The sequence below is a fragment of the Protopterus annectens genome, chromosome 3.part1, assembly GCF_019279795.1.
Source record: "Protopterus annectens isolate FY-2018-M chromosome 3.part1, PAN1.0, whole genome shotgun sequence".
Classification (NCBI taxonomy): domain Eukaryota; kingdom Metazoa; phylum Chordata; order Ceratodontiformes; family Protopteridae; genus Protopterus; species Protopterus annectens.
This window is the reverse complement of record NC_056732.1, coordinates 746,609,618-746,753,796: the sequence shown is the minus strand read 5'-3', so window position 1 is coordinate 746,753,796 and position 144,179 is coordinate 746,609,618.

Here is a 144,179-nt window from a genome sequence, read left to right as displayed (position 1 = left end):
TGACCTTGCAAAGGCTTTTGACACAATACCCCACTCGGGTATTGTAGAAGGACCTACCAACCTAAATGTAAACCCATATGTCACAACATGGGTTGCAAACTGGCTTAAGGACAGGACCCACAGGGTTAGAGTTGCTGGCACTATGTCAGACTCCAAGCTGGTCACAAGTGGTGTCCCACAGGGCTCAGTCCTTGGCCTCCTATTGTTCGTCATCTACTTCTCAGAGGTACAGGCCAACATGGGAGGACTTTGGCTGACAAGGTTTGCAGATGACTGCAAACTGGGCGCCATAGTGGACAGTGCATCAGACACGGATATCCTTCAGAAGGGACTCATGGACACTGATAGCTGGTGCCAGAGCCATGGCCTGACATTAAATGCCAAAACATGTATAGTCATACCCTGCAGGAAAAGCAAGGTAACCCCAAGCTACCATTTAGGTGGCAATCCTGTAAGCACAGAGGAGGTTATCATGGACCTGGGGACCCAGGTTGACAGTGGCCTTTCTCCTGACACTCACGTTGCTAACGTGGCTAGAAAGACCTTCTACATTGCCCACCTGATCAGGAAGGGATTCACATCCAGATCTAGTGGGGTCATTGTTCCCCTGTACTCTTCACTTATCAGACCAATGATCGAGTACAATGCCCCATTCTGGATGTATCTCACCTGACATCTGCAGTAATCAGAGAGACCCCAAAAGTCCCCCACCAAAAGGATAAAGGGTCTCCAACATCTGTCATATGCTGCCAGATTGAAGACACTCCAGAGGTGACGTGCCTGACATGCAAGGCCATGTCCAACCAGGAAGTAATGGACATGCTCCACCTCAAAATCGCCAAATCCACCAGAACCACTAGGGCAAGTGACTTAAACCTTAGCAGGGATATAAGTAGGACATATTGGAGGGATAGATTTATCACTTAGAGACTCCCTATGCTGTGGAATACAATCCTGGTCCATGTGAGGCAGAGCACCTCACTAGCTCTGTTCAAGGGGAATCTTTACCTGTGGATGGGAGATCATAGGTTTACCCCGGGGACCGTCTCTGTGCCACTGCTGGACAGAGGCACGACAAACTAATGGGCACAGTATTGTTTCCATATAAGGGGTGGCATACACCATAAAACTCTGGGCTGGGCTTATACCTGCCTTAGGGCAGATAGCCTAGTATAAACCTATGAACCTATCTGACCATGTTGCATTATGTTCGGATATAAACTACTTACAGCAGCCTCATCCAACATCAGTAGTGTATTCCACAACATAGGTGCACATTGGCAAACACTACCGATGTGCCCTAGGCCATTTCTAATGCTAGTCTGAGAGTGTGTTTGTCCTTCGACACATTGTAAGTGTAGCTTGCCATGACATATGTCTTGTGTAGTATATTGTGCCTCTGTCTACCTGACATAACATTGATACCCAGGGTAAACCTACCGTCTCCCATCTACTCATTAAGATTCCTGTTGAGGAGAATCAATGAGTGACTCTATGGATAACCTGTACTGGTAGTTTACTCATGCATGGGGGTGGCTTCTGTGTTATGGATAATGCAGTACAGCTTGTCCTATGTATGTCAGTGCTGGGGTTCAGGTCCCTCATGTGCATAGCTCACTGCCATTCAGAATGTACAAGGTGCAGCATGTTCATTGATTCCAGCTTGGACATGGCTTTCTACATCAGGGACAGCTTGCGTCTGGGTGGCCAGCATGGCAGTGTGTGGAGTTGCACTCTGTTTAATCAGGCAACACATTACATGTGTTCAAGCTCTTTGATACTCCTGGTGAGGTACTGTTGTGGACTTTACAGTTGATGGAGGTGTCTGCTGAGGTACACCCCACAGGGGCTGTTGTGGTCATTTGTAATGCTGATGAAGGATAACTGCAGAACCACAATGACCTCCCCTTATCTAGATGTCATAACCTTCATGATTAGGTTGGTATATGGATTGTTTCTGTTAACACTACAGCCACATGTTTGTCCTATGCAGGATATCTATCCCCTTGTGTACCCAGGTCCGTCATTACATGTGATGTATGTAATGGGTTAACACCTATGTGGTAATTGGTGGTCACTTACTGTATATCCACAGAGGTTGACTATACAGTTGTCTCCATTTCACATGCTGACATGGCTATGGCACCGGTTGTCTGTTTCTATGTGGCCCTTTTGTGGGACACTTGTGTCAGCTGGAGTGTCAGATATGTTAGGCGGTTTGTAGTCCTCTGCAAACATGTTCAGGCACAATCCTTACATGTTGGCCTGTACCTATGGGGCATATATACCAGACGGGAAAGGTCCCAGGACCAAGCTTTGTGGGATGCCTGTTATATGTGGTTTGTAGTCTGACATGGCTACAGCATGTCTGGCCATGTCAGTTCTGTCGTTGGTCTGGTTTGCAACCCCTCTAGTAACATTGGGGTGTATATTTAAGCTGGTGAGCATATCTCTATTGAACACATAGGGTATTGTATGGAAGGATTTGCAAGGTCCAGCTACACTGTGTGGGCCACATTGCCCTCATCAGTGACCTCAATCACTGTTTCAACTGAGTCACACATGTTTAGGGGCGGGGTCTGCACTTCATAAACCCACACTGGCTAGGGTCGGGTGTCAATAGATCCCCAATATCGTTATGTCTGCGGTACATGCTGATCCTTACCATAGCTGTGCAGACCAAGCTTCTCAGGAATCTGTGGCGGTTGTTTTTAGTATCCATTCAGGCGACACCTTTCTTGAGAACACCCACTGTTGTTGCACACTGCTCTTTGGGTACATATCCTGTGGTAAGGCTGACATAATGTCAGGGAGGTAGCGATCTGCTGGGAAAGCTATTTGGCATTATGGGGGGGGGTTTGCACTGCACCTGTCAGGATGTATGTTGGCAATACGTGTGTGTGTTTGGTATGTTGTTTGTAATATTTGTGTGATCCAGAGCATATCCAGGAATTCACAACACACTTACTACCATCAGTTGCAGCAGCCTTGGAGTTATCCTTAGTGTTCCCTACAATTTGTATCATCGTACGTTCATGGGTTCATACTAGGCTATCCACCCTTGGGCATTTGTAAGCATAGCCACAGTGCGTGTGGCTTTTGCCACCCCTTGCTATGTGAATGTTATGGCCACTTATGATTTACTTAGCTGTGCCTCTGTCTGGACATGACACAGTAAAGACCCCCAGTGTACATCTACAATTATCCATCCATTTTGCTAACTTCCTGTTGAAGAGTGTCAGTGAGGGGCTCTGCCTAACATGTAGTGGTATTCTGTTCCAGGGTGTGGAGAGACTCAGGGTTAGGTATCTGTCCCTCCAGCACATCCTATTTGATTATGTGTTAAGGTTGACATCTCTGACTCACACAGCTCCGATGGCTTTATGTTTTCTGGGGTGGAGCATGTCCATTACTTCTGTGTTGGACATGGACTTGTACAACAGACATACAATGCATCTGTGTTGGCAGTATGTGACTGCATTCGGCTGTGGTGTCTACAGCCAGGTGGCATATGAGATATGGTTGAGACCCTTTCTGACTCTTGCTGAGGTACCTTTGAGGTCTTTCTAACTGCTGCAGGTGCCAGGTAATGTACATCCCAAATGAGGCATTGTATTACAATATGGTCTAATAGGGGAACAGTATAGGGGCACAATGACCTTTGTTGACGTAGATGTGACTCCTTTCATGATACAGTGTCCAATATAGACAGTCTTCCTAGACAAATAGGCGATGTGGCTGTCACATGACAGGTGACTGTCCACTTGTGTCACTAGGTCCCTGATTACTCCTTCCACACATAATGGTTTACCACCTATGTGGTAATTTGTGTGTACCTTGTTTTGTATTTGGTGGTACATTCATCCTGTCCAATGTCTTCAGGACAGTGGGGTGGGGTTCCTGTGTGTGACAGTGTGGTCTGTAGCATGCTACAGACTGTACAGCAGTCTTGCGTACAGGTAGTTGCACATGGGTGGACTGCAATGACATAGGCATTGTCAGTTAACTGGACGTATGTCTGTCTGTGCTGAATATGGATACTCACCCTCCTTTTATGTTTTGTTACAGGTTTTGTGGCCATAACACATGATATGTGGTATTACCTGGTAGTGCTGATGTGCTGTCACGAGGCTTGCAGCAGGTGTGTATCACTGGACTGACATCAATGTTCTCCATACTGGGGAGGGCCTCAGGAGCATACATATTGAGGTTTACACATCTGGCATTGATCAGCATTACCCTTCTGTTTCTTTCCAGTTTTGTTTTCTATGGTGGTGGGTTGCTCTTTTCGGCCTTGCCTACGGGAGGATCTCTGTAGTTTGCAAAAGCCTTAGGCAATATCCAGACGCTCATGGGTAACAGGTGCAAGTCATCCCTGGGACAGCAGCATGTCTCACTATGGAGTCACCTATTACAACTGTATCAGGCATGTTGTTTCTCCTTCTGTCCTGTGACTGTTTGGCACACCAGCTTTGTGTACTATGTGTTACATGTGCTATGTCTGGAGTTTGTTTTATTGGGTGTCTGCTTTGGAGGCTTGTGTTGGTGTTGTGTGTTTGTAATTAGGGCCTCTGGGAATGTTTTTGTGTTTATGTGTTTGGTTTACAGTCGTTGTAGGTCTATGTGGGACTGAGTTTGTGGTGTATGTGGTTACCTTGTCCTCCTGACTAGTTTTGACAGTACTGATTTGGGGGTGCTCAGGCCCCAGTTTGGCTACCTGGTTGCATCTATCACATACATTTGTAGTTATTGGGGTGAGTTGTTGTTGTGTGTGTACTTGGGACAGGTGTCACATTGCCACTGGATTCACAGATTCTACTTGTTTTGCATGGCCTTAGTGGATTGTATGTGTGGACACATTTTATTGCCATACTAGTGATCACTGATTACTTCACTTTTCATGTTAGATCTATCATGTGGTAGCTTTCTCATTCTCTTCAATGGTTTAGTAATTTATGGTGTCCAGCATGCCAGATGCCTGGGTGTATGGCATTGTGTCTTGTTGTTTGTGATTGCAGACTCCAAGCACTCTTGGCTGTGTTCCTGGTATGCCTGTATAACATGTTCTGCAGTGTGTCCCATATTCTGGACCTGCACAGGGCTTTTCATGGATTCCACATTGGTTTGTAGGGGTGCATGCTATGCTTTATACATGTGTTTCACTGTGGTAGTCTGGCCAAGGACTGGTGTTGTGATGTGTGACTACAGTGTGCTTACTCTATGGTCTGGTCTTACCAGTGAGGGATACACTTCACATCTTGGCATCCAGTACATATATTTCTGATTATCACATCCAGTATGCTTACCCCTCTTGTGGAAGTGTTACATTTTGCATGTCCGTTTTGTTTGATGGATTCTGGGAAATTGTCTATACTTGTGTCAGTGCTAGTATAATACAAAGAGTATAGTGACATACACCTCAAAAGCTGACTTCACACTTCTTTGGACTGAGATGGTATCCGTTAAGCCCACTGGGCCAGTAAAAACCACAACTCCCAATGGTGACTCCTTCACAGACACTTTCTACAGACATCTCTGAGATAGCATGGACCATGCAATCACTAATAGAAACATGACCCTCTCCACCAAGGGAATGTGGCCTGTCTGGTGGACCCCAGCCATAAACAGACTGTATAACAGATGAAGGATACTAATGCAAGACAGAGCTACATCTCCTAAAGGGAAGGTGGCTGTGAGCAGCACTAGTAAAAAGCTACATTCTCTCATAAAGACATCCAAGGTCAACTTTGAGACATAAACACCAGAGACGATAGAGATAACCACACTGCCTTCTTCAGTTATGTCAGACACCTGGGTGGGAACCCTCAGATATGCTCTGAGTTGGTACACAACAACATATATTTCAGTGACCTGACATATATTGGCAACATTCTGGCAGACAGGTTCAGTGCAATTTTCCCCCTCCCTCACCCCCAACAGAAGATAGTTATCACAGATGAATGTAACCTCACTGTCATCTCAGATGTCCATGTGAGAGCCGCACTCAGCAAAGACAAGAACACAGCATCATTGGGACCTGATGGTATCCCCAGTTGCATGCTATGTGAACTCCAGAAGGAGCTAAACCTGTATATACAAATGCTATTTAACCTTAGCCTTGCTACAGGATATGTACCTGAACAATGGCGTACAGCAACAGTGGTCCCACTCTGCAAAGGAGATGCCTCCACAGACCCTGGGGACTACCACCACACAAGCTTAACCAGCCTTGTCTGCAAAGCTATGGAAAGAGTCATTATGGAGCTCTTAAACAGAGACATTGGTGACCTACAGACCCTTGATCCCACCCAGTTCAGCTTTGTACAGGGCAGATCCTGCATTTTGCACATGTTTGACTATTTTGATACTGTCAGTAGGGCCATTGATGAGGGCTATGCGGTCCACACAGCCTACCTGCACTTGGCTAGGGCCTTTGACACAATACCCCACTCAGGCATCATAGACAAGCTCAACAGCTGAAATATCAAATCATATGTCACAGGATAGTTTGGAAAATGGCTAGGAAACAGAACCCATGACGTCGACATTGCAGGTGCCTTGTCAGATTCAAAGCCAGTCACACGTGGTGTCCCGCAAAGATCTGTCCTGGGACCCGTCTTATTTGGCATTTCCTTTTCAGATGTGAAAGCAAACATAGGAGGGTTGTGGCTGACAAAGTTTGCAGATGACTGCAACCTAGGCACCATATGTGAATACATCAGCCAGCACACACATCCTACAGAATGCCATCACAAAGACAGATAGCTGGTGCCAGAATCATGGCCTGAAACTGACTGCAACTGATGTGTGGTCATCCCCTTTGGGAGGAACAAAGTACACACAAATCAATACATAGACAGGAAACCACTGAGCACAGAATACTAATCAGACACCTGCGGACACATTTAGATAGTGACATCTCATTTGACACCCATGTTGCCAAAGTGGTTTGAAAGACTTTCTATCTTGCCCACCTTATCATGAAGGGTTTTCCATCCAGATCACAGGAGGTCATTGTACCACTATACTTCTCCCTTATCAGGCCCATGACTGAATACAAAGCCCCATTTGGTATGTACCTAACCCAGCACTTGCAGCAGCTGGAGAGACCCCAAAAGTACCTTACCAAGGTGATCAGGGGTGTACAACACATGTCATATGCTTCCAGACTAAAGGAAATCCAGCTTTATTCAGTGGCATACCGCATACTTACAGGTGACCTATGCCTGACATACAAGACCATGTCCAATCAGGATGTGGTGGACATGCTCCACTGCAAGCAATCCAAATCCACCAGAACCATGGGAGCTGAAGATTTGAACCTCAGCACATACATGTATAGGACATGCTGGGGGACAGAGTCATAACTCACAGGCATCTCACACTCTAGCAGAGTATCCCAGTTCATGTTAGACAGAGTCCCTCACTGACTGTCTTCAAGAGAAGTCTGGACAACTGGATGTCGGATTGTAGTTTTACCCCAGGGGTCCTCCCTGTGTCACTACTAGACAGAGGCACAGTCAAGGTATTCAATTATGTACGGGGGTCATAATGTGTCACTACTAAGTGAGAGGCACAATATTCGGAATCTATTCTGTACACATATTACAACTATAAGGGGTGGCAATAGCCACATCACTATGGCTAGGCTTATAAATGCACTAGGGCAGATAGCCTAGTAGTAAGCTATGCAACTATGACACTATGGTGTATGTGTAGGTATTGTCAGTCAAGCGATATAATGTGGTTTGGGGGGCTTGATATCTTCCTGTCTTCCAACAGTTTGTTGTCTATTCCTTCTGGCATGTCAAGGGATCAGTTGCTAGTGTCCTCTCCTGCTCAGCTGGTGAACCTCGGAATATTGAGGCAATGTTATAATTGACGAATGTACACAGACAACCCTCTCCTTCTCCCACAAAACACAAATGCATGCAAGAGATGCAACTATATAACCAACCTGGAGGCTGACTCTCTCAACATAGGAATGACAGGGCCAGAGAGGAAGAGAAGGTGACCACACACACACCACAAACCCAGTCTCACATAGCACTATCACATCTTCAAATCATACACATAAACACACAAAGACATACTCGGAGGCTCTGATCACAGATCTACCATACCAGCAAAGGCCACCACAGCAGACACCCAAACAACTGCCTCCACAGGGCACAGCACATGCAACACATAGACCACAGAGTCAGTGTGCCAAACATTCACAGCCCTTAGGGCCAAACACAATGCCAGACACACTCGTCATAGGTGACTCCATAGTCAGACACACTGACGTCCCGCTCACCAGACTGTGTAAGGAGAAGGTCACAGTAAGCTGCCTATCGGGTGCTGGGATCCACCACATAATGCAAGCACTCAGGTCACTCAACTGCAAGTACAAGTATGACTCAGTCATTGTCCATGCTGGTGTGAACGACCTGAGATGTACCTCCCTGGACTACATGAAAAGAGACATAGAGGAGCTCTCTACTTATGTAGCCCAGGCAGGTATGACCCTGACCTTGAGCAGTATCCTACCTTCACCAAGAATGATGCCACAATACAGAGACAAGATGATCAGCTGTAATAGTTGGCTTAATCTATGGTGTCATTCAAAGGGGATCCAATGTCCGTCTGCCTGGGATGACATGCTGGACAAGCCACGCTGATTCGCAGGGGACGGCTTGCACCTGTCTTCCCTGGGATTCTGGAATTTGGCTCAGGCTCTTGCAACCCCCGTTGTGCCTTTTTTAGGCAAGGCTCAGATTCTACACCTACCACCCAAGAACACAAAAAAGGAAGTAAACTAAGGGTGATGCTGCTCAATGCCAGACGTCTCAACCTCAAGATGCACGCACTCAAAGCCCTTCTCAGTATGGGGAACATCGATGTCTGTGCTGTGACTGTAACCTGGTTCAAGGCTCCTGACAGCACCCCAGCAGTATCAGGTGTTACCTCATATCATGCGTTCCGGCCCCAAAATCCGGACGACACCAAGAAAGGAGAGTGGGTGTCCATATTCATCAAGGACACCCTCACCTCAAGGTTGGTGGCAACACACGATGCATCAGAGACCATCCAGGTGCAATTAACCATAGGCAAGACTGCTCGTCAGTTTATAGCAGGTTACAGGCCACCCTCTCAAACCCAGGAACCTCACACAGCTTTCCTGGAAACACTGGAGGGGATAAATGTATCTCCAAACACCATCATACTGGGTGATTTCAACTATCCCAATATAGACTGGGATCACTAATCAAGCCCTAATCAAGCCCCAACACTCTAGGCCAAAGGTTCCTAGAGTTCATAACCTCAAATGCCATGGAACAACTAGTCACCATCCCCACAAGAGGAGACAACATACTAGATCACATCATCACGAACATGGGGTCACAATGTTCAACACCAGAAGTATACCCATCATTGGTGAGATCAAATCATAAACTAATCTCACTGGAAGTCCACATCCCACCCCCACCCTAGATAAAGAACACCACAGTGAAGAACTTCTCAGAAGCCAACTTAACACTTCTAAAGACTGGTGTGGTCTCTTTCAAGGCCCCCAAGCCAGCAGAAACCATTACCCAATCCACTGAATCACTTACAAATGCCTTCTACCAGCACCTCCAGGACTGCATGGTCCAGGCAATCCCACACAAAACAAAGACTCTTTGTACCAAAGGCATGCATGCAGTCTGGTGGACCCCAGCCATAAACATGTTCTACATCAGAAGGAAGGTGCTACTACAAGGTAGAGCAAATTCCGTAGAAGGGAAGACACTCCTGCTCATTATGCGTAAAGAACTGAGATCTCCCATAAAATCATCCAGGGCACATTTTGAGAGAAAACTCACTAAGGACTCAGAAAACAATCATGAGGCCTTTTTTAGCTATGTTGGAAACCTAGGAGGTGACTCCCAGATATGCTCAGGATTAGTTCGTAATGATGTAAAGATCACTGAACCTACAGACATTGGCAACATACTGGCTGACAGGTTCAGTGCATATTTCTCCTCCCCCCTCCCCCCCAAAGGGAGGGATATCTATACCAGGGGATTGTAGCCCCCAAACATCTCAAATGCTCAGGTGAGAACTGCTCTATCCAAGGCATGAAACACAGCATCCATGGGACCAGATGGTGTCCCCGGTTGTGGGCTCCACGAACTCAATGAGGAATTGAACCCGCAGTTAGGGCAGCTGTTTAATCTTGGCCTCACCTCAGGATACGTACCCAAGGAGTGGCGTATGGCAACGGTGGTCCCACTTCACAAAGGTGGTGCCTCCACCGACCCCGGACACTACTGTCCCATCAGCTTGACAAGCCTGGTCTGCAAAGCTATGGAGAGGATCATAATGGAACTCATGAATGAAGACATAGGGGACTTGCAGACTTTGGATCCAACCCAGTTTGGCTTTGTCAAGTGTGACCATGCCTTTTAAACTTGGTTGACTATTTCAGAATGGTCACCAAGGCCATTGATGAGGGCAAAGCTGTCCACACAGCCTACCTTGACCTGGCAAAGGCTTTCGATACAATACCCCACTCGGGTATCATTGACAAACTCACCAGCTTAAATGTAGACCCATACGTCACAAGATGGGTTACAAACTGGTAAGTGACAGCACCCATAGGGTCAAGGTTGATGTCGCCATGTCACACTCAAAGCCTGTCACACGTTGTGTCCCACAGGGCTCAGTCCTGGGCCCACTTTTGTTCGGCATCTACTTTTCAGATGTACAAGCAAACACAGGAGGATTATGGCTGACAAGGTTTGCAGATGACTGCTAACTGGGAACCATAGTTGACAACCCATCTGACACAGACATCCTTCAGACGGGTCTCATAGAAATGGATAACTGGGGCCAGAGCCATGGCCTACAGTTAAACGCTAAACAATGCATAGTCATACCCTTTGGGAAGAACAAGGTTACCCCTAGTTCCCATATAGGTGTTACTCCTCTAAGCACAGGAGAGGCTATCAGGGATCTGGCCACCCAGGTTGACAGTAACCTTTCGTTTGACACTCACGTTGCCAAAGTAGTTAGGAAAACCTTCTACATTGCCCACCTCATCATGCAGGGATTCACATCTAGATCAAGGGAGGTCATTGTTCTCCTGTACTCATCACTCATCAGACCAATGATTGAGTACAATGCCCCATTCGGAATGTTTCTGACCCAACACCTGCAGCAATTGGACAGGCCCCACACATTGCTCACCAGATGGATAAAAGGTCTCAAATGTATGTCTTATGCTGCCTGACTGCAGGAACCCCAGCTCTATTCAGTCGCCTACCATCTGCTCAGAGGTGGCCTGTGCCTGTCATACTAGGCCATGTCCAACCTGGAATTAATGAACATGCTTCACCTCAAAACCTCTAACTCCATCAGATCTACACAGGCAGGAGACTTAAACCTCAACACGGCTATTCATAGGGCGTGCTGGAGGGACAGATTCATCACCGAGAGACTCCCTATGCTGTGGAACATCATCCTGGTACATGTGAGGCTGGGCACCTCGCTGGCTTTGTTCGAGAGAAATCATGACCAATGGATGGGTGATCGCAGGTATACCCCAGGGATAACCTCAGTGTCACTGCTTGACAGAGGCACAGCAACATAATGGGCATATTATCCTTAGAACTGAAGGGGTGGCGGAAGCCACAAAACTCTGGGCAAGGCTTATATATGCCCTAGGGCAGATAGCCTAGTATGACCCTATGCACCTATGAACATAGGCCTGGTGCAGTTCCTGCTATTAGGACAGTGGTCTGCAGCAAGCTATTTAGTAGTAGGCAGTTTTAGCAATTGGTATTTGACCATGGCTAATCCATGTTGCTTCTTGTTGTGGTACCAACATGGGGGTGTGGTTATCCATGACATTTTTTGCTAGTCACCCTTGTTTTGTAGCTTGTTCCATGTTTTTGCACATGTACATCCCTGTATGAGGTGTGACCTGGTAGTGTTAGGGTGCTGGTGTGGGCTTTGTCCCAGTTGTCTATTACAGCACTGATATCTACATCCTCTATACTGTGTGCAGTTACACAGCACACATCTTGCTGTTTATACTTCTGGCATTGGGTAGCATTACATCTAGGTTCCTATCCCTTGTGGTACCTATGAATGTGGGTTTGTGCTTTTGTGGTTTGTGATGGGTGAGGGTGGATGTTAGTCAGGGTCCTCAGGTGTGCATATGGTACATGGTGTTACATTACTTGACACATGGCATTCATGCCTCAGGTGGTGCTGCAGGGCTGCCTCTGTCGGATGAGCATACTACACTCCCTGTACATGTTTGGAAGCAGGTTGTGTCATGTTAGGCATCCCTGTTACTATATGAGTGAGTCAGAGCGGGTATCAGTCCCAGTGTTCCTACTGACCAAGTGTATGTGCTATGTGTTGCCTCTTTGCCAAGGCCAGGGCATACTGGGCACGCCTCCTTCTGCCTACTGGGGCAAGGTCAGGTTGTTCCTCCTCCGAGTCACCCTCTGCCTGTGGTGGCCTTGGCAATGGTGGGGGTATGTTTGGCCCAGCCCTATGCTGGTCCTGCTGCAGCTGTTTCCGCAGGATCATATTATGTAGCATAGCACATATCATGATCATTTGGGTACATGTAGTTGGTGTGTACTGCAAGGCTCCACCAGATGTGTCCAGACACTGGAACCGTGACTTGAGCAGCCCAAACACACGCTCTATGACGTTACGTGTTTGTGCGTGTGCCTCATTATGGCATTCCTGTTCAGGTGTGTGTGCATTTCTGATAGGTGTCATCAGCCACGGCTCAAGTGCGTAACCTGCATCCCCCACTAGGTGTCCGTGTGGGAAGTCCCCACTGGCAAATGATTGGTACAGCTGCATCAGATTCCAGATGTGGGAATCATGGTAGCTCCCAGGGCAGCCAGCACACACATTCATTATTATGCCCTGGGCATCACACACGACCTGGCAGTTGATGGAGGGGAATCCCTTGCGGTTCATGTAGGCTCTACCCTGCTCACCGGCTGGTGCTTTGATGCGTATGTGCGTGCAGTCTATTGCACCCAATACCTCAGGGTATCCCACTATTTGCTGGAAGAGACGCATATTGCTGGCCACAACCTCACGGGCATTGGGGAAATATACATGATCACCGACATGTGCTGACATGGCATCCAGGAACTGGTGCAGTACCCTGGAGGCTGATGCCTGTGATATCCCCATCATATCACCAGCTGGTCTCTGGAAGGTACCTGTTGCTAGTATTCTTAGGCCAACACATACCTTGGTTTCCACTGGGATGGGTTCCCCTCTGTTGGTTCTGTGTGTGAGGCATGGCCTGCACAGCTCAACAATTTGCTGCAGAAGGTCTCTGTCCACTCTGTAGTGCTCTACTATCTCCAGCTCATGTAACCCATGGTAGGTGACCCTGGGCCTGTATACTCTTCTCCTTCTCCTCACTCTGGGTTGTCTGTCAGCATCTGCATTGTCACCACCCTCAGCAATTCGCCTATGCCTGATTATAACAGCTATGGCAGTCCCTAGCATTTCTGCTCTGAGTTCAGCTTTTTTCAGTTTTCAATTCTGATAGCTTACTTTCTTGCAGTATCTCTTGTGAGAAACACCCTGCACTGCTCTTTGCAGTGTTTTAAGTGCTGGGTTGGGCTTCTAGTCTGCCTGTGTAATTGCCTGCTTCCAATTGTTTCCACCAATTAACTCCAGCAGTATCCTCTGGCAGTTTCCGTGTATTTTGGTTGTTTCCTGTTTCCTCTCTGTTTCCTCAGGGGGAGCAATGTGCACACCAGCTTAAGCACGCTCACAGTCACTTAAACACACGCACACATACTTACACGGTGTTACACGCGCGCACATATCCTTACATGGTGTGAACTTGGCTGATTCATGTTAAAACACGCGCACACTGCCTTCCACACGTGCACGCCCACGCAAACCATTGTAAACGGTTTGCAACACGCTCCCACATGTTGAACCTGCCTTACACGCGCACACGTGCACATGCACATATTTCAAGAAAATTTGAGTGTAGGGATAATGTGCACCCTCTATTTCTTGACTTTCCTAGAGTTCTGTTGGGACACACCTCTCTCCCTGATGTCTGTCTGCCATCTGTCACGTTACATTGCCTTCCAATCTGATACATTTATTTCTATCATTCCACCCCGTGATGTCACCTACCTCTTACTCTGTTCCTCCCCCTTCTATAACTCTTACACTACTCAGAAAGTGCTCATTACCTATGTGGCAGTGTGATTCAGTATTGTAACCCTCATTTACATAGGATTGCCTAGTAATGCTTAGTTGCATGTCTTACACGGAGCTTCCCCCCCTTGACAACCACTAAACGGAGGCCATATTGTTTTTGGTCTGCAAGTCCCTCCATTGACATTCCATGTAATACATAAATCCCACAATTGTGGGCTTATAAGCTTCGGTTTTCAGTTTTAGGTAGCGCACCCGTTTATGCTGGTGTGCACTGCAGTTAAACATCATAATCCCACGAAAAAAAAAAGTTGTTTAAAATAATTTTGCAACACTTTTTCATGCCAATGGCCACATATTTGGCCATTGGCATGCTTAATTGCAACATATGCACCCTTTATTTGGAGCTGACATAGCTCCGTTTTCATTTTTGCAGAAATGTACTCAGTTGTCAGCTGAGTACATTTCTGCAGCTAACACATCCGTTACACGGACTGGTTTGGGCTTCTTGGATCGCTCAGATACCTCATTTGCATATCTTTCAGCTGCAAATGAGGTATTGAGCATTTCCACGCCCAGTCCGTGTAAGAGACGTCTCTTACACGGAGATTTGGGCTGTTCCTGAATCGGGAGGCTTACAAGGAGGCTTACACTACTCTTAAACTCCGTGTAAGCCTTCCTGAATCTGGCCCATAATCTATCATTAAAGTCTTCTAAGTACTTTCCATTCTTTTTCATATTTCCTTTGTAATATATTAGTAAGCAGTCGCTAACTACTTTCAAGTTAAGTATTTTGTACAAATTCAGTGATGGTGCATATACCATAGGATTTATTAGACCGTGTCCCCGCGCCTTTAAAGAAACATATAATATACCTCTACTTACTGGACTGAGTCTATATCCCCATATGAATGAGAATAAAATAGTATAAATCTCTTTTTCTTATACCAAAGGTAAACTAAATACTCCTTCTAAATTTGCCATTCTTGTCAATAACAGTTTATTAAACACACTTTTGTTCTTAATGATAACTTCAAATTTTTCAAGAAGTCACATGTCTATTCTATATTTTCTGTTATCTTTTTCACTGGTGTTCCTATATTTCTTCTTTATCAAGACAAATTCCTAAAACATAATAGCCCCTTTTTTCACCATACCCAAAACCCCTGCTCTTTTCTTGATTCAAATATAAACCTATTGCTCATAGACATTCACTTCAGTAAATCAAAGTATTTTCTATTCCTTTCTTATTATTAGTAACAATTATAATATCATCTGCATAAGATAACATAATAGGCAGTCATATACCTTCCTTTGTTATACATCCTATCTATTTTATCTCATGATTTATGAAACTTGATATCACATAGGTTCATAGGTTCATAGGTAGGTACTAGGCGATCTGCCTGAAGGCATTTATAAGCCTAGCCGGAATTGTGTTGGCTTTCACCAACCCCTTATATTAGTTCCCTGTGCCTCTGTCCAGCAGAGGCATTGAAGTGATCCCCGGGGTAAATTTTCTATTTCCCATCCACTCATCAAGGTTTCTCCTGAAGAGTATTAGTGAGGAGCTCTGCCTAATGTATATTGGTATCTTGTTCCAGAGCATGGGAAGTCTCTGGGACAGGAATCTATCCCTCCACCATGTCCTATTTATTGTTGAGGTGAGGTTTAGATCCCTAGAGCATGTGGCTCGAGGGGATATGGTTTACTTTAGGTGGAGCATGTCCATCAATTCTGGGTTGGACATGGCCTAGGATGCCAGGCATAGATCACCTCTGAGTAGGCGATATGCAACTGAGTACAGCTGGAGTTCTTCAGTCGAGCTGCATAGGGCATCTGTTTGAGGCCAATGATCCTCTTGGTGAGGTGCTTCTGTGGTATTTCCAGCATTGCAGGTGTCTTGTAAGGTACATCCCAAATGGGGCATTGTACTCCATGATAGGTCTGATGAGTGATGTGTAGAGGGGCACAATGACCTCTTTTGATCTGGACGCAAACCCTTTTGTGATTAGTGTTGGCCACATAGAAGGATTTTCTAACCACTTTGGCAATGTGATTATCAAAGGACAAATTACTATCTACTTGCGTCCTCAAATCCCTTATTATGTCTTTTGTGTCTTTACCACCTATGTGGTAGTTTGTGGGTACTCCGTTTTTTCTAAAGGGAATGACTATGCACTTTTTGGCATTTAGCTTGATGCCATGGTTTTGACACCAGATATCTGTCTCAATGAGACCCTTTTGGCGGATGTCTGTGTCAGCCAGAGAGTTAATTATAGCCCCTATTTTTCAGTCATCTGTGAACTTGGTCAGCCATAGACCTCCTGTGCTTGCCTGTACCTCTGAGAAGTATATGCCGAACAGGAGGGTTCCTAGGACTGAGCCCTGGGGAACGCCACTTGTAACCAGTTTAGAGTCAGACCTAGCTCCCGCAACTTTTACCATGTGGGTTCTGTCCATGAGCCAGTTGGCAACACATCTCGTGACATAGCGGTTTATGTTCTGGCTGGTGAGCTTGTCTATAATACCAGAATGGGGAATGGTGTCAAAGGCCTTTGTGAAGTCTAGGTAGGCTGTGTGGACCACCTTTCCCTTGTCTATAGCCTTGGTAACTGTCTCAAAGAAGTCCACCAGGTTTAGGAGGCATGATCTGCCCTTAACAAAGTCAAACTGGGTAGGGTCCAGTGTTTGGAGGTTCCCACTGTCTCTTTTAATGAGATCCATGATGATGCGCTCCATAGCCTTGCAGACCAAGCTAGTCAGCCTTATACGGCGATAGTTTCCATTGTCTGTTGTGGCTCCACCTTTGTGGAGCAGAATAAACATTGCTGTGTGCCACTCTATGGACACATAGCCTGTGGAGAGGCTGAGTTTGAACAGTTTGTTTAGGTGAGGGGGTTAGTTCATCTTTGAGCTCATGTAAGACACAGCCTGGGACACCATCCGGTCCCATTGATGCTGTGTTTTTGGCTTTGGAGAGGGCTGTTTTAACCTGAGTGCCTGTGATTTCAGGGGCACTACATTCTTCTAGTATGGTTATGGTCCCCTTTGGGGGTGAGAGGGGGTGAAGTTTGCACTGAACCTGTCTGCCAGGATGTTTGCACTATCAGTTGATTCAGTGTATTTTGTGCCATTCTGCATTAACTCCAAGCAGATCTGAGAATTGCCACTTAGATTCTTGACATAGCTAAAGAATGCCATGTGGTTATCTTTGGAGTCCTTGGCAATTTTTCTTTCGAAGCTAGCCTTGGATGATATTATGAGGGATCATAGTTTCTTGCTGCTACTGATCAGGGATGTCTTACCTTCTTGGGATTTTACTCTTTTCTGTAGTAGTCTCCTCCTTCTATTGTATAGCTTGTTTATGGCAGGGGTCCACCAGACTGGTTTCTTTTTCTTGGAGGAGTGAGTCTTGGTTTTTCCTGGGATAGCATGATCCAAGCATTCTTGTTGGTGCCCGTAGAGTACATTAGTAAAGGATTTTGCAGATTGGGCAGCATTATCCTTTAGCATGGGGGCTTTGAAACTTTCCATGTTGGTCTTAAGTAACATGAAGTTTGTGTTTGGAAAGTTTTTCATGGTGGTTTCTTTGACTGGGGGTGGGTGCAGAATGTGGATATCCAGAGTGATCACTTTATGGTCATATCTAACCAGCGACCTCCGGTGTGGAACACCAGTCTCCCATGTTGGTGATGACCAGGTCCAATATGTTGTCACCTCTGGTGGGGGTGTTGACCAGTTGATCCAGGGCATTTGAGTTTATAAATTCTAGGAAATGTTGAGCAAGGGAGTTAGTACTTGAGTAGTTATCCCAGTTAATGTTTGGGTAATTGAAATCACCTAATACCAGGGTGTTTGATAGGACCTTTATGTTTCCCAGTGTTTCCAGAAATGCAGAATGGGGGTCGTGGGATATGGTGGGTGATCTGTAGCAAGCTACAATTTGAATTGCAGTTTTGCATATTGTTAGTTGCACATGGATGATCTCTGAAGCATCGTGTTGTGCCACTAACCTGGAGGTGTGGGGAAAAAGGTTGAGGATGGATGAATAATCTGTATCATTCAAAACTACTGCCTCTAATTCAGTGTACCATTCCTCCCCCCTGGTTTCCATATAAATGTAAATAGGCTATGACATAGTTCTCTGTACTTGAATCTTTCATTGAACCTTTCATTTAACTCATTTAAGAAGTACATTTTTGACATTTTTCCATATGTCGATACATTTGATAGTCTATTCCATCAGGCCTTGCTGCCAAATCTACATTAACTAATGATAATATGCTATCCAATTCCTCTAAACCTATTTATTTTCCAAATCTCTGTTATCTTGTCTGAAAACTTCTTCACCTTCCCTATTTACTTGTCTGTCATTGTTATATTACTAACATTTTTTTTACATAATCCACTACTATCCCCATAATTTTATCTTACCTATTATGTATTGCATCTTTTACATCTTTCATTTCTCTCATGATGCTTTTACCCTTTTTAACAAGCTTTCTTAAATAAGAGGCAACTTCCTAGAAAATATCTGTGTTTGTACAATAACCACTTAATGTTTTCTTGTTTCAGATGATATAGTTTCTTTTCTTTAACAAAATATTCCCTGTCACCCCTTTCCAGAACTCTGAATGTCTCTTCACTTGTATCCATGTATATTTGTTTCATTTTCCTCCTGTATTTATGTGCAATTCCATATAACACCTTTTATATTTGTTTGTAAAACATTGTGAAAAACTCTGACCAGTCTCTGCAAAAATGCCTCACACCAATACATTCTTCCTAAAATTCGATTACTATAGCCTTCCCCATTTCATCACATTTAATCATTTTTATTCCTTTACCTATCTTTATATTTCTTTCCTTTCCTTTTATCTCTATCCAAATAGTCAAAAGATATGAAAACCTGTTTCTATTAGTTTACTATCAAATGAATGAAAACCAAAAGACTGAATCACAAAAAGACTGAAAATTCAAAATACTGAATACATTTTTAATGCAAGAGGCAAGCCACCTGTCCCCTCATGTGTGGGGCTGCACCCCCACACTCCCTGCTAACTATATATATCAACTCCAAGATTACACAACAGAGGAGAAGGGGAAAATTCCATCATTCAGTATTTTGAATTTTTAGTCTTTTTGGGATTCAGACTTTTAGTTTTCAGTCATTTGATAACAAACCATTTCTATTACTCCTTTTTTGACATTTTCTACAGTCATGTATGCAAAAACATATATTTCTGTTTTATTCTCTCCTCTTTTGTAAGTCCAGCTATTTGTTTTGCAATTATTTAATTTGTAACACCTATCTCTAACTTCTTTCTTACATTGTTGTCTTTCCTCTTTTTCTTTCATAAATCTCAATTAAAATCTCCTACAATTATTATATCCAAATTTCTTGTAATGTAAAGACATACCCATGATAATAAACCAGGCACCAACACGAAAAACTTTACAGAACAGGTTGTAAAAATGCAAAAAACACAAACACCACCAAATAAACCCGACTTGGAGAAATTCAGTTTTAATTGTAGTCACAATCACAGTTTAAATGCTTTCATCAGGATTAAACCACAGACTTCATCAGAAATAAAGTTAAAAAAAATCCATTCATTAAATACAGTTTAAATTCATCATGTGAAAAAATATCCAATCAGTGGAAACAAGTAATTATTTAAATTAGCTTAAGTTAAAAAAGTAACCAAATTATGCTATAATGCTGTTGTATTTGGCTGTGTTTCCATTTTTTGCATTTCTTCAAACTATTCTGTGAAGTTTTTGGTGTTGATTCCTGGTTTATTGTAATGTTCTCTAAAAATTTTTGAAACACATTTATCTTTCCATTGCTGTAATGCATGCATAAACATTAATGATCTGGTATATCTATTATCATAATCCATAATAACTAAGGCGACATGCAAAGTTTTAACTTATATATATATATATATATATATATATATATATATATATATATATAAAATCGTGATTCTCAAACATCTCTCATTTCCAAAATTCCAATCTTATTCCCCCATAATATTTCAGTTTGCAATCTTTCTTCATTAGACAAGATTCTTGCACCATTTTACACTATCACCTCCACTTCAAGACTTTTACATCATTCTGTAGTCCATATCCTGCTAGGTAAAAATGTTTTAACTAATTACATTTATAGGTACTACTCTACAATTATCCTGTTTCTTGTTTGAATTGTCCCTGTAATAAGATCAAGTAATGTTATCTAGCCTTTCTCTTCATATTAATCCTTGTATTTTTTCTCCCTTTTACTCTTTTAACAATTGAATTCTTCTTGTCTTTCAATATATTGTCATGGGCATACTTTTGATTACTTATTTCTGATATCTCCTCTACATCAATTTCCTTATTTGTTTTTTTACTTTTACATTTGTCATCCTTTCAAGCACTGTTCTTATCATGCCCATTTCTGACCATGTCATTCTTTGCTTGGACTATCTCTTCTTGTGTTACTTCTTGTTCATTTTGAATATTAGTAGTTCCCCATCCCTTTCATCATCACAGTTTCCATCCACCTGTGTCCTGTTTTATTACATTTATAAAAGTTCAAGACATATTTTGAATCATGACTAAATTCTCTACAAATATAACATATTCTCTTTATATAATCAGTAATCAGTAATTAAATGATCTGATTTACCACACTACAAACAAGTCTTAGGCTGACCCAAATACTTCACAATACCCTTGTCCCCATCAACATTTATGACACTTGGAACATGTACAATGTCATTGTTGTCCATTTTCAGAATAGCGTTATGATCTCAACCCCCAGTACATAATCCTCTATTGTCACATACTTTTGTAATTTCCATCACATCTTTGCACATTTTGCCAAAAAAAAGTCTGTCTGTTTTTCAACTTTAGTCTTGAATTGAATATGAATTATCTTTTTAGCTTCCCAGTTAAATGCTTTAACAAGATGAGTATTCCATGGATAACAGTCTTTTCTTTTCACGCATTACCCCAAGAATGTTACCATAGCATTTGCATTTTCAAAAAAAAAATGTCAGTAAAGCTTTCTTTATTTATATGAATAAATGTTCTTACATCAGCAGCCTTGTCCCCTAAAGAAGTATAAAGCTTGCCACATACCTCATATCTCTCAAGTCTCTTTTCTTCTGTATTGTAGATTCTTACTGTGCAACTCCTTTTCTTCTTACCTCTGCATTCTGTACTTCCTCTGGATTCTTCTTTTTCTTTCCCTTTACAGTATTAGCATATGTTTTTTTCTCTCTCTTCCCTGTGCTGAATATCTCGTCTTGTATTTTGTCTATCACTTTGAACCAAAACAAGACCTTGCCAGTCTCTGGATAACTCTTAGAGATAAAAGATACTTTAGTAATTCATCCTGCAATCCTACTGATTGGAGGACTGTAATAACACATTCCTCACTATAATTTCCTCGTCAAAGAGATTTCTCTGAAACAACACCTCTGAATCTGTGGAAGGCTTGTCTGCCTTGCTTTCATTAGTTTTCAACTGCTATACTGCCTCCATGCAATTTTCCTTGAGGTAAGACTCAACCATCTTCTCCTGTTCCACAAACACTGTATCCAATTTCTCTTCATTATGGAGAGGCATTGGAAACTCTTCCTGTAAATAACTTTCCATCACTTCACCATCACTAAAGCTCATCATTTCCACCATTACCTTCCCCCTATTTATCTAGGCTGCCACAGCATCTGGAATGGAAGTGGAAGCAGGATGTGCTTAGATTCAGTAGGTTCCCTTCACTTGATGAATCAGTAGAGGTCATCTATTTTATACAAATATATACACTACTTACAAATATACAAAATAAAGTCTGAACATATTTACATAGTTACAACAATAGAAAGTAGAAATACATCTCAACAGAATTCCAAGTTGCATATCTATAAACCCCACTCCTTTTGCCACAGTCATCACTTAGTTTTCCTCAATATATTTGGAATAACCCAATTACCATTAAACATAATTTCCTTCAGTCTTTGTTTCCAAATAACCCAAATAATACAGAACATTTTCTTGTCTAGCTTTTTGACATTTTTTCTATCTAAACACACATAAAATCCATAATAAACCAAAGCCATATTTAATTGTTTATAATCTTCAAATTCATTCAAAATGTTCTTCTTGATTAATATTTCTAATAACTTTTAAACTCTTTTAGAGTTTAGGAAAACATGATCTGTGTTTTTTGTTAAATTGTTTCTAATGTTAAGAAAAAATGTGAGAAAGCATTTACATGAACGCAAAAGAAATTAGAGGTAGACATTAAACAGTATGCAATCAATGAGCCATACCCCATTAAAACAGAGGTTTTAATAAGAGGAATAGAGTGACTTTTGGTGGAAGTACTGGAGCTGAATATTATAATGGTGTAGAAGGGGTAAATTAAGTGACTTCACAGTTTAGTGATGCTGCCAAAACTAATAATTTTCCCCCAAGGAGGTCAAAAAGGTTAGCAAATCACCAGAAAAGGCAATAGGATCTGGGGTGTGGTCCCCAACAAGACTTTTCAAAATATTGGAACTAGTAAATGAAGAACTGGAAGAGATTTAAAAACATGGAAATTATATTATATTTTCTTTTGATGGGTATAATATTTACAATTATACAGATAAACCCATCATGTTAGAACATTTTTTCACTTTTTCAGAAAAGTTTGAAGTTTGTCCATTCCAGACAGTTTAATGGAAATTGAGTCCATAGTAAAAATGAAACTTTTTGCTAGAAAATTAAATCTAACCCTATATTTTGAGGAATCACAAGACAGACATATGCATACTTTTAGAAAAGGTGAAGTAGTTAAGAAAAAAAAACACATTCAATCCACCATTGTATCCTTTACTAAATGTATTTGATAAAGTAATCACTGAAGACATTTATAACTTACATTCTACTAGTAGTAACTCATTTTTTTGTTATTCCAACCTAAATAAAAGTGCAAAACTTGTTCAAATCCCTGAGAAATGATAAGACCCTCCACATAATGAAACCAGATTGGGGGGGGGGTGGAGATATGGTGCTTTTTTGAATTAATGGAATATTCTAACATCATGTTTGGAATGTTATTTGACACTGACTCCTATTCACCTGTATCGAGGAATGAAAACTATATCTTACCAAATAACTGACTCCTATTTAGAAAAATATTTATTAGATCAGAGAATAAATCCTGACTTATATAACACATTTAAAGTGGAAAAACATTTCATTCCAATTATATTCATCATCCCCAGAATCCACAAGAATGTAAACCAGCCTCCATTCTGACCCATAGTGGCTGCCCAGGAGTCACAAAACTTACCCTCTGGCAGTGTGTTTGGCTAGGTTGATACAACCAATATATAAATAAGTTCCACATTTGATTATTGACTCTTGGGATTTTTTTTTTGGGGGGGGTTAAATACTGAATTATGGGATCAAGAACTTATCCTTCTTACAAAAGATGTCATGGACCTATTTACAGCCATCCCTAAGGAACAAGGATTAGAGGCTTTTTATAACAGCATTTTCATTTTCTAGTATACTACATTTTCAAATGACAAGATCAATTTAATTATAGAGTTTATGACTATGGTATTAGAAAATAACTTTATTATTATTTTTTTATGGTGAACTTTCCAAACAGAATAGAGTTGTTGCTATGAGGCCTCTTGTGCCCTAGTCTTTACAAATATTCTTTTACTGGACTGGAAGAACAAATTTGTGTTTAATTCTGAGTTCTTGACTAACACAAGAATATATGTAAGGTATTTTGATGAATGATATATTTGATCTTTGGAGTGGGTCTGATATACAGATACATATGTTTATTGAGTATTTGAACAACACTTCTGACTATCTAAAATTCATTTATAATAATGGGAAGGATGAGATTAACTATGTTGACATTCTCATTTCTCACATTAGATTTAGATTTACATCTAAAGTATGCAGAAAAGCAAGTTTTAGCAACTCATAGCTCAATTTTTCAAGTGACTATCCAACAAGAAAAGTTTGTTGAAAGGACAGTATATACATATAGCGAGGATGAACTCCCACCATGAAGAGTTAGTGGAAGAACTTAATGAGGTGGTTAATATTTTTTAGCCAGAGATTTTAATAGTTCCCTGGTGCAAAGTATCAGATATCATGTAGAAGGTAAATGGGGTGGTAAATACATGCCATTATTGGGAATTAAGTTAGTGGTTACTATTCAAGCCCCACTAGCAAAAAACTATGAAAAATCTTTAGAACTTCAATACAGTTCTTAGCCAGTTGAAATGAAGAACATCATTCAAAAAGCTGGAACATTTTTAAGTCTAGTTCTAATGTGCTGAACCACCTAGGGGAAGACACCATGTTCATTCACAAGACTGGATTCAGCATTAAAACTTTGTTTGAAAGATGGGCAAATAGTCAGGGAATTGAGCTTGAAAAGAAAATCACTGTAAAGTGTGATGCATGCAATCAGTGTTCATTTATTCATGAAGAGAAAAGCTTGGTTTTGGAAAACAGTATTCATTCTAAAGTTTATTTTTGCAAAGGCAACTCTCATTTAAAATAGTGGTGTATCTTGCTAAATTTTCAAGCTGCCCTGCATTTTATCTAGGGAAAACTGAACACAACCTTTATAAAAGAATAGTCGAACACTGTTATGATATTTCAAAGCACAATGAAAATAATGCTTTATTCAAGCATTCAACTATCTATCTTATTCAAAGTTTAAATTTGCAATTTTGAATCAAGTAACCTTAAATGTGAGTGGCAGGGATGTCAAAATAGCATTAGAGAATAAAGACCTTAGGTGGCAACTTAAAATACATACCATGTGTTACCCAGGAATTAATTATTTTGTTTCAATTCAGCCTGTTTTGAAACTGACCACAGTTAAATTATAGTAAAGATTCACCTACATGAAGATTTGATATATTTTTATTTTAATTTTTAAAGTACACTTTTTTATGTTTATATAAGTTTTGTATTGATCTAAGTGTTGGTGGAATTTCAATGCATTTAGTCATTTTATTAAAACTATGTTTTATGTTTTTAAATTCTGCAAATATTCAATTTGTCACACTTAAAATCATACAAATTGGAGTGTGTGGTAGTATGGGATACTCTGATGTAGTCCTATTTGTGTGAGGATGAAAGCACTAAATAAACATCCTTTTTATAATATGTCTTGTCTGGGAAGTTCCTTGGACTCTGGCTCTAGTGTTATTTTACATGAAGGTATGATCCATGGTTTCTAATTTCTTAAAATAATGACATATCCTTTCATTTTTTTTATATGGCATATTTGCCTTCACCAGTAACTTACTAATTTGTAATCTCCACAAGAAATCTTAATATTCCTCATTTTTCATACACCAAAAATGTATTAACTTTATAGCTCTATTTTTTCTGCTGTCAAACTACGCCATGGATTAACATAGTAACATTCTATCATTATGTTTTTATACCGTATTATCCTGTTATTTTCAACTTTATCTATGTTTCATTTCCATATCTCTATTTTTTCTTTATAACTCTTTATTTCTTCATTCCGCCACACTCTTTCTTTTTTATTCCATCTTATTAAATCCCGTTTTCTATTATAAGTTTGCATAAACAATTTTCTTATATAAACATCCTCATATCCATTAAATTATTGTAACACTCTAAACAAATTCAATGATGCACCATAAACTACTGGATTTAATAATCCCAAACCTCTTGCATACTTATCTACATACAATATTCCCCTCTTGATGGGGTTCAGCCTATAACTTCAAATAAATCTAAATTTTTATCTTGGACTGGATTTTGGTCTCTCACCCAAATAAGATTGCATCTACAGGAACTCCCCCCAACAGCATAAACAATCACTTACCTGTCTTCATACTTTGAAAAACCACCACATCACTTAGCAAACACCAATACAAGCTAGAGACCTTTCCCATTTCTGTCCCACCACATTTAACAATGCTCTACAATGTACCAATTGGAATGTATTGAAATTCCTTCCCCTAGATGAGGCTGTTGAATTCTTTAATTCTACATTCCTGAAGGTCTTAAACAACCAAGTACCGCATATTCTAAAGATGGTGAATACTAATCATGCCATCTGGCTCATAAAACCCATTAACCAGCTCATGACCACAAGGGATAAAGCATGGAAACACTGGCAAAAAAGCAAAAATGCCTCCAATCTGTTAAACTATAAACAACTCTGTAATCAATTAAAGCGACTAGTCATAAAAGACAGAAAATATCACTAATTTACCCAACAAAACCACCATAAACAAAACCCTAGAAAGTTCTGGAGTGCCATCAATTCATTACTAAATCTAGGGTCGAATAACAATCCTTGCCCAAACCCTCACAAAACACCCAAATAAATAGCTACACTCTTTGACTGCTATTTTATCAACACTATTGCCAGTCTAACTACCTCCTTTCCTCCCCACGCACCCTTTCAACATACCCCTACTCCCCCTTACACAACTTCTCTCTCTCACCTATCCCTACCAATGCAATAAAAACTTCTTTAAAATCTCAAGCCTTGTACTACCTCCCCAGACAACCTACATCCCAAGTTCCTAGAAATCGCTGCCAGTTCCATAGACTATCCCATCAACATACTTATTAAGATATAGTCTGGAATCCTACATATCTACTATTTGGAAAAAGGCATAAATTCTGCCTCTACATAAAGTTGGCACAAACATGGACATCTCTAACTTCCAACTCACCACTATCCTTTCACCCATCTCTAAGATTCTGGAAAAAATGTATCCACACCCAACTTCTACACTATGTGCTTTACAACATCCTTTCTCCCACTCAGCATTGATTTTGACCAGGTCCTAGCACTACTACAGCTTTCATATCATTTTCTGACACCATTAACCAGGCCCAAGATGATGGAAAAATTGTTTCCTCTATCTTTTTAGAGCTCTTCAAGGACTTTGATACAGTCTCCCATCCTCTCCTTATCTCTAAACTGGCTGGCAGAGACATCTCATCCCCATTCCTAACTGGTTCTCAATCTACCTCACTAACAGGCAACAAGGAATCAAATGGCAAAATTCATTCTCTCCTTTCCTTGACACAAAAATAGGTTTTCCATAAGTATCCATACTAGGACCCTTCTTGTTCAGCATCTTTATCAATAACCTCCACATCTTTCTTACACAAAGTACTGTCATCCAATACGCAGATGATTTTACAATCATCTGTGCTGCCAACTCACAATCTGATCTACTCCAGCTCACACAAGATGCCCTCACTACTACAGAATTATGTTGGTCCAATAACCATCTCTCCCTAAACTCCAATAAAACTAAACTGGTTCTTTTTTGACCCAAAAAATCCACTCCACAAAACAAGAAAAATGTCACCATCCAAACCCAAAATAGCACTATAATTGAAGAATTACCATATGCCAAACTGTTAGGCATCATCATAGATAAAATTTGGTATGTGACCTGCACATTCAAGCCAATATTAAAAAAACACATGAAAAACTGGGCACTCTCTATAGACATAAATACTTCCTCAATCACTCTAAAAACTATCTCTTGCCTCTTCCTTCCTTCTACCATCACTTCTTTACAGTGCACATCTCCTGACCAATGATCAGGCCTCTCTGAAATACAAACTAGCCTCATGCTGCAGCAAAATTGCTAAATTTGAACCAAATGCAAATTATTTTTCTCAACATTGCTCATCACTACACCTACTAAACTTATTGGAACTGCCACATTATCTGACACTCATTCAATTAACCACCACACACATATTTATTTATAAACCATCTAACTGCCACTCCTTGACTTCTCTACTCACACAATATCATCCAAATAGACCTCTCTAATCCAATAACCCACTGCTCCTAAATGTAGCGAAGCCTACCCATACAGCAGGACAAATTCTCTATGCCTTCACTGTAACTAAACTATGGAATACTCACCCACCATCAATAAGGTCTATTAGCAATACCCCTCTCTTTAAGAATTCCCTGAAACAGCATCTTTCCTCACTATGGCAGTGCAACCTCACAAAGACTGTAGTTCCTATCACCTGATTCCCCTTTCTACTCACCTCCTATTGCTCTATATATCCTGATGGGTCTACTGCTTTTTTTGAATACCATGTATTCAAAAAAGAGCAGTAGTAGAGTGCACTTTCACAAACTCAGCTTCAACAAACAGATTCAACCACAGTGGAGGACAGCAGGAAAACATGCTATGTCCTCCACTGTGGTGCAGTAGTTACAGACCTTAGGGTTAGGGCACGGGTCATGGTAAGGGGATAGCTAGTAGAGCTATCCCCTTACCATGACTCATGCCCTAACCCTAAGGTCCGTAACTACTGCACTAAAGTCAGTCTGTCACAAAAATGCCAGAGAAGTGATGCTTTCTAACTATCACCATTTATTGACTTTAAACACAAAAAATAAAACACGTTTTTCGTTCCGCTAAATTGCAAAACTTCTTCAGAAACAACTCTCTACTCACAATGGCGCTTATATTTGTAACTTCTTAGGTATTTCCTACTGAAATGGTGCCAAAAGAAAATCAATTAACAATTTGAATTTACTTAAAGTTATCTTAACCAAAAATATACGATACTCTAAGTTTATTTACACACAAAAAGTTATTCCAAACTTCTCAAGACAGTGAATAAGTTTTAATCAAAATGCAGGCACACAGATTTAATTATAAGAAACATTTATCATTTAAAATTATTTTTAAAAAAATTATTATTAAAATATACGTTATATGTGTGTGTATTCATAAACATTATTTCATAATTTTATTTAATTTTAATTTTAATTTTAATATAAATAGTATCAATTATGAAATTTATGAAGTATGGGTGTGTGTGTATATATATATATATATATATATATATATATATATATATATATATATATATATATATATATATATATATTAATGTTTATGAATTCACTAGTAATTACTCTCTCATCTTGCATAAAATTCACATTTAGCTCTACCTCACCATCTGGATCTAGTGCCTAGTATGTATATGGTATTGTTAAAAGCATTGAACTAGCTTTTCAGTGACTGTTTTTTGTATTGAACTACTGTATGTTTTTCAGAATGTACTGTCTATTATTCCTCAACTGTATGGTGTTTTATTGAATTTGTACAATGCTGCGCATTTGTAATGTATCCTTACAATATATGTAGATGGTTTTCTATTGAACTATTGTATGTTTTCAGAATGTACTGTTTATTAGTTCTCCACTGTATGGTGCTGTACTGAATGTGTACTATGCTTCTCATTTATAATGTATCCTTATAGTATATGTAATTATTTAATGCATATTATACTATATGTACTGTGCAATAATTATTCTATGCTTATAGAGCTTTTCTCCCCAGGTCTCCACTGAAAATGGGCTGACCTTGGCCCAGTAGACTATCCTGGTGAACAAATGCAAATAAATAAATAATAAATAAAATATTAAGTCAATAATCTGTTTTTTTAGGCATCATACACATGCTTGCCATATAATCTATTCTCCCATCCATACTGATTTCATTCAGTGAAATTTTTTATTATATGATAATCTATACTTACTTCATATAATACTCAACTCTCTCAGATTCTGGAAAAATGTTATCTATTGTTTCATAACAACTTCTGTAGATCCAAAAGTAATTCTTAATACCGAAACTCTGCCAATCCCAAATTCATTTTTCTTTACTACAAGTCCAGATCCTTTAATTTTGTTGCTATTTAAACACATTTTTAAACTTTTCAAGCAGCCATTTGTTCTAACAATTATGTTATTATCATTTTACTATTCCTAGTTAATATAATCATATCATCTGTGTACAACATATTAACTGGATATTTAATACCTTCATTTTGTATAAACCTTGCATCCCTCATATATTTGTTTATTCTTGTCATAATACAATTTATAACCATAATAAATAAAACAGTACTCACAGGACATCCTTCTTTCAATCCTCTATTCATAAGATCATAGGATCATAGAAGATTACTAGGCTATTGGCCTGGAGGCCCTTATAAGCCTAGCCAAGGGGTTAACCCATGTTTAGTCAAGTCAGCACCTGATGCTCCTGTCTAGCATGGACATGGGTGGAAACCAAGGGGTTTATTTTCTGTTTTCCGTCCAGTTGTCCAGGTTGTGCTTAAAAAGGTATAACGAGGTACTCTGCTTGACTTGGAGAGGGAGTCTATTCCATAGATGGGGGAGTTTCTGGGACACAAATCTGTCCTGCCAACAAGTCTTGTTGATGTTGCAGACCAGGTTGAGGCCACATGTGTGAGTAACTCGAGTGGAGCTTGACTTGCGGATATGCAGTAGTCCCATGAATGTAGGGCCTGTGAACACCTTGTATCCCATAGAGAGGTCACCTCCGAGGAGTCTGTATGAAACTGAGTAAAGGGATAGGGATTTTAGCCTATCTGTGTATGGTAGATGTCTGAGGCCCTGGATTCTCCTGGTGAGGAACCTATGTGGTATCTCCATGCCAAAAGGGGCAAAGTACTCAATAATGGGCTTTATAAGGGAAGAATACAGAGATGTTATGACTTCCTTGTCCCTGGATGAGATACCCTTACTTATGAGGTGGGCCATGTAGAAGGCTTTTCATACAACAGAAGCAACATGGTGGTCAAAAGTCAGGTTGCTATCAACATGGGTTTCCAAATCCCTCACGACTGATTGCGTGCGTTGGACATTGTTATTAATGAGATAATTTGTGGGGATGTCACTCTCCCCAAAGGGAATGGTGATGCACTTTTTGGTATTCAGCTTAAGGCCATGTTTCTGGAACCAGTCATTTCTCTGAGTGAAACACTCTTGGAAGATGTCCACATCAATAGGGGAATTGATGACAGCACCCAGCTTGTAGTCATCTGCAAACTTAGTCAGCCATAGCCCACTGGTTTTGGCCTGCACTTTAGAAAAGTATATCCCAAATAATAGAGGCCACAAGACTGAACCCAGGGGTATGCCACTTGTTACGGGTCTACTGCTTGAGGTGGCTTCCCTGATTTTGACTAGGTGGGTTCTATCAGTGAGCCAGTTTGCTACCCATCTGGTAACATATGGATTGATGCCTAGTTGAGAGAGTTTATCTATTATTCTCAAGTGGGGAATAATGTCAAAGGCTTTGGTTAGGTCAAGGTAGGTAGAGTGCACTGTCTTCCCTTCATCCATGGCTTTAGTGACCATCTCAAAGAAGCCAACCAAATTTAGCAGTCATGACCTTCTCTTGATAAAGCCAAACTGTGTGACACCATGTGTTTGGAGGTTGCCAATTTCCTTGTTAATGAGGTCCATGGTAATCCATTCCATAGCCTTGCAGATCAGGCTAGTTAGGCTGATGGGTCTATAATTTCCTGGATCGGTGGACACATCACCATTGTGTAAAGGGATGACAGTCACTGTCCTACACTTAGCTGGGATGAAGCTGGTACTCAGGCTTTCACCGAATAGGTGCCTAATTGTGCTGAAAGTTCCTGCCTGAGTTCACGCAGGATGCAGCCTCGTATGTTATCTTGTCTCATTGAGGCAGTATTTTTTGCCTTTGAGAGAGCAGTGATGACCTGTTCCCTAGATATAAGGGGAAGGCTGCAGGTACTGGGGATGTCCTGATTTACTGATGAGGAGGACAGAGGGGTGAAGTTTTTGATGAATCAGTCAGCCAGCAAGTTTGCTATATCTATGACATTTGTATATGTGGTGTCCCTGACAACCAGTTCTGAACAGATCTGGGTACTTCCTTTCAGGTTGTGGAAATATGTGAAGAAGGCCTCATGATTGTCTCTAGTAGACTTGGCCAATTTGGATTCATTATTTATTTCCTCACTCATCTTTATTTCCTCACTTAACCACACATTTACCAGTACTTTAATATTGCTATTCTTATATAATGACTGAATCACTTTCTGTATTTTTCTAGTCAGATTAAAACTTTTCAAAATTTCCCATAACACTTCATAATTTATTGTATCAAAGTCTTATTTATATCTTTTATCAATATCTTCCCTTTATTTCTTTGTCTTATATCACCCATTATTTCACTGGCAATCACTAATATCTCCTGATATTCTATCCCTTTGATTCCCTATACACCATCCTCCAACACCTTCTTTATCTTATTTTCTATTTATATTTGTAAAATCTTCTTAAAACCTTGTAATCTGTGTTATTTAAAACCACTCGTCTCCAATTTATCTCACTGTTTTTTTCCTTTATTTCAACATAAATTTCTTTACACCTTCACATATTTGCATATATAAAATTCCATCTCGTAACCATTCATTCAATACATATATAAATCTTTCTTTTTGACAAAAGTCCATATTCTTATACGTTAAACATGTTATCCTGTTGAGACCACCTGCTGGATCAATATTTACTTTCTTCATTATTAAATCCAATTCTGTCATAGTAATTTGTTTATCTATATCATTATTTATACTTAAATTAAACTTTTTTTTTAATTCCATTCATTATCAGTTTTTAACTTTTGTTTTCTTACTGTCTTCTTACCAAGCTGCATTATATTTATAGTTTCAGAGTTTTTTTTACCACCAATCCTTTTTCATCTTTCAGTTCCCTAATTATACCACTATCTTCCTTAACCTTTATACCCAAATAATGTGAAACTTCTTCTTTTTATACCTTGAACAAAATACCTTTGTTTATACAATAATACTTTTATTTTTGTTTATTTTTATATATTTCTGTTTCTTTTATATAATAATAATTTTATTGCTTTTCAAAAATTCTAATGTATTATTTATAATGACATATATTCCTGTTTTTCTATGTCTTAATATTTTTCCCATTTTAAATAGTCTGATTTATATTTTTCTCTAAATATTAACCACCATTCTGTCAAGTTCAGATAACAGTCTCTAATGGTTAAATCTTCTTTCTACAACTGTATTATATTTTCCTTGCCTTTTTCATACCAACCAATCTTGTTAATCCTTTTAATGCTTTTTCCAATTATTATGTTTTCACTATCCTCTTAAATTTCTATCCATATAGCCATGCGATCTGAAAACCCTGTCTGGATTTTTTATATCTAAACTTTATAATATCAGAAACTACAAAATAACTGATCTCAGTTCTATTATTTCCTATTCTATATGTATATGTATTTAAATTACAAAACCTTAAACCTCCACATCTCTTAATTTCTTGTCAATCCTTTTTATTTTCCTTTGATCACAGTTAAAATCTCCTACTATTATAATATGCATGTAGACTATTACATAATCAAATATTTCTTTAAATAACTTTTCCCGTTCCTTATAATTTAAGTATGCATACATTGCAATAATCCTATAAACTTTCATTTTCCATCTAAAATATACTATAGTTAACCTTTCCAATTTAAGGTAATATCTAGCAAATAAATATATGTATTATATAGTATCACAACACCTGAACAAGTTTGTTTCCTAAATTACATATTATACCCTCTTCCACAAATTCTGTATTTGTATTCTTGCGTTTGTTGTTAACCCACTAACATCTAATACAATTATGTCTACCTCACAATTGTTACACTGTTCCAAAATACCAATTCTCCAATCCAAACGTTTAATTCTATTTACATTAACTGGTAATAGTCTAAGATTATTCACTTCTCTTCTTCTTAATCTAAATATTGTCTTATTACTTTACCCATTTCTTTTTTTTTTTTTTACTTTCATACTTGAATCCTGTATCTTCTATTTTCTATCTTTTCTCTCATTCCTTAGATTTTTTTTATTACTTTCCAGTCAAATTTGTTACTGCTACACCTGATTCTAATTCAAGGTCCCCTTCTTTTACTTTATTTACTTCTATACTTTGTATTTCTTCTGGTATTTTCATAGGTTCATAGGTTCATAGGTGTGTACTAGGCTAATGGCACTAGAGCCTTTACAAGCCTAGCCCATAGGATTACCCTGACATTATGTCACCCAACCTTAGTTCCCAGGGCCTCTGTCAAGTAGAACCACCGGAGTGAACCCCAGGATGAATTTTCTATTTCCCATCCACTCATTAAGATTTATCTTGAAGAGGGCCAGTGAGGTGCTCTGCTTGACATGTATGTGAAGTCTATTCCATAGCATGGGCAGTCTCTGGGTTATGAACCTGTCCCTCCAGCTTGTTCTGTTTTTGTGGTAATGAGGTTGAAGTCTCTGGAGCATGTAGTATGGAGTGATTGGGATTTCTTTAGATGTAGCATTTCTAACAGAGCTGGGTCAGGCATGGCTTTATAAGTCAAGGAGAGATCACTTCTAAGTAGGTGATATGAGACAGAGAATAGTTGGAGTTTTTGAGTCTGTCCATATAGGATAAGTGTTTAAGGCCTAAGATCCTCTTTGTGAGGTAATTGTGTGGCCTCTCCAGTTGTTGTAGGTGTCTAGTGAGGTACATGACAAATGGGGCATTGTACTCATTGATTGGCCTAATGAGGGAAGAGTAGAGGGAGACAATGACCTCTTTTCCTGGATGCAAAACCCTTAGTAATGAGATGTGCCACATAGAAGGACTTTCTGACCACAGTGCCAATGTGGTGGTCAAAAGAGAGGTTGCTGTCAACCTGTGTTCCCAGATCTCTTATGGTGCCTTCTGTCTTCACTGGACTACCATCGATGTGGTAATTCATGGGAACCGGGTTTTTCCCAAAGGGGATGATGATGCATTTGTTGACATTGAGCTTAAGGCCATGGGTCTGACACCAGTCATTGGTCTCAGTGAGGCCTTTCTGTAGGATGTCAACATCACTTGGGGAGTTAATTAAGGCTCCCAGATTGCAATCATCTGCAAACTTTGTCAGCTAGAGTCCCTTAGTGTTGGCCTGGACTTCAGAGAAGTAGATACCAAACAGGAGAGGACACAGAACTGAACCCTGTGGGACTCCACTTGTGAGTGGTCAACAGTCTGACTTGGAGTCAGCTACTTTTACACTGTGGGTTCTATTTGTGAGCCAGTTTGCAACCCACCTAGTGATATAGGGGTTGATGCCTAGCTTAGTGAGTTTTTCTTTGATTCCTGAGTGGGGAATGGTATCAAAGGCCTTGGCCAGATCAAGGTAGGCTGCATGAACCACCTTACCTTCATTCACATCTCTCGTGACTGACTCAAAGAAGTCAACCAGGTTGAGCAGGCATGATCTACCCTTCACAAAACCAAACCGTGCAGGATCCAGAGTTTGGAGGTTCCCTATATCTTTGTTTATTAGGTCCATGATGATGCATTCCATATCTTTGCATATCAGACCTGTCAGGCTAATGGGACAATAGTTCCCAGGGTCTATAGTCACTCCTTCTTTGTGGAGAGGGATGACTGTTAGCAGTGCACCATTTGGTAGGGACAAAGTCTGAGGTGAGGCTGTGATTGAACAGGGCACACAGGTAAGGTGCTAGTTCACTCTGTAGTTCATGTAGAACAAAGCTAGGGATATTGTCAGGTCCCATAGAAGCTGTATTCTTGGCCTTGGACAGTGCTGTTTTAACCTGTGCAGCAGTAATACTGGTTGCCTGGCAAACTACTGATATTGTGATTGGCCCTTTGGTGTGGAAGAGAGGGGTAAAGTTGTCACTGAATCTGTTAGCTAGTATATTGGCAATATCTGTTGGCTTGGTATAGGAGGTGCCATTCTGCAACAGCTCTGAGCAAATCTGGGTATTGCCATGGATATTATCTACATAACTATAAAAGGCTTTTCAAAGCATTTTCTTTTTTGATCTCTATTATGTAACTTTAATTCCTCACTTGCATCTTCATTTTCCTTTTCTACATTAAGTTCCTTGTCACCCTCTTCCCTTAAATTTTCCATTTTTTCACATTTGTTAATATTACTTTTTGGTTGACCCTAATATCAAACCACCACTCTGTTTCCTTGTGCATTTATCATACTGGGAATATGTACACTTTTATCATCATCTATCTTCAGAATAACATTGCATTCCAAAGTCCCAATCCATCCATCTCTATTATCCTAAATTTTCTCAATACATTTCACTTCAGAATATTTTTTTAACAAATACTCTTTTACAATCTCTTTTTCAGTCTCTATATGGAATTGTATAGTCACTTTCTTTTCAGTCCCTTGAAAAAAATGCTTGAATCACATATTTATTTGAAGGAAACATGTCTTTTTTTTCTTTTCAAATCTTCACACAAAGTATTTAGTCCCATAGCAGTTAACAAAAATATGTCACAATACGTCTAATTTTTTAATTAAAACAAAAGCTCTTACCTCTTGAGCTTCTGTACTCAAAGGTACAATAACTGTGTCCCAAATGTCATAGCTATCCTGTTTCTTCTTCTTTGTCCTGTAGACATATGACATACTTCTGCTTATCCACACTCTCATTCTTCTTCTTTTTTTTTCCTTCTCTGGTACACTCCATCTCATAACATCCACAAACAAAAATTTCTCCATACTGCTTTCCTCTTCTTCCCTAATCTGCTCCATCACCTCTCCCCATGACAATTTATTTTCACTCTGTGGCCCTTTTTCATTAATTAACTCTTCTAATAAATCATCCTGCAACCCTCCAAACTGAAGGGCTGTAATTGTAATCTCTTATGAATGATGCTCATCTGCTCCCAATAATTCAAACATCTTAGCCGAGAACACGTCTTCTGAATCAGTATATGAATCTGTCATTCGATTTGCCTCTTTACCGCCATTTGCCTTAACCTCCAGTACACTTTCCTCCATGATTTGCATTGCTGACTCAGCTGTCACTGCACTGGCAATCAAGCATATGCACATTAATGCTTGTTGTCTGCACAGACCACAGGTGTTGTAATGAGTAGGGGTTCTTTACTGATAATTGTAACTTATATACATTATTTACATAATATATATTACTTACATTATTTAGATTATTTACACAGTATATATTACTTACAATTATTTTCACATTTATACAGTACAAAACAATTTCATATTATTAAACACTCCCCTCCACCTTTTTTTCCAAAGCCAAAAACTTATTTTCTTCAAGATTTCTGATAAATTCCATTTCCCATTAAACTTTACTTCAGTAAGTATCTCAACCCATAATGTCCATAAAATAAAAAAAATATTATTTTATCAATGTTTTCAACTTCTTTTCATTTTTTGTTGCTATAATGCCCATATTCAAACATGTTCATGTTTAAGTTTTCAAAACCTTTCAGCATATTTTTGCACATTTCTTCCCATAATTTCTTTACTCAAGAATATTTCAAAAATGCATGTTCTGTTGTTTCAATGTCCCCACAATGAATGCATATTTATCCTTGCTTTCTTTTATAAGGCATGTTAACTTTAATGGCCAGTTTATCTATTGATAATCTCCACAAAAAATTCTTTACATTCATATATTTTCTTATACCACATAAATCTCATTTTAATAGCATTCTTTTCTTCTGTCTCTAAATGTTTCCAGGGAAAAATAAAATAATGTTCTTTTATAATATTCAAATACCATTCTTTTCTATTATTTTCCAACAATGTTTACATTCAATTTCAATAACAAGATTTTGTTTTGGTACTCCTTTATATTTTCACTCATATAACTTTTCCATCTTTTCTCTATCCCCATTTCTTCCAAACCACTTATATTTAACATACAAAATGTATTCTGTCAAATTGCTATTCTCTTTTTAAGAACTTACTAAAGCCCTATTCAAATTCAAGGTAGCCACACAAACAATTTGGTTAATTAACCTAAGTCCTTCTTCTTCTTCTGACCCCCCACCCATATAAACAAAAATACAATAGATATAATCTCTTTTTCATAATTAGATATCAAATACCTGCTAAATAATCTAACTTGCCTAAGAGAATAGAATTTATCAAATAAACGTTTTCTTCTGTGGCAATTTATATGACTCCCAAAATGTACATGTATCTTTTAATTCCTGCAAAGTTTTCTCCCATTATTTTTTCTTATGGTCATTTGATCCAAATACTATTCCTAGTATAATTCTATGTTAAACTGGATATCTTCTATATTTCCCATGAATCCAAAACGTTTAATTGTGACCTTATTTATACATAAATCAAGTATCTTTAAGAATTTAATTAAGTTTCTGATTGTCTCTTCCATCCATTGTTTATTCTTGGTAACTAACTATCATCTGCATATGTGTATATTACTGGTAATTGTATTTCCTCTGTTATCATATAACCTGACACATTTTATATTATAATTATTTTTCTCACAATCATATTTATAACTAAAACAAAAATAAGGGTCTATATTAGAACATCAAAGTTTCACAACTTCAAATGTTCTAATATCGAACCCTATTCAGCGAACGCTGAAAAGAGCAAAGCTGCAGAACACAGAATTTCTTCCTAGGGAAGGAATTTGGTTGGCTGTTGCTGTGGCTTTACTATGTCCAGCACTGTGGTGGAAAGTTACGGGTCGGAATCACATAAGTGTGTGATTGGGTGGACATAAGGGTTAGGGAGCAAGTAGGTGAGTTAGGATTAGGGCGCGGGTCAGGTAAGTGTGCGATAGTGACAGACCTTAGGGTTAGGGTTTGGGTTAAAGTAAGTGGATAGCTAGTGGTGTGTGTACAGTTTAGTGTAGAGTTAGATGTAGGATTTTTAGGTGTATGTGTGTGGATTGCTGTTTGTTTGGTGTGTTTGTGTTGTGTGTATGTGTGTCAGAACAGCAAATCTTTTCCCTTGGAAACAATTTGCTGTTCTGCATGTTCGATGTTGTCAGCATTCGCTGAATAGGGGTCGATATTAGAACATTTGATGTTTTAAAAATTCAATGTTCTAATATAGACCCCAAAAATAATACTACTTGCTGGGCATCCTTGCCTTATTCCACATCTTATTTTAATTTCCTCACTTAACCGTCCATTTAGAATTATTCTTACATTATTTTGTTTCATATGCTGACTTACTTTTACTATCCTTTCACTTATATTATAAGCCCCTAATATATCTCATAAAGATTCATATTGTATTTTATCAAATGCCTTATTTAAAACCTCCTACCATGGCTTTAGCTTTCATCTTTTTATTTATGATATCCATAATAAATCCTGACTTCCTCTCCCCTTTCTACCAAAAACTGTATGATCAAGCAACTTATCTACTTTATCTGCTAGTATTTTAGTTATTATTTTCATAAATATATTATAGTCTGTATTATTCAATACTAATGGTCTGCAATTTTTTATATTGTCTTTCTTTCCTTTTTCCATATACATTTCATGATCCCAATACATATCTCTTTGTCTACTAATACCTCCAAAAACAGGTTTTGCCAATTTTCCATATCATTGTACATATGATAGTCAATACCATCCAATTCTGTAGCTTTATCCAGATTGAGATCTTTCAATATTTCATTTACCTCTTTTAAAATTATATTTTTCTCCAAATTCTCATTATCTTCTTTACTTAGTTTTTAACTAACCATTTCTGCATCACTTTTGTTTCTTTCTTTACCAAAGTATGCTTTATATACTTTTTAATCACCTCAAGTATTATGTCTTGAGTATTTATTTGTTTCCTTTATTATTCTTTAATTCTCTTATTATTCTTTTATTCTCTTTTACTAATTTATTCAAGTAAGGTATAACCTCTTCCTTATTCCCTTGTAAAAATATCTCTGTTTATACAATGGTATCCTAATCTTTTCCTGATTTATATCATATATTTCCTTTTCTTTCTCATAAAAATATCTTATTTCTTATCCCTCAATATTTCTTTCAACAATTCTTGACTCAGCTATTTATATTTTAATTTATCTGGCCTTTTCTTTTCATGTTGATATTCCAAAAACACTTTTTTATATTTTTTTCCTTGAAACTTACCCAACTTATCCAATTTTCATAAAATATTCTCATATCTATATGATCCTTCCATTATTTATTAATCTTGTTATCTTCTTTATTTAAGTCTTTTTCATTAAGCCTCTTGACACCTTCAGCTATCCTTATGTATCCTTCCCTCATGTGTACCACTATCCATATGGCTACATGATCTGAAAAGCCTGCCTTTTTTAATCCATTTTTGCAACATTTTTAAACTGTCAGATACTAAAAATAATCAATTTCAGTTTTAATTTACTTCTTCTGTAAGTCCAGTGTTTATTAACCAATATGTATAGCTTTCCACTTTTTATTATTGCATGTATAATTTTAACATAGCTACTTTTTTCCTGTTCTTAAATTGCAATTTAAATCCCTCACTAATATTATATGCATATTAACACCTACATGGTTTAGATTTCCTTTAAACATTGGGCAGGATTCACGAAGGCTTGCACGGAGTGTAAGAGACTTGTAACACTCCATGCAAGCCTCGCGATCCAGGAACAGCCCAAAACTCCGTGTAAGAGACAAGCTAAAACGTCTCTTACACAGACTGGGCGTGGATATGCTAAATACCTCACTTGCAGCCAAAAGGCATGCAAATGAGGTAGAGTAGCGATCCACGAAACAGAAATCAGCCCGTGTAAGAGCCGTTTTAGCTGCAGAAATGTACTCAGGTGACAACTGAGTACGTTTCTGCAAATATCACAGTGGAGCCATGTCAGCTCCAAATAAAGGGTGCATATGTGTCAGGCAGCATGCCAATGGCCAAATATGTGGCCATTGGCAAGGTACCCCAATGCAAATATTAAAAAAATATAATTTTTTAAACGCAGCGCAGCCCCGCGCAAACGGGCTGCTCTGTATAAAACATAAAAATGAAGGTTATAAACCCACAAATGTGGGTTTTATGCAATACATGGAATGACAATGCAGGGACCAGCAGACCAAAAACAACATGGCCACCATGTAGTGGTTGCTAAGGGGGGAAGCTTAGTCTAAGACATGTAACTAAGCATTAGTAGGCAATCTGATGTAAATGAGGGTTAGGATACTGAATCCCACAGTCACATAGCAAATGAGCACATTCTGAGTAGTGTAAGAGATACATAAGGGGGAGGAATAGAGTAGGAGATAGGTGACATCACAGGGGGGAATGGTAGAAAGAAATGCAGTTCATTGGAGGTCAGTGTTACATGACAGATGACAGACACAGATCATGGAAAGAGGAGTGCCACAAGATAAGCATGGGAAAGTCAAGAAATTGAAGGTGTACACTGTTACTTACACCAAAGTTTCTTGCTGGGCGTGCATGCTCACGTGTGATTGCCATAAGGTGCGAGTAGGACAGTGTGCACGTGTGTAAGGCAGACTGAGCATGTGGGAGCATGTTGGTAGATTTGTAAGACTGCGCTAGTGTGCATGCGTGTAGGGCAGACTGAGCATGTGGGAGCCTGTTGGCAGAGTTGTAACACTGTTTGCACTGGTGCGCGCGCGTTTTAACCTGAATAAGCAGATACCGAACCGTGTAAGCATGTATGCACACATGTAAGCCACTGTGAGAGTGTTTCTGCTGGTATGCACGCTGCTCCCCCCTGAGGAAACATAAAGGAAAAAGGAAGCAACAGAATTAGTAGGAAGCTATCAGGGAATACTGCTGGAGCAAGCAGGTGAAAACAATTAGCAGCAGGCAATTACACAGGCAGAATAGTAGCTCACCCAAGCACTTAAAATTCTGCAAACAGCAGTGCAGGATGTATCTCTCAAGAGACACTGCAAGACAGGAGTAAGCTATTAGAAGTGAAAACTGAAAAAGCTGAACTCAGAGCAGAAATGCTAGGGGCTGCCATAGCTGTCATAATGAGACATAGGCGACTTGCTGAGGGTGGTGACAATGCAGGTGGTGCCAGACAACCAACAGTGAGGAGACGGAGAAGAGTGTACAGGCCCAGGGTCACCTACCATGGGTCACATGAGCTGGAGATAGTAGAGCACTATAGAGTGGACAGAGACCTCCTGCAGCAAATTGTCGAGCTGTGCAGGCCACACCTCACACACAGAACCAACAGAGGGGAACCCATCCCAGTGGAAACCAAGGTATGTGTTGGCCTAAGAATACTAGCAACAGGTACCTTCCAGAGACCAACTGGCGATATGATGGGGATATCACAGGCATCAGCCTCCAGGGTACTGCACCAGTTCCTGGATGCCATGTCAGCACATGTCGGTGATCATGTATATTTCCCCAATGCCCGTTAGGTATTGGCCAGCAATATGCATCTCTTCCAGCAAATAGCAGAATACCCTGCGGTAGTGGGTGCAATAGACTGCACGCACATACGCATCAAAGCACCAGCCGGTGAGTGGGGTAGGGCCTACATTAACCGCAAGGGCTTCCCCTCCATCAACTGCCAGGTCGTGTACGATGCCCAGGGCATAATAATGAATGTGTTTGCCGGCTGCCCTGGGAGCTACCATGATTCCCACATCTGGCATTTGACGCAGCTTTACCAGACATTTGCCAATGGGGACATCCCACACTGACACCTAGTGGGGGATGCAGGTTATGCACTGGAACCGTGGCTGATGACACCCATCAGAAATGCACACACACCTGAACAGGAACGCCATAATGAGGCACATGCACAAACACGTAATGTAATAGAGCGTGTGTTTGGGCTGCTCAAGTCACGGTTCTGGTGTCTGGACACATCTGGTGGAGCCTTGCAGTACTCACCAACTACATGTACCCAAATTGTCATGGTATGTGCTATGCTACATAATATGATCTTGCGAAAACAGATGCAGCAGGATCAGCATAGGCCAGGGCCAAACAGCCCCCCACCATTGCCAAGGCCATCACAGGCAGAGCATGACTTGGAGGAGGAACAACCTAAGCCTGCCCCAGTAGGCAGAAGGTGTGCCCAGTATGCCCTGGCCTTGGCAAAGAGGCAATGAATAGCACATACACTGGCTCAGTAGGAACCCTGGGAATGATACCCCTCTCTGACTCACTCAAATAATAACAGGGATGCCTAAAATGACATGACCTGCTCACAAACTTGTACAGGGAGTGTAATATGTGCATCCGACAGAGGCAGCCCTGCAGCACCACCTAAGGCATGAATGCCATGTGTTAGGTAATGTAACACCATGTACTATATGCACACTTGAGGACCCTGACTAACATCCACCCTCACCAAGCATGAAGCCACAATATGACGATGGGATGATCAATTGCAATAATTGGCTGAAGTAATGCAGGTAGTCAAAGGGGAGCCAATGTGTTTCAGCCTGGGAAGACATGCTGAGCATGACATGATGCACCACCTGCTAGGGGTGGCATGCACCTATCAGTCCAGGCCCCATGGATACTGGCAAAGGCTGTCAGTACCCACAGTGTGCCCTGAATAGGCAAGTCTCAAAACACAAACCTACCTTCATAGGTACCACAAGGGATAGGAACCTAGATGTAATGCTACCCAATGCCAGAATTCTTAACAGCAAGATGTGTGCAGTGTAAACGCACACAGTATGGAGAATGTTGATATCTGTCCTGTAATAGAAAACTGGGTCAAGGCTCACATCAGCACCCTAACACTATTGATGATGATGTTGATTGATGGCAACAGGCCATCAGGTTTGGATGTATGAACAGGGCAGATGCATCAACGTACATGCAAATATGTATGACCCAACAGGACAAATGTCCAGGGGTGTTAATTGTGATTGCGCATACCAATTTCACGTGCAATGGATTATATGTGGTTATAGGGTGGGGTGAAGAAAATGTAATTAACACCTTCAAATACCAATACATATGCTGTACATTTCTAATAGCTGCAGATATATACACACTACTGTTCTAACTACAGTTTCCTATATGATAACTACTTCAAGTTGGTGATAGGACTGTTACTGCTACATCAATATACATTTTATTGTTATTCATACACGTTCATATCTGGCTTTGTTCAGCTACATCATCCTGCTACATTTGCTTTATATAGCTATAGACAACTGTGGATGTTTGGTATTTCAGACAATCATACTATCTGCATATTGTAGACTGAGAGCAACATATCCAGATTTTGGGATACACATTCCAGCTGCAGCAACACTTTGAACACATTTCGCAGTTTGGTTCTGCTTGTCACATTCATTTCATTCTGTACTGACTGCAGTGTACTTTATTCAGGGGATATTACTACTTTATTGGTGGAATCATAACTCTTTCTCACACTCTCTCACTTGTTTTCATTTTACTATTCAGGATGGTATTTACTTCTAGGCTTTATTGACATGTTTTACCTGTAGTTATTACAATCCTTTCCAGCAGTCTCACTTCTGTCATGTTTCAGTATTTCAACAGGGATATATTTCACACATGTGATTTGCTCATCTTCTGCAGCTGTACTTTTCAGCCTGCTGCAGGTTGTGTACTATTATATTACAGGTGGGGCATCTTTATTTCAGACTTTATTTCAGACATTTTCATTTTTCTGTTTGGATTACAGACTGCAACACACTTTTGTAATCAAGCAATACTTGCAAACACTCTTACGCTGTCACTTGCACATTTTGTTACTTTTAGTGACTACACTGCACTGTTTTGCTAACTGTCATACTTTTATATTTCTTTACAGTTACTGGGAGAGGATTACTGACCTGCCTGGTGGCGCAACCGCACCAGCCTATCGCCATAGATTCTACGGTTCGCAGAATGGACACCTGCAGCTGTAATATAAATGAAGTAATATTGGAATGCACATCTCCATAATATCAGCTAGTTTAATTTCTTACATACATAATTAAATGTAACTTACTCAGTACTGGGGCGTTGGGCATTTGCCGGGCCTCCTGGATCCAAAGGTTCAATTGGTCCTGCTTACGTCTCTTCAGGTCTGCATGGTGGTGATGGACCTGCTCACCAGTCCTTGGAATCCCTGTGGCACTGGTAAGATCATGAGCCAACCGGTCCCATGCCTCAGCCCTATATGCTCCCCACAGGACCTGGCCCTGCATGAGTTGGGCCTCATGATTGTTGACTAGGAGCCAGACCATATATCTGGACTCCTCAATGCCCCACCTCTGTGCTTGAAAGCAACTACCCTCACCTACTCCTGCCATTCTGGCTGCAAGTTAGTTCTACAATTGTTTATGCTGTGTATTCCCGCCTATGGGGCTTATATATGCCGTTTTTCCTGCACTTATCTGTGATTGGCCATTTTGGAATTGTATCAGCTTCAGAAAACCTTCTTTGTCATGCTCCACTTTCTATTCATTCCTATATATTTGCTATTACTGCATTTCTAAGTACAGCCGTCATGGCTTAGTGGTTCAGTACCTTGACTATGGTGCATGGTATCCTGGGGCAAACCTGGCCACTGCTTTTTATATTTTATGCCTGTCTAGACAGGATAGGGGGTGTGTCTGTGTAAAGGCAGTTTTGTTACAGCTTGCTCAACGTTGCTCGTCGGTTAGCTTGTTGGCGCGGTGTGCAGCTCCGCACAAATGGGTTACACTGGTTTATGCTTCATTTGGCTGTCAGCATGCATATTACACTCAGCTCAGCTAGGGGCACACAGTTTCAACATGTTAAACCACTGCTCACCTTCGGGCACTCATTTTACATCTGTTAAACCACTGATCACCCAGGGGCAGATGCACTCACCTTGTTAAACTGTAGCTCAGCTATAGGCACATCTGGCATTTTTTGTTATTTTGTTATCTCACATTTCTTCAAAATAAATGGCCTATTTCATTACATTTTACATAAAATATAATTTTATATGTGTACATATATGTCAGGGACTTGTCTCGTGCTTATTTCACTAAAAATAAATATTGATGCTGTGGGGGCTCGCACCTTGACTGCCTGCTCTTCTGCCAACGTCGCTACCACTACGCTACTGCTTTGTGGCTTACTTTGCATAGTTATTTCTTATATGCTTTTCCACTGACTGCTAACTGTGGCTTAGCTACGGGCACGTCCGCGCAAACGAGCGCACTCACGGGCAAACATCTTTACAGTTAAAAAAAATGTATAACATGTTCATTTATATAATTTTATGTTCATAGTCTGTGGGGGCATGTGTTGTGTTGTGTTTATTCACATTTCCATGTAATCTGTTATGGGTGTTTACTTTGGGCACTTTAACTCTTCTGGGGGCGTGTCCGCTTGCAGAGCTCAGCCTACGGACACGCCCCCTACTGTCTTCCACGGACCGTGTTAGCCTTAGGTGTGATTCAGCATGCCCTCATGCATATGCATGACATGCTGACGTCACACCGTTTAACTACAGCCTCCGTGTAAGCCTTGTATCTCTTACACGGAAGCTTCGTGAATCCTGCCCAATATCTGTTACAGCAGCATGCACATTTATGGTACTAAGTATAGCAAGATTTCAGACAAATCTAGCATCTCTTACAGCATATGTACATTAAGATACTGGTTTGGGGTGGCACTCAAATTGTGAACAGTCAGGCATGTTATACCATGTGCCTGTAGAGACAATGGATAAAGTGCTCATGTGTTTAGTCTCTAAGAATATCTCAGAAAGCATTATAAATCAGAGACAGCAGCTGTTGTTCAAGTGTAGTTTATTTATAGTTAAAAGGGAAAACTAAAGTTAATTTTCATACCAAGTATATTCCTGCTTAACATTCTTCTGTTTACTTACATTTCATTCTGTTTTTGTTAAACTCATAATAAAACACAAGATTCCTTATGGCTCACAGGCTTTGTAATACAACCCTAGTTAAGCTGCCATGCAAAATTTATATACATTCAGTTATGTTTTTGAGTAGATCAACAGGATTGCCCATGATTCTCCTTGTATTTACACAGGTCCTTCGGGTCAGTGTCCACTATGAGTCTCCACTGCTTGGCCTCAAAATCCATCTCTATGTGAAGCAAATCTTTCTAATATTCTAGGCTTTCAGTGCTTCATTTAACTTTGTTCCTCCATCTGAATATAGTACTATAGCATTTCAGTTTATGTAGTCTCTATATACCAATATCGCTTTTTACCCAAATTTATGCTGTATCTGCAGGATATCAAAACAGCATTTCTGACATGCTAAAACCTGCAATTTCACAAATACACCATCCCAGCATAGATTCCCCAGTTCTGTATTAAATAAGATGGGTTATATGGCCATAGAAACCATTCACATTACTTTTCCTTGTGGAAGGACTATGTCTGTTAGCAAAATTAGAGGACTACACAGACAAAGCCCACCTTTACAGTTTGGTGTTTATATTTTGCTGTTTGTACAACCAATGACAGTGTGTGTGGTCATTTGTTAAATTGAGGCTGTGCTCCATTTACTGTTCCTGCAAGAAAGCTAATGCCCACATAATAAAGAAACATCCTCACTCTATGGCAAAGTATTTTCTGCCAGCTTTACCTAAATTTTAACTTAAGGTAGCAGTCTGGGTGTTCCTTAACTTCCTACCTCAAGAGATAACACTACAACTCACCCAACTCGAGATGCATCAGTATACACAACAAAATGGTTTAGTAAAGTCATAGACAACCAGGAATGGTTCAGAACATATGAAAGTTTTCATCTGCTTTAAAGTCTCATCTACTGATATGATCCACCTTACTCAGATATGGACTTTATGCTTTGGAAAGACTGTTAGAGAACAGGCTATAGTAGAAATCCTGTGTTTAAATTTTATATGGTAGCCTGTTGTTCCTAAAATGTTTTGCCTTGTTATTTGGTGTAGGCAGTAGGCCAGTTTCTTACAAGTTTTAATTTGTCTGTTTGTTTCTAATTACCTCTATAGCATACCCTACGTCTCTTGTTTTTTTTTTCATACAAAGATTACTTTTTGGCAAGATTATCATCAGGCTTGCTTATATTCGATAGTCCAACACAGCTTATACTTTGGACAAAATTGTCTCTGAGTAGTCTTATGAAGAAATTACTATGCATTTAAGTACCTGGTGTGGTGCTTCAGCAATTTATCCATAAGCCTTTGTAAAGTAGACAGAGGTCAATGAAGTCCAAAGCTTAAGATACTATAATAAAAATATCTTGAGGTGGAGAATGCTGTCTTCCCTTTGGCTACAAGGGTGAAGAGAGTCTGTCAGAATACCTTAATTAATTCTAAGACAGAAGAAACATTGTTTTTCAGTGCTACTTTATGAGCTCTACGTCCTTGCAAACTCAAATACATTACTTCAATAAGGCAGTCCATCGATCTTAGCCTCTGATATACCTTTTTATTTTGCCTTCTTTTCAGCATTGGTGTCTTCTCTAGTAAATACTGCCTTTGCATTATATAGGCAAAGTATCTCAGTTTTAGTTTAACTATCAGGCATTCAAGTGAAAAGTCTACATTTTTAAAGTATTGATTGGTTTGATCACCTTGCAGTCCATGGAATTCTTTATAGTTCTGTATAACAAATGAGTTCAGAAGCATCAGTTTTCTGGCATATAACCTTACTTATAGTTCAACATTCAGATCCATATGTTACTAATGGGAAAACTGTGCCTTTGGCTATATGGAATTTTATTGACAATGCACTATCTCGGCTCTTTAAATGCCTATCCAGATTTACTAGAGCTTTCCTTCAAAAATTCAAGTAACATTTAATTTCATACCTGCAACTACTATCTTTTCTCCACTGTACACATACATGAAATAGTAGGTATTTCCTCTTCACCTGCAAATACATGCATGTGTTTTACTTTTCCTATTTGTTCCTCCACAGTAATGATTTTTGTCTGCGTTTGGGTTTTGCTATTTCTTGCATTATAATACAATAACTTCAGTCTTTTTATGTACCTGCTGCTGAAAGTGTTGTTTCTGGCTAGCCCTATACTATGACATTACAGATAGAAAATTAGGAATCTGTTTAGGTTTCCTTTGTTCTGTTAGTGGCTTTGATGCTATGGGTCTATCACTATCTGTCTTTGCACAGAAACCATTCATTGATTTATTGACTTGAGTCTTCACACACATCCTTCATTAATTTATTCACTTAAGCCACTTGACAGGATTCCATAAAATAGACTACGGACTGTCCCTTTTCAGTTTCTGCAATAACTTCATTCACTAACACAGCAACTGTGGTTTGCTGGTAAGACTCAGTATCCGGTTCCTGATAACTTAGAGGTTCTTCTATCCCTTCCAGCCAAAACCAGATTTCAGTTTCTTTTGAAGGTTTTACACCTATCAATTTCTCGTTATCAAATCTGAGTATTTTTAAATGTGTCAGACTGCTGCCCCCCACCCCATTCTTACTATTGGCATATTCAAGCCATATATACTCTATGTTCCCACCACCCACAATTTCCACAGTGTCTTGAACCAAGGGAATTATTGACCAAGTGCAACATCTTGTGTTAAAGTAGTTACCAAACATATTTTTTACAAAGGCTTACCCAGCAGAGTTTAAATTCCAATGTGTTGTAGGACACTGCTTCATGTCTCTATGGACATGTTATTTCCTCCTTCCTTGTCATTTGTTTTATGTCTACAGACATAGGATGTCTTAATAAGATTTGCCATGGTCTCAGGAATGAATAACTCCCTTTGGCTCTGGCAATCCACCAATATTTTACATTTGGGTGACTTATTAGTGCCATATAGAAAATATGCTGATGCTACTATTCTAGGAATTATTTTATGATATTCCATTGGTGCATTTTTTATTGTTAATATGTTGGCTAGAAATCTCATTTTTGACAGGCAGAAGAGTGATATTGTCATTAAAAATGAGGGGGTTAGATATCTCAGTTTTGTTTGGTAAAGCATTCCTGTTACTAGTAAAAGATTATTTAGCAATGTGCATCTTTTTTCCACATTTAAAATTCACTAGTTCCATTATTAATAGTCTTGGTGTGTTCACAGCCATCTATATGTTCTTATTTGTAGACTTATGTTGCTCAGTTTCAAATAGTACTGCATAGCAAGTAACATGTCTAATAGTACAACTAATTTGTCTGTACTTTTAAGATTATTCTAAAAAGCCCATTTACTACTTTTGAGTATGCTTTTGAATTTATCACCTGCTAAAATATATACCAGTTGATTTTTATTGTTCACTGCTTATTCCGCCTATATGTTTAGCATATGTTTTATATCAGAAATGTGTACTCTTACCATTTGAATTCAACTAAATATCAATTTATGAATTGTATTGTTTGTATTTCCGAAGATACAATAGCCCACAGCAGCAGTTTTGATTAGTTGTTGAAAGTCAGTATAGTCAGTTAATCTTCCTTATCCATATATTCTTTAAGTGCATGGTCTGCCTTACTCATAGGTGAACTAGGTGGCCAACTAGCTTGCCTCATATCTAGGATTGTCTTTCTGACTTGTATTTATTTATTTTTATTTTTAGAAAAAAAAAAAGCCAGAAAGGCATCCCTACCAAATTGTGTCCTCTGAGGGAGTTGCTGATCTACTTCACCTAGACGTTGAGATTGCAATGAGAAATGCTCCATGAATCAACTGGCCAGTTGTCCTGCAACAGACCAATCAATTCACAGAGCTGCTTACTCCTTATCATTTCACATATTAAAAGTAGTTGCAGTACATGACTGCATTCTTATCTAATAGGGAGTGCAAGAGTTAAGCCCTCTTATTTAACTCCTGACAGGTAACACATTTGCAGGATAAACTGGCTAGGTACTCCATTTGCTCTGAAAAAGTGTTCCCTGCCAAAATACCTGATTTCATGGATTTTCCTCATTATCTTCTATTGCCTTTGATTTTGCAGACTGTCCAGAGTATTTATTGCTTCATAAGTTTGTGTTCACCTGGTAAAATCATTGATTTTGTAGTAAATTTCTGAGAATAGCAACAAGTCAATAATGCTCGACTTTAGAGTTTCTTATTATTACTGTTCAGAAAGTGTATATTGAATCCAAAGCCTGTTGGCATGTTAATTGTTAAGTTACCAGCAGTCTGCCAATAATGCTAGACATTAAGGTTTTGTGCTTTTTATTTTTCTGGTGTTCTTAGCTTTTAAGTACAAAAGATTTGATTTAATTAAGTTCCCCCAAAAACCAAAATTTTTTTTGTCTTTTTTACAGATTATTTTTTTAAAAGGCCATTTAAAAACTAACTTTTTGGTTTTTTTGCTTTTTTTGAATTTTTTTTTCACCTGCAAAATATATCCCCCCCCCCCCCCCCCCCCCCCCCCCCCCCCCCCCCCCCCCCCCCCCCCCCCCCCCCCCCCCCCCTCCCCCCCCCCCCCCCCCCCCAAGACCCCCCCCCCCCCCCCCCCCCCCCCCCCCCCCCCCCCCCCCCCCCCAACAAACCCCCGGGGGGGGCCCCCCCCCCCCCCCCCCCCCCCCCCCACCAAAAAAAAAAAAAAAAAAAAAAAAAAAAAAAAAAAAAAAAAAAAAAGAAGAAAAAAAAAAAAAAAAAAAAAAAAAAAAAAAAAAAAAAAAAAAAAAAAAAACAGAAAGAAAAAAAAAAAAAACAAAAAAAAAAAAAAAAAAAAAAAAAAAAAAAATGATGAAAACAGAAAAAAAAAAAAAAAAAAAAAAAAAAAAAAAAAAAAAAAAAAAAAAAAACAAAAAAAAAAAAAAAAAAAAAAAAAAAAAGAAAAAGAAAATAAAAAAAAAAAAAAAAGACAAAAAAAAAAAAAAAAAAAAAAAAAAAAAGTTGAATTTTTATTTTTCCTGCTTTTCCCTTTATTTTAAAAAACAAAAAAAAAAAAATTTTGTTTTCCCCTTTGAATTTAAAAACCTTTTATAAGGTTTTTTTTTGTATTCTGGGCGTTTTGTTAGTTTTGGGGTTGCCCATTAAACCTTCCTTATAAAATTTCTTTGGCTCCACCATGGGATGGGGGCCCAAACAATTTCCTTTGGGGAAATTGCCTCGACAAATTTAAAATTTTTTTGGGCCTTTCCTACCTTTTGGGAGTTCCTGTTAAAACCCCACCTCTTGGGTTTTTTGGCAATTTTTGAAAGCTCCAGGGGGTTTAACGGATTTGGTCCTGCAAAAAGGAACCAAAAAAAGATTTTACCCTTTCTTATTTAAAAGTATTCTTTGCTTTTTTCAATTAAAAAAAGCCCTCTTATTTAACTCCTAAACGGTTTTTCGGAAAAAACGGGCATTTTTTTTAAAAAATTTCCCTGCCAAATTCCCTTTTTAAATTTTTTCCTAAAAATTTCTTTTGTTTGTTTTAATTAAAATTTATTGCCCAAAAATTTTGTGTTACCTGGTAAAATTTTCATTTGTTTTTTGTGAAAATTTCTGAAAAAAAACAAAAAATAATCCCTTTGGTTTTCCCCCTTATTATTTAGCCAGAAAGGATTTTGTTTTCCCCCTTTTGGGAGTTTTTTTTAATTACCACTTGGAATTAGAAAAGGGTTTTTTGTTTTACCAGGGGAATGGGAAAAAGCCTTTGGCACCCTTTTATTTGGGGAATAATACACAAGGTGTTTTTTTTAATTGGTTTTTCCCCCATTTAGTTTTTGGGGAAATTCAATTTAAAAATAGTTTTTTGCATTTTTTTGGTGCTGGGCTTAAAAAGGTTAAAATTTTTAAAAAATTAAAACTTTTCTTGGTTAAAACGGGGTTTTAAAAAAATTTTTTAAAAAAAGAAATTTTTCACTTGAATCTAAAAGTATATTTTTTTTTCCTAAAAGGTTGACTTTTTTAAAAGGGGCTTTTTTTTGGCAGGTAAAGACTTTTAAAAAACAAAAGGAAAAAAAACCTTCATTTCACCAAATTTTGGGGGGGTCCCCAATTTTTTGGGGTCCCTGACTCGGGAAACCAAAAAACCTTTTTCCACTTTTTTGATGTAAAGGGGTCAGTTGCTGAGGGTTTCCCCTCTCCTTTCAGCGGGTGAATTTTTGGGAAATCTTGAGGCAATGTTAAAAAAATTTTCCCTAATTTGAAACCCCCTTTCCTCCCCCCAAAAAATTTTTTAACCAAAAAAAATAGAATGAAAATAGCCAAACGGGACTAAACTTTTTTTAAAATTAAAATTTTTATTTTGGCAAAAGTAAAAGGGGGAATTAACCCAGCCCCACAAAAGTTCACCTTGGAACTTTTTAAAACTGCCCAAAACACTAAAAAAAACAAAAAAAAAACCCCGGGCCCTTGAAAAATTTAAACCAAAACAACGAGGGTTTGGGGAACCCGGGCCCAAACCCCCTTTAAGGAATAGAAGGAAATTTTTTTGTTAAAAAAAGTAGGGGGGCCTTCAGCCCCCAACCCTTGGGGAAACCTCCAGCAAAACTTTGAAATTTGGTTTGTTTCCTTTCCCAGCCCGGGGTTTTCCCGCAAAACCAAACCTCGGGAGGCAAGAAAGCTCCCGTGGGACAAAATTCCCAAAACAAAAGGGAACCCCGGACTCCCGGAAAGTACTTTGCTTTTCATTGAAATGTTTTGGTGTGAACACCTGAATGTTTTCCCGGGAACTCTTTTAAAAGGGAAAGACTTTTAGAAAGGGTTTTTGGGAATTAAAATGTGGGCCCCACCGGTTCCCCTACCCTGGAACAATTTACCCTACCGTTTTTGGTTTTTTCCAAAAAAAAAAAAAAATAACCCTTTTTTCCCCCCCTTTGGCTTTTAAATTACGGTTGTTATTCTGGGGGGATTCCTTGTTGCCCTTTTTTTGGGATGGAATTTTTTTGAAAACCAGGGGGAAGGGGAGGTTTGGGCACCTTTCCACCCGGGGGGTTCGGAAAAATTTGGAAGGTTTTGGGGACCCCTGGGCCTTTTTGGGAAAGGCTTAAAACCTTTCCTCCCTAGAAAAAAATAAAAACAAGGGGAAAATTTTGGTTAAACCGGGTTTAAAATTTTTCGGCCCCCCAACCCCCTTTCTTTTTTAGAACTTTTCTTGAAATCTAAAACCTTTCAACCCCTAAAAGAGCACCCCAAAAGTTTTTTATCGGGTTTTAAACCTCTTAAAAAAAGGGCTTTTCAAATTTTTGGGGAACCCAAAAAGGGGGGGTTCCTTTTATAAAAGTTACCCAAAATTTTTTCCATTTTAAAGCACAAAGGGGCATTGGAGCCTTTCCCCCAGGGTGAACTAACCTTAGGAAAAATGTTAAAATTTGTCATGTAAAAGAAACCCTCTCCTCCCCCAAAAAAATTCCAAAAATGGAGATGAACTAAATACCAAAATTTTTTGGGGGAGCCTTCAACTCCCCAAAACCCAAGCGGGAAAAATTCCCAAACCCCAACCCCAAAAAAACCCAAAAGGTTCCTAGAATTATAAACTCAAACCAAAACAACACACCTTTCCCCGGGGCAATTAAAACCTACCAAAAAAAACGGGGCCCCCAAAACCCCAACCCCCAAGAACCCCTTTTTTTAAGACAACCATAAAAAAATTCACAAACCCAAAAACATCCCACCCTTTGGAAAACAAAGCCCACATTGAAAATTTCCAAAAAGGGGCAAATTTCCCCCCTTTCAAGACTAAAAAGGGATCCTTAAGGGCCCCGGGGCCAGTAAAAACCCAAAACCCCCAAAACACTGGTAACCCCCGAAAAGTTCTAGGGGACCTTAAAGAATGCGGGGAAACAGGGAAATCCCAAAAAAAAAACCAAAAACCCTTTTTTCCCCAAAAGGCACCCCGCCCTGGGTCTTCCCCCAAAAGGGCCAAATAAAAAAAAAAACTTTTAAACAAGGAAAGGGCTTCAAAGGGGGACCAGGCCCCCTTTTGGGAAAGGCATCTTGAAAAGGTCTGCAAAAATTTTCCCCGTCACCCTTTCCAAGGCCAACTTTGGGAAAAAATCCCGGGAAAACCAAAGAAAAACCAACCTTTTTTAGCCAAATTTTAAAAAAAGGGTAAACCCCCCAAATTTGCCAGAAGTAAAAAACCCAAAATCCCCTAACCCCCTCATTGGGGAAACATTTCTGGCGGGACAAAGGTTAAAGGTTGGGCAAATTTCTTTTCCCTTCCCCAAAAGGAGAAAAAAATATCCCAAAAAGGGGTTACCCCCCTCCATTAGCCCCCAAGGTGAGACTTAAAAGGGCAAAACCCAAGGGCAAAACCCGGTTTGGTTTGTGTGCTACAGAACCCCCCAAAAACTAAACCCCCACACATTTAAGGGCCTGGGGTTTAATTTCTTCCTTCCCACAGGGAACTTTACCCAAAATGGCGGGAACATTTCCCCCAACCCCCCCCAAAGGCTGTTCAAACCCTGGAAAATTACCTTCCCCAAAGCTTTAGCCGGGTCTCCAAACATGGGGGACAAAAGGGCCCCAAAACAAAGACATTTTGGGGTAAGACAGGACCTAAATTTTTTTGGGCCCAAGGGCCCCCCCCCTGCCGAACGGGAAAAATTTTTTAAAAGAAAATTTAACCTTGATAAAGGGTAAAGGCCCATTTAAACCCAACCTTAAACCTTTTGAAAAAGCCTTTTGGGCCCCCAAAACCCATGGGATCATGAAAAATCCCAAAATTAAAAAAACCCACCCCCCCAAAAAGGAGGGGGTTGGGGCCCAAAAACCTTTTTAAAAAGGAAAGGGGGAACCCAGGGGGCAGAGCCCCCCTGGGAAGGCTTTGTCAGACTAAAAAAACCAGCCCTTTCCCAAAGGGGCCAAATTTTTGGGAAAAAACCCCCCCGGTTCAGCATTTAAAACCGGGTGGAAACTGGGAAGGATTGTCCTGAAAAAAATTCAAAAATGACTTCCCAAACTGGGCCATAAATTTTCCCCCCCCCAAAGGAAAAAACATCCCAGAAAGGGGATTAAATTGGTCCCCAGGGGGGCCTCCCTTTTAAAAGAAAAAACCAAAAAGGGGAAGGTTCCCCTTTGGGAAAAACCCAAGGGAAACAAAACCCCACAAAAGGGGGTTTTTAACCCTTAAAGTTTTAAAAAACGGGGAGGGGGCCCCAAAAGGTTTGGCGAAACCCCTTTTTTGGCCCACTTCCAAAGGGGTTTTAGGAAAAACCCCCCCCAAAATTCCCCCACCTTTAAAAGAAGGGGTTTTAAATCTAAAAAAAGAAGGGGTAAAAATTGGCCCTGAATTTCTTTTAAAGGGAAATTTGTTTTAAAGGTACAAAAGCCCCATTTGGGAAGGATTCCACCCACCCCCTTTGCAAAAGTTTGGAAAAACCCCAAAAGCCTCACCGGGGAAAATTTAAAACCCCATATGTCAAAGTGGGAAAAAAAACTGGCTCAAGGCAAACCCCACTCAGGGGTTGCGGGGCCCTTGCGATCAAGGGCCAGCCCTCCGGTTAAGGGCCATCCTCCCCTCGCCCAAAAATTTTTTCCATCGGGCCCAAAACAAGGGGATTTCCTAACAAAGTTGGAGTGCTGGGGGGAAATTAAAACCCAGACCCAAACACCCCTTCAGAACCCAAAGTTTTGGGGGGCCCAGAGCCCCTTTAACTAAATCCAAAAAGAAATCTCCCTTTGGGGGGAAAAACAAGGTTTACCCGGGGTAATCCTTTAAAAATACGGAAGAGGAACGGGGAAACCAAAACCCCAAAAGGGAAGAAATTCTCTTTTCCTAAGGGGGGGTTTAAAGCCCTAATTCCCCCCACCTTATAAGGGGGGCCCTGGGGCAAAAAGGGGCCTTGTCCCTTAACCTTCCAAAAATAACCAAAAATTTTAAAACAATCCCCATTTGGGAGAAATTAAACATTCCATTAAAACCCCAAAAAATTCCCTTTAAAAATTTTAAAATTTAAAAATTTTTATTATATGCCCCCGATTTTAAAAAACTCCGGGTTTTTATTTGCATAGTACCAGGGGGGTTTTGGGCCGGGCTAAAAGGGCCTTCCAATTAAAAGGACATTCCCCAAAAACCCAAAACCATGGGCCCCAAAATATTTTTAAATTCAAAACAAAAAAAAAAATCAACTTTTAAAAAGGGGTTTTGGAACAAATGATTTAGGGGTACATTACAAAAAAATTAAGTGGTTTCGGGGGTTTTTAGGGTCCTTTGTTCTAAAATTTTTTGTCTAAACCCTGGGTAGTTTTCCTATTAAAGGGTGGGAAGAAAAACCCCTTGGCGGGCATAAACCCCCTAGGGCAGTTCCCAGTAAAAACCTTAAATTCCTTTTAAAAAAAACCCAAAAAAAAACCCTCTTTAAAAACAGGTTGAAATTAAACTTTTCCATAAAAATTCTTTTTTAAATTTTAAAATTTTCCATGGGTTTTTAAATTTAAACCTTTATTTAAAAAAGTGGGGACATTTACCAAGTTTTGTTGGTAAGTCTCTTTTAAAGGCTTTCCCCAAATTTTTAAAATTAAAATTTTTACCTTAAATCTAATTTTAAATTTGTGTTGGTTAATCCCAATTTTGGGGTTTTTGTTTTTATGGCCCTTTTTTTTTAAATATTTTTTGTCCAACCCGGGTATTCCAAAAATTGGGGGAAAAAAAGTCAAAAAGACCTTCTTTTTCAGTTAAAAGAAATTTTGGGCCTTTTCAAAATTCAAAATTAATTTAAAAACAACCTCATTAATAAAAAAAACCTTTTTTTGGGCACTTTGGCCCTTTGTAAAAGTTTGGGGGGTTTTCTTTTTTTTAAAAATTTAAATTCTATTTTACTTTTTTAAGTATTTTGAAAATCCGGGATAATTTAAAACCCCTTCATTTTTCTTTTTTAAAAAATTTTTTAAAATTTTTTGGGCTGTTTTTTCCAAATTTAAAAAGGGTTTTATTTGTAAATTTGTTTTTTTAAAAAAAAAATATAATTCCAAAAATTTTTTTAAAAAAAGAAAAAGGGATTTTTTGGCCAAATAAGTAAAACCAAAGGGTCTTAAATTTTAAAACAATTCTAAAAGGGGTCATTTCCCCTTTAACCATTTCTTTTTAAAATGGCTTTTCCTAAAATTAAAAATTTGTTTTCCGAAAACCTTTTTTATTTTTGTTTTAAAAAACCAAAAATCCTTCTTAAACCGTGAATTTTTAAAGTTTGCCCAAGTTTTAAAAATTAAAATCATTTTTTCCTTTTCAATGTGCCAAAAAAAAAATTTCCCCAAAAATAAAATAATGAAGATAAAGTTCAACCAAAGGGCCCCCTTTTAAAAAGAATTGGGAAAAATTTCCCAAAAGGATTGTCCTTGGATTGTTATTAAAACCAAAAAGGTTCAGTTTTTTGATCTCCTGGCCCCCTTTTTATAGTAAAAATTTGGGGTTTTTTTCCAAATTTTTAAAAATTTTTTTGAGAAAAATGGGGCAGATCACTAAAAAAATTTTTATAACATCAAATGCCAACAAAAACCCCAGTCATTTTGGGGCCTTCTGGGCACCCAAAAGGGCCCCAATTTTTTAAAAGATTATAATTTGGGAATGTTTTCTTTTTAAAATAATTCATTTTTTGGCCCTTAATATTAAAAAGGGGGGTTCCCCCTAAATTTTTAACAGAGACAACAATTCTGCGGATGTATGTTGTTGTCACATGTTATCAATCTATTGTCAAGAAGTCACTGTAATTTGTATTTGTACAAAAAGCGTTCAAAGAAAGCCAACTCCAGCGGGATGGTGTGGGGGAGTATAAATGTGCTACTTCTTCTAATTGTAAATAGATGAGCTTCACTGTCACCCTGTGTTTAGTACTAAAACAATAGCACTAAGTCCCGGATTTTCTTATAAAGACCTTTAGATGTGAAGTCACTGTTATACTATTTGGAATGGACAAAAAAATACTTTTTGACATTAAGATGTCTAGAAATGCAACTAGAAAATTGTAAACAAAAGATTGTCACCCTAAAAATAGGTAGGACCCTCCTTAGTAATGTTAGCCAAAGGAGGTTTTCACATACTAGTGGGAGCATGCTGACATAAAGCAGTAGATGATCAAAACAAGATACGGAAAATCAGTAGATGAAAAATGCTGGGAGTGCTATCAGTGTTGTGGATTCATCTGTTCATCAGTTGTTGGTGTTGTGGAGGTGGGGTTCCAAGTTCAAAGTTGTTCCTCCTCCTGTAAGCCATCCCTCCAGAATTGTTCCCTGTGGCCGATCCTGGTCCCTATGAGGTGGTCTCTGAACCTCCCTGATGATCTAGGTGGGTTGTCTAGGTTCTTCAGTCTGTCTGACACTTGCGTCTTAGCGGAGGTTGGTTTCTAAAAACCTCTTCTTCCTCCTCTATCCCAAAATGTATCTCATTGGTTATCCCCTCCTCCTCAGTTAACATTGGGCCAGATTCAGGAAGCCTCCGTGTAGGTACTCAACTCTTACCACCGGAGGCTATGAATAAGCAGTGTGATGTCAGCATGTCATGCATGTGAGGTGCATGAGGCATGTGAGATCACTGTAACTCTTACGCGGTCCGTAAGTTAAGCCCACCATCTTGGACCGCCCCCATTAAAGTGTAGAATGGCTGAAATGTAATACGAGAGAGCCATTGACAGCATTTGGTGTCGTGCTTCAGTGAACTTGGTACTGCAAAATGAAATAGCTGTTTATTTTTTTAGCAATAAATGTATTGCTACTGTGTCTTTCGTTAATAAGCTACTAAGTATATGCGGTCAGCAATCAGTGGAAAGGATATTTAAGAAGACTAAATCATAAAGCAAGCCAAGAAGAAATAAACAGGTAGAGTTGCCCGTGAAGCTTAAGAGTAGGCAGGCAGAGTTCGAGCCCACACCTAGCAAGCCTTTTTTATGGCCAGCACTAGAAAAGCCCCTGACAGTATTGTCAAATGTAAAAAGTATGCCCTTTTGTAAAATGGAATGAAATGGAGCATATATATTGAAGTAACACAATAATAAAATAATTAGGAAATGTACTGATAGCTAAGCTGCTGTGAGGACACGAAAGTGCCGTAGCTATAGTGTTAAAAGCTGCAATGGAATTATGCCCGTTGCTAAGCACCGGTTTAACAGGCTAGAAGCTGTTTGCAGCTAAGCTGTGTAACAACATGTGTCACTAGCCAATTAAGGTTTATCCCTGAGTGCACCGTTTCTTTGCAACTCCCATAAGCTAATAGCGGTGTGCATCGCGTTGGCTCAGCATAGCGAGGCAGACCTCTTTTGGAAGATGCTTAAAGTGCTTATGGCATGTTTGATTGACAGGTCCTCAACTCATTTCTGTCAGGAAAATTAAAATCGGTAGCTGAATTGACAGGATGCCGCGCAGAGTCAAAGATACTATTCTGGCCGCGTGAAATACTACTTGGCAAAGCCATATGTATGGGATAAAATCCAGAATGGAGCATGATAAAGCATTTCCAGTGAAATGGAATCACAATTCCAGCTTGTTAATCAAGAGAAATAATGCGGGAAAAGCGGCATATATAAGCCCCATAGGCGAGAATACACATCAAGAACCGATTAGCCAGGAACAGACCTGCCAGTCAGAATGAGTGGAGTAGGTGAGGGGCGTTGCTTTCGAGCACAGCGTTGGGGTGTTGAGTCAGATACATGGTCGCAGCTTGTCCATCATCCGAGGCCCAACTCATGCAGGGCCGGGTCTCATGGGGGGCATACAGGAGGCGGAGGCATGGGACCAGTTGGCTCATGATCTGACCAGTGCTGCCTGGCATTCCAGCACTGGTGAGCAGGTCCATCACCACCGTAATGGACCTGGAAGTGGCATAAGCAAGACCAGTTGACCCAATGGATCCAGGAGCCGGGATATGCCCCAATGCTTACCTGCTGAGTAAGTTACATTTTACTCTTGGGTTCAGCTTCAGCTGATGCTGTGGGAGGTCCAGCCTGCTGGCCACAGCTGCAGGTGTCCACTCTCTTGAGAACCGTGAGGCCTTGACTGTGAGCTGGCTGGCTCATCACTGCAGGGTGGCCTTGTCATTGCATGGCAAATGGCCTGGTGCAGCATGTATCCAGAGAACCACCAAGTGTATTGATTAAAAAGTAATCTATTGTAGGCTTAAGGCCCAGTTTGCAATTGTAACATGGATCATCAGTATGCAGTGTGAGCTGGAAAAATAATTTATAGGCAAATGAATGCTTTCTATAATACAGATGTGCTGATTAAATATAGTATAACCTGCAGTAGTCTCCAGAGTGCAACTTCAGAATCTAGAAGCAGTCACATGTGTGATTTATCCCTGTTGAAATGCTGAATCTTTGTGACAGAAGTAGGAGGCTGTTGGAAGGAGTGTTTGAATCACCACAGGTCTAATAATAGCCAGACAAAGCCTGAAATGCAACCTGAACTGTGGAGGGATTGCGGGATGTGGGAGAGTGACAGAGAAAGGGTCGTGTATGCTTTGAATAAAAGCAAGTATTTCAGCACAGATATATTGGCCCAATTGACTACAGAACTAAATGCGTATTAGGAGAGTACAAAATTAACATCCAAACTGATCTCAGTGTGTCTGAATCTGGAATGTCTAGGCCAGAATCTGTATATGGTGATGACAGTAAAACAATTTTGCAGATAGAATGAATGATTATCTGACAGACTAAACAGCCATAGTTGTCTTCCTGTCCTGTCATCAAAAGTGTAGCAGGATGATGTATCTGATCAGAATTAAAAATAAGTAGGATAATTAGTGTGTTGCAGCCAACAGGTGTATGTGACAGTCAAATAAAAATCATTTTGAAACATCAACCTCAACCCAATTGTGTACCCTATTACAAATGTATATGATAACATGAGTAATAACTTATATACTTATTCCATAATTATATAGCACAATAAATATTGTTCATGTAGGACATTTGTCAGTTTCATCTGTGTATGTTGGTGGCATTCTTTTACGTCTAGGCTGTGGCTCAGCCACCATTTGGTTGTTTGGTTTGACTGATGATATGCTTGCTCCAACCATTGGTATGTCTGGTGTTTGTTGTGGGAAGCCAATGCATGCTGTTACAACTAATCTGAATGGAATAATACCCTTCTTAAGCTAACATAACTACTCACAAACCTAGAGCGAAAAACAGGAAGAGTGGAGTCCCAGCGGACCCACCCTCCTCCCTCAGCTGGCTGACTGCACCTGGCACTAGTGCCCAGGCGGACCCTCCTCCGGTGGCCCTATTGCCACCCGTCGAGATGAAAGCACTGCAGGGGATGGGGGCCCGTCCCCCCTCTGCAAAGCGTGGCCGGGAGGTTAAATCATCACCTCCAAGGTGTCCGGTCTGTGGTGTGAGAAGGAGATCCAGGACTCGTTCTTGAGACCCTCACATGCCAGCCTGAGGCTTCGTGTGGCTTTGTGGGCCTGCCCGTTCTGCCCATACAGCCCCCAACAACCCGTCTGGGCTGTGAAGGAACAGTGGCAACTGCCTATGGGTGAGATATCAGTTCCACTGTTGCCATCTAATGAGCTCATCGTCTTGGATATCCCAACCCTCCGTCCAGAATTGTGTAACCCCCACCCCGTAGCCCTCCCTTACCCACACGCCCTGTAAATAAATCTTATCCTAAAATGCTTGTCGTGCTCTGCTTCACCTCCCCAGCTATGCCGACTTCCTTCACCCCACCATTGCCTTTTACAATGCTTCCTTGGCTGTGTGGCTTTCTTGACACAGTGCTGGCTCTGCAACAAACATTAATGTTTATCCTGACACCTCTCTCAGGGGTGGAATATTTCAAATGTCTCACCAAAATATACTTCAAATGCTGGCTGTTCTTCTCTAGGCAGGCATCTGACCCTGCATCCTCCTGCAAGTCCCTTGTCCTACTATGTACCTCTTTACCATGCTTGCTGCTGAAAGCTCCTTGGCGGATGTGACTTCAAATTATGGAGCTCACAGCCAGTCTTTATCGTGAGCTCCCATAAGCAGGCATGAGACCTGGTTTTAAGTGCTTACAAGGGGCATGGCAGTTATTAGTCCTGTATGTTTGAGATCCTGGAAAAAGAAAAAAATAAATTCCTACTGCCAGTCTCGAACCCAGGACCAGTAACATTAGTCTGTATGACACATAGGCTACCTTTGAGAACATGGTGCTTTCATGAAATAAATATAACATGTAATAGTAGGAATCATTAGGGCATCTATAGGAGGTGTACTACCCAATGCATTTGGTGAAGTTTTGTGTGTGCCCAGTTCAGCCCTAGTTTCAGATATTAGCAAGAAACTACTGGTGTTTGACCTTTTTATCATGCCAAGAATTGACCCTTTTTAAGTATAATCCTTGTATATACTAAATATGAAATAGTCGTGGGTGTCAGTATCCACACTCACTACAGGAGACAGTGAAGATAAATCTGTAGCAGCCAGAATCTGCAAGCACAGCCTGACCCTCACCAGAACCCCGCCTAACCCTTTTAACTGCTTAAAAGGTGGCTAGCACTTTGGGATTGAAGCCAAGGTCCCTGTATTTTGAAGGTTTGGAAGAAAATAAAAGTCCACTGCCAGTCTTCAAACCCAGGACAGTAACATTGAATCTGTATGACCTACCACTAAGCCATGAGCTACTACATGAGAGCATTGTGCTAAAAATAATATAACATGTAATAGTAGGAATCAATATAAAAGAGGCAATATAGGGAGGTGTATTACCAAAGTAAATTTCAGGTAGAGTTTTAATGGCGAGTGCTGGATTCCCACACTAGTTCAGTGATTAACAGAAACAACCCTACTAATTTTAAACGTACATAATAATGTAAGGTAATGTACACATAAGAAGGTAATATAATCTTGCATACATATATATATATATAAATATATAGTATGCATATGAAATATAGTAAATGAATTATCCAGTATCCATACCACTCACTACAAGAACCAGTGAAGATAAATGCAGCAGCCAGAATCTGCAACACAAGCCCTGACTCCTGTGAACCTACTAACCCCTTAACTTGCTGCTGAAGGATGCCTCCATACATACAGTTGATAGACCCTGTACTCGAATTTAGAAACAAGAATACAAGCATACTAGTAAACCCCTACCACAAGAACCATTGCAGCATAGTGTATTTAACAAGACAGGAAACTCTCTTGAGAATGGTACTGAAATAAGTGTGTTTAACAAGATGGAGTAAAACTTGACCTGTGTGTGCCTGGCATGTCAGACAGGTCTTCACTGTCCCATTGCTGGATTCCCCATACTAATTATTGTGTTAACAGAAACAGCCCTGAGAATTGTTGGCTTGTACTTGTATTGTCCAGCTAGTAATGCATATATGACGGTGTATATGTACACATATGTATATATAGCAATACATAATAAATATAGTTGTGGGTGTCAGTATGCATACCACACTCACTACAGGGAACAAATTAAGAGAAATTTGGCAACCACAGATTTACAGCTTTAGCATGTGAAGCTTATGAGAGATGCATACTAACCTTACACTCAGAACATTTCCATAAGCATGCCAGCATGGTCCAGCACTTGTCCCAAGGGGCCTTCTACATGCCTTTTATAGCACTCATCCCTGAAATCACAGTGAGACATGCAATCAGTGCACAACCCGAAGCTGTATGCAATTAGCCAATGCTGCCACAGATTGGTGCAGAGGCCATCCCATGGGCCTATGCAGATACCTAAAAGCATTCCAGTACCCACCCCTCCACACATGCAATGCACAATCATTGCACAAACCTGAGAAAGAGAGAGAGAGAGAGAAACAAATATGAAAATAAAACAGACTGACAGCAACAAAACCAAGCAGCAGCAGCAGAGAAACTGCAAGCAGCAAAGCAGCATCACTGATACAGCAACGGCTGCCTGAGCCACCAAGGTAATGCAAAGTGGCAATTAAATACTGTGTTTGCCTGTGACCCTCAAATGTGTCATAGTCCACTATCTGTAGGTGTGTCATTAGATGGGTTGTGTGTACATAGTTCTGAAATATATACATATGTGATATTGCTGTACATGTTGCCCATGCTTAAAACTTCCATGAAAGTAGAACACAAGACCAGTTGTTGCATATGATGCAGTAATTGCAGGATAGGCAGGATTTATATGTTGGTGTGGGACACTGTCTGTGGCACTGTCAAGTGCCATCCCACAAACAGGGGATTGAACTCCTCAGGCTCCTCCATGTGGTGCTTTAGCACTTCCTCCAGGGGAGTGAATGTAGCACACATCAGGGATCTACATTTAAGTAGCTGAGCTCCTTGCTGCAGCTGGGTGAGAGACAGAAGCTCTCACCTGGACATGTGAAGGATAGGGAGGATTACAGTCATCTGGGATAACTAATACCACATGTGCTTAGGAGAATGGGAGTGCACCTGCACCTAAGCTTCCAATCTTAACAATGTTGCCCAATATCTGTCTGCATTTGGTGTGAATGTGAAACATCTGCTACTACTGACCACAGATGCTGCATGCAGTTATAGCTGGGAATCTGCCCTGTGCTGCAGAAGTAGCCTCCTACTATTGTTATACAATATGCCTGTATCTGTAGTCCACTGGACAGGATTAATAAATTAGTGTGCAGTTGTTCTAGGTTAGATATGTGTGTGCACAGTACATGCAGTGTATATTGGACTGTCTGTGGTGGCATATAGGGAGCTTTGGCTGGTGTGTGTTGTTGCCTCCACTTTTATTTAATGGGCTGCACATGGATAGCATCACTGTCATAGCAAGTGAATAACAGCCAATTACATGCATGCATAGCAAGGTTAGTGTGCTGTGCTTGTGGTGTTGTTCGGATATGTATATCCAGGCTGAGTAATGTGTCCACATCCTGCAGGGACAGCACATCAGTGTGGGATGAGCAGAATTATTGTCAAAGGCAGTGTAAGCCACAATACCGAACATATCTAGCCATTACCTGTGCACATCCCCAGCACACATGGCATGCCATGTCAGGCTCATGCCATTCTTTTCAATTGTTGTGGGCTATTTTGTCTTCTTGCCAATTATAAGTTATGCTGCTATGTATCCATGGCCTGCCCTCTGTCTAACAGAGTACACAGGGTAAGCTGATCTCCATCCACTCATGGGTTCATGGAAGAGAGTCAATGAGGACTCTGCCTAACCTGTAGTGTGAGCTCATTGCAGAGTAGAGGGCCTCTTGGTTAGGGAACAATGCCTCAGCATGTCCATGTAATATGTCAGTGCTGAGATGGATGGGCAAACATGGGGCCTCAGGTGCTGGTGCAGCTGTTCTTCGCTGGGTGAGGACATGGCTGGCATATAGCCACCTTTGGGTGCCTCTGAACAGGCAGTATGCCACTGAGTCCAATAGATCTCCTTTACCTGGGCAGCATATGACATCTGTTTGAGCCAAACCCATCCCTCTTATTGAAATTACTGCTGTCTCCCAGCCAGTTGCTGCTTGGGTGTCTGGTTGGGTACATCCCAAAAGGTGCATAATTGCTGGGCCTGATGATGGGACAGGTGGAGACTTTGTGGCCTCACCGCCCTCCCATGTGGTCTCATGGTTGTGAGCTCACTGCATGACTCACGTTGGCCAGAGCTGACTGGGAACGCTACCATGTGTTTCTTCCCCAGGTCACAACCTCACGTCTTCTACATGCTCAATGGCTAACTTTTATGTGCCTTTGCCAGGCGTGAGATCATTGAATACTGATGTTACCTCCTTGGTAGTGTTGGGAAGATAGTAACAGCTATAGCGGGCCGATGCACAACGTTGTGCTCCTGCTGAAACCTGAAGAAACAGGCTTATGTTACTGCACAGATATCGATGTCAGAATGCGTGGGGTTTTGAGTGCGTGCATCCTGAGGTCCTGTTCCGGTGTTTGGGATGGCATCGCTCTTACTTCCTCATCCTTTGTGAAATACAAATGGATGTGGAGTTTGCCATGAGCCTTGCCCAATACCAGGCACTATGGAGAGGGTGTAGCAAGAGCTCTTAATTCCATGGACAGGGTGACTTGGTGCGGCGCTGTCCCTAATAGCCAAGATGGCGAGCGTGGCACACCTGTGAATGACACCAGTATGTCGATCCAATTGATGGAAGGGATCATAGATGCCTTGATATTGTGGCATTGTACTTGGTGAGGGTAGGGTGCTACTCAAGGTCAGGGTCAAGCTGTCCTGGGCCGTGCTCAGAAGGCTCTGTGCTATCTCATGTCATGTAGTCCCGGGGAGGTATGTGTCAAGGTCATTCACCAGCATGGACATTGACTGAGTCATACCTGTACTTGCCAAAGTTACCACAGAGTGTTTGTGTTGTGCTTGGCGAGTCATAGTGCCCTGACAGGCTGCTACCAGATTACCCTCACCTCGTTAAGCCCTGGTGAGCGTGATGTTAATGTGCCCTGATGATAGAGGCACCTGAGTACACCCAGGTGTATGAGGTGTGTTGTTTTGCTGTTAATGGCTGTGAGTGTTCAGCACATTGGCTTTGTGTGATATGTGTTGCGGTGTTCGTTTCCGTGGTAAGTGCTTACCTGACTGTCTTAACCCAGGAGTCTCTCCTGCTGCATGAGCAGACCCGTGATCGAGCCTGCGTGACAACAGATGTGGTTCTGTGACGGTCTAACAGGACTTCGGCAGTGTAAAGTAGTGGTTTCCCTCGCCACCTGACTGGTTATAGAGTGAGTAAGACAGAGCCTAGCCTCCAGTTTACAGTATAGTTGCATCCTCCACGCTGACTTTGAATTTGTTGTTAGGAGGAGGGTTGTCTGTGTACCATGCAGCTGTTCTAACATTGTCTCTGGAATTACACTCACCAGCTGGACTGGGGAGGAACTGACAGCTGACCTCTGGACATGCTAGGAGAAATATTAGCCAATTCCGTAATAATTGGCTCAGGGAGGTCAGTGGGGTGAGGGTGCTGCTGATATTGCCAGCTACTGGCTTGAAGCAAAGCATCAGTGAGCAGGTGCCCAGTGGCACCCTAAGGAGCAATGTCACAATTAAGAAGTAAATGCAACAATGACAAGCAGTCACTTGCTGTCATGTGTAACATCAAATGCAGTATTACAGTAAGCAATGCAAGATATCCAAATGGTGATGGAGCATGTTGAAGCTGTATGAGTAACATGCAGGTGATAACAAACTAAACTCAATAACAAACATATGTGGACAGATCCAGGAGGATATGAGTGTTTACTACAACAGGCAAATTGTGTCGACAGGTGCAAACAAGTGTGAGCACTGCAGCTGAAACAGGGTATGCAGCTATGAGATGGCAGGCTAGTATGCAGTGCAGACCACAAACCTTGTTAATGTTAAAATAACATGGCCACAGAAGAGACCCCTTCCATCTAGAAACTAATACACTTGGCACACTGGGCACTCAGTCTTAGTTCCCAGCTTCAATGGATGAAGATGTGTGTCCTGCCACAGTGCTTGCACTGGCTTCCTATGTAACTGAGTCACAGAAGGCCAGAATGCTTAGTCAATATTGGGCAGTGTACTGTCAGTGCAGCCAGTGTGTTGTTGTACTCCCTCAGCCATGGGAATGTGGCAGGCACTTTGAGATCCTATCTTCAGATAACCCTGTTTGTGTGCACTGGATGTTAAAAGGAACCCAGCATGTGCAGAGGATGACGTGATTCACTAGGACTGAAACCTGCCATGTTATACTTGGAATCAGGAGAGGTCTGCACTGTATGTAAAAACCTAGTTAACAGGATAAATGATGTTGGCATGCATGATAGGACATGTGAGCGGTGAGACATCGCCGGTGATTTGATTAAATCCGTAAGTATTATGCGGGTATCCACCAGGCAACAGGTTGCCGTTGGGGGTGGCCACATCCCCCCTCACCCGAACAGGAGGAGACTGCACTGCTTCAAGTGTTGTGGATCCGCCTTTGAACCAACAGCTGTAGCAGTCATGCATCATGATGGAGGTTGGATCCTGAGCAGCAAGACACCGGCGTGCAGGTAAGATACCATGTTATTTATTGTTATTACTTTTATATTTGTTGACCAAGATAGTCTAGCTGGATATGTCCACTTTCGAGGCAGGCAGGAAAATACGCAGCATAACCAGGCGGGCAGACGAGGTTATTCATCTGGGCAATTAGCTTATAATGAAATACACCCGGCCTGTTAATTAAATCAACATACATTTGGAACTCAAACAGTTTAGAGTCATGCACAATGTACTACAACCGGTTTCAAGCAATTCTACCTAAAGCATAGCAGGTTATGCAATAAGGCAGCATATATATAGATAATGTAGAACAGAGGGCAGTAGGAGTATGAAGATAAAGTAATGGAAGGGCAAGTCAAGAAGTGAGGAAAGAAGGAAGACGGTTGAGAGGAGGTGAGAGGATGGAAGTAGGTCAAACAGGACCTCAGGGTAGAAAGAAACAGGGTAAAGAAGCTGGTTCTATCACAATGAGGAGTTAAGGTAAAGAGAGGGTGGGAGAGGGACATTAACCTGGAGTCCAACAAGAACAAAACCAGTGGTTTGGAAGTACAGTTTGAGTTGTCGTTTGAAGAGAGTAGGGTGAGATTAGAGTTAACTCCTGGTATGTACATATGACTGTTCTGTACACTGTTACTTCATGTGCTGCGCATAAGGTATTGCATGTGGTATATGTCATCATGATATGTAATTGTGCATGTTAATGATACAGACATTATGAGCAACTGATGTGTATAATGGAACTAATGTACTACTGAACTGTATCATGTGCCAAAACAAATAAGCACACTTGTGCCCCACTGACATTATTACTCTCTTCATGGATACTCATGGTGAGTGTGTGCTAAATATACAATACCGTGAAATGGAAATTATATCTATAATAGTGTACTGTTGGTGTAAATACCATACTGGTGTACTATAACAGTACTGATGTGTTTACTGTGGGGTATTGTGTGCCGAGTGTGCCTGTGCCCATGTGTGCATGTGTGTTAGTGTCCATGGTGCATGTGTCCATTTCTGAATGTGTGCATTAGTATTGAAGTGCATCCTCCTGTCAAAATATGTTCCAGAGACACCATAATCCTGGTAATCCCTGTTTTTTCCTCCATTAAGGTTCTGAAGGTGCTGCTCTGGTGACCTGCAGCAGGGAACCTGAATCTTGTGCCCAAGGTACTGATGATGATGAAATGTCTGTAATGGTGCAGGAAGGTGTGTCTGGAGTCCACCATTGGTCAGCCTAATAGACAGTACACAGCTGTCAACCCCGCGTCAATCGCTGAGTCATCCTGCGTTGCATCCTTTGTCACCATTGTCCTAGGTGATGGAAGTCTGCAGTGGGCATAAGATCAGGGTAATGTGGTACCTGTAACATGCATCCCCACTGACTGAGCAGGGTCCTCAATGGTACCGCGCCAGACAGTCGCCCTTGGGTTCTCATGGGGGCATCCGTGGCCGATACTGCCTCTGGCGTGTGCCCAGGGTATGTAGCCTCACTGTTTTGACTATGGCGGCGGTACGTATGGAAGGTACACCGGAACCAGGGTCTAGGAGCTGAAGAGCATGTCTACGCAGCCACCCAACTGAGCCGGCATGCCTGGCGTTGAGAATATCATGGCTTCACGGAAGTCGCCGTTTGAAGCCAGGCGCAGGGCATAGAACAGCTGCTCCACAACCAGATCCCACATGAGCCAGGAGATGGTGTGCATTTCGGCGTCCCGATGTGACGATATGCCAGCAACAGCACCAGCTGGCAGTGGCAAAGCCGGATGACCAACAGGCCCTCACGTGCCTCAGAGTGCCAGCGCCAAGCCCCAGCAAATGTAACAGACCACCTTGTCATCAGGGCGGGGCCGTGCGGCTACGGACGTTAACAGGGCCTGTGTCCAGTCAACACACCCTGCTTCTGACAACAGTAGCCCGGTCTGGAGTTGGAAGTACCCGGATCCGACGCAACCCCTGCCAGGTGGGCGTGTCAGGCGCACGACGCGATCTGGATGGCTGACAGGTGCCAGTCGCCATGGCTGTCCACAAAACCACTGTACAAGGCGCGACATCATTGGGACTGTGTGCGTGCTTGCACACATGCAGAAACCTGACTTTGAGCAGGCATGCACACACGCACTGCTGCTTGCCTGGTCCACCTGTGCCCTCACAAACGCACATACTGCACATGTCAATTGGTGTCACCAGTGGCTGGCTGGGCATACCTATTACACCCTGTGCATATGATGACACTGTGCCGCCTCCTGCATAATTACAACATTGGTGCAGGAAAAGATGAAACACCGTTGCTGATGCACCAGAATTTGACTACATAGATGTGTATAAAGTAGTAACATGTTTCGCCAGCTGTTCACTTCCGGCGGTATGATTGTGTATATCCAGCAGTCATGCTGCGGTAACTCTTGAATGTCCTCGAATTGTTCATCTGCACCCTTCACCACTACTTACCAAGAGTGTACCAGCTGCACACCATCACATGCTAACGTTGATGGCGGAATCGCATCATGTGTTGTTATGTAGAATCAGCTATATGTATCCTGTTCTGTCCGCATGCATTCTCACACCCTGCTACCCCGGCCTCACTACCATTTCCATTATTTATTACCTACGCGATGCTTCATCAAATGCAGCCGGTACACATTTGAAAGTGCGCATGTTGTTTACTACTGGCTTCCTATTCTCTACCTGCTCTGGGGTGTCAGGCAACCTCTCAGTTCAAAGTCGTACCATGCATCGGAGTACTGTGGTACCCTGATTGCCACATCAAACATGTTTTCCCATACAGAAATGCACACTGAACGCATCCCACATCCACGCGCTTGCCCACATTCAAGGCTTCGAAACACTATCTAGGTATATTCTGGTACATGTGCGGTATTACAGTAGCATGTAACACTATACTACTTGTTGTCTCGCCGTTTTCATGGACATTACTTGAAGAAGAGGTATTGCCCCTTCCATGTGTTATTGGTACCACCACCTTCTCTTTTGTAGTTTTTGTTTGTCATAGGTGCTGTCAACATCGATAGCATTAAGGGTAATGAAGCACCCTCCAGTGCATATAGCCCATGTGGCAAAAGCCACATCCCACCCCCATCATTGTGTGCACACTAACCCCTTACAGTAAAATACATGCTTTCCATTTGCAGATTCAAACCCATGCACCCTAACTGTGTTATGACAGTAGACACAGACACGTGGCAGAGTGTGCTATTTGCGGTAGTTAGGGACATCCTTTCTAATGCTTTCTTCTTAGAAGTGCTGACATCGTCTGTGTGGAAGGGATGTGCACCCTGTGGTGTGTTCTCCCGGTTGGCAAAAGGCATATCCCTCAGCATAATTGCACACACATAAACCTCGCGCCCACATTCCCTTGCAGGTTCAAACTCCTGCCTAATATGTTATGACACTGGAAGAGCGCGTGGCAAATGGCTATCTCGCAATTACTGGAGACTTTCTTATACAGGTAATATGGTTATGAAGTCACAGCATCATCAGTGTTTCAAAGGGATCTGCATCCTGTACTGTACTGTACTAATAAGAGCCTTTCCACATCGATGTGTTTGGGGTTTTCATGTGGGGATACAGTACTCCCGGTGTGATTGAGTATATGGTTTGATTGCATGTAGGATATACGGTGGGCGTACTCATATGTTTGCTTGATGATCCCGGAGTTAGTATGTCTGCCTCTTGAATTTACCTGTTCATAGCTAAAAGATATCCTGATCTATAGAACCTAGAGCTTGGAGTATTGTGGCAGTAGCAATGTTCCGCAGGTCTCTTTGGGTAGCTGATGTCACCTAGTGTGATACGTGGTACGAAATCTGTTACTCCTTCAAGCAGTAGGGAATTCTGATTTGAGAGGATACTATACAGAGCTCTCTGTCTCTTTCCATGTGGTCAAGGTACATCTCAGGTATTTTAGCACTGGACAATACACACCCTCATAGTTGTACTTGCTGTAGAGTTATCTGTGTGCCTGTGTTATGTGGCATTCTATCACCCGACAGGTAGCTAAATGTGACCCTCACCTTGCTTGCTCTGTCTGGAGGGCGGCACGTCTGTCAGTAGCTCATGTCAAGCAAGTTCCGCACCCCTCATAAATGATGGCCAGAAACCTTCAAAGGCCCAAGGAGCCTGTTGAAATATGGACCAGACTGCAGATACCTGTATAAAGGCATTCTATGGACACATTCGGGAATGCATGGATCATGACACCATATGAAAGCACTTGACCCAATTCTCCAAAGGCAAGATGTCCTGGAGTGCGGACACCAGCATACACACACTATGCAATAGAAGGATAAGCGCCATACATGATACAACTTAACCCACAAAATGTAAAGGCACCACTGATGGTGGGAGGAAGACAACTACAGGCACCCATGCGCGATTGTCTAGGCCAAATATTTGAGAGAAGATTCCACACAAGCCACTGGGGAGTTAATCACAGGCTGTCTGTAGTTATGTTAGGAACCTATAGGTGGTACTACCCAGATATGCTCAGAGAGTAATCAAGATGTCACACAAAATACAAAACACAGACATTGCCATCATCCTAGTGGACAGGTTCGCCTTCTCCCCACCGCGAGAAGGCCATCTCTAACCATCTATTATCCGTCTCAAATGAAAATCTCTTCGCTCTCCGCTTTCCCATCAATAGAGGACCAGACAGTGTCCCAGGCTGTGTCCCCATGGTTTCTAAGAACTACACCAGACATAACACCATATTCAATTGGACTTACTCCGTGCCTTGACCCGGTGACATGCTGTCTGCATTCAGACGGTGCCTTCGCGGATCTGGTTTATTAACTACATATCAATCTGACCAGCATGCCGAGGTGCGGCAGGTCATCATGAACTCGCTACTCGATATGTATGCGCTTCTGAACCATGTCACCAGCACGGTTTTGGCTTTGTATCATATCTCAAACCTGTTTGGGATTTCTGCCGGAACAGTCAACAAAGGCCCACTGTCAGGGAAGGAGATCGCCACAGCCTGCTTGGACCTTGCATAAGCCTTTGATACCATACCCACTTGTGCGTTCAGAGAGCTCGCCAGTGTACACTCGGCATAACCCTATGCTGGTTTGTGCGGTGGGCTAAGACTGGGCACGTTCGGGCCTTGCCATGTCGGCTCCGGCTGACACCAGGTGGTGATACGAACAGTACGGGCTGTCATGTTCATTATATATTTATCGGGTACAGACCCAACATGGGAGCGCTGAACGACGATTAAGTGACTGCAAAACCGGATGCCTAAATCAACTTCTCGGCTTCACTGCGCATCCTCCAAAGACCTCTTACAAACCTGACTTGTGCCACATATGGCGCAAAGGTGAATGACAGAAAGCGTGTAGTCATCCCTTTGTCAAACACAAAGTGACCACAAGTACCGCATGTGTTAATCCAGTAGGGCAGGCAGAATTGTGGTTGTGGGGTTTTACATGTTGATAGCATTCTACCATTTTGGCAACAACATGCATAAAGTGGTTATGTAAGCATGTTATATGGGACCACACATCATCTTGATGATGGGATCCACATGTAGATCAGGAGGGACATTGTGCCCCTTTACTCATCCCTCATCACATGCCCATAAGACACGCCTGGCAGCAACCGGCAGATGCACACATCAATTGCACTTTGACAGGAGGATCAAAGGGCTCAAACAGATGCCACATACTGACTGGTTAAAGAAAACAGCAAGCTCTGCTCCGGTGGCATGCACTTGCTCTCTATAGAAGCAATCTGTGCCCTGACATATAAAGCCATGTCAAACCCTCACTTAATGGCCATGCTGCACCTAAGAATATCCAAGACGTCCCACTCAGGATACACACTGGAAAAGACTCTGAACCTCAGTATATGATATACATAGGACATGCTGGAGGGGCACGATTCACAACTCAGAGGCTCCCTTCATTCCTGAACATTATCCCAACAGGAAGTTGGCAAAGGAGACTCAGTGACCATCTTCAAGAGTAGATATTAATGACTGGATGTAACGACATTGTAGGGGATTTACCCGCAGGTATCAAATGTGTGTCACTGTGAGGACAGAGAGCATGGTATCACTAACCTTGGAAAAGGGCATAGCAAGACAGATTTACAATGCATGTTTAGAAAATACCACAACACGCAATTTCTGGCTAGGTGGATACATGCCCTGGGCAGACATCCCTGTATGAACCATGGCACCTATGTATCTTGTTCACCATTGGCCCTGTATGTGCTGTCAGTCACCAATGTATTAATCCTCAATACTTATGCCGTAGCATGTTGAAAGGCTGTCAAGTCAGCCACCTCTATGGTAGCCAGTTGTGGGATATGTGTGTCATGTAGTAATGTCACAGCTACCACATGTACACAGTCAACCTTATCCCCACCATGGATGTATGAAGCACAATGTATGTATGTAGATGGAAACACTGTAAGCACAAACTGGATGGAGCTACACTGAACTCGAAAATTGCTAGCATAAATCTGTCTGGTGGCATGAAATAATGCTACAGTGACAGCAATACCAATCTGATGTGACCTACTACGGACAGCAAGGCAATACCGGCAAGCATGGAAACACACCGGTCAGCCGTGGAGCCTATGAGACCAGCATCCTGCACTGACTGGCAGACACCCCTAGGTGCTGGCACACAGGCAAACATTACGGCTGGCTGAAAGGCAATGGGCTACTTTACCATAACACATAGCTGACAAATCCTGTGCCATCGAAACAAGTTACCGTCTTTGCATAGCTATATAACACTACTGCTGCAGTTGTGCAATTCAGGCCATTCTAAGTAGCAGTGGTAGAACATTGGTCTCACTAGGCTGAGACAATGTGTAGGTCAATAAGATCATATGACCTTATGGGGCACTGTGGTCCACCATGTACACAAACCATACAGGTCAGCTTCTCGATTGCATGGACATATGACTCAGTCATTGTCCATGCCGGCACCAGTTGATGTTGGGATGTCCCTCACTGGGATACAAAAGATGAGGAACATGGGGAAGGGATCACTGAGCAAGTGATACAGGCTGGTAGACCGCTGGAACCTTGGTTAAGTGGCATCAGACCCTCACCAGGGATTTCTGACATATTACTGAATGCTTCAATGAATTAGTAGTGAAGCACAACAATTCATTTTAGCTGAAGGCGGTAGTCCTTGGCATATACAGTCTCAATACTTCACATGGAATAACGCTGTCACACAACAGGTGGAAACATGCAGCTGACGAACGACATGGCACCAAAATGTTATTGTAACGCATTCGCCCCAGAGCCAGGTGTGTCCCTCACTACTAGGCTGGATAGCATCTACATCTCACACTCATATCATACACATCCCGTACATGCAGCACCTTGCACCAGAAGACCACCAGTCATAATGTTGCCACCCTTGTGCAAATACCACGTATTCACATGTGGCAGGCATCACACATGAAGGCAACTCATTGAAGGTCACAGGTACATATGTGTGTTTATTTGCACACATGCATCATGTGTGCATTGCCATAACTGATTTAATCAATGTCAGTGCATTATTGTGAGGAACCATTACCCACACACATGGGCATTCTGTGTTGGCAAGTAACATCATGTGGGCATGTGTCTGTAATCAAAAGCCATACATAATTGGTTGATAGCATTGTTTAACACGAAAGGGTATGTGCATCCTGTAGTGTGTTTTCCCAAAGGTCAAAAGGGAGGGTGGCCTCAGTCATATATGCCTAACCCCCCTTTACACCACACACTTGCTTATGGATTCAAACCCTCACCTAACTAGGTTATGGCATTAGAGACGGATACATTAGTGTACAGCGTAAGCTATTCACATTACTTGGAGATTTCCTTTACCCTGATATACTTATATAGGGTGCCCCGACATCATCAGAGTTTAGAAAGTGGAATGAAGCATCTTTGGTGTAGTGTGTTTTCCCAGTTGCTTAAAAGGGACGTTCTTTTCATACACTTGCTGGATTCAAATAGCCCCTACCCTAACTGTATGTTATGACACTAGAGACCGGACGCGTAGCACAGTGTGCTATTTGCATTACTGGGAGATTTCTTTTTCATGATATACTTTGTTGTGGGTACGCTGACACCTTCATCAGAGTTTAGAAAGTGGAATGAGCATCCCGGTGGTGTGTTTTCCCAGTTTACCAAAAGGGATGTTCTTTTATACACAGTTACACTCACACTTACCCCTTCGTACACACTCTGCCACTTGCTGGCAAGTCTCAACTCCTCACCCTGAGATTATGATACTAGAGACAGACGCAGTAGCACAGCTTATTCGTGATTATCAAAATTCTCTTCCCATATTATACTTATAGGTGCTGACATCATCAGAGTTTGTAAGTGGAATGAGCATCCTGTGGTGTGTTTTCTCCCAGTTGCAAAAGTGATGTTCTTTCATACCGCCACCACTTACCCCGCCTCCTTCACACACACTTGGCCACTTGCTGGATTCAAACCCCTACCTAACTATGTTATGACACTAGAGACGGACGCATTAACGGAGCGCGCTATTTAGATTACTAAGAGATTCCTTTACTCCTGATATACTTATAGGGTGCTTACATGATCAGAGCATCCTCTGGTGTGTTTTCACAGTTGCTAGGAGTAACATATGGACCAAGTAATGGCAGAGCATGCCCAGTTCAGCCTCCCAGCGTAGCATGGGGTGAAAAAGAATGTCCTCATTTATCTAAGTGTGTAGAGAGCATGCCCAGTGTGGGCTTTTCCATATCATTGAACTCATGCAGCCCATCACATTTGTGTGATGAGTGTGTAACCTCTCAACAAAATACCTCCAGTTTATGGTTGTGTGTGTTCTGCAGTATACGTATGTTGTGTAGTTGCTTGTCCAAAATGCTTTTTGTGTGAACACGCCAAACAGGGAGTATACCATTGCCATGCCCAGGTTTTGCATGTAGACCGCTTGCTACAAATTGTCAACATCCGGCATCGGAGACTGACCTAACACTGATAGTACTGTACGCGCCGTGCCGTGGTTGCACTCACCGGGCTGGCTGCATCCTGGAGCTTTAGTTCCTATCAATTGCTTTTACATTTCCATAGTGTGCACAACCAGCCTGGATTAGAGGTCCACAGCATGGTTCCTGCACAAAGTCTGGCGGTGCCTCTACAGACCATAAGACTACTGCCCGGTATGTTTAACAAGTCTAGTCTGCAAAGCAAGTGGCAGGATCATAATTGAGCTCATAAACAAAGATATAGGGGACACAGACATTTGTACCCATCCCATTTTATCGGCAAAAGCAGGTCACGGGCAGATCATGCCTTTTGTACTGGGAGTGACGACATCTTCAAAATGGTCACTTAGGCCATTGTTGGGGGAAAGAGAACGGTGCATACAATACTACCTTGGCGCTTGCAAATACTTTCAACACAATATTACTCCCACTCCAGGTATTGTGCAAGAAGAACCCTAACAACTGAAATGTAAACCCGCGCTGTCACAAGATGGAGTTGCAACACATGGATGGGCGGATCCGCAGGGTTAGGAGTTGCTGGCACTATGTTAGACTCCAGGCTGGTCACAGGGTGAAACACACAGGGCTCAGTCCTTCAGTCCTCTATTGTTTGTTGGTCGCAATGTACTTCCCAGAAGTACCAGGCTTAACATGGAGGACTTTTGGCTGACAATGTTTGCAGATGACTGCCGCAAAACTGGGCGCCCGCAGTGGACAGTGCATCGAGACACTGGAATATCCTTCAGAATGGGACTCACGGTAGCTGATAGCTGGTGCCAGAGCCATGGCCTGAAGTCACAGTGCATAACAACGTAATGTGTAGACATACCCGCTCTCAGGCAAGAGCCAAGGTAACCTGAAGCTACACCATATAGGTGGGCAGCATCCTCTAAAGCACAGAGGAGGTTACTCATGGACCTGGGGGACCCAAGTTGACAGTCGCCCGTTCTTCCTGACACTCACCTTGCTAAAAGTGGCTAGAGAGACCTTCTACATTGCCCACCACCTGATCAGGATGGATTCAAGGATCCAGATCTAGTCGGAGTCATTGTTCCCTGTACTTCTTTCACTTATCAGGACCGGTGATCTGCGTAGAATGCGCCTATTCTGGGATGTATCTCACCCAACATCTGCAGCAATTGGAGACACCCTGAATGTCCCCTCTCAATTTAAAAGGATCAAGGAACCCCAACAGCTTGCCTCATATGCTGCCAGATTAGAAGACACTCCCCGCTCCCTATCTTCCGCTCCACATACAAGTCACCAGTTTAGGAGGTGACGTATGTGCCCTGGACATGCAAGGCCATGTCCAAACAGGGATTAATGGACATGCTCCACCTCAGGAATTGGGCAGATCCACCTGAACCACTTAGTGCAAGTGACTTACCACCTTAGTGTGGGATGTCAATGTTGGACATGTTGGAGGGATCACGTTGGACATATGCTGGGAGAGGGATGGAGTTATCACCCGGAGACTCCCTATGCTGTGGCAATCCCAGTCGGTCATGTGAGGCAGAGTAATCTTGCTGGCTGTGTCTAAGAGGTATCTTGACATGCCCGACGCTGGATGGAAGGCTATAGGTGGCACTAACCCGGGGACTGCCACTGTGTCACCGCTGGAGAAGGAGAGGCCATGACTGAAATAATGGGCACAGTATGCGCTGTTTCCATGTAGCAGGGTGGTGTGCACAGCAACCGAAAATCCTGTGCTAGGCTTATGCACCTGCCTTTAGTGGAAGATAGCCTAGCACAAAACCCCAGTACCCATGAACTCCATCTGACAAACTGAACGCATTGGTTCAGATGAACTACTATACAACAGCGTCCCGAACCAACATCAGTATGTGGCCTCACAACATGGCGGGGTACATTAGGCAAACATTTCTACCGATGTTAACCTAGGCTATTTCTAATGCTGAGTCGGAGAGTGTGCTTGATCCAATAACACATTGTAAGTGGTAGTCAAGTTACGACATACGCCTTAACGTTTAGCTATACTGTGCGGCCTGTCTACCTGTGAGCATAACATTTGATACCCAGGGTAAAGCCTCCCATCTCCCCATCCCACCGGCTGAGTTCCCTGTTGGAGATGCGATATCTAACGAGTGTCTCTGACAACACTGGCATTGGTAGTTTACCTGCGCGGGGAATTGGCTTCTGTTATGCGGGATACGTGCTAGTACAGCCTGTGTCCTATGTATGTCAGTGCTGGGGTCTGTGGTCCCTCATATTGCATAGCTCCCCTGCCATTCAGGACAGGCTGTGCATGCACCACTCCAGCTTGGCAGCTTTCCACTGTGCAGCTGTATCGGGCTGGCGTGGAACAAGCGTGCGTGTGTGGAGCTGCACCCTGTTTAATCAGTATGACACATTACATAAAATCCAAGCTCTTTCATACCTCCCTGGTGAAGGTGACTGTTGTGGACTTACAGGTGTGCTGGGATGTGTCAATGTATAAATGGTATTTTGCCACAGGCCAAGGCTCGTAACATTTTCAATTGTGCTGATGAAAGATAATCTGCAGAAACCACCATGACCTCCCCTGAGCTAGATCGTCAATGAAAGTATAGGACCCAATGCAATCACTGAAATAAAAACAGGACCCCTCTCCACATAAAGAGAAAGTGGCCTGTCTGGTGGACCCCTGCCATAAACAAACCCAATATGACAGGGATGAGGGTTGCTAATGCACAGACAGAGCTATATCCTCCCACAAAGGAGGAATACAGCTGCAGTCAAGTTAACTAGTAGAAAGCTATATTATCTCATTAAGACATGCAAAGGTCAACCTTGGGGGACATAAATCACCAAAAGATGTAATAGAAGGTAACCACACACTGCTTTTGCTCAGGTTATAGTCAGACACTTTACTGGTTGGGAACCCTCAGATATGCCTTCAGAGCTAGCACACATTGTATATATTCCAGTGACCTGACAGATATTGGCAACATCTTCCGGCGGACAGCTTCAGCACGATTTTACTCCCTCCTCACCCTGCAAGATGAGTTCATCAATGCTTTCGTATGTAACCTCACTGTCATCGCCCGGATGTCCATGTGAGAGCTCGCATCTAGCAAAGACAAGTACGCGGCATCAATGGGACCTGCTGGTATCCCCGGTTGCATGCTAAAGTGAACTGTAGAACTGGAGCGTTGGACCCAGATATACAACTCAAGGCTGTTGACGCCTCAGTCTTGCTACAGGATATGTACCTGAACAAACTGGCGACGGCAACAGTGTGGTCCAACTCTACAAAGGGAGATGCCTCCACAGACCATGGCAATTCACTACTTTTACCGGCAGCTGTGTTTTAACCAGCCTGTCTGCAAAGCTATGGGAAGAGTCATTATGTGGAGCTTTACACTTACACATTGACGTGACCTGGGACTGACCTTATGCGGTTCCCACGCACCATGCGACTTTGTACAGGGTAAATCCATGCCTTACGCACCTCCAGATTGACTACTATAAGAAACTGTCAGCAGGTCATCGATGAGGGGCTACGAGTCCACACAGCCTACTTGCACTTGGCTAAGGCCATACCGTGACACAATACCCCACTCAGGCATCATAGCCAGAAAGCTCAAATTAGCCGACATATAACAGCGTATATGTCGCAGGATAGGTTGCCAAAATTGCTAAGTAGAAATAGAACCCATAAAGTCAGCTATTGCAGTGGTGCCTTACTAAGATTCAAAGCCAGTCACGAGGTCGGTGTCCCCACAAGGATGTGTCCTGGGACCCCTCTTTAATTGCATAGCTTTACTTTTTCATGATGTGAAAAGCAAAACATAGGGGGTTGTGGCTACGGACAAAGTTTGCAGATGACTGCAACCTCAGGCAGGCACCATGTAGTGAATACATCAGCCGGCACACACATCACTAGCAGAATTTTTGCGCGTGCAAAGTGATGTAGCTGGGTGCCAGACGATGGCGGCGCTGAAAACTGATTGGTAACTGATGTGTATTCATCCTAAGCCTTTGGGAGGAAACAAATTCTACCTACAGATCAATACATGGTGACAAGGCAACAGCCACTGAGCACAGGAAAACAAATCAGACACACCTTGTAAAGCTACATGTAGATAGTGAGCACTTCTTTTGATGCCCTGTGCCAAAGTGGTTAGGAAGACTATCTGGCCTCGCCCACCTGCTTATCATGGAGGGTTTTCCATCCAGATTATAGGAGGTCATTGTTCCATTTATCGCTATTTCGCTCCTTACTGGTGGGCCCATGATTGAATGTTGTAAAGCCCACATGTCGTATGTGTAATGCCTCACCCAGCACTTGCAACAGCTGGAGAGTCCCCAAAATGCCTTTCCGCAATCATGAGAGATCAGGGTTCTTCAACATCATGTCATATGCTTCCAGTGTAGTTATATGGAAATCCAGCTTTATTCAGCCGTCATACCGCATACTTACAAGGTGTAAACCTCGTTCCTGACATACAAGACCATGTCCAATCAGGATTTGGTGGACATGCTCCACCAAGCAATCCAAAATCCACCAGAACCAAGCGGGAGAGCTGAGGATTTTACCTCCCAGCACATACATTGCCGGTATAGGGACATGCTGGAGGGACAGAGCTACAATCAGAGGTACCGCTCTAGCAGGAGTATCCTAGTTCATGTTTTTGACAGAGTCCCTCACTGACTCTGCTCTCAGGGAGACATCTGGACAATCCGCATATGGAGACAGAGGCACAGACTAGACAGGAGGCACAGTCATGTTATTCTGGGAATTATGTCAATAGGGGGTCAGCAATGTCATCGCCTACTAAGTCAGAGGCACAATATTCAGAATCTATTCCTTGTACACTTATTGGCTCACTATAAAGAGGGGTGGCAATAGCCACAGTTGTCACTATGGCTAGGCTTATACATGCACTAGGGCAGAATAGCCTTAAGTAGTAAACTATGACACTATGAGAACACTGGTGTATGTGTAGAATGTATTGTCAGTCATAGAAAGCACTTTATGGATGTGGTTTGGGGGAGCTTTGAGATATCTCCCTGTATTCCAGCATTGTTTTCATGTTTTATTCAGCTTCTAGCATGTCCAGGGACCAGTTGCTAGTGTCCTCTCCTGCTCAGCCTGGTGAACCTGGGAATATTGAGGCAATGTTACACCTTGCCTCATGTAACACCTGACAACCCTCTCCTTCTCCCATAAACACCACATACATGTAGAGAGATGCAACTATATAGCCAAAGTGGAGGCTATGAGCTCTCTCAACATAGGACTAGCAAGACCAGAGAGAAGGTGAAGCAAACGCACACTACATCTAAACCCAGTCTCATATGACACTATCAATACAACTTATAATCATTACACATAGACACACAAAGACATACTCTTAGAGGGCTCTGACTGAATTCTACCAAAATGGCAGAAATTGTACACCACACAGCAGACACACTCTGCCACAACTGCCTCCACTAGGGCTGAAAGTACATGCCAACACATTGACTACACAGAGTCAGTTGTGCCGAAAATAGATCACAGCCCTACATACAAACACAATGCCAGTACCCACTTGTCATAGGTGACTCCATAGTCAGACACACTGGCGTCGCCGTCACCTGTGGTAGATCGAAAAATGGAGAGGGAGGTCACAGGTGACAGCTGCCTATCAGGCACTGGAATCCACCATATAATGCAAGCCTCAAGGTCACTCCGCTGCAAGTACAAGTCTGACCCAGTCATTATCCATGCTGGTGTGAACAATCCTGAGAATGTACCTTTCCTGGACTACATGGCACAAGTAGACATAGAGGATCCTCTGATAATGTAGGCCAGGCGAGGTATGAACCCTGACCCTTGAAAGTACAGTATCCTACCTTCACCAAGTATGATGCCCACATAAACAGAGACAAGATGATCAGCTGTACAAATAACTTTTGCTTAAACTATGGTGTCATTAAAAGGGGTCCAATGTCTGTCTGCCTGGGATGACAGCATGCTGGACCAGCAGGCCACGCTGATTTGGTAAGGGACGGCTTGCGACCTGTCACCCCTGGGCTTCCGGATTTCAGCTGATGCTCTTGCCAATTTCATTGTTGCCTTTTATGCATACGATTCAGATTCTACACCTACCATCCTAGGAACACGCAGTAAAGGAAAAGACACTAAATGTAATGCTGCTCAATGCCACAGAGGTCTCAACCTCTCAAAGCTGCACACACTCGACATGCCCTTTCCTCACTATGTCTTGGCATTACGTGATAAACCTGTGCTGTGCCTGACACCCTGAAATTCATAGCCCTGACAGGCACCCCCGGCACCTATCGGGTGTGTACACTCGTAATCAATGGATTGGGCACGGAGAACTCGGGACAACACCAAGAAAGTGAGGGTGGGTGTCCATATTCACTGGCGAGGTCTCGTATCCCTCACCTTAAGGTTGGTGGCAACAAGCATGATGCATCGGAGACCATCCAGAGTGCCAGTAACCGTGAAGCAAGAACTAACTCTGCAGTTTGTAGTGCATGTTACATGCCACCACCTTCCTCAAAACTCAGGTACCTCACCCCACAGCTGTCCTGCACCAACACCGGAAGAGGGATAAATGTATCTCCAAACTACCGCCATCCTACTGGGATGATTCCAACTATCCAAATATAGCAACTGGGATCACTAATCAGAACTGCTTGCAACAGTCTCAACTTCAAAGGTCTCAAGAGTTCATGGCACTTCAAGCATGCCATGGAACAACTGGTCACCATCCCACAAGTGGCATTGGCAACATTAACAGAACTCATCATCACGAACGGCAGGGTACCCACTGTTTCAACACCAGGAAGTATACCCATCATTGGTGAGATCAGATCATGGACTAACTTCTCAGTGGGAGTCCACATCCCACCCACACTCCCAGATAGAAACATTTCAGTGAAGACCTTCTCGGATGCCCGACTTCACATTTTCTAAGGACTTCGAATTGTGGTCTTTCAAAGCCCCCAAGCCAGCCGGACACCTGCTTACCCAAGCCACTGTATTTCAAGCACAAATGCCTTCTACCAGCACCTCCAGGACTGCATGGGATCAGGCAATCCCAAACAAAACAAAACTCTTTGTACCACAGGCAAGCATCCAGGTCTGGTGGAACCTAGCCATAACAAGCTTCTCACCAACAAAGGAAGGAGCTACTAAAGATAAATGAGCGAAAATCTGTAGAAGGGAAGGGCACCCTAGCCTTATTGTGAGGAAAACAGGCTTTGGGTTCCCCATTTCAATCATCCATAGCGAAATTTTGAGAGTAAACCCACCTGGTACCCCAAGGGACAACTGTTGTGAGGCCGCCTTTTTGAATGAAGTGTTTGAAAGGCCTGGGAGGGAACTCCCTCAGATATGCTCAGAATTAGATTCGGAATGATGTAAATATCACTGAACCTACAGAACATTGCCAAACATACTTGGCTGACAGAATTCAGTGCAGAGATTTCTCCCTCCACCCAACTGGGCTGAGGGTATCTACACCAGAGGGATCAGTAGCCCCTCAAACATCTCACGATAACTAAAGGTGAGAACTGCTCCGCTCCAAGGTGAGAGAAAACACTTTATCCATGGGACCAGATGGTGTCCCCCCCGTTGTTCAGGCTCGGCGGATGAACTCAACTGAGTAATTACCAAGAAGGGCGCAAACTGTTTAATCTTCCAGCCTCACCTCAGTGATATGTGCGCCTAAGGAGTGGCATACTGGGCAATGGTGGACCAACTTCTACAAAGGAAGGGTGCCTCACCAACCCCAGAAACTTTTTCCATCCAATCAGCTTGACCAAAGCCTCTTCTGCTAAGCTATGGTGGAGAGGATCATAATGGGAATAATAAAATGAAGACATAGGGGACTCTGGTAGACATTGGATCCAATCCAGTTTTGGCTCTTTTGTCAAGGGCAGATCATGCCTTTTAAACTTGGTGACTTTTTCGAGAGACAGTCCGCCCAAAGCCAGTTTTGACGTGGGCAAGGCAGTCCACACAGCCTGAAATAATTTTGACCTGGCAAAGGCTGCATCACACATAACAATTCCCCACCTGTAGGTATCATTGAAAACATCACCAGCTTTAAAATGTGAACCTGGATACATGCTAGCATGGGTTGCAAACTGTCTAAGTGACAGAACACACACAGAGTCGAAGTTGCTGGTGCCATGTCACACTCCAGAGCTGCTCACAAGTGGTGTCCCACAGAATCCTCAGCTCCTGGGCTCCACATTTGTTCATCGCATCTACTCAAGGCACGAACACAGTCATTAGTGAGGATTATGGCTGATGCCAGATTTGAAGATGACTGCAAACTGGGAAGTTACATAGATGGAAAACTCCATCTGACACAGACATCCTACTCAGAAGGGTCCTTATAGACACAGATAACTGGTGCCAGAGCCATGGCCCATTTAAAACCAGTGGCAGCTTAAACAATGCATAGTCATACGCTTCGGGAACAACAGGGTGTGGGGATGCCTAGTTCCCATCCAGGGTGGCAAATCCTCCCAAGCACAGAGGAGATTATCAGGGTCCTGGGCACCCAGGTGTTGACAGTGGTAATCATTTTATTTGACACCTCTGTTGCCAGAGTAGGGCCTGGGGGGCAGTCTCACCTTCATAGGGACAGAGGTCGCGACCACCTGGTAGTGTCGAGGGTGCTGGATATGGGCTTTCGACCCTGTTTTTTCTATTACAGCACTGATATCTACATTATCTCTATACTCTGCCAATAGCGTTTACACTGCACATTTATACTCTTGGCATTGGGTAAAGCACATTACATCTAGAGTTACTATATAGCTTGTTGGTACCTATGAGGTAGGTTTGTGTTTTTTGTGGTTTATGATTGGTGTGGGTGGATGTTAGTCGTGGGTCCTCAGGTGTGCATATGTTGTACATGAGTATTACATTACTTAACACATGGCATTCATTCCTCAGGTGGTGCTGCAGGTTGCTTCGTCGTGATGGCACATAATACACTCCCTGTACATGTCGGAAGCAGGCTGCTGCTGTGTTAGGCATCCTATATTATATGGCCAGGCCGAGTCAGAGCGGGTATCAGTCCCAGTGTTCCTACATGACCAAGTGGTATGCTGCTATGGCTGCGTTGCTCTTGCCGAAGCGCTAGAACATACTGGGCACTTATCCCTTCTGCCTACTGGGACAAGGTCAGGTTGTTTCCTCTTCTGAGTCACCCTCTGCCTGTGGTGGCCTTGGCAATGGTGGGGAATGTTGTGGCCCAGCCTGTGCTGGTCCTGCTTGCAGCTGTTTTCCACAGGATCATGCGTTATGCTAGACACCAGCACTGAAGGTATCATGACCATTTGGTACATGTAGTTGGTGTGTACTGCAAGGACTCCACCCAGATGTGTCCAGACACCGGAACTGCGTGAAGCTCTGAAAGCAGCCCAAAACACCGCTCATGACATTGGCGATACGTGTTTATTAGCGTGATGCCTCGTTATGGTACGTTCCTGTTCTAGGTGTGTGTGCATTTCCTGATGGGTGTCATCAGCCACGGCTTTCGGCGTGCACCAACCTGCATCCCCACTAGGTGTGTCCGTGGGAAGTCCCCGCTGGCAAATGATTGGTACAGCTCGCGCTAGATGCCAGATGATGGGAATTGTGTGTAGCTCCCAGGGCAGCCAAAGCATAATATTCATTATTATGCTCCTGGGCATCACACACCCACCTGGCAGTTGATGGAGGGGTATCCTTAATGGTTAATGAGAGCTCCACTGCCCGCTCAACAGCTGGTGCTCACGATGCGCCATGTCGTGCTGTCTATTGCACCTGTGCACCTCAGGAATATCCCGCTATTTGCTGGAAGAGACGTGATATTGCTGAAAGGCCACAACTCCTCACGGTCATTAAAGGGACATATATATGATCACCACATGTGCTGACATATGGCGCTCCAGGAACTGGTGCAGTTACCATGGAAGGCCTGATGCCTGTGATATCCCACTCCCATATCACCTGCTGGTCTCTCAGAAGGTACCTGTTGCTGAAGTATTCTCAGGCCAACATGCCACCTTCAGGTTTTCACTGGGATGGGTTCCCTCTGTTGGTTCCTGCCAAACGTGAGATGTGGCCTGGCACAGGCCCAACAACTCTGCTGCAGAAGGTCTCTGTCCACTGTATGGCGCTCTACTATCTCCAGCTCATGTAACCTATGGTAGGTGACCCTGGGCGCTGCTATACTCTTCTCCTTTCTCCCTCACTCTGGGTTGTCATGTCCCAGCATCCTCGCATTGTCACCACCCTCAGCGAATTCCTTGCCTATGCCTGCAGTTATAACAGCTATGGCAGCCCCTAGCATTTTCTGCTCTTGAGTTCAGCTTTTCAGTTTTCAACTTGATATAGCTTACTGCTGCTGCGCGTCTCTGTTGTGAAACACCCTGCCAACTGCTCTTTTGCAGTGTTTTAGAGATGCTGGAGTCAGGCCTTCTAGTCTGCCTGCATAATTGCCTGCGTTTCAATTGTTTCCAACAATTAACTGCACCAGTATCCTCTGGCAGATTTCATGTAACCATTTTAGTTGTTTCCTGTTTTCCTCTCTGTTTCCTGAGGGGAGCAATGCACAATTAAATAAAACACACCTTCACAGTCACTTAAACGCGTGGCACATCCCTCTACACGGTGTTACAGCGTGCACACATCCTTACACGGTGAAACCTTGGCTGATTCATGTTGGTAAAATCGCCGTTATCACGCAGCCTTCCACCATTGCGCCCAGACTTGCCGCTAAACCATTGTAAACGGTTTGCAACATCATCCCATATATGAAATTGGGTTTACAGTCCTGCGCCGCGACACACGGCCAAGATGCGCGTACATTATGGCAAGAAACTTTGAGTGTAGGGATAGCATGAATCTTCCATTTCTTCGACTTTCCCTAGTGTTCTGTTGGGACACCTCCCTCCTCCCTGAAGAATCTGTCTTGTCATCTTTCGCACCTTACATTGCCCTCCAAATCTGGAACATTTTGTATCATATCCTTCCCCCCTGATGTCACCTACCTCTTACTCTGTTCCGCTCTAACGCTCTTACACTACTCAGAAAGTGCTCATTACCTATGTGTGCGCAGTGTGATTCTGTATTGGTAACCCTCATTTACATAGGATTGCCTAGTAATCGGATTGAAGTTACATGTCTTACACGGAGCTCCCGCTGACAAACTACTAAACGTTAGGCCATATTGTTTTGGTCTGCAAGTCCCCCTCCATTGACATTCCATGTAATACATAAATCCCACAATTGTGGCGGGCTTATAAGTTTCGGTTTCGTTTTAGCGAGGGTAGCGCCACCCCGTTTTGTGGGTGCGCTTGGCTACAGTTAAACCTCAAAATCCCGTGAAAATAAAAAGATTATAATTGCATATTTTTGCAAGCACGTTGATAAAGCATGCCAATGGCCACATATTTGGCCATTGGCATGTTTAATGAAACAAATGCACCCTTTATTTGGAGCTGACATAGCTCCGTTTTTAATTTTGCAGAAATGTACTCCAGTTGTCAGCTGAGTACATTTCTTGCATAACTTCTTCGTCCGTTACGCAATGACTGGTTTCTGTTTCAGTGGATCACTCCAGAGGACCTCATTTACATATCTTTGAGCTGCCGATGAGGTATTGAGCATTATTCGACGCAGCCCAGTCCGTGTAATAGACGTGTGTTAGCTGTCTCTTACCGCGGAGATTTGGGCTGTTCCTGAATCGAGGAGCTTACCGCGAGGCTTACACTTTACTCTTGAACTCCATGTAAGCCTTCCTGAATTTTGGCCCATTTGGTGTTTCTCCCTTATGTTCCCATCGTGTTGGACATCCCTTTAGATCGTATTGGGTAAGGGGTAAGCTGTTTTCTCTTTATGATTCAATGTAGTATCATCACAGCTTCTTTTGTTTTCTTTCCATACTTGTTTTTAACATATCCTGTCAAGTTCAGTTGTAATTCAATCTAATCCACCTTTGTTACTTTCAAAAGCGTAAAGTCATTGGTAATACTCTGTTTGAGAATAAGTATGGTTCATTTTTAAAACATAATCTTAATTGTTATTATTGTCTCTAATGATAATTCTCATTAAGTCCATCCTGTTCTATCAAAAGGATTCCAACATATTTTTGTATGCCTCTAGTGTTTGCCTCCTAATTCCTGCATAGGGATCCTATATACTCTCTGGACCTTTGGAGTTACCTGGTTAAGTTCTAGTAGAACGCTTCTAAAAAACATTGTCCATCCTGAAGCTGATTTGTGTTTTAGCTTAGCTTTTCAGGAATTTAAATACCCTGTGAGTTGAATGTCCCAAGATTTTCTGATCTAAAAAGCAGAGATAAGCCTCTTAGTAGACGATATGGAGAGCAGAGAATAGCTGGGAGTTTTATGGATTCTGTTCTAAGTTCGTAGCCAGGACATGTAAGTTTAAAGGTCTAGCATCCTCTTCTTGGTAGCACTTTCTGGCTTTTCCAGCTGTTGCATGTGTCTAGTGGGCGCATTGTGCCAAATAGGGCATTATACCTTCGATGATTGGCCTAATGAGAAGAAGATAGAAAGAGATGATGAACTCTTTCTTACTTGGCTACCAAAACCCTTGGCAATGACATGTGCCACACATGAAGGACTTTCTGATCGGGCAGTGTCAATCATGTGGTGAAAGTTGAAGAAGAGGTTGCTGTCAACTCTCAAATACGAATCCCCAGGATTCTTATAACACCTTCAGTGTTCGAGTGGAGCTCCTGCCTATGTGGGGCGATGTAGTTGGAAACTGAGGTTTTTCAAAGGGGATGACAATGCATTACTTTGGTATTAAGCTTAAGGCGCATGGGTTTAGTCTGACCAGCTGGCTAGTCTCCGAGTAGAGGCCTTTTTGTAGGGCTGCTCCACATCACTTGGGGAGTTAATACAATGTATCCCAGCTTGCATTAAGCTCATGCGAACATTATGTTCCCAGCCTGAGTTCCTTCATTTTGGCCTGTACTTCTGAAGGGCTAGGATGCTGAAACAGAGAGGACCCAAGACTGGGCTTGTCCTGTGGACTCCACTCATGACTGGTCAGCAGACTGACTTGGAGTCCACTACTTTCACACTGTGGAGTTCTAATCTGTAGCAGACAATTTGCAGCCCATCGCCTTGAAAGGTGATATTAGGGGTTGATGCCTAGATTTGATTTGAGTTTACATCAATAATTCCACAAGGGGGAATGCTATCAAAATGCCTTGGCCAGGATTGGTGTAGGCTGAATGAAACTACCTCAGTTTTCATCCATAGATCCTGATGACTGACTCAAAGCAAAGTCTAATCAGGCTTGAGCAGGGGCATGATCTTACCTTTCACACAAAAACCTACAAAATTGCATGGGATCTAAGGAGTTTGGAGATTCCCTCATATCGCTTATTAGCATTAGGTCCATGACATGCAACGCTCTAGCCTATATATTAGACTAGCTTCAGGCTAATGGGGCGATAATTCGGGGTCTGCAGTTGTTCCCTGACTTCCCGCCGATGGATAGGGATTGACTGTATTGGACTGTAGCAGTGCACTCATTCAGGTAGGGACAAAGCCTGCTGAGAGGCTGTAATTGGAATTGCTGCACACATATGTGGTGCCAGTTCACTTTGTAGTCATGTAGAACAGATCCAGGGATATTGTCAGGTTCCATGGGAAGCTGTGTTCTTGCAGTCTTGGAAGAATGCGCTTTAACCCTGGTGCTGCAGCAGTAATTCTGGGTGCCTGGCATTCCTCTGGTATTGTGACTGGTTCTTTGGGGGGGCAGAGGGGGTAAAGTTGGCAATGAATCTGATCAGCTAGTATATGTTAGCGGCAGCCATCTGTTGACTCAAAGTATTGAAGTGTACCATTGACTGCAGTAACTCCAGAGCAAACCTGGGTATTGCCGTGGAGATTCTTGATGCACCATAGAAGGCTTTGTGGTTGTTTTTTTAGTGTCTGCCACAATTCTTCACCTTCCATAGCTGGCTGTAGAGGTTTTGATATAGGATCCTCAACTTTTGTTGAGGCTAATAGGAGTTTTTCCAGTCTTTGGACTTTCACCTTTTCTACAACAGTTTATTATTACTTGCTGTCTGTAGAGGTTTATTAATGGCAGAGGCCCACCAGATTGGCTTCCTTTTTTTGGAGGAGAGCATCTTGGTTCTGTTTGAATATGGCTAGTTCCATGCATTTAATAATAATGCGGTTCATTACAGATGCCATTAGTCATGTCGCATCTATTTTTCATTGACATGGGTGCTGGTGAAGCTATCTGAATTTCAAGTTTTCAGAACCCAAAGTCAGCTTTCTGGGGAAAAGTTTTCATAAGTGGCTACTAACTGTAGGCGTGTCGGTGGATAATGGATTTCCATGTAGTGATTAGTTTCGTGGGGGAGTCAGATTCAACCGAGGGAGAATTGACTGACTGGTGTAGAGCAACACTTGCCCCACCTCACATTTGGCCATCCCATGGAGTCAAGGATGCTTGCGCTTCCCATGAAATTCTAGTGGGGGGTAAGAGGTAGAGCTGGTCAGGGCATTGGAATTGGATGAATTCCAGGAAGAGTTAAGCGATAGTATTGGCGCAGGGCTGAGTAGTGAACACCCGCTGAGTAGGAGGGGTAGTTAAGAGTCACCTTAGGCGAGAGTGATGGGTTGGACCCTAATAGCTTCCAGGGTGCTTTAGGAACATGTGGAAAGAGTAAGTCTTCAGGACATGGTTACGGGGACCCTATAAGGCAGGCTGTACAACCTTGAATCTGCTGTTCACCTAATGCTAAAGGTACCGAGCAGACTGGGGCAGATGAGTTAGCGGGTCTGGTTGCAGTGAATAGCCATTTTGAGTGCATATGTACCTCTTTTTGCTGAATATGGAGACACCACCCACCTAAGTGGAGCTTCAGTCCATGTTCTGGGGGCCAGAAGGTTGTGGAATGAATTTTAGCCTGGTAGTGCAGTGGTGCTTTCTGCTTGCTGTAAACCATGGAACTTCCATTACAGGCACAAATGTCAATGTGTCTTCTTGTTTGAGGATATTTTAGCAAGTGAATCTTGAGATTTAGACTTCTAGCATTGAGCAGTTATGGCCCTTCAGATTGCATTTATTTATAGCTTCATTACAGTGGTAATTTGGTCTTTGGAACATTGCCTAAAAAGGCACTACGGTAGTGTGGGTGGCAAGAGCCTTAGCCAGTATCCAGAAACCCAGGGGGTGACAGATGCAGGCAACATCTCTGGTAAAGCATTGATGTTCTGTCAACTCGTATGTCATCTCAAGCAGACAGATACTGGATCTGACTTTCTAGAATGACACCAGAAACTTAGCCAATTGTTAGAAGTCAATCATTTTCTGCTTGGTATTGTGTGCATCATTCTGGGTGATGTGGTAGGATGCTGGTCAGGGCTAGGGTCATACCTGCCTGGGGCACATAATCCAGTGAGCTCCTCATCAATCTCTTTTCATAGCGGAAGTTCAGGAGGTGCATCTCCAGGGTCATTCTACACCAACATGGACAGTGATAGGAGTCATATCTGTACTTGTTTATTGGAGTGAGCTGAGTGCATGTGTTATGTAGTCAAGGATTCTGGAACCTGATATTACAGCCCGAGCTGTGCACCTTCTCACTTATCCAACTTAGTGGTACGGGGACACTGGTGCCCTACCATCAGTTTCCAAGTGATTAGTGTATTGTGCAAGCTGTTTGATTTAGGGCATACTGGGCACGCCTCCTTCTGCCTACTGGGACAAGGTCAGGTTGTTCCTCTTCCGAGTCACCCTCTGCCTGTGGTGGCCTTGGCAATGGTGGGGGAATGTTAGGCCCAGCCCTGTGCTGGTCCTGCTGCAGCTGTTTCCACAGGATCATATTATGTAGCATAGCACATATCATGACCATTTGGGTACATGTAGTTGGTGTGTACTGCAAGGCTCCACCAGATGTGTCCAGACACGGAACCGTGACAGGCAGCCCAAACACACGCTCTATGACATTACGTGTTTGTGCGTGTGCCTCATTATGGCGTTCCTGTTCAGGTGTGTGTGCATTTCTGATGGGTGTCATCAGCCACGGCTCAAGTGCATAACCTGCATCCCCCACTAGGTGTCCGTGTGGGAAGTCCCCACTGGCAAATGATTGGTACAGCTGCGTCAGATGCCAGATGTGGGAATTGTGGTAGCTCCCAGGGCAGCCAGCACACACATTCATTATTATACCCTGGGCATCACACACGACCTGGCAGTTGATGGAGGGGTATCCCTTGTGGTTAATGTAGACTCTACCCCGCTCAACAGCTGGTGCTCTGATGCATATGTGCGTGCAGTCTATTGCACCCAGCACCTCAGGGTATCCCGCTATTTGCTGGAAGAGACGCATATTGCTGGCCACAACCTCACGGTCATTAGGGACATATATATGATCACCGACATGTGCTGACATGGCATCCAGGAACTGGTGCAGTACCATGGAGGCTGATGCCTGTGATATCCCCATCATATCACCAGTTGGTCTCTGGAAGGTACCTGTTGCTAGTATTCTTAGGCCAACACATACCTTGGTTTTCACTGGGATGGGTTCCCCTCTGTTGGTTCTGTGTGTGAGATGTGGCCTGCACAGCTCAACAATCTGCTGCAGAAGGTCTCTGTCCACTGTGTAGCGCTCTACTATCTCCAGCTCATGTAACCCATGGTAGGTGACCCTGGGCCTGTATACTCTTCTCCTTCTCCTCACTCTGGGTTGTCTGTCAGCATCTGCATTGTCACCACCCTCAGCAATTCGCCTATGCCTGATTATAACAGCTATGGCAGCCCCTAGCATTTCTGCTCTGAGTTCAGCTTTTTTCAGTTTTCAATTCTGATAGCTTACTTTCTTGCAGTATCTGTTGTGAGAAACACCCTGCACTGCTCTTTGCAGTGTTTTAAGTGCTGGGTTGGGCTTCTAGTCTGCCTGCATAATTGCCTGCTTCCAATTGTTTCCAACAATTAACTGCACCAGTATCCTCTGGCAGTTTCCATGTATTTTAGTTGTTTCCTGTTTCCTCTCTGTTTCCTGAGGGGGAGCAATGTGCACACCAGCTTAAACACACTCACAGTCATGGCGTGCACACATCCTTACTGCGGTGTTACAGCGTGCACACATCCTTACACGGTGTGAACTTGGCTGATTCATGTTAAAACGCGCACACAGCCTTCCACACGTGCACGCCCGCGCAAACCATTGTAAACGGTTTGCAACACGCTCCCATATGTTGAGTCTGCCTTACACACGCGCACACACGCGCATGCACGTATAGCAAGAAACTTTGAGTGTAGGGATAGCATAGACCTTCCATTTCTTGACTTTCCTAGTGTTCTGTTGGGACACACCTCCCTCCCTGAAGTCTGTCTGTCATCTTTCACCTTACATTGCCCTCCAATCTGGAACATTTGTATCTATCCTTCCCCCCCGTGATGTCACCTACCTCTTACTCTGTTCCTCCCCCTTCTCTAACTCTTACACTACTCAGAAAGTGCTCATTACCTATGTGGCAGTGTGATTCAGTATTGTAACCCTCATTTACATAGGATTGCCTAGTAATGACTAGTTACATGTCTTACACGGGCTCCCCTTGACAACCACTAAACGGAGGCCATATTGTTTTTGGTCTGCAAGTCCCTCCATTGACATTCCATGTAATACATAAATCCCACAATTGTGGGCTTATAAGCTTCGGTTTTTAGTTTTAGGTAGCGCACCCCGTTTGTGCGGGTGTGCGCTGCAGTTAAACCTCAAAATCCCGTGAAAAAAAAAAAAGTTATATTACATATTTTTGCAACACGTTTTCATGCCAATGGCCACATATTTGGCCATTGGCATGCTTAATGAAACAAATGCACCCTTTATTTGGAGCTGACATAGCTCCGTTTTAATTTGCAGAAATGTACTCAGTTGTCAGCTGAGTACATTTCTGCAGCTAACACGTCCGTTACACGGACTGGTTTCTGCTTCGTGGATCACTCAGATACCTCATTTACATATCTTTGAGCTGCAAATGAGGTATTGAGCATTTCCACGCCCAGTCCGTGTAATAGACGTGTTAGCTGTCTCTTACACGGAGATTTGGGCTGTTCCTGAATCGGGAGGCTTACACGGAGGCTTACACTACTCTTGAACTCCATGTAAGCCTTCCTGAATCTGGCCCATTGTGTTTCTCCTTATGTTCCCATCGTGTTGGACATCCCTAGTCGTATTGGGTAAGGGGTAAGCTGTTTTCTCTTTATATTCAGTAGTATCCCTTAATAGCTTCTTTTGTTTTCTTTCCATACTTGTTTTAACATATCTGTCAAGTTCAGTTGTAATTCAATCTAATCTACCTTTGTTACTTTCAAAAAGCAAGTCATTGGTAATACTCTGTTTGAGAATAAGTAGTTCATTTTTTAAAACACTTAATCTGTTGTTATTGTCTCTAATGATAATTCTCATTAAGTCCATCCCAGTTCTATCAAAAAGTTCCAACATATTTTTGTATGCCTCAGTGTTTGCCTCAATTCCCATAGGGATCCTATATACTCTCTGACCTTTGGGTACCTGGTTAAGTTCTAGTGAACGCTCTAAAAAACATTGTCCATCTGAAGTGATTTGTATTTTTTAGCTAGCTTTTCAAATTTAAATACCTGTGAGTTGAATGTCCCAAGATTTTCTGATCTAAAAGCAGAGATCGCCTCTTAGTAGACGATATGAGACAGAGAATAGCTGGAGTTTTATGATTCTGTTCATGTAGGACATGTGTTTAAGGTCTAGCATCCTCTTCTTGAAGTACTTTTCTGGCTTTTCCAGCTGTTGCATGTGTCTAGTGAGGTACATGCCAAATGGGGCATTATACTCGATGATTGGCCTAATGAGAGAAGAGTAGAAAGAGATGATGAACTCTTTCTCACTGGATACAAAACCCTTGGCAATGACATGTGCCACATAGAAGGACTTTCTGATCACAGTGGCAATGTGGTGGTTGAAGAAGAGGTTGCTGTCAACCTGTGTCCCCAGATCTCTTATAACACCTTCAGTGTTCAGTGGGCTCCCATCGATGTGGTAATTAGTGGGAACTGAGTTTTTTTCAAAGGGGATGACAATGCATTTTTTGGCATTAAGCTTAAGGCCATGGTTTTGACACAAGTCATTGGTCTCAGTGAGGCCTTTTTGTAGGATGTCTACATCACTTGGGGAGTTAATAATGTATCCCAGCTTGCATTCATCTGCGAACATGGTCAGCCCGAGTTCCTCCATTTTGGCCTGGACTTCTGAGAAGTAGATGCCAAACAGGAGAGGACCCAAGACTGATCCCTGTGGGACTCCACTCATGACTGGTCAGCAGACTAACTTGGAGTCCGCTACTTTCACACTGTGGGTTCAATCTGTGAGACAATTTGCAGCCCATGTAGTGATATAGGGGTTGATGCCTAGTTTGGTGAGTTTATCAATAATTCCTGAGGGGGGAATGCTATCAAAGGCCTTGGCCAGATTGAGGTAGGCAGAATGAACTACCTTGCTCTCATCCACAGATCTAATGACTGACTAAAAGAAGTCAATCAGGTTGAGCAGACATGATCTACCTTTCACAAAACCAAATTGCATGGGATCTAGAGTTTGGAGATTCCCTATATCCTTGTTAATTAGGTCCATGATGATGTACTCCATAGCCTTATATATTAGACTAGTCAGGCTAATGGGGCGATAATTCCCGGGGGCTGCAGTTGCTCCCACTTTATGGATAGGGATGACTGTATGACTGTAGCAGTGCACCATTCAGTAGGGACAAAGCCTGCTGTGAGGCTGTAATTGAACAAGGCACACATATGTGGTGCCAGTTCACTTTGTAGTCATGTAGAACAGATCCAGGGATATTGTCAGGTTCCATGGAAGCTGTATTCTTGGTCTTGGAGAATGTAGCTTTAACCTGTGCTGCAGTAATTCTGGGTGCCTGGCATTCATCTGGTATTGTGACTGGTTCTTTGGGGGGCAGAGGGGTAAAGTTGGCAATGAATCTGTCAATTAGTATGTTGGCAATATCTGTTGACTCAGTATTGAAGGTACCATTGTGCAGTAACTCAGAGCAAACCTGGGTATTGCCGTGGAGATTCTTGATATAACTATAGAAGGCTTTGTGGTTGTTTTTAGTGTCTGCCACAATTCTTCCTTCATAGCTGGCTGTAGAGGTTTTGATGAGGGATCTCAACTTTTTGTTGAGGCTAATAAAGGAGTTTTTCCAGTCTTTGGACTTCACCTTTTCTACAACAGTTTATTACTTCTGTTGTAGAGTTTATTAATGGCAGAGGACCACCAGATTGGCTTCCTTTTTTTGGAGGAGAGCATCTTGGTTCTGTTTGGTATGGCTAGTTCCATGCATTTATGTACGTGTTCGTACAGTGCATTGGTGTATGCATCTATTTTTCATTGACATGGGTGCCGTGAAGTTATCCACCTCTGTTTTTCAGAACCCAAAGTCAGCTTTGGAAAAGTTTTTCATGGTGGCTACCTTTGCGGGGCGTGTCGGTGAGATGTGGATTTCCATGGTGATTAGTTTGGGGTCAGATCTAACCAGGGAGGAATTGACTACTGGTGTAGAGCAACAATTGCCCATGTTTGTAATAACCAGGTCAAGGATGTTGCTTCCTCTAGTGGGGGTAAGAGTGAGCTGGTCCAGGGCATTGGAATTGATGAATTCCAGGAAGAGTTGGGCGAGTGTATTGGTGCATGAGTAGTTTCCCCAGTTGATGGAGGGGTAGTTAAAGTCACCTTGTATGAGAGTGATGGGTTGGACCCTAATAGCTTTCAGGGTGCTTAGGAACATGGAGTGAGAGTCTTGGGACATGGTTGGGGACCTATAGCAGGCTACAACCTGAATTGCTGTCTTACCCAATGTTAGTTGTACCTGACAAATCTGAGATGTGTTATGATGGGCAACTAGTCTGGAGGTGTGCATATCCTTTATGAATATGGAGACACCACCACCTATGGAGCTTCGGTCCATGTTCTGGGGCCAGAAGGTGTGGAATGAGTTTTAGCCTGGTAGTGCAGTGGTGCTTTCTGCTGCTGTAAACCAGGTCTCCATTACAGCACAAATGTCAATGTTCTTCATTTTGAGGAGTGCTTCGAGCAAGTGAATCTTGAGATTTAGACTTCTAGCATTGAGCAGCATGGCCCTCAGATTGCATTTATTTATAGCTGTTACAGTGGTAATTTGGTCTTTGGAACATTGCCTAAAAAAGGCACTATAGGGGTGGCAAGAGCCTTAGCCAGTATCCAGAAACCCAGGGGTGACAGATGCAGGCCATCTCTGGTAAAGCATTGATGTCTGTCAATCATGTCATCCCAAGCAGACAGATACTGGATCCCCTTAGAATGACACCAGAAACTTAGCCAATTGTTGAAGTCAATCATTTTCTGCTTGTATTGCGGTGTCATTCTGGGTGATGGTAGGATGCTGGTCAGGGCTAGGGTCATACCTGCCTGGGGCACATAATCCAGGAGCTCCTCATCGTCTCTTTTCATGAAGTCCAGGGAGGTGCATCTCAGGTCATTCACACCCACATGGAAAGTGACAGAGTCATATCTGTACTTGTTGTGGAGTGAGCTGAGTGCATGTGTTATGTGTCAGATTCTGGAACCTGATATACGGCTGACTGTTACCTTCTCCTTATTCAACTTAGTGAGTGGGACATCAGTGTGCCTCACTATCAAGTCACCTATGATTAGTGTATTGTGCAAGCTGTTTGATTTAGGGGCTTAGGTTGAGGGGCACACTGTGTAGGTCAGCTATGTGTTTTGTGGTTTGTGCTGTGTTGTGGTAGTTGAGTGCATTTCTATAGTTATATAGTTTCCACTTGCTGTGGAAGTGTTCTGTGTAGGTGTGTACCCGCAGTTGTTACTGTTTGGCACATAGTATCCCATTTTCCCTTAAGGAAGCTCTACTCTTAGTATACTCAGACTTGAGAGGTATGTATATGCTACACAGCTACTGGAGACTTGTACTCAGTGTAAATATAAAGAAAATATGGACTCATAGAGTAGATAGTAGTACTGTTGTCAAGGAAGTAAGCTGCACTGTTACTAACAGACTGGTTTTGTCTCTCTTCACACCCCTTATCATCATTTATTTATTACTGCTATGAATTGGTTATGGTTTTCTATTAACATTATGTTAAATTAACTGTTTATTGGGGCATGTGCTATTTCTGTTATGTATTATAATGGATGCATATTAACATATACCCTAAACAAGCTTAAACTGTTTTTTTAGCTGTTTGCTGCATTATTTTAATATCTGCACTTAAAGTTACATTTTATTCCATTTTGATCGAAAGTTTGTTTGTTTGTTTGTTTAATTTAACTGTTGAGGCTGCCCACTAAAGTGTGCTAGCCTGCGTAACTGATTTATTACTGTCTCTGCATTTTCTGTGTGTTTCTGTCTAGAAACAAAAAAAAACAAAAAAAATAATCCTTGTTTTCCCGCCTCTCCTCGACTAGTTTAGACCAGTTTACAGGCATTGCTGTATTCTGGGCTGTGGTGTAGTTCCTGTGTTGTCCATTACCTTACTTGGATAGAAGGAAGTTTCTTTGCTCGCCAGTGGGAGTGGGGAGGCTTGAGCAGCCTACCTGTCCCTATAGGAAGTGACCTCAGCACAAGAGCTGTAGTAATTGGTTGTTTTGGACCATTTCTAGCTCTTTTGAAGTTCCCTGTTTAAAATCCACCTCTGGGCATTTTTTTCTGGCTATACTACTCAGACAAGCTCCTCGTGGTCCTGCAGAGTGGTCCTAGCTACAAAGAACTCAGAAAAGCGACTACTTTCTGTTTTTAAGTATCTTTGCTGTTTTTTTACTTGAAATAGCTTCTCTAGCTTACGCCAAACAAGCTTAAGCTGTTTTATTAGCTGTTTGCTGCATTATTTTAATATCTGCACTTAAAGTTACATTTTAGTCGAATTTGATCGAAAGTTTGTTTGTTTGTTTAATTTAACCGTTGAGGCTGCCCACTAAAGTGTGCTAGCCTATGTAACTGATTTATTACTGTTTCTGCATTTTCTGTATGTTTCTATCTAAAAACAAAAAAACAAAAAAATAATCCTTGTTTTCCCACCTCTCCTCGACTAGGTTAGACCAGTTTACAGGCATTGCTGTATTCTGGGCTGTGGTGTAGTTCCTGTGTTGTCCATTACCTTACTTGGATAGAATGAAGTTTCTTTGCTCACCAGTGGGAGTGGAGAGCTTTGAGCAGCCTACCTGTCCCTGTAGGAAGTGACCTCAGCACAAGAGCTGTAGTAATTGGTTGTTTTGGACCATTTCTAGCTCTTTTGAAGTTCCCTGTTTAAAATCCGCATTTGCACGGCTTTGCGTGTTTGTGCGCATAGCGCAGCGCCCGTTAAACTAGGTTAAACTTCTTCTGGCTCTGCCAAGTCTGCTCTTCAAATTTTCCCTTAAGGAAGCTCTTCTCTTAGTATATTTTTTTATTTATTTATTTTATTTTTATTTGCAGTTGGTTTACCAGGATAGTCCATTGGGTCAAATAACCCGTTTTCAATGGAGTCCTGGGGAGAAAAGCTCCAGAACTAAGTATGTTACAAAACGTGATTCATACTAGTTATACAAAAACTATAACACATTATAAATTATATAATAATCCAAAGTATTTTGACACCAGCAAACAATTTCAAATAAACACAGAAGAAATAACTATGACAGAAGTTTAGATAAAATTAATAGATTATAGATTGTAAAGAATAATGCATGAAAATTTTGAGTTTATACCAATAGACCTACCACAACTGCAACTTATAATCAGACTAATCACTATATTATAAGCCTAGCACTTGTTCTCAAAACTTCTCTACTAAGTAAGCACTACATCCACCTACCACCCCTGTGAATATCCACTTCCCTTAAAGGCACAGCACTCCCTTATACTGTTCTAGCATGTCTAGTGGTAGATTACTGGTGTCCTCTCCAGTTCAGTTGGTTAATCTGGGTATCTTGACACAATGCTACAGTTGTCTCATGTACACAGACAACCCTCTCCTCCTCCCAACATGTGAGAGATGCAACTATATAGCCAAACTGGAGGCTGAACTCTCTCAACTCAGGGCTGGCATGACCAGACAGGAGGAGATGGTATCTACACACACAACAAGCCCAGTCCCACATAGACCTACCACAACTGCAAACCAAACACATAAAAACACAAAGGCATACTCGGAGGCTCTAATAAGAAACTTACCAAAACAACAGAGGCTCCCAAAGCAGACATCCAAAAATCCACCACCTCAAAACAAAACACATGCAACACATACTTCAATAAATCAGGGTGTCAATCAATCACAGCCCTTAAGGCCAAACACCATGCCTGATAAACTAGTAATAGGTGACTCTATAGTCAGACACACTGATGTCCCACTTACCAGGCTGAACAAGGAGAGGGTGACTGTGAGCTGCCTATTGGGAGCTAGGGTCTGCCACATAACACATGCACTCAGGTCACTCCAAAGCAAGTACAAATATGACTCTGTCATTGTCCATGCTGGCGTGAAATACCTGAGACGTACCTCCCTGGACTACATGAAAAGAGACAGAGGAGCCCTCTGATTATGTAGCCCAGGCTGGTATGACCCTGACCCTGAGCAGCATCTTGCCCTCACCAAGAATGATGCCACAATACAAAGACAAGATGATCAGCTTTAATAATTGGCTCAAGTACTGGTGTCATTCTAAGGGGATCCAATGTCTGTCTGCCTGGGATGACATGTTGGACAAGCCACGCTGCTTCAAGGACGGCTTGCACCTGTCACCACTGGGCTTCCGGATATTGGCTAAGGCTCTTGCCACCCCCATAGTGCCTTTTTTAGGCAAGGCTCAAAAGACAAACCCATCTCCTTAGAAAACAAAAATGGAAAAAAACTAAGGTTAATGCTGCTCAATGCCAGAAGTCTAAATCTCAAGATGCAGGCACTCGATGCACTCCTCAGTATGGAGAACATCGATGTCTGTGCAGTAAATGAAACCTGGTTCAAGGCTCCTGAGAGCACCCCAGCACTACCAGGCTATACCTCGTATCATGCTTTTTGGCCCCAAAACCCGGGCCGAACCACAAAGGGAGGGGAGTGTCCATATTCGTCAAGGACACCCACACCTCCAGGTTAGTAGCAACACATGAAGCATCAGAGACCATACAGGTGCAACTAACCATAGGCAAAACTGCTATACAACTGGTAGCATGTTTACAGACCACCCTCCCAATCTCAGGAACCCCACTCAGCCTTCCTGAAGACATTGGAGGATATGAATGTATCACAAAATACCATCATACTGGGAGACTTCAACTACCCTAACATAGATTGGGTACATTATTCTAGCCCTAACACCCTAGCCCAAAGGTTCCTGGAATTCATAAATTCAAATGCACTAGAACAACTAGTCACCTCTCCCACTAGGGGAGATAATATACTAGATCTGATCATCACAAACATGGGGACAAAATGCTCCACGCCGGAGGTATACCCCTCACTGGTGAGATCTGACCACAAACTAATCACCCTGGATATACATATCCCAACTTCATCCACAGCACAAAAGACCACAGTGAAAAACTTCTCAAAAGCAGAATCCACTCTTCTTAAGACTGAGATGGTATCCTTTAAGCCCACTGGGCCAGTGGATACCACATCCCACAATGCTGAATCCTTCACAAATGCTTTCTATGGACATCTCCAAGAATGCATGGATCATGCAATCCCAAATAAATCCAAGTCCCTCTCCACCAAAGGCAAGCGTCCTGTCTGGTGGACCTCAGCCATTAAAAAATTGTATAACAAAAGAAGGAAGCTACTGCACGACAAAGCAAAATCCCATAAAGGGAAGACATCTCTGATTAACACTAGCAGAAAACTACATTCCCTCATAAAAACATCCAAGGCCAGCTTTGAGAGAAAAATCGCTAAGGACACTAAAGATAACCACAAAGCCTTCTTCAGCTATGTTAGAAACCTGGGCGGCAACCCTCAGATATGCTCAGAGTTAGTTCACAACAACAAAAAATACACTGAACCCACAGATATTGCCAACATTCTGGCTGACAGGTTCAGTGCAAATGTATCCCCTCCCTCACCCCCAAAAGAAGAAATACTTATCCCAGCTGAATGTAATCTTCCTGTCATCTCAGATGTCCAAGTGAGAGCCGTCCTCAGCAAAGCTAAAAACACAGCATCAATGGGACCTGACGGTATCCCGGGTTGCACGTGAACTCCAAGAGGAGCTAAACCCACACATAAAAATGCTATTTAACCTTAGCCTTACTACAGGATATGTACCTGAACACTGGCATACAGCAACAGTGGTCCCACTCCACAAAGGGGGTACCTCTACAGACCCTGGGAACGACTGCCCCATAAGCTTAACCAGCCTGGTCTGCAAAGCTATGGAAAGAATCATTATGGAACTCATAAACAGAGACATTGGGGACCTACAGACACTTGACCCCACCCAGTTCGGCTTTGTAAAGGGCAGATCCTGCCTTTTGAACCTGGTTGACTTTTTTGAAACAGTCACTAGAGCCATTGATGAGGGCAAAGCAGTCCATACAGCCTACCTGGACTTGGCTAAGGCCTTCGACACAATACCCCACTCAGGCATCATAGATAAGCTCAACAGCTTAAATGTAAACCCTTATGTCACTAGATGTGTTGCAAACTGGCTAAAGGACAGAACCCATAAAGTTAAAATCGCTGGAGCAATGTCAGACTCAAAGACAGTCACAAGTGGTGTCCCACAGGGATCTGTCCTGGGACCCCTCTTCTTCGGCATTTATTTCTCAGATGTTAAAGCAAACATTTGAGGGTTGTGGCTGACAAAGTTCGCAGATGACTGCAAACTAGGCACCATAGTCTATACACCAGTGGACACATACATCTTACAAAAAGGCCTCACAGAAACGGACAGCTGGTGCCGGAGTCATGGCCTTAAACTAAATGCCAAAAAATGTATAGTCATCCCCTTTGGGAAAAACAAAGTACCCACAAATTATCACATAGACAGCAACCCACTGAGTACGGAAAAAGTAATCAGAGACCTAGGGACCCAAGTCGACAGCGACCTCTCATTTGACACCCACATTGCCAAAGTGGTTAGAAAATCATTCTACCTTGTACACCTTATCATGAAGGGATTCACATCCAGATCCAAGGATGTCATTGTAACCCTATACTCCTCCCTCTTCAGACCCATGATTGAGTAAAATACCCCATTTGGTATGTACCTCACCCGGCATTTGCAACAGCTGGAGAGACCACAAAGGTACCTCACCAAGAGGATCAAGGGTCTCCAACATATGTCTTATTCTTCCAGACTAAAGAAACTCCATCTCTATTCAGTAGGATACCACCTGCTCAGAGGTGATCTCTGCCTGACGTACAAGGCCATGTCCAATCAGGAACTGATGGACATGCTCCACCTCAAAAAATCCAAATCCATCAGAACCACGAGAGCTAAAGACTTAAACCTCGGCACAAGTATGAATAGGACATGCTGGAGGGATAGATTCATAACCCAGAGGCTTCCCATGCTCTGGAACAAGATCCCAGTTCATGTTAGGCAGAGCCACTCACTGACTCTCTTCAAGAGAAATCTTGATGAGTGGATGGGAGATCGTAAGTTTACCCCAGGGGTCTCATCTGTGTCACTACTCGACAGGGGCACGGTAAACTAATTCTATTATATAAGGGGACCTTCACTGTGTCACTACTAGTCAGAGGCACAGTATTCTAAATCAATTCTGTGCATTTTTGTACCATTTCATGGGGTGGCGAAAGCCACATCACTATGGCTAGGCTTACAAATGCCCCAGGGCAGATAGCCTAGTACTAAACTATGAAACTATGAAACTATGAAACTATATCTTGGTAAATTACCTATTTTGTTGGCCTTATGCTGTAGCTGTTACTGGCATGCTGTTATACTGACTGTTCTGTTATTTATTGTTGTGTTGCACATAATTTGCATTGATATGTAATTGCTTTATTTCCAATGTTCTGCCATGCTGTTATAACTAACAATGGTTTCTTAATAACTAACCTATACGTATTGCAATACCTCCATTACCACAGTGCATTGTGGTAGGCCAGTTCGTGGTTATCTGCCTACCTTGCCTCAACTGGCCATGGCATCGGGTCCTAGCATGTCCAAGACCCAGGATGGTGGTGCCCTCTCCACTGCCACTGCACCACCTGTGGGATTGGTTGGAACCATCTCAGGGGCCAGGGCCCGGCCTCCTACAGGGGGCTGTGATGGAGGGTCTGCAGTCACCCAGGATCAACTGTCAGTGATTGTGCACAGGATTGTTCATCATAGCTATGAATGCTGCTTTTGCCAGATTGAGAGCATACTAGCTGACCTGGTGGGCCAGGCTCATCCTGGCACCTATCCTCTAGCACAACCACCCTTGGGGCAGTGAAGAAGCAGTGTCAACTGTCCCATGGGTGGGGAGATGAGTCACTCTGCTGCATATAGAAGCAAGTGCGACTTGTTTCCACAACACTCTCCCCATCCAAGGTGTTTACCCCCTCATATGTCACACACCTCCACTGTCTGCTGTCTTGTCTGTCTTGACTGTCTGCAAATGCATCCTCTCCTACTTAACTTACCTACCAACATATACCATTGTCATTTCCCCTACATTCCACTTAACCTTAAAAAAAATATGGGCAACTGTCCCCAAAAAATATCTCCCCATACATAGCTCTCTATGTCAAACACACATATCCACTGGAGACCACTAATCTGGTCTAACTGACTTGACAACACAGTTATGTTCTCCTCACATCTCTCTCTGGGGTTTGAATGTCCAAATTCATTTACAAAATCTGTCAAAATGCACAGCTGTTGCTGCACAAGATATGGATAGTTATGGGTCTTTCCTACACCCTTCCTGCACATCTCTAACTTCCCTTCACTGTGTTTTTCATCTGCTTGCCCCCATTTCACCACTGCCATATCACCTTCTTTTTCTTTTCTTTGCTTTTCTTTTCTTTATTTTTTTAGCATGTGTTTGCACACAGCTAAGCAAAGCAGGATGGTGAGGTGCACTACACCACTTCAATTAGCTAAACTTAAATTAGCTTTAATAATTAAATGTGTTTATGACATTGTCAGACATATGTACAAAGTGAACACATCTGCAAGGTTTTGACCCCCGGGCCCCCTCTCACCTACAGCCCACTGCATTACCCCACCACACCACACAGATCTGATGCAAATCATGTGTTTCCAGCAAAACATACTGATTGTCACTTACAGCCATTAGGCATGTAACTGAAATAAAAACTAATGGGAAAAATGGGAGCATACCTTGAACTCTGGTGCAATAATACACCAGAAGACAGCCAAAGACATAATAATGGATGTGAGGCCTGTGATAGCAGGTATATGTTCCCTTTGTCAGCAATTTGTGGAAAGACACCTGCTAAGGCATCAATGGCAACATACATGTACAACTGGGACCCTGGTGTTAAAATACAGATGTATAAAGCCATGCACCTACTGCTGAATGTAGAAATGTTTCACACAGACTGTATTTGTGCACATTTATCTTGCAAATACACATGCCTTTGTAGTAAATCAGTAGTGCAGTCTGTTAAATGCCTTGCATACTGCACATTTTGCCATATACAGTTCTGATTTCAAATCCAGTTTTGTCTAGCAGTTCAATTACATTATTGTGAAGACAGCAAGTAATGACTGAGTCATGCAATCCTAATCTGCACAGCGTTCTGCTAGTTAATGAACTGCTACCCCCTTTCGCAAGTCAGAGGCCTGCAGGTAGGGACACATTGCACATATCTGTATAGCCTAACTATATGTAGCTTACTACTCTGTTATTGGCATTGTTGCATAATAGACATACCTTAAACACATGGCTCTATTGGACTGTACAGGGTACCCTTACCCTGGCTATGTCATAATGACAGGGCTGCCACAGCAGCCACAGTTTCATGAAAAGCTTGCTGTCCATGAAAGTGTCCACACTCCACCCTATGTGTGCTAGGCTGCAGCAACAGCTTCAGCCTGTAGCATACACAACTGTATGTAAAGGTAGCTGCTACAGACCTACCATATGTCCCAACCCCCTAGAACAAGGGATATGGACCCAGACAGATGTAATGGGGGTCTAAGGCCTACAGATAGGGATAGGTGTTATGTTTTGCTCCTACAAAGATATTAGGTTGATAGATTAACATTTATTGCTTTAGCATGCATATTCTGATGGGTATGAAGATTGACACTTACGTGTGTCTCATTTCTTACTGAACTCAACCCACAATGTTTGCCAGTCAGCTGCCAGATGACTGCTATGTCATGGGACACTGACCAGACTTATGAGACGAAACTGTGGACATACTCCATAAATCTATACAGCTGACAGTTATGGTACCTATCCTCTGCAAAGCTGTACTACTTACACCTCAGTGATGTCCATCTTAACTGCTAAGAAAGGGGCCCATGTCTACATTGTGGTGGCATGTCATTTGGCTGCAATTAGTAAATCTCAGCCACATATATGTGAAGGCAAAATTACCTGCTAATGGGCAGTACCTTAAAAAGGCAAGCAGCTGTTTATGGGGAACAGCCCTGTATGCGACCTCAATCACACGTAGAGCGGATTTCAAAAAGTATACAAGAAGCAAAGTTCAAGAAAGGAGTATTGCACTCTAGCAGATATGTAATGGATTTCTCCATATAACAGAATGTTAATGGGAGGATGGAGGTATGGGGAACATAGATTACACCAGTAAGCCTGTCGTAGATCTATGATAATGATGTGTCAGTGATACTCTGCTGTCCTACACCTACAGGCATGCCTCTCAACTATCACTGAATTTTAATCACATCTCAGCTCTGTCCCTGTCAATCCCTCCTACAACAGTTGGCTGCTGGAGGAAAGCTAGTGGATTACATAGGATACATAGTAACAATGAGTAAGGGTGTACACTCCTGTAATGTCAATCAGTGTACTGCACTTCACCTCCCTCATTCAGTCACTGTCTCATATACATAGTACGAACATGTTAAAAGTGTCCCTGAGTGTCCCTTATATACTTTGGCTAAGACCCTGTTTCTGTTGACATATGTCCTTGTTTGATTGAAGGCTATACCTAACATACTTGTCAACCTCTTACAGCATGATACCAGGACAAAGCCATAATTTATGGGGCGACAAATGTCCAAACTCAGCAACAGTGTTTATATATTGGTTAGACATCCACATGTTTGTGTGTACATGATCAAAGCTATGAGGCAAACATCCTGACATTCTGCAAACATCTGTATAGTTGAGAGGTATGATGCTTACAGGAAACAGATACTACAGCAGGCTGTCATTGTTTTCTGTCATTGTGACACACTGATGTTGCTGGACTGTCCCCATACAGTTGTTTTAATAGCACACTGTTAATTGTCTGGCAGTGGTCAGATGACATATTAGTGGGAGTTTACCTATAGGGGACACACCACAGTAGACTGCAGTGCTGAGTATTGGAAGATACAGTAGAAGTTGTCACAGCACGCATGGATATACCCCAGTATTGCTACTATTTTGTTATCCACACACATAGAGTGTTGCCAGACTGTGGGGTATGATGTGCGAGGGAGCAGTGGATAGTGCAGCCCATTATGGGTGTGCTGGATCTGTACATAATGGATGTCCATGTATCTGGTCCTGTAATGTGTTGCCCTTTTGTTGTCTATCAGGAATCATTTACAGCTGAAGACATGCCCCCTTCTCGGAAGCAGAGAATGACATGATAGTTGGGAGGCATAATCAGGAGCAGTGGGCAGCATTGTGGAAAGAGATTGCGTGGGATGTCAATCAGGGTGGTCGACAGGGCAGAACCTATGAGCAGGTCCAACACTGGGCCACAGACATGCTGAATGATGCACAACAAAGAGAAGCTGATGTTGCCAGGGATCATCCCACCACTGGTGGAGGGCCTGAAACAGAACATCCACTCACAGCCACAGAGGAATTCCTGGTGAACCTAGGAACACACAACAGCTCCCAGGCATCCATCACAACATACATTGTGGATGTGGTTGCCGCAGTGTCCACAGCACAGGAGCATCCAGGTAAGTGCACTGCATTCACCAGTGCAATACTGTATTCAGTCATTGTGGCAGACTGTACATACATCTTCAAAAGGAACCTTGATGATTGGATGGGAGATAGGAAATTCACCCCGGGGATCATATCAGTCACCCTGCTAGATAGGGGTCCACGGAAGTAAATATTGGGAAGAAATATCCAGGGAATTGTTATGGCTTGGCTTGTATAGGCCCTAGGGCTGATAGCCTAGTTCCAACCTATGAACCTATGGGTGTTAGGTCTAGCTGCATTGGGGGGTAGTTAAGGTTTATACACAGTTGTGCACACATACTCAAAATGTCAGCAATACAGCATCCATCACAACATACATCATGGATGTGGGTGCCACAGTGTCCACAGCACAGGAGCCTCCAGGTAAGTGTACTGCATTCATCAGTGCAATACTGTATCAGTCATTGTGGCAAACTGTACATACCTATATATGGATGCTAGGTCTATCTGCATTAGGGGCTAGTTAGGGTTGATACACAGTTGTCCACACATACTCAAAATGTCAGCAATACAGCCAGCATCAAAGTAGCCACTGTACATGTGGATATATGCACATATTAACTTGTAGTGCTGCAACATTTGGTGGTGCTGACAATACCTTTCCATAACCTTTTCATAGGTCCATCAGGAGTGGCCCAAGTCCATGGTCCTGTACCTGGTAAGTGTGATACAGTTTATTACAGATCATATATACCATATGGAAGTTAAGGGCTGCCATATTGCCCTATATAAAGATGTTGTGTTTAACCAGATTAGAATATTTGTATGTTCCATTCTGAAACAGATAACTACGGTTCATAGACTGGTTTGTCACAGGTGTGTATTTGAACAAACATCAACACGTCTGCACTTATAGTTATGAGTGGCTACACAGCCTGGTATTCCTGAGGCAATTACTCCAAGATGCCTGTTCAAACTTAAAAGGGAAATGCTACATACCTGAGGAAGTGATACTAGTACTGGCATATCATTTGCAAGAGAGGTGTACTGGGTTTTATGTGTCAGTCTATCATGAATAGTGTCATATTTCATACCTTACAGGCAGGTTGTGCAGGCAACTTTACCTGGCTGTGGCTGACGTTCATGTTATAAAGGGCTTGATTTGTCTGTGTATGTTGGTGTGAGGTTGTCTGTTGTGCATGAAAGTGGAAATGAGAAGATGTGTGACTGGTAATGCAGTTGTGCATCCTCATTTGTATGAGTCTGTGTGGATTACTATACATAAAACTGCAGGTAGTAATGCACTGCTTTTGTCTTGGCTTTTACAGGTGATTATGTGGGCTGGAGCCTGTCCACCCATAACCTGTTGTCTGTGTCTCATCAGACTCTGATGCTGATGATGGCCATAGTGAGGCAAAGGTGGGCTGTCGGGTGCTGACTCTGTCCCAGAGGTTAACATCCCTCTTCTGCCCCCATTGTCACCACACACAGTCACTATGCCCACACATACTCATTCCCCAGAGGTCACAGATATTGGACAGTCAGTGGGTGGAGACATTGAACAGGACAGTGTGGCAACTATGACATTAATGATTGCAGACACTGACCATAGCCAGAGATCTGGTGAGGTCTCATATAGGCAGATTGACAGGGGTGCTCATAAGAGGACTGCTGTCCATCCACCACCTGTTGCAGGTGTCACATCACAGGGCATGTGGCACATGTTTTGGACCATCATGGAGGCACAGGCATGTTCTGAACACAATACCAGATGGAGACTTCAGGTTATGGACACAGCACAGTCTGACATCTGTGATTGCCTCCACCATACTGAGGACAACCCAGATCAGTTCGCTGATGCAGTGGACAGATGGTGGGCTGAGACAGTGTCTGTCTTGGACTGCACATTGTCTGTGCTGAAACGTCTGCTTGGAGTTGGACGTTGGACATGTGGATGTAGGTTAACAACACCATCTGCTGAGAGTCCACCTGGCCATGCACAGTCACGCGCCTACAGTGGCAGTACCTCCAGTGTTCCAGAGGGAAATGTGCTGTCCACACCATGCTGTGACAGGCTGTGGGTGTGTGGTCCTGGGTGGTCCAATGGGGGACACAGCCACAGCATTTTGCAGTCACCATCAGGTGCTAGCACCACATCTGACCTTGGGCATGGTGGTGGCAGTGCTACCCCTGGCAGATGCAGTTCCCGTGTTCATGGCCAGTGACAGTGCTGTACACCTTACCATGTATGTCCCACAGCAGTCCAACATAGACATGTGTAGGTCTAGCATCGGGCTTGACTGTGTACACGCACACACTCAAACACCACTGTCACATGCAGGTCACCTACTGACACACACAACACCTCTCCATGGTCCATTTAACCTGCACCTCTCCTGACTCACGCACATGTTGTCAACTGTTTGGCAAAGCCTAGGGCTTCAGCACCCCTACACCACACCATGTGCATGTGATGATACCTGTGCTATCGATGCCTGGAAATGCTACTATGTGTCTGATGCACAGGGTGTCTATATCACTTGACATGTACTTGTGTAGTGCAGTATGGTTTTGCCATGCCACATATTGTGGACCACAACAGGTACTGTATGCTAGCATGTGTCATGACTGGACATCACACTTTGTGTATCTATGTTGCATGTTGTTGGACTGACAGTAGTGTTACAGAATGACAGTTATGTCATGGACCTGTGCATGTTTCTGTTCCAGAAGTCTGAAGGGAAACACTATGGACACATGGCAGCAATTCAGCAGCACAGGATAGCATGGCAACACAGAAGAAATATAACATCAGCAAGGTACAGCAGTATATATGCATGGCTCCCTAGATGCATATGTGTAGAACAGTCTATCAGGAACAATGGGGGCAGTCAGAATATTCATGCATTCATACTTTGTGATAAGGTCTACTACCCTTGCTACATGTCACCAGGGATATTTGAACTGACAAATCAAGAAGGTGTGGTGATGGAGTTGACACATCTACAAATATTGTGTCTCCAAGTCAGACAGGTGGCGGGCATCATTTATGATTATGTATAGGAAAGCAATTTAAGGTCAGAAGCTAATCACAGGGCCAAAAAGTGCAAAACCAATGAACAGAGATAGCCCATATGGGCTTGTCTGTAGTGTTGCATGGAGATATATTTACACAAACAAACACATAGTTAGTTGCTGTGATATTAGAACTCCTACCTATCTACTAATACCCACTATAGCTTGTAGTATTTATTGCATGAACCGCAGATTTTATCTGATATTAAAGTGCCAGCCAGCACTCATAAGGTGGATGACATCAGCAGTCCTTGTACAGTAGGGCAATGTAGAGGCCAGCAATTAGTCAGGGGGCCATAAAATGCATAATCATTGCACAGAGATAGCCCATATGGGCTTGGCTTGTCTGTAGTGCTGCGTGGGTATACATTCACACACACACACACACACACACACACACACACACACACACACACACACACACACACACACACACACATACATAAAGTTGGTTGAGGTATGACTAGAACCTCTAGCTATCTACTATCACAGACTACTGCTTGTAGTACTTATCGCATGCACCAAGGAGTACATCTGTTGTATATACAGTACTTGTGGAGTATGCAAAGTAGACTTGTGTTAGGCAGCATGTGTGGCCTGCAGAGTGATACTGCTTGGTACTGTTATGGTATCTAGTGTCCTAGTATGGGGTACCTGTCACTATCCTTGATATGTGTATACAGTTAGTAGTATGGCCATATGTGGCTGGTTGCAGTTAGATAGGCAAAAGTGGTCAGGAACAAGATGGCCTGTCCATGGCATGCATTGACCCATTGTACAGTACAACACCTGCTCACCTGTGTCTGTCTACAAGGTGTTTTGATGTGTGGGTGCAGATAACCTCAGCATTCTGAGAGTATGTGTGGAAATCCATACATCCCCATATCTATATAAATAAAAATGTAAATGTTCGTTTGTTCAAAATCTTAAATCTCCGAAAGTTCTTCACCAATTGCTTTGAAATTTTCACACAATGTTGCATTTGCATACGTGCATGTTTTTATATACTTACTATTATATAGATGTCACCCGTTGCATTGGAATACGAGCGTGTTTTTATATACCTACTATGGATTCTATATATTTGTATACAAATATGCAATTGTATATGTTTTTGTTATAACTTTGTTGCAATCGATCTGCTGTAGTTCATCCAAATAATGCCTTGCAGAAGATCAAATTTAGTTCGTCGTACTCGTGGTGCGGAAGCAGTGCGACGAGTAATTGCAAATCAAACTGAGGAAGAATGGGCATCAGTGAACAAGCGAAACAGACAAAGAATGGCTCAAATACGTGCCAAGGAAGCAGCAGAGTGACGTGCAGCCAGACTTGAGGATGCACGGTTGCAAGCATGGCAATTGCGTTCTTCAGCTTCTGATCTGCTTCGTTCTCCTCGATCGACACCAGCGGACGAAATAAATGCTTGCCTGAAATACTCTACTTTGTGGTGACACGTAAAGACATTAAAATTAACTACAAATATGTGTGTCCAGCTACAAAACGATCGATCAGCTGAGATATTCTCACATCAATTGCTGGAAATTGGGAACGTAAAGGTGCCGGTTGATCTGACCTCAGGACAAATTTCATTGCCTCATAACTTCTGCAATTTAGTAACGTTAAAAGAAGAATTGGTTGAAAAAGTATTTCCCAATATTCAAACCAATTATAAGAATCACGATTGGCTGACTGAACGAGCTATTCTTGCAGCCAAGAACAAAGACGTCTACGAACTTAACAATATTATTCAATCTAACATTCAAAGCAAGGCAGTCACATACAAGTCTGTCGACACTGTTGTGGAAGCAGATGAAGCGGTTAATTATCCAACAGAATTTTTGAATTTACTCGATCTGGCAGGGATGCCACCGCACGTACTGCAATTGAAAATCGGAGTGCCAATTAACATGTTGCGAAATATCAACCAGCCAAACCTTTGCAACGGCACGCGGCTTGCAGTAAAAAATTTAATGAGCAACGTCATAGAAGCAACAATCTTCACAAGACCTTTCAGTGGTGAAGATGTCCTCATTCCTCGCATTCCTATGATTCCAACGGATATGCCATTTCAATTTAAGAGACTGCAATTCCCAATTCGAATGGCGTTTGCAATCACCATCAACAAAGCTCAGGGCCAATCTTTAGAATTGTGCGGTTTAGATCTACACATGGATTGCTTCTCACATGGACAATTATGTTGCATGTTCCAGAGTCAGCAAACCAGACAATCTCTATATCTACACAGACAGTGTATACCCACAAGCATTGTGAAATTAAACATATTAGAAACGTGTGCTTTCTCTTTTCTTTCTTTTCCATTTAACCAGACTTATATATATATATATATATATATATATATATATATATATATATATATATATATATATATACATATAAATGTGTATAACAGGGATGTCTCTATGAATGTAGCTGTGTGTGTACGTTATGTATGCAAAATCTGTAGATATGTGTCACAATTCTATGTATCATTGTAATACATATATATATATATATATATATACATATATATATATATATATATATATATATATATATATATATATATATATATATATATATATATACATATATATGTGTGTGTGTGTGTGTGTGTGTATCTGTATTTTATATATATGGGGTACTTATTGATAGATACACTACGCATGGAGATAGGGCTAGACAGATATGTAGAGGTAGCTGTCTGTATGTACAGATATATTTCCACATAGCAGTTCTTTGTGAGGAAGAGGCAACAGAATTGCACTCATTTAGCTAAGTGTAGGAACATGCCCAGTGGGACTGTCAGTACTTACAAGGTGATTCCAGCCCAGAGCTTCCTGCACTTCAAGCTGGGATTTTTTATGCTACACACATTGGCAGATGCATCTGTTTCCACAGTGCAGCACTTCCCTGACATTGTCCATGGCATTCCCCGTCTGCATGCTGTAATTAATGTGTGACTGTGGTACATGATGTAACACCTCATATGGGGTGACAGTCTGCATACCTCTCACCATACCTCTCAACTTCTTACAGCAAGAAATCTGGACAAAGCCATTAATAAAAGTGGGACAAAGGCCCAAAAATAGGGACAATTTTTTAATATTGCACTTACAAACTTAGAAAGGTGACTGAATAACAGGTTTTTCTTTAGCAATAATTTTCTGAAGGGTATGAAGTCTGAAACTCAAATGCATGTCATTATTTGCTAATTTCACTCTTCAGTGACTTGCCACTAATTTGCCAGAAAACCACAATTTTATGAACAATGGACCAAATATATGAGGCAAAACTCTGTACAGTTGACAGGTATGCCTCTCACTGTATATGTTTTTCCATAATGTCCAGCATTTCATCCCATATGTCTGGTCTGTTCCTCATACATTTGTGGTGTTCCAGTAAAATGTTGTATAAGACAGTCAGTGAATAGTACTAACTACAGACAAACATTTGAGTGTTGGACTTTATATCCTTCAGTTATGCTGTACTGATGCAACCTGCTTTCTTACTAGCCACCTACTAAATGAATCAGGGCATCTGAATGTCTTTCTCTGGTTTTGGCCCTTTGTTCCCCCATTCTCTCTGGCTTTGTCCAGCTTTCATGCAATAACAGATTGAGGGGCATGAGAAACTGTGGGGACACTACCATACAACTACCACATATGCAAAGATGTGGACATTGCCAGATTCAAACCACCAACACCATTATCCATGCTAATGTCCCTACCCTACTGAGCCACACAGGCTGGCAGACAGGAATGTATCATTCATCACACAGTCAATAACTTACAGATCTACATTGTCACCCTTGTGTTACATGAGATATAGAATGTGTGGCCAGGTTCTATGTCACAGCCCTGGAATTGGCTGATCTGATGATATATCATTGCAGATTTACTGTTACAGCAGTTGTATGGGTACACTGATGTGGTGGGGACAAGCAGACCATGTTCTGCTGGCATAGACAGTTGTGTGACTGTCATGTGACCCCACTGTTTGCCATCTCCCTTGAATAATGTAGTGGACTTTTCAGCCATGTGGCCTAGTACATATTATGGAGCACATACTACTGGTCAGAGAACCTATTGTCACAAGTGGCTGTTAGATCTTTCCAAGTAGCCCAGTAGACTACTATATTCCCTTGCATACATGCGGTAGGTCCATACAGTACATATGTTACCATATGCTAGTACCCCTTACAAGTTGCGATTCCGAATAGGTGTGTGACTTACCTTGTGAATGCAGCAGTTGGAAGACCTATAGTTAAAGGTTGACTCTGTCTGATGCAAGCAGTACACTGCCAATACATGGTTAGGTACGGTTGTCTGGGCTGGCAGACATAATTTTTACTAATATGTGTGTGAGTCAGAATAAGGTGACAGTCCCTAGGGTCCTAGGTTGCCAGTGCATGTGCTATGTGTTTTCTCTTGGCCAAGAGGGCATACTGGGCACACCTACTTCTGCCTACAGGGACAACCTTAGGGGTTTCCTCCTTGGAGTCCCCTTGTTGGTGTGGCCATAGTGACCTAGGCACTGGCAGGGGGCTGTGTAGCCCTTTCCTTTGCTGATCCTGCTGCAGCTGTTTCCATAGGATCATATTGTGTAGCATAGCACATACTGTAAACATGTGTGCACATGTGGCTGGACAGTACTGTAAGACTCCACCAGATATATTGAGGCATTGGAACCGTGACTTCAGCATCCCAAACACATGCTCTATGATGTTCCTAGTTTGTGCATGTCACTCTGTATGGCATTCTTCTGTGAGTGCATGTGTACATTTCTGATGATCATCATCCACAGTTCTAGTGCATAGCCAGCATCCCCCAGTAAATGGCCATGTGGGATGCCACCCTAGCAAACATTTGGTACATCTGTGATGCGTGCAAGATATGTGATAATGGCATGTGTGATTGGCCAGCTCACACATTCATGATATTGCCCTGGGTATTGCACATGACCTCACAGCTGATAGAGTGATACCCCTTGTGGTTGACATTGATTCTACTCTCCTCACTGGGTGGTGCTTTGATGTGTACATGAGTGCAATCTATGCCACCCAGTACATCAGGGTTGTATGCTACATGGTAGAAGTGCTGCATACTGCTGGCCTTCGCCTCAGGGGTGTAGGATATAAATGTGCTCACTGGCATGTAGTATCATGACATCTAGGAAATGGTGGTATACCCTGGATGCTGATGCCTGTGAGACCCCTATCATGTCCCCAGTTAGTCTTTTGAAAGTACCTGTCACTAGTATCCTGAGAGCTACACATACCTTTGTTTCCACTGGAATGGGTTCCCCTTTGCTGGTTCAGGGTCTGAGTGGGGTCGGCAGAGCTCAGTGAGTTTTTGTAGTATGTCCCTGTCCACCCTATAGTGCTCTACAATCTCCAGCTGCTGTAGCTCCTGGAAAGCTACCTGGGACTGAACACTCTTCTCTTCCTCAGTCTAGGTGTAGAGTCAGCAGCAGCAGGAGCAGCATTGACCTCAACATCTAGCACATACATATGTAGCAGACCTGCAGCAGGCCATAGCATTTCTTCAATTAAAACTTCCAAGTCTGTACTTCACTGGTTCAGAATATGAGGTGAATCAGATTGTAGGGTGTATGCAACCTTTATAGTGCTCTGCAGTAGGTGCAGCATGTGTGATTGGCTACCTAAGATGCATTCCACCTGACAAGTACATCATTAAGGACTGTTAATGGCCCTAGTCTAACTGAGACAGTGGTCATCATTAATTAAGATACCATTGCCTTTCTCAGCCAATTTTTTTTAATAGCCTTCCTGCTGAGCACTGTGGCATGCCACACAAACACGTGCCATGAAGGTAAACAGTGCTCAGCACTCAGTGTACATGCCCCCATGAAAGGTCACGCTCAGCATGGCGATGCATCACACAAACATGCTCAAACCTGATGAAAGATGCACCCAAAGGTAAACAAAGCTTAGCAGTCAGTATGTACACACCTCTGCTCAGCAGGGCACTGCACTACTCAAACAGGCACCGCTGAGCTCCAGTGAGCTTACAGGTCCTTAGACAGAACCCCTTTGATGTCAGCTACCTCTTCTGTGGACACCAACATGGTCCTGTGCCTACATGGATGGGATCTGCACACAGGGATACCCATTTGTGCTATTCAGTAACCCCATTTCATTTGCATAGGGATTCATGCACACAACCTGGAAACAACACAGTTCCAGGCACTGCCTCCTTAGCAACAAAACCATTCCACCATTTTAGATACTCCATGCAGGAACCTATAATACATTACTGTCGCATACTAATAAATTTGGTATTTACACTATTTTTTTTTCTTTCATAAAAGCATGTTTGTGCATGGCAGCATGTCGCACAAACATAACCAATTATTAAAAAAATAAAACTATTTTTAATTATTTTCCATACGGTTTTGGACACACAGTGGATAGTTTTGCACATATCTGTGTCTACTATGCTATTTCTGCCTATCTACCTGCCCTTTTACATCCTGTAGATGGAATTTGTCTGTGTACACTACAGATACCATCATGAGGTCTGCAGGACTGCCTTTCTGCTTCCTGGATTGCTCTACCTCCCTCATTTGCATGCAATTTACCTGCTTATCCGGTGATTTGCATGCCACAGATACTTCTGTGCTGGCACGCTTGTGCACACCCTCAGCTCTGTTTACTGGATTGCAAAGCTACTTACTTTCATGTAAGCAATGTGCCACTATGCCTACACAGAAAAAAAGTTTGTGTAGTCTTTATTACAATTCACCCATAGTTTGCTTTATCATGGGACCAGGCATGAAATATGCTGTCATTCCCATGTCTGTTGTTCACTTTGTACTGTTATAAGAAAAGAGTAATTGAATTTAGCTTGGCAGCACAGGATGTAGCAAGGATGCTTTTTTTCCCCTTTGTAATGGGTGTTATCATTGTGAAGGGTAAGGGGCTAACTGCATGCAGGCATACAGTCATGCAATGACATGGGTAGGTGAAGCATTAGAAGTTATTCTGTAGACCACGTACAAAACATTAGCTATACATCTTGTGTTTTGTGCTGGCAAAATATAGGAAGCTGCTATCAACAAAAAACTTAATTATGTAATGTGTTTATCAATGGAGCAGTTGACTGTATATGGAACAGTATATATTAATATGTACATCCATGTGTGTTGTCTGATTTGAAGTTTATGAAAGGTAAAGATATAACTATAAAACATTTCTTATTTTCAAATGGAGAGTAGCAAGGTGGAAAACTAGCACAGTGCAGCTAGCTTTTCATTCAGTGAAAAAAAGTGCTTTATTATTGTGACCATTATTTAGGTTCATAGGTGTATACTAGGCTAATGTCCCCATGGGCTTTTATTAGCCTAGCAATGCATTCCAAATGTATCCAGTTAGATATTATGCCCTAGAGGATATTTTAAGGGGTATATGTAAGCAAGGGGATTGATGGTCAATAATTTATAAGCTACCTCTGTTCATCAGAGATGTAGGTGCCAGACTGGTGTGAATTTCTGATTTTCCATCCACTTGTTCAGATCATACTTGAATAGGGTTAAGGAAGATCTCTACTTCATATAGATGAGAAGCCTGCTCCAGAGAACGGGTGTTCTCTGTAATGCATACCTGTCCCTCCAACATGTCCTGTTTATGTTGTAAGCAAGGTTTAAGTCCTACACCAGATAGTTCTGACTATTTTGTAAATATGAAAAATGTCCATTAGACGGAATTCCATGGATGCCTTGTATGCCAGGTATGATCATTGCTCAACAGACTGCAGGCAATAGAGTACAGGGAGATGGCTTTGAGTCAATCTGCATAGGACATGTTGTTAATGTCCTTTATTCTATTGTAAAGAACCTTTGTGGCCAATCTAGTTGTTACATTTGACTCGTCAGTTAAATACCAAAGGGGGCATTGTACCAAGTGTTGTATCTGATGAGGTATGAACACAAAGGAATGATGGTGTCCTTGGACCTAGATGTCATATGCCTGATTATAGGTTGAGTAACATAAAAAGTGTATTTATTTATTTATTTAAGTATGTATTTATGTACGCATGTATTTACTTTCTTACTTACCATAACCTGAAGTCTGAGGTTTACACAATAAAATGGATATAATTGTTAGGTACAAAGGCCATCTGCAGATACTAGTGACTTATCCCTGCTCTTTGTTTGATCACTTTTAAACAGTAGTCACTGATCTGGCATATCAGGCGTATTTGCTAAAATCAATGTAAAAATGGTATTGCTATGGCTTATGAGTATATGTGTGTGTGTGTGTGTGTGTGTGTGTGTGTGTGTGTGTGTGTGTGTGTGTGTGTGTGTGTGTGTGTGTGTGTGTGTGTGTGTGTGTGTGTGTGATGGTATTTAAGAGTTACAGTTTGGCCATAATTTCTCTTACATTCTGTCACAAGCATCAGCTATTCACATGACAATTGTCTGTCTTAGGTGGTCTGTCAAATATGCATGTTAGATATGCAGGATATAAAGTACGTGAAAGTAAGTCATCATGGACACAGTGATGCAGAGAGTACCATTGACACTTGACAGTGCATACTCTGGTAAAGTTCTTTGTCACAGCTTCTTCCCTTTGTGTTTTCTTGCCCTCTGTGTTGCAGTGTGAGTTTCATCTGCTCTCATTTTCTTCAACACCACAATGACAAGCTGTAGTTGAATCAGTATTTTTCTGGTGTGCCGATAGGTAAGTGTGTAGTGTGTGCATATATATATGTGTGCATCTTGTGATAGTCTTAGTTTGTCAGTATGTGTGCAGTGTGTGTGCTTGTGTAAAAAAAATCTGTATAATTTGTGTGCTACTCATGACATTCAGGTGCAGTGTCTCAATGTGTGGGGAGATGGGATCTGCATGTGCATGAGCATTTGAGTGTGTGTGTGTGGGTCTGCACTTATATGTACATTTGAGTGGGTGTGTCTATGTGCATATGTGTATAAAAATAACAGAAATGTTTTTTTACCTGGGGAGGGGAGTCATTATCATTCAGAAATAAGACATAACATGCATCAGAGAACAGCCACACCTTCAGAGCTTTAGCTAGCCTAGTCCTAGGCAATATAAGAGAATTTTGACATGGGCTTAGGGGTGGCCTTAGTCATGAACTTTATATAGTCTGTATGCACAGACGGTCACTGCAGCATGTGTGAATGGAGGGGGGGGCTGGGAGCAGTGTCACATACTTACAAATGTTTCACACATGATGTTCCATGCATCAGCTGCTCTCTCAGAAAACCAATTAGTGCACTTTTCATTGCTATAGAATCTTCTACATAGGTTGTCTGATGATTCACTACTATTTGATAGCTGCAAACATTCTCAGAGGTAGTTGTCTTTAAATGCCCTATATACCATAATAAGGTCTCCTCTTAAATATCTACATGACATACTGTACAAATTCAAATATTGTAATCTTTCATAATTACTTAAATTTTCACATCCATGGATGCCAATGGTATATTTCCACTGTACTATTGTCAATTTTCTCATGCTAGCATTCTTATAAGGTTTTCATGTTGTTATTCCATACTCTAGTTTGGGTCCATGCCTCTCAACCTGGAAACATCAAAAATCTGGACAAAGGCCCATGAAAAATAAGTACAAATCCATACGCTGATTAACATAAAATTTGCATACATAATTATATAACGCCGGCCACCACAATGAAATTGTGGGATACCAACTTTCAAATGCAAACTGAAGAACAGAATACCAAAATATGGCCACAGATCCTATAGTAAATTAAATGTGCAGCAATGATATTCACTGAGAAGGGAGTAGATGATGAACCTTAGGATTTTGTTTTTGGTGACTTGCAGTATGTGGGTTTTGTGGTAAAAGTTGGGCATTTAATGGTAGGCAATATTCTAATCCTAGCAAAAGATTATTATAGTTTGTTAGGACCTCCAAAAGTCATTCTCTATGGCCTACTGATCAATGGTGTAGCTACAGTTTGTGCTGCCCGTGGCTATCTTTGAGTTTGCCGCCCTTCCCCCCTCACAAAATCATGGTTGAATGAGACCCTCCCCATATACAACTCTCTCTCCTGCAGCCATTCCAATGTCCCATTACTTGACTATTTTGCCCCATTTACCATAAACTCTGTAATGTGTATATTGCTTTACTTCTACAATGATTATTTGGATTTCATTTAAAACTTTTATTTTACATTTTATAGCACACACTAAGACATCTGCTAAAAGAAGCAATACAATTTTGCAATGAAAATAGACTTAGCATTAAAACATTTCTGCCCTTGAAACTCACATTCACTGAAACAGCATTGAAACCCACATCCAAAGAAAATGCATCTGGCCAGTGGCAGATAAAGATTACCTTTGGGCTGTTTTCAAATCATAGGCCCCTTGCACACGAAACACACGTGTTCTTTGATACACCTTCCTGATTGTATGAAATTATACTCCTTGTACAATACAGCACACTTGCTAGAGCATGTTTTAAATTTGTTTTCAACATTTTTCTAGTAAGTAATGAAGCAAAATGCATGAGCCAATAATAACAAAACTGCCCAATTCAGAAAATTTCCATCATAGAAATCTACCCAAACACCTACAATCCACTACTATTAGTAAATATGCACAATTTCTGCAGAAGTAAAAGTCATCTAAGTAATTCCACATTAAAGAGATCTGTAACTAATGAAGAAGTTGCTGTATATTTCATTGTTTCGTCTACAAATAAAGTGCCTGTTGTCATTCAGGAATAAATTGTCTATGTTACATTAAAAAATGATAAGCTAGCAATACTGCAGTAGGGAATGGATGGCAAACTGACAACAGGTTCAAGTTAATAGGTATCTCTGCTAAAGAGGACATTGTCAGGACTTCAGCATTTACCTGCCTTTAAAAGTACAACACAGTGCAATACTAGCAATCCAACTACATACTGTGGGAGTAGAACCCACAGCCTTCTGCATCAAAAGCATGTATACCTCCTTTAGTGCTATTAACAATCCGAGCAGACTTTACATAAACCGCACTAAACTTCTGTTCCCCTGAAGAACTTTGCAGCACAAGAAATCTGGAAAAAGACAAACTGTATTGGGGGAGGGCAAAGGCCCAAAACCAGGGAGTGGGACACATTTTAAACATTGCTTGTATAATCTTAGAAAATTGCTAGAATAAACTGTTTTGGTGTTATCATGCATTTCCTGAAAGATAAGAATACTGAAGCTTAAATGGCTATAATTATTTAGTGAATTTACCTCTCACTGATTTGCCAGAAAAAAAAACAAATTTTAAGAGAAACACAGACCAAAAGTATGAGACAAACATTTCAGATACTCCAGTTAAGAGCTATGGACTTAACTCCTTGAATGAAAAGTGGTGGTATGGGTAGAGAATTGAGGCTCTTGCCCCTTGTACCCAAGATACAGAGTTTGAGCCTGGGTAATCCTAACCACCAGTTACACATAACTGGGGCATTTTGCACACACCCCACACACACTTGAATGAACCTGCACAATGGACTTGCACTGAAATTCAAATGAACCTGCACCATGGACTTGCACTGGAATTCATGAACCTGCACCCCAAGCACAACGGACTTGCACTGAAATTCAAATGAGCTTGCACAATGGACTTGCACTGAAATTCAAATGAACGGACTTGCACTGAATTCAGCTGAACCAAGCACAATGGACTTAACCTGGCAGTCAGTATTTCTGAATGAAAAGCACAATGGACTTAACCTGGCCGTCAGCATAATTTAACTGAACCTGGTGCACAAACTTAAATGGAAAAACAGCAGAAGTTTATCCATTCTTAAATAGTCTCTTACCTGGAGGAGTCTACTGCTGATGAGTGTTAACTCTAAACTTAAATGTCTAGACCTCATGCGAATTCTGACAGACTGCTCACAATGCTGATGTCATTGTGGGCACACCTCTGCATCAGCAGAAAATTGTTGAAAAGAAATCCACCAAAAAAGCTGGGAAATTTGGAAATAAAGGGGGCCACTTGGGAATTTGTGGCACCCCATTATTTGGACTTCACAACCAATAAATGCTGATGAATTCAGTATGGTTAAGAGGTACATTTGGGTCTAATGTAACTAACAGACAATGACTTCATCTTTTCTAATTTCCTGGATTTTATAAATCTTTTTATATAACCTATAGTTTTGTAACTATCATTAACCAATTGGTTGATATGATTAGAAATCTCAAATCTGGATCTACCCATATACCCAGGTCCTTAAATGACTCTAGAGTTTTAATCACTGAGTGCTGTATTAAATATTCACCCTTCAATTTATGTATCTCAAATCTCATATGCTTAGTTTTTTATGCATTTATCAGCATATTATTCCCCTGTGCCCAAATTATCAATTTAGTCATTTTTTTTCAAACAGGTCCTACCTGCAACACATGTAATTAGTTTACCCAGTTTCCTGTCATCTGCATGCAGACTGTAGAACACCTCAGATGAAATAGATAGATCTAAGCGAATATGAGCCCAGGACAAAGTCCTGTGAAACACCCTGATTGTAACCTCAAAATTCACCTGTCTAATTGCTGCATGATACTTGTCATGTCCTATTTGTAAGCCCTGTAGCTATCCAACTTATCAAGAATACATCAATAACTATTAGTTCTAATTTATTAAATAGTGTTTTGTGTATGACCCTGTCAAATTCTAAACTTAAATGTACATAAATTACATCACAGCACAGCTTTTCATTCAAAGCTGTTATTACATTGCTATAGAACATCATGTTACAGATGTTAATAGGTGTATTTTCAACATATGCATGCAGATATATGGTTCCAAGCCCCATCCTTTCCAATTCTGACAATAATTTATCCAATATTACCTTTTCCATTATTTTTCCACAACACAAAAGTAAACGTAAGGGTCTATATGATTCTGGGTTTGTCCTACTCCCCTTTCCCTTAAAGACAGGTTTAACAGGTGCAGGTCTCAAATCTTGAAGAATTCCCCCATATTTATACACCCTAGCAAATAATACATACTATGGTACTATAAGTTCTTCTGAAGTCTCCTCAGGTCATTATTACTAAATCTCTCTCTTCACTGTGCTTTATTTGTATCTAGTTTGTATAAATCTTTTTCAATATAATCTAATTTGATTTCAGTATCTGAGGTTACCTGAATGTCACTAGGACAATTTATCACCCCCTTTGTAGAGCCAAACTGCTTTAAATAAGATATCTGCTGTGTCTGAGAATACATTTTCAAATCAACACACAGATTTTATCAATCTGTATGTTTTTAGTCTGTCCACATCAGTTTCCTTTTATGCTCAATATCTTTATATAAATTTTCTTCAAAATGTTCTTGATTTTTAATTTGCCTGTCCAGCTTGCTTATTTCAGTTTTCAAAGTTGTAGTTTACCTTCTTTTCCATTTCTTATATTTTTTGTCTCTCACCTTAATCAAGTATCTTGTTTTTATGGAAATATGGCCTTCTGACGTTGTATGCCTATAGATACAGATGTCACTTATTCACCAGAAATGTTGATTTACAACTGTTATTTAATAATGTTACTAACTCTGTAGGACTAAAAAGTAGTTCTTTTATTCTCACAAGTTCAGCAACTGTATCTGCCTTCTATCATAGTGTGAAAATGACCTCTGTGATTTGTTTTTTAAAAGTAAAGCATCTAGATATTATATTTTAAATGAATCCGGGAAAAAAGTCATTGGTTGAATTATGTGCTAGGGATAATTTCATTATTAAATCTGCTGACAAGGGTGGGAAAACAGTTATAATGGACCGTTTAATGCTTGAGTTTTGAGTGATGTTAACACTTTTAAAATTATCAATTATGTTGACTTGAACAATATTATTTGCAGAATTAAATCGGATTTGTATGACCAACTTATGCAGATAGCTATTACACCTGAAAAATATAATTATTTATATATCAAATATCCTGTTTGCCCTCTGATATATGGTATTCCAAAGGTCCATAAAAGTTTGTTACATCCACCTATGAGACCTATAGTCTCGGGTGGTCAGTGGTCCACAACAGGCATATCTAAATATCTTGACCAAAAACTAAAACCTATGCTGAACTACAGCAAAGCTTTTATTAAAGATACATGCAATTTCCTAAAAATGTTAGGTGATTTTGTGAAAGACATAGATGCTATAAATGTTTTATTTGTAACAATGGATGTAAAATCATTATTTACGGTGATCCCCAATGGAATAGTTATTGACTATGTATGTGAATTTATAGTACAATATAGTAATTTTTCAGCAAATAAGATTTATTTGATATGCTCTTTCTTGGGATTAGTACTACAGACCAATGTATTTATGTTTAGAGATGATATTTATCATCAAATCTCTGGTGTAGCTATGGGAACACCCGTAGCTAACAGCTATGCTAATTTGGTATTAGCCAGATAGGAGGAAATACATATTTTCTCATCTGATGGATATATACACCCTGATCTAATTTTTTTTATAAATGCTTTGTAGATGACATACTATTATTATTGAAAGGAAGAGAAGTTTCTTTACATGAGTCAGTTAACCATTTATAGTCAACTACTGAATTCCTGAAATTTGAAATGTGTTGTTTTTTTTTATGTAGGGGATATAATAAATCCTTGTTAGACATTGTGGCTGAAGATGTTAAAAAACAATGATGTACTGTGGCATCATCTTATTTAAATAGTGATAGATTAGATGGACAACATAGTACTCATCAGCGGAAAAAATATAATTTGGGGTATATAATGAAATTCAATAGACGCTCATCTCAAATTAAAGATATTATTGAGAGGAATTGGACTGTGCTCCAGTTTCCTCCCACATCCCAAAGACATGCTGTAGGTGGATTGGACTCTCTAAATTGGCCCTAAATGTGATTGTGTGCATGTGTGTGCCTTCTGTGGAAGGTTGGGCGCTGGGCTGACAACTTGACATTGTAAAACTCCACTGCCAATCATGAGTTGACAGGTGATCCGCTGTTGCGACCGCTAACCGGGAAAAGCTGAAAGAGGAAGAAGAAGATTGAGAGGAATTGGACTATTTTAAATTCAGATATTAATGTTAAAAGAATAGTTGGGGATAAACTATTTTTTGTATAAAAGAAGGAGAAGAACCTTACGCAATTATTATGTTACAAAGATCTAAACGTTAATGTCAAAGAAGTATATGTAAAGAAAAAAAAAACACTACATCATGTTATAAATGTACATACTGTAAGTTCATTAATACACATTCTGAATTTGTTCACCCTATAACAAATATGAGATATGTGTTTAATGCATTTGGCACATGTGATACTGAAAATATTATATATTTATCTAACTGTATAAAATGTCCAAGTTTCTATATAGGAAAAACTAACTGTAAATTTAAAGAGAGAATTTCATCACATTCATCTGAAATTCGTAGGAAAGTTGAAATGAATGCCCTTAGTCAGCATATTTTACAGCAAGGAGCTGATCATAGTTTTATAGTTAGGATACTTCAGAGAATTTTTAAGAACAAGAGAAGAGGAGATATTATTAATGCAACTGAAAGGGCAGAGTGCAAGTGAAAAAATTTTTTTTAGGGCAGATGCACTACCAGGTTTGAACAAAAATAATAGTATAAAGCCCATTTTTAAATATAAACAATTTTATGTATAGAGTCTAATAGCTGTGCTTGGCCTTTAAATATTTTATGTAAAAAAACACACCTTCCTTACTAGAGGCTTCAGTCCACCAGGAAAACTGCAATTAAATGGAAAACACTTGCAGCCCAAAAAATGGCAGGTAGTTCCAGTGTAAAAAAAAACTCTTCTTTATTCAACCACAGACATAAAAGAGCTTTCACAGATAACTTCTGCTTCTTCAGATACAAATGCATGCTGTCTACTATGTATCTTATATACCTTGAACCAACTAATTAAATCACAATCATCTTAAAGAAATGTAAAATATTCAGTCCTTCACTGTGAAAACATAATTCTAAAAAGTATAATGCATAACAAACACATAAAAAACTCATGTATAAAAAATACATATATAAAAAATGCACATATACAAACATAAAAATGTGCTCAAATATAAACATATGCTGTTAAAAATCTCTAATACTTGATGTAAATAAACATGTCATCAAATGACTTAACATTTCATTTCTTCAATGGTCTTGCTTTAAGTTTTGGTCTTATAGGTATCCTGTCATTTAACCCATGCCCAGAATCTGCTTTCAGTCTTATAATCCATTTTACCTCGAGCTGTTATGTCCTGTTTCTAATGTCCCCCATTCTGATGTCATATATATATTTACCTATAACTAAAAAAGTAAAATTATGTGTGTTGTCATTCACTCTAATGTGTTTAGATAATGCACTAACATCACCTTTTTTCTCTATCTGGTACATGTGTCCCTTGATACGATCTCTAAGGGCTCTAGCCATTTTTCTCACATAGAAACAAAAACATACTGAATACTGGGCTAAATAAATAGTCTTCTCTTTAAAGAGTGCATGTTCTTATGTTCAAAACTTGGTGTAGGTTCAAGTAAGGAACTAATTTCTTTATCTGTCATCAAAATTTCCCAGTTCTTCTCAATTATATTTTTATACAGCCTCACATCAGTGGAATAAAACAGGGGAAATCTTATTTTATTTTCTGTCTTCTTGTTGTCTGTACTGACATATCATTCATTTTAGAAAAATATGGTCTAGCTGTGTTTTCCCTCATTTGAACCACCATATTTCTAGTTTTATTAATTTCATCCTTATGGTAAACTCTCTCTACAAAATGTTGACTCATTTTTTTTCAACTTGCTGTTCAAAGTCCTCTATTCTTGCATTAAGCGGCGAGGCTCTAAGTAACTGGCTATGTGCTACACTCTTAAATATATGTGGAGGGTGCATACTGGTTCTGTGCACAAAAATGTCACAGTGACATTCTTTCTTATATAAATTTGTATATATCCTCCCTTCCACATCTTTTTTAATATTAACATTCAAGAAGTGAACGTCTTCTAATGACATATCCTCTGAAAATTTAAGTAATTTGTAGAGTTATTAATATAGCCAAAAAAATCTCAAAAATGTACCTGTGTCCCTCCCCATAACAAAAACAGGTCATCAACAACCCTACAGTAATAAAAAATATGGTGTCTGTATCTCCCTCTTAGAATAAATTCATCTTCCCAAATGGCTAGCACAGCATTAGCATAGCTATTGGCACACAAAGTGTACATAGCTACGCCATGCCTCTGCCAGTAAATAGTTTCATTGAACATAAATATGTTATTTTCAAGACTGTCTTTAACAACTTGGTAATAACTTCCATGTTCCCTTTGTTAAATTATTTACAAGACTTACAAAATAGCTCTATGTTCCTTATTCCTTTTTTGTTAGGGATCATAGTAAACAGTTACTAAATATACATCTTCACAGTTCTTATATTTGTCAAAGAAGTCAAACAAGTCATTCAAAAAATGTTTAGTGTCTTTTAATGTATGTCCTGTTTTATTCAGATATGGGAGAAGGGTTTTCTCTCTATATATAGATGCTGGCTCTGTTGACCATCTTTTTTCAGCCACTATAGGTCTTAGTGGTGGACATATGGGGTTTTATGAAGTTTGGGTAACCTCTGAATCAAAGGTAGTAGTGGAAGCTGTACTGTTAGGTAGTCATAAAAACTTTTGTCAATCTTACCATTTCTAAAAAGTTCAGTGTAAACTGTATTAATATGTCTAATGACACTTTGAACTCTAACATTATATATGACAGAATAAAAATGAGCAACATTGTTTTCATGTCATTCTGATATCTTTCCACATCATATATCACTAAAAGGCCTCCCTTGTCCGCTGGTCTTATTATTATGCTATGATTAGCTTCTAAGTTTTTAAGTGCTAGATACTCATTTTTTGTCAAGTTGCACCTCTTTAATTTAGTAGTTCTATCACTTTCATTAATCTTGTGTATGTCATTAATACATAATCTTTCAAAAACATTAATCACTGGATTAAGTACTGGTACATATGTACTCGGTTTTCTAAACATTTCTTCACTGTCAACACTTTCATTACTTTTATAATTCAGTGTTAAAGTCAAATTTCTAGTAAACAACTTTAAATCAAAAATTACCTCAGTAAAATCCATCTTTTGCGATGGAATAAAAGATAGTCCTTTTTTAAAACACTAGTCTCTTTTGGCAGTCTATAAACTTAGAGACAAGCATGTATATGGAAGATTTAATTAAGCTTTCAAAATGTGAAATTGATCGCTTATCTTATGTTTATTGCTGAAACAGCAATTTGAAGAACTTATGAAACAATTATGGAACAGTTTAGTTCTGGTTATACAGATAGATGTCTTAATGAACTTATACTCTTTAACAGTATATGAGCATAAACTATGTAAAATAGTGCAAAGGAAATTTGTGAGAGACTGTGGAGACTTCAGTTCAGGTAATGTTTTTACCAGGCCATATAATGATAGCAATTTTCACAGAGAACCAGAGAAACAAATGAAAGGTAGTATGATTGACAGCGTGTCGACCAATAGAACTTCTCAGAGTGGAGGGAGGCATGTTGTTCTATCTAACAGCACTGAAATTCAACAGTTAGAAGCTGTCAGCACCCTGAATGGGGAAACATTGTCAAGGACAAGAACTGAAGAGCAGGTCATCAGGAAAAAAAACAATTCAAACAGTGGCACAAGTACATATAGCTGACTGAGATACAGGGAATGTAACTACTTTAACCAACAGAGTACAAGAGACTGTTGAACCAGAGAGAAAACAACATAATGTACCAACTACTTTTAATACCAAGTTGGTTTTTCCCCTTCCCATTAAGGAAACAGGAGAGAATGGGATGAGGATGAGGTCGAGAAGCAGGAGCCGAGTAAAAAGGAAACTGGAAGAAGTAACAAGGACACCAACAATAAAAAAGGCCTGGGGAATCCAGAAGAAACAATGATTTGGAACCTGTCATCCCATATACTTACAGAAGAAAAGACTAGAGTTTTAAAGAAAGGACTATCTTTTATTCCAAGCCAAAAGATGGATTTTACTGAGGTAATTTTTGATTTAAAGTTGTTTACTAGAAATTTGACTTTAAAACTGAATTATAAAAGTAATGAAAGTGTTGACAGTGTAGAAATGTTTAGAAAACAGAGTACATATGTACCAGTACTTAATCCAGTGATGAATGTTTTTGAAAGATTATGTATTAATGACATACACAAGATTAATGAAAGTGATAGAACTACTAAATTAAATAGGTACAACTTGACAAAAAATGAGTATCTGGCACTTAAAAACTTAGAAGCTAATCACAGCATATTAATAAGACCAGTGGACAAGGAAGGCCCTTTAGTGATATATGATGTGGAAAGATATCAGAATGACATGAAAACAATGTTGTCAGATGCTCATTTTTTATTCTATCATAAATAATGTTAGACTTCAAAGTGTTATAAGACATATTAATACAGTTTACACTGAAATTTTAGAAATGGTAAGATTGACAAAAGTTTTTATGACTACCTAACAGTACAGCATCCACTACTACCTGTGATTCAGGGGTTACCCAAACTTCACAAAGATCCCATATGTCCAGCACTAAGACCTATAGTAGTTGGACAAGGATGGTCAACAGAGCCAGCATCTATATATAGAGAAAAAACCCTCCGCCCATATCTGAATAACATAGGGCATATATTAAAAGACACTAAGCACTTTTTGAATGACTTGTTCGACGGCGTGAAGAACTTTGCAGCACAAGAAATCTGGAAAAGACAAACTGTATTGGGGAGGGCAAAGGCCCAAAACCAGGAGTGGGACACATTTTAAACATTGCTTGTATAATCTTAGAAAATTGCTAGAATAAACTGTTTTGGTGTTATCATGCATTTCCTGAAAGATAAGAATACTGAAGCTTAAATGGCTATAATTATTTAGTGAATATACCTCTCACTGATTTGCCAGAAAAAAAAAAAAAATTTAAGAGAAACACAGACCAAAAGTATGAGACAAACATTTCAGATACTCCAGTTAAGAGCTATGGACTTAACTCCTTGAATGAAAAGTGGTGGTATGGGTAGAGAATTGAGGCTCTTGCCCCTTGTACCCAAGATACAGAGTTTGAGCCTGGGTAATCCTAACCACCAGTTACACATAACTGGGGCATTTTGCACACACCCCACACACACTTGAATGAACCTGCACAATGGATTTGCACTGAAATTCAAATGAACCTGCACCATGGACTTGCACTGGAATTCATGAACCTGCACCCCAAGCACAACGGACTTGCACTGAAATTCAAATGAGCTTGCACAATGGACTTGCACTGAAATTCAAATGAACGGACTTGCACTGAATTCAGCTGAACCAAGCACAATGGACTTAACCTGGCAGTCAGTATTTCTGAATGAAAAGCACAATGGACTTAACCTGGCCGTCAGCATAATTTAACTGAACCTGGTGCACAAACTTAAATGGAAAACAGCAGAAAGTTTATCCATTCTAAATAGTCTCTTACCTGGAGGAGTCTACTGCTGATGAGTGTTAACTCTAAACTTAAATGTCTAGACCTCATTAATTCTGACAGGTTGCTCACAATGCTGATGTCATTGTGGGCACACCTCTGCATCAGCAGAAAATTGTTGAAAAAATCCACCAAAAAAGTTGGGAAATTTGGAAATAAAGGGGCCACTTGGGAATTTGTGGCACCCCTATTATTTGACTTCATTAACCAGCAAATGCTGATGAATTCAGTATGGTTAAGAGGTGCATTTGGGTTCAATGTAACTAACAGACAATGACTTCATCTTTTCTAATTTCCTGGATTTTATAAATCTTTTTATATAACCTGTAGTTTTGTAACTATCATTAACCACTTGGTTGATATGATTAGAAATCTCAAATCTGGATCTACCCATATACCCAGGTCCTTAAATGACTCTAGAGTTTTAATCACTGAGTGCTGTATTAAATATTCACCCTTCAATTTATGTATCTCAAATCTCATATGCTTAGTTTTTTATGCATTTATCAGCATATTATTCCCCTGTGCCCAAATTATCAATTTAGTCATTTTTTTCAAACAGGTCCTACCTGCAACACATGTAATTAGTTTACCCAGTTTCCTGTCATCTGCATGCAGACTGTAGAACACCCTCAGATGAAATAGATAGATCTAAGCGAATATGAGCCCAGGACAAAGTCCCAGTGAAACACCCTGATTGTAACCTCAAAATTCACCTGTCTAATTGCTGCATGATACTTGTCATGTCCTATTTAAGCCCCAGCTATCCAACTTATCAAGAATACATCAATAACTATTAGTTCTAATTTATTGAATAGTGTTTTGTGTATGACCCTGTCAAATTCTAAAACTTAAATGTACATAAATTACATCACAGCACAGCTTTTCATTCAAAGCTGTTATTACATTGCATAGAACATCATGTTACAGATGTTAATAGGTGTATTTTCAACATATGCATGCAGATATATGGTTCCAAGCCCCATCCTTTCCAATTCTGACAATAATTTATCCAATATTACCTTTTCCATTATTTTTCCACAACACAAAAGTAAACGTAAGGGTCTATATGATTCTGGGTTTGTCCTACTCCCCTTTCCCTTAAAGACAGGGTTAACAGGCAGGTCTCAAATCTTGAAGAATTCCCCCATATTTATACACCCTAGAAAATAATACATACAATGGTACTGTAAGTTCTTCTGAAGTCTTCGCAGGTCATTATTACTAAATCTGTCTCTTCACTGTGCTTTATTTGTATCTAGTTTGTATAAATCTTTTCAATATAATCTAATTTGATTTCAGTATCTGAGGTTACCTGAATGTCACTAGGACAATGTATCACCCCCTTTGTAGAGCCAAACTGCTTTAAATAAGATATCTGCTGTGTCTGAGAATATTAAATCAACACACAGATTTTATCAATCTGTATGTTTTTAGTCTGTCCACATCAGTTTCCTTTTATGCTCAATATCTTTATATAAATTTTCTTCAAAATTTTCTTGATTTTTAATTTGTCTGTTCAGCCTGCTTATTTCAGTTTTCAAAGTTGTAGCTCAGCCTCTTTTCCATTTCTTATATTTTTTGTCTCTTACTTTAATCAAGTATCTTGTTTTTATGGAAATATGGCCTTCTGACGTTGTATGCCTATAGATACAGATGTCACTTATTCACCAGAAATGTTGATTTACAACTGTTATTTAATAATGTTACTAACTCTGTAGGACTAAAAGTAGTTCTTTTATTCTCACAAGTTCAGCAACTGTATCTGCCTTCTATCATAGTGTGAAAATGACCTCTGTGATTTGTTTTTAAAAGTAAAGCATCTAGATATTATATTTTAAATGAACTGAAAAGTCATTGGTTGAATTATGTGCTAGGGATAATATCATTATTAAATCTGCTGACAAGGGTGGGAAAACAGTTATAATGGACCGTTTAATGCTTGAGTTTTGAGTGATGTTAACACTTTTAAAATTATCAATTATGTTGACTTGAACAATATTATTTGCAGAATTAAATCGGATTTGTATGACCAACTTATGCAGATAGCTATTACACCTGAAAAAATATAATTATTTATATATCAAATATCCTGTTTGCCCTCTGATATATGGTATTCCAAAGGTCCATAAAGTTTGTTACATCCACCTATGAGACCTATAGTCTCGGGTGGTCAGTGGTCCACAACAGGCATATCTAAATATCTTGACCAAAAACTAAAACCTATGCTGAACTACAGCAAAGCTTTTATTAAAGATACATGCAATTTCCTAAAAATGTTAGGTGATTTTGTGAAAGACATAGATGCTATAAATGTTTTATTTGTAACAATGGATGTAAAATCATTATTTACGGTGATCCCCAATGGAATAGTTATTGACTATGTATGTGAATTTATAGTACAATATAGTAATTTTTCAGCAAATAAGATTTATTTGATATGCTCTTTCTTGGGATTAGTACTACAGAGCAATGTATTTATGTTTAGAGATGATATTTATCATCAAATCTCTGGTGTAGCTATGGGAACAACCGTAGCTAACAGCTACGCTAATTTGATATTAGCCAGATAGGAGGAAATACATATTTTCTCATCTGATGGATATATACACCCTGATCTAATTTTTTTTATAAATGCTTTGTAGATGACATACTATTATTATTGAAAGGAAGAGAAGTTTCTTTAAATGAGTCAGTTAACCATTTATAGTCAACTACTGAATTCCTGAAATTTGAAATGTGTTGTTTATTATGTAGGGGATATAATAAATCCTTGTTAGACATTGTGGCTGAAGATGTTAAAAAACAATGACGTACTGTGGCATCATCTTATTTAAATAGTGATAGATTAGATGGACAACATAGTACTCATCAGCGGAAAAAATATAATTTGGGGTATATAATGAAATTCAATAGACGCTCATCTCAAATTAAAGATATTATTGAGAGGAATTGGACTGAGCTCCAGTTTCCTCCCACATCCCAAAGACATGCTGTAGGTGGATTGGACTCTCTAAATTGGCCCTAAATGTGATTGTGTGCATGTGTGTGCCTTCTGTGGAAGGTTGGGCGCTGGGCTGACAACTTGACATTGTAAAACTCCACTGCCAATCATGAGTTGACAGGTGATCCGCTGTTGCGACCGCTAACCGGGAAAAGCTGAAAGAAGAAGAAGAAGATTGAGAGGAATTGGACTATTTTAAATTCAGATATTAATGTTAAAAGAATAGTTGGGGATAAACTATTTTTTGTATAAAAGAAGGAGAAGTACCTTACGCAATTATTATGTTACAAAGATCTAAACGTTAATGTCAAAGAAGTATATGTAAAGAAAAAAAAAACACTACACCATGTTATAAATGTACATACTGTAAGTTCATTAATACACATTCTGAATTTGTTCACCCTATAACAAATATGAGATATGTGTTTAATGCATTTGGCACATGTGATACTGAAAATATTATATATTTATCTAACTGTATAAAATGTCCATGTTTCAATATAGGAAAAACTAACTGTAAATTTAAAGAGAGAATTTCATCACATTCATCTGAAATTTGTAGGAAAGTTGAAATGAATGCCCTTAGTCAGCATATTTTACAGCAAGGAGCTGATCATAGTTTTATAGTTAGGATACTTCAGAGAATTTTTAAGAACAAGAGAAGAGGAGATATTATTAATGCAACTGAAAGGGCAGAGTGCAAGTGAAAAAATTTTTTTTAGGGCAGATGCACTACCAGGTTTGAACAAAGATAATAGTATAAAGCCCATTTTTAAATATAAACAATTTTATGTATAGAGTCTAATAGCTGTGCTTGGCCTTAAAATATTTTATATAAAAAAAACACACCTTCCTTACTAGAGGCTTCAGTCCACCAGGAAAACTGCAATTAAATGGAAAACACTTGCAGCCCAAAAAATGGCAGGTAGTTCCAGTGTAAAAAAAACTCTTCTTTATTCAACCACAGACATAAAAGAGCTTTCACAGATAACTCCTGCTTCTTCAGATACAAATGCATGCTGTCTACTATGTATCTTATATACCTTGAACCAACTAATTAAATCACAATCATCTTAAAGAAACGTAAAATATTCAGTCCTTCACTGTGAAAACATAATTCTAAAAAGTATAATGCATAACAAACACATAAAAAACTCATGTATAAAAAATACATATATAAAAAATACACATATATAAACATAAAATGTGCTCAAATATAAACATATACTGTTAAAAATCTCTAATACTTGATGTAAATAAACATGTCATCAAATGACTTAACATTTCATTTCTTCAATGGTCTTGCTTTAAGTTTTGGTCTTATAGGTATCCTGTCATTTAACCCATGCCCAGAATCTGCTTTCAGTCTTATAATCCATTTTGCCTCAAGCTGTTATGTCCTGTTTCTAATGCCCCCCATTCTGATTTCATATATATATTTACCTATAACTAAAAAAGTAAAATTATGTGTGTTGTCATTCACTCTAATGTGTTTAGATAATGCACTAACATCACCTTTTTTCTCTATCTGGTACATGTGTCCCTTTATACGATCTCTAAGGGCTCTAGCCATTTTTCTCACATAGAAACAAAAACATACTGAACACTGGGCTAAATAAATAGTCTTCTCTTTAAAGAGTGCATGTTCTTATGTTCAAAACTTGGTGTAGGTTCCAGTAAGGAACTAATTTCTTTATCTGTCATCAAAATTTCCCAGTACTTCTCAATTATATTTTTATACAGCCTCACATCAGTGGAATAAAACAGGGGAAATCTTATTTTATTTTCTGTCTTCTTGTTGTCTGTACTGACATATCATTCATTTTAGAAAAATATGGTCTAGCTGTGTTTTCCCTCATTTGAACCACCATATTTCTAGTTTTATTAATTTCATCCTTATGGTAAACTCTCTCTACAAAATGTTGACTCATTTTTTTTCAACTTGCTGTTCAAAGTCCTCTATTCTTGCATTAAGCGGCGAGGCTCTAAGTAACTGGCTATGTGCTACACTCTTAAATATATGTGGAGGGTGCATACTGGTTCTGTGCACAAAACTGTCACAGTGACATTCTTTCTTATATAAATTTGTATATATCCTCCCTTCCACATCTTTTTTAATATTAACATTCAAGAAGTGAACATCTTCTAATGACATATCCTCTGAAAATTTTAAGTAATTTGTAGAGTTATTAATATAGCCAAAAAATCTCTAAAGTGTACCTGTGTCCCTCCCCATAACAAAAACAGGTCATCCACAGTCCTATAGTAATAACAAATATGGTGTCTGTATCTCCCTCTTAGAATAAATTCATCTTCCCAAATGGCTAGCACAGCATTAGCATAGCTATTGGCACACGAAGTGTACATAGCTACGCCATGCCTCTGCCAGTAAATAGTTTCATTGAACATAAATATGTTATTTTCAAGACTGTCTTTAACAACTTGGCAATAACTTCCATGTTCCCTTTGTTAAATTATTTACAAGACTTACAAAATAGCTCTATGTTCCTTATTCCTTTTTTGTTAGGGATCATAGTAAACAGTTACTAAATATACATCTTCACAGTTCTTATATTTGTCAAAGAAGTCAAACAAGTCATTCAAAAATGTTTAGTGTCTTTAATGTATGCCCTATCTTATTCAGATATGGGAGAAGGGTTTTCTCTCTATATATAGATGCTGGCTCTGTTGACCATCTTTTTTCAGCCACTATAGGTCTTAGTGGTGGACATATGGGGTTTTATGAAGTTTGGGTAACCTCTGAATCAAAGGTAGTAGTGGAAGCTGTACTGTTAGGTAGTCATAAAAACTTTTGTCAGTCTTACCATTTCTAAAAAGTTCAGTGTAAACTGTATTAATATGTCTAATGACACTTTGAAGTCTAACATTATATATGACAGAATAAAAATGAGCATCTGACAACATTGTTTTCATGTTATTCTGATATCTTTCCACATCATATATCACTAAAGGGCCTCCCTTGTCCGCTGGTCTTATTATTATGCTATGATTAGCTTCTAAGTTTTTAAGTGCTAGATACTCATTTTTTGTCAAGTTGCACCTCTTTAATTTAGTAGTTCTATCACTTTCATTAATCTTGTGTATGTCATTAATACATAATCTTTCAAAAAACATGAATCACTGGATTAAGTACTGGTACATATGTACTCGGTTTTCTAAACATTTCTTCACTGTCAACACTTTCATTACTTTTATAATTCAGTGTTAAAGTCAAATTTCTAGTAAACAACTTTAAATCAAAAATTACCTCAGTAAAATCCATCTTTTGCAATGGAATAAAAGATAGTCCTTTTTAAAACACTAGTCTCTTTTGGCAGTCTATAAACTTAGAGACAAGCATGTATATGGAAGATTTAATTAAGCTTTCAAAATGTGAAATCAATCGCTTATCTGTATTGCTGAAACAGCAATTTGAAGAACTTATGGAACAATTATGGAACAGTTTAGTTCCGGTTATACAGATAGATGTCTTAATGAACTTATAGACTCTTTAACAGTATGTGAGCATAAACTATGTAAAATAGTGCAAAGGAAATTTGTGAGAGACAGTGGCGACTTCAGTTCAGGTAATGTTTTTACCAGGTCATGTAATGATAGCAATTTTCACAGAGAACCAGAGAAACAAATGAAAGACAATATGATTGACAGCATGTCGACCAATAGAACTTCTCAGAGTGGAGGGAGGCATGTTGTTCTATCTAACAGCACTGAAATTCAACAGTTAGAAGCTGTCAGCACCCTGAATGGGGAAACATTGTCAAGGACAAGAATTGAAGAGCAGGTCATCAGGAAAAAAAACAATTCAAACAGTGGCACAAGTACATATAGCTGACTGAGATACAGGAAATGTAACTACTTTAACCAACAGAGTACAAGAGACTGTTGAACCAGAGAGAAAACAACATAATGTACCAACTACTTTTAATACCAAGTTGGTTTTCCCCTTCCCATTAAGGAAACAGGAGAGAAGGGGATGAGAATGAGGTCGAGAAGCAGGAGCCGAGTAAAAAGGAAACTGGAAGAAGTAACAAGGACACCAACAATAAAAAAGGCCTGGGGAATCCAGAAGAAACAAAGATTTGGAACCTGTCATCCCATATACTTACAGAAGAAGAGACTAGAGTTTTAAAGAAAGGACTATCTTTTATTCCAAGCCAAAAGATGGATTTTACTGAGGTAATTTTTGATTTAAAGTTGTTTACTAGAAATTTGACTTTAAAACTGAATTATAAAAGTAATGAAAGTGTTGACAGTGTAGAAATGTTAAGAAAACAGAGTACATATGTACCAGTACTTAATCCAGTGATTAATGTTTTTGAAAGATTATGTATTAATGACATACACAAAATTAATGAAAGTGATAGAACTACTAAATTAAATAGGTACAACTTGACAAAAAAATGAGTATCTGGCACTTAAAAACTTAGAAGCTAATCACAGCATATTAATAAGACCAGTGGACAAGGAAGGCCCTTTAGTGATATATGATGTGGAAAGCTATCAGAATGACATGAAAACAATGTTGTCAGATGCTCATTTTTATTCTATCATAAATAATGTTAGACTTCAAAGTGTCATAAGACATATTAATACAGTTTACACTGAAATTTTAGAAATGGTAAGATTGACAAAAGTTTTTATGACTACCTAAGAGTACAGCATCCACTACTACCTGTGATTCAGGGGTTACCCAAACTTCACAAAGATCCCATATGTCCAGCACTAAGACCTATAGTAGTTGGACAAGGATGGTCAACAGAGCCAGCATCTATATATAGAGAAAAAACCCTCTGCCCATATCTGAATAACATAGGGCATATATTAAAAGACACTAAGCACTTTTTGAATGACTTGTTCGACTTCTGTGACAAATATAAGAACTGTGAAGATGTGTATTTAGTAACTATGGATATCACATCACTGTTTACTATGATCCCTAACAATAAAGGAATAAGTAACATAGAGCTATTTTGTAAGTCTTGTAAAGAATTTAATGCAGGGAATATGGAAGTTATTACCAAGTTGTTAAAGACAGTCTTGGAAAATAACATATTTATGTTCAATGAAACTATTTACTGGCAGATGCATGGCTTGGCTATGGGCATTTTGTTCGCCAATAGCTATGCCAATGCTCTGCTAGCCATTTGGGAAGATGAATTTATTCTAAGAGGGAGATACAGACAACATATTTTGTATTACTGTAGGTTTGTTGATGACCTGTTTTTGTTATGGGGAGGGACACATGTACAGTTTACAGATTTTTTTTATGACTATAATAATAACTCTTCAAATTACTTAGAATTTCCAGTGGATATGTCATTAGAAGAGGTTCACTTATTTGATGTTAACATTAAAAATGATGTGGAAGGGAGGATATATACAAATTGATATAAGAAGAAATGTCACTGTGATAGTTTTGTGCACAGAACCAGTATGCACCCTCCACATACATTTAAGAGTGTAGCACATAGCCAGTTACTTAGAGCATCAAGGCTTAATGCAAGAACAGAGGACTTTGAACAACAAGTTGAAAAAAATGAGTCAACATTTTGTAGAGAGAGGTTACCATAAGGATGAAATTAATAAAACTAGAAATATGGTGGTTGAAATGAGGGAAAACACAGCTTTACCATATTTTTCTAAAAGGAATGATATGTCAGTACAGACAACATATAAAGAGAAGACATAAAATAAAATAAGATTTCCCCTGTTTTATTCCACTGATATGAGGCTGTATAAAAATATAATTGAGAAGTACTGGGAAATTTTGATGACAGATAAAGAAATGAATTATTTGCTGGAACCTAGACCAAGTTTCACACATAAGAACATGCACTCTTTAAAGAGAAGACTTTGTTATTTTAAGAATGAAAATATTAGGAAAAGGGATGGACAGACTTGTCCATATGGAAGATGTTCCATGTGTAAATATATAAGCAACAATAATAAGTTTTTATACCCTGACGCAGGCAGGGAATATACATTTAACATTTCAGTTACATGTGCTTCAGAACACATTATTTATTTAGCCCAGTGTTCAGCATGTTTTTATTTCTATGTGGGAAAAATGAATAAAGCACTTAGAGATCATATCAAGGAACAGATGTACCAGATACAGAAAAAAGGTGATGTTAGGGCATTATCTAAACACATTAGAGTGAATGACAACACACATAATTTTACTTTTTTAGTTATAAGTAAAATATATGACATCAGAATGGGGGGCATTAGAAACAGGACAGAACAGGATGAGGCAAAATGGATTATAAGACTGAAAGCAGATTCTGGGCATGGGTTAAATGACAGGATACCCATAAAACCAAAACTTAAAGCAAGACCATTGAACAAATGAAATATTAAGTCATTTTATGACATGTTTATTTACATCAAGTATTAGAGATTTTTAACAGTATCTGTTTATATTTGAGTACATTTTTATGTCTGTATATTTATATGCGCATTTTTTATATATTTATTTTTTATACAAGTTTTTTATGTATTTATTATGCATTATACTTTTTAGAATCATGTTTTCACAGTAAAGGACTGAATATTTTTACTTAATGAAGGATGTTTCGTTAAGATGATTGTGACTTAATTAGTTGTTTCAAGGTATTTAAGATACATAGTAGACAGCATGCATCTGTATCTGAAGAAGCAGAAGCTATCTGTGAAAACACTTATACATCTCTGGTTGAATAAAGAAGAGTTTTTTACACTGGAACTACTTGCCATTTTTTGGACTACAAGTGTTTTACATTAAACTATTTTATGGTTAATTCCTTAATTGATTAAGTTGTCTAATTATTTGATAGGCTGGCACTGTGTGAGTATATATAATATTGAATGAATATCTGTGTGTCATGTATTTAATAAAGAGTTTACCTCAAAAACTTGTACATTAAATTACTTCTGACTGCTGATTCCTGAGATTTTGTTTTTTGCTACTTATATCCATATGTTAAACACATTTGTTCTTTTGCATTCAAGCAATTTCTCTTTCAAACCTCTTCACATTCATTCTGCAGTTTTTTCACCAACTGCATCAATCCGATTAGTTTTACACACTAACGGTTTTGCTTCCTTATAATCTTTTATTAATCTTCTGTGCATTGGTTTAGATTTCAGTTTGGCAGAATTATCTAGCAACAAAGTGCCCTTTAGAACTCTGTGATCACTGCACATCAGCTGCAATAAGATGTGACATGAAGTAACAGTAATTTCTTCAGGAACACAAACTATGACTAGAATGTTCCTTTCCCTGGTAGGCTTTTTTATCATCTGAAGCAATTATTGTTCTAGAACATACATTGCAAATAATTTCCTCATTAATGTTGCTGAATCAATGTTATTCTAGTCTGTTTCTGGTAAATTTAAGTCTGCACCCACTATTACTGTTCCCTCCTGTGTTTCTTGCAAGAAATGTATGAATTCCTCTAGGTCATTAGTACTTGACTTTGGTAGTCTAGACACTCCAACAATTGTTAAATGTTACAGGGTTTTTCTTATTGTGTATAGTATTGGTGTTATCGCTGAATATGTAATAATCACAGGGGTCTGTATTATATTCTCGAAAACTGAATTTGCTGAACTGCATCTACATGGAAAAGCAGTTCAGTGAACTTATAATAGTGAAATTGCAGTAAAGTGAGGATTGGAAAATTTGTTCTTTCCTCACTGGGGTGCAATCTCGGAGTTGGTATATATCATTAGCCGGAGTGTGGGGGGTGCAGCCCCCCACAAGAACGAATTTGCTGAACTGCATTTCTGATGTAGATACAGTTCAGTGAATTCAGTTTTGAATAAGATAATATAGACCCTAATCACAGATTTA